A 120,784-nucleotide genomic window follows, 5' to 3' on the forward strand; every position below is an offset into this window, starting at 1 on the left:
CTCGATTGGATAGCGACTCTTTAACATTCTCGGCGTGGTCCGAGTTCGAGTCTCGGTTGGGGCTTTTTCTCATTGTCACAAATTTCCTCATCTTTATCGTTTCAAATATATATACTGTATATATAATATATTCCATGCTCCAACGGGCGTATCGCCAGACAATCAATATCGGTCCAGTAGGACAATACAACGTCCTCACTTGACCTACTATGGCAAACACTAAAACCCAGCCAAACAATAGCGATCTCATATAAGTAGGCGTACTCACCATAAAGTTATTGTGGGACTCTTGTGATGGTTAATGTTCATGACAGTGTACTACAACAGAATTCAGTTACCTGTCTAAATCCTTACCAGCCATCAGACAATTGGATCACTCACTTTGACAACACGTTATAGTTACCTGTCTAAATCCTTACCAGCCATCAGACAATTGGATCACTCACTTGTGACGACACAAAGTTAATACTGCCCAACCAAGTTCATACTATCTTGTATTGATGCCAACAATATAGGCCTACAAGAGGGAAAAATTCTTCAAGTCACAGTAAGTAAAAAATAGGAACAAACTTATTTATTATCTATCAGTAATATGATTAATTTTTTAAACAAAGAGAGCACACGGATGTAAGTTACAGTCGTGTGTCCTGGAGCATGTCAGGGAGCTGCGTATGTATTAGAATTCCACCACCGTGCAATAAAATGTTTACAAGTTTATATATTACAAATAATAACAAGAAACAAAATCTCTCGCATGCATCAGAGTGTTGCTAATGTTGTTGCTAAAATCAATATGTAAAGGCAGAAATACACTCACACAGCAGGAGAGCCTCTACCATAGACAGGAACAAATTACCTAAAACAAAATAAGATAATAATAAATGGTTCCATAGGCAACAATTTGTTCGATATTTTCATATATTAATTTAGATATTTTTATTTATGAAAAAATGTGCCTAGATAAAAGTTTATTGAGAAAAGGTCTTCAAGTAGATAACGAATGTTTAGATCTATTGAACCGTTGTTATTCCAATATCCTCTGTAATATTTTTAAATAGTTCAATTTTAATTTCATCAAATAGGCCTACTTGGGTCTAATCGCAATCTAATACATCCGATTCTCCAAGTTTGCCTTACACAATTTACATGAGTCAGAACATTTATCATAATTCATGGTTTAGCCTAAAGTATACTTTAAAAGGAGTTGCTTAATATACCCATTTAAATCTTTATTTGATTTTAGTATCTACTTTTAAAATTATTGTTTTGTCAATTGTATACCAACCTAGATCTCTATAATTGCTTTTTAGCCGTATAGGTGCTTTAAAAGCAAGTCACTATAAAATAAACTCTTTTTTCCAACACTGGTCCCCTAGGCTACACAACAAAATCATCTAGTGGCTGGAAAGGAGACCAATCGGCGCCATAACGCATCATAGCAACTGAAGAAGTCAAGCTGACAGCTAGACGAAACTGTCTTGCCAACGTAAGTTTTATTGGTTTACTATCAAAGAACTACTTATATTATTAAAATAAACTCTGTTATTCAAATTGAGTTTATATTATGCTATATTATCCTATATTGCCGTTTTAATTTCCATTTTCTATTATACAGTATTTTACCATGATTTTACATCACGTTGTTGTCGTGTAAGAACATTCGATTTATTGTAATTAAAATCCAATTTCCATTTATATACATGAAATCTCACTTGCTGCTATAAGTAGGAGGTTTTTATCTTCACCGATCAGCCTAAAACAACATAAAATATATTAACTCCAGTTTTTCTGTCTATTTTTGCTTTGCTTTTGATACAATTGAATATGCGAGGGTGTTTAAAAACTATAAAGAAAACAATAGGCCAACAAGTTATATTCATAAATATACCATTAGACTAGAACAATCCGACTCTCATACTAAAGGATGTGGTAAAACATGGAAGTTAGCTAACAAACAAAATAATCCGCCACGCCTTCGCGGTGTGAAAAACAAAACAAAGCTGTGATAGCATAGAAAGTGATAATAATTACCCTTCTTATTCTTAACTACCTGTGATTTCCTATGAATTGGTAAGGAGCTAAAGCTGACTTCTCGTGGTCTAGTGCAAATTTGATTTGAAAGTCTTAAGAATTATGCAAAGCCAGAATATCGCGCTTGCTGATCAAATAATTTATATTACAGTTCCAATTACTGTATGCCTATTATTTGTTTAAAAAAATCGACCATGAAATGGCACCGAAAACGAGCGATGTTCAAACTCAATATGGAGTGATCAGGGGAGTCCCTTATATTTAACAACAACAAAAAGAAAAGGAATTCTTAAAAAATGAGTAAGAAACAGTCACAGACTTCTGTATAATTATATATCATATTATATTACGCAATGAATTATTATATTAACTTAAAAATCTGTGCGTGCAGACTAACCAGGATCTGGGCGCACCACCCAGCCCCTGCATGCAATGTTATAACTTTGCCGCCGCCCCCAAATTTTCCTGTTTTTTTTTTTTTTAAATAATAAATAAATCAATACCTATTAATATTGATATTATATTAATTTCCTCAACAAATTGATGTAAATACATATATTGAGCTTTAATAATAAGCTTTTTTCGGGGCTTCCCCTAGACGTACGTTCGCATTGAACTACTTCAACGCAACGCAACAAAACAAAATACTGAGTGAATGAAATCGGCAACAAAATGTTGTTTAATTTAATTCGTTAATTAGTTAGGTGTGTTTATGATCGTTTTCCTCATTTGTAGCATGCTACATGATTTCCGGCCACTGGGGCGTCATTTAACTATAAAGTTCGCTTCGCCACAGGTCCCGTCGATGGCCCTGGACAAGCACTTTTTTTCAGCCGTGCAAACGCTGACTTGCCCTGTTGTGACGTTTTTACTAAAAATAGGCCTATGGGGGGGAAATGCCACCTTTTAATAGGCATATTTAAAGTATCAGTTTTTAATACATTTATAATAACATGAGAGTGCCATTTCCGACTATATCTATAGAGGTGTTATATTTTCAAAATTGCCTCGACTCAGCACCAACCATGGTAGGGCTGAGTTGGTGTCGACTCTCTACAGTTGCGCATCCACCTACTCCCCTTTCACAAAATCCTGGCCCCTGGTGATGTACAAAAATTGGGCAATGTGTATAGACTCGACGCGCGAAATGCAAACTCGACATGTACGACATTTATGTCCGTCCTGGCGTGCCATAAACATGACTACCGTTGCGACGATCGAAACGGTTAGTTATAATTTCCGAAAGAAAAGGCAATCTACCAATAGAACGCTGTTCGGCCAGATCAATGAGTTTACATCTAGTTGCCTCACGCCCCTACTTGACTGATTTTCGATTGGCCAATTGGCTTCCTCTATTCTGTTTCTATTCTGGAAATATCTGTATACTATACTATCCATAGTGGCCATATAGCCTAATTCAAGGTAAGTAGGCCTACAGTATTCATGATTGATTGATTTTATTTGTCATCATAAAAACATACTGAACATATTTACAAGATCGAGACTGCGGTAAAATTGGGAAAGGATGACATTTTGATGACATGACATTTGAAAAGCCAATGTCAAAGAAGAAAAACGAAATATGTTTTAAAAATACTATGTTTCTACCTTTTCAGCAGTTAAAGTGTGTATAGTATTTCCCGGCTCAAATTTGGATTTCGGGAATTATAAAATATTGTCACGTCAAAGAAACAATAGCAGTCAATCAGTGTGATTGCAATAGCCGGAAGGAAACTGTCAAAGGAATACTATAATGTACATGTCAATGTTAATCGTTTGTTCACTTACCGTTCCTATTAAGATGGAATTCAGCCACCAAGTATATCTAGATCCCCTGGATAATGTTCAACTACTATGGAGCACAGACAACAGTATGATTAAATTTGAAGTTCGAGCATATACAACTGGCTACGTTGGAATTGGATTTTCAAGTAACGGTGGAATGAGAGGATCTGATGTGGTACTTGTATGGGTGAAGGACGGCGTACCTTACATCTCGGTAACGTTCAGTTTTATTTTACTTTCATATTCATAAATGTTACAGAACCTTTTACTTTTAACTGTCGTTACATCTCATGCCTATTTTACTGTATTACCTGAATTCAGTGTTGCAATTATAATGATTTGTAGTTGGCTTTTGCCATATCACTTTTGAAGTGTAGGCCTACCGTAGCAATTTAACATTGTAGTTTTGTAAGATATGATTAATTTATGATATGCCAAAATTAATATTGAAAATGTGATGATATCTTATTTTAAGGATCGTCACTGTATTGGTAACGAAGAACCCCGTGTTGATACACAAAATGATTATGAATTGCTGTATGGGAGTGAGGTAGATGGCTTAACAGTAGTTGGATATCAACGCAAAATGATCACATGTGACGTCAACGATTACGACATTACCGTAACTATTTTTCTTTATTGTATTATTAATCAATACTAATAATTAATTAATACATACGTTCATTTATAAAGGTTATAGCCGTTTAAATGTAAATGGTTCCTGTCGTATACATGTCTATTACTTGAATAGGAACGCTTTATTCAAAAGACAATGTGATTGGATTAGATTGAATTAAATTGATTAAAATGTATTGCGATCATGTAGTGTTTTACGCAACACGAAACGGAGATTCACATAACATATATATTTATTTACAGGCTGATACAGTGAGAGTAATCTGGTCATATCACTCGGAGGACCCATTTAATTACACGAAAGCAACATATCACGGTCCTCGACATCGAGGTGTACGATCAATTATATTTATGGATGTTATTCCTCCAAATGATACTTTGCCGGAAGACGCAAGCAGTTTTGACTTTCTGATAGATAACGTGAGTCTACTACACAAACATACCAATGTCAATTGTAGAATAAATACTAGGCTACAGCATAGGCCTATAACCATTTTAGATTATATATTTTTTAAATCATTTTATTTTCATAACTCTATTATGTAGTAGAGGCCTATCTAATTTACCTTTTTTAGATTCACCCACTTTTATTCACTTCTTTTTTGCATGTTATAATGTTACATAATGTAACATTTATTTTTGGAAACTAAAGTATTTGGAATAAACAATTTGTGTATACCATGTATTGTATAAACAATGTTTGTAATACATTTTCTTCATTTTAATAACATTTGATGATAGCTTAGATTGAGAGAAGTAGGCCTACCTAAATTACGTTACCTACCGGTATGCCAGTATTCGTTGCTTGTATTTCTGTATTTGATTGTAGTTAACGTTTATTGCCTTCCTATTATTGCTATTTTTCCTACTTCAACATAACTTATTTATTTCATTACAGCACTTTTTAATTGATGTACATTTGTTTGTATTAGACTAGTCCAGATAGTCATATTTCCACTCTAATAAGATGCTGTAGGCATTTCGTGTTAAAAGCAAATAAACATGTGTTTTAGGGTAATTTTGGGGTGCTGAATTCAAATCTGCCCAATTTTTAGATCTTCACCCTTAAAATGTGAAAAAAAAAACATGGCGGCTGAAATAGAGTATTTAAAACTCTAATAACAATATATTATTGTTATAGAAACCATTTTAAACCTGATATTCATTTAAGTCAAGTCACAAGACAAAATACATAGGTATAGACACCATTTTAAACCTGCTATGTTACATCATTTAAGTCAAGTCACAAGACAAAATACATAGGTATAGACACCATTTTAAACCTGCTATGTTACATCATTTAAGTCAAGTCACAAGACAAAATACATAGGTATAGACACCATTTTAAACCTGCTATGTTACATCATTTAAGTCAAGTCACAAGACAAAATACATAGGTATAGACACCATTTTAAACCTGCTATGTTACATCATTTAAGTCAAGTCACAAGACAAAATACATAGGTATAGACACCATTTTTAACTTGCTATGTTACATAAAAGTCGAGTTATAAGCCAAAATACGTTTAAAATGTGGCCATCTTGGATTTCAAATTTTAAGGGTAAAGATATGAAAATAAGGCCGGGTAAACAGCAGATTTAAATTCAGCACCCCGAAATTACCCTAAAACACATTTTTATTCGCTTTTACACGAAATGCCTACAGCATTTCATTTTTCTCAAATCTTGACTAGTCTATATTTTTATAGTCCTAAAACATTTCGTATATTTTCCAGATTATCGTACCAAATGATACTGATACAACTTACTGGTTTTACCACATGCAACTTCCAAGGCTTGCAAACGAAAATCATATTATTCGGGTACGAACACTATTTTATGAAATCTATAAAGTTAATGAAATTAATAATAAACGTGTCTTCAGTATAAATAAATAACAAAACATCATGTCATCGTTATTGAGGTTTATTAGTTGGAATTTCCTGATTATATATATTATTTCTTTTAAGATTGATCCCGTAATACAACCAGGAAATGAGGGAATTGTTCACCATTTAATTGTAAAGGAGTGTCATGGACTTGGAAGGATTAATGGCACTGGAAGTCTTAATATAAAAAGTAAAGATATGTATATGTTTAAATCCTGTTCCAAACAGATTTATGCATGGTCCGTTGGAGGAGGAGTAAGTCAAACAATAACTACATAAAATTGATTGTTTATACCATCTTTTTTACACACTTATTTCATTCATATAAATCATTAATGTGTATCCATTGTCCTATGTTAAAATAATGCCGCGCGGTCTACATAGGCTACATAGAGCAGTCAATATTTATGAATGAAACTATATTCAACGCATAAAAAACATTCATAATTTGTTTTATAATACACCTACTATGAATTATATCAACAAACTATGGGCCTAGTCACTCGGCCAGCACTCTAGACATCAACTCCTTCAATCATCCACCAATCCATCCACCAACTCATTTAATCGTTCACCGTAATCCATCCATCAACTCCTTCAATCGTTCACCGTAATCCATCCATCAACTTTTTCATTCGTCCATCCGTCCATTAACTTTGTCATTCGTCCAACAATCCATTCATTAACTTCGTCATTCGTTTACAAATCCTTTCATCAACTTCGTCATTCGTCCATCAATCCATCCATCCATCAACTTCGTCATTCGTCCACCAATCCAATCATTAACTTCGTCATTCGTCCACCAATCCATCCATCCATCAACTTCGTCATTCGTCCACCAATCAATCAATCCATCCATCAACTTCGTCATTCGTCCACGAATCCATCCATCCGTTCATCAACTTCGTCATTCGTCCACCAATCCATCCATCCATCAACTTCGTCATTCGTCCACAAATCCATCAAATTCGTCATTTGTCCACGAATCCATCCATCAACTTTGTCATTCGACCACCAATCCATCCATTAACTTCGTCATTCGTCCACCAACTCTGTCATTCGTCCGCCAATCCATCCATCAATTTCGTTATTTGTTCACCAATCCGTTTACCAACTTCGTCATTTGTCCACCAATCCATCCATCTACTTCGTCATTCGTATACCAATCCTTCCATCTACTTCGTCATTGGTCTACCAATTCATCCATCTACTTCGTCATTCGTCCATCAATCCCATCCATCAACTTCGTCATTCGTCCACCAATCCATCCACCAACTTCGTCATTCGTCCACTAATTCATCCATCTACTTCGTCATTCATTGTTCACCAATCAATCCATCAGTCATTCTTTCACTACTCCATCCATCAGCTCCGTCCTTTATTCACTACTCAACCCATCAGCTCTGTCCTTCGTTCACTAATCCATCCATCAGCTCCGTCGTCGTTCGTTCACTAAATCTATCTATCAGCTCCGTCCTTCATATACTCCATCCATAAGCTCCGTCCTTCGTTCACTAATCTTTCCATCAGCTCCGTCGTTTGTTCACTAAATCTATTCATCAACTCATTCATTCGTAAATAAGTGAATACATCCATTCGTTAATCTATTTATAGATTATGGTTAATTCTGACATAGGCGAGCACAATGCAAAAAAAACGTTGGTACAAATCTCCGACTTGGATACCTACCTTATCTATCTGAGATGTACCGCGAAACGTAGATTTGATAACGTTAGTTTTCACATCGACGCTATTGTTCCATATTTCTATCTTAGGAAGATATTATAAAGAGTTTTTTAACAAAATTTATGATTTCAACAGTAGATTTCAAACTCAATTTCAATTCTTCACGGGTCAAAGTAATTTCCGAGTTCACCTTGCAACAACCTGGTTTCAACTATTTTTCTCTCTTTTATACACAAAGGAGCAGTTAAAATAATAGATTTGACCCTAAAGGTGACTGGAAACAGGCACTTTCCATCAATCAATACAGTGTCCCTTTGGAAGAAGGAAGAAAAAACCGATAGTAGGACTGGAGCTTAGTTGCATAGCCATTTCAGTTTATTTGTTTATTTTAGGAACGGACCGCGCGTGTGTGAAGGTACAGTGGTTAAAAAATAAAAATTATACTGCAAATTAATAAAGATCAAATTAAATATAGGCCATAAAGAATCGGAATACATTGTGGGAAATAGTATTATAAAATTACATAGGGAGATTTGATGATAAGACATTTTGTTTAAAATCGAGTGAAATCCCGATAGTTGATTGAGTAAGCTGGAAGGAATAACTGTAGGCTATCTGTGTCCCGTTAGCGATTTTTTTTTTCGTACATAAGTTGGGGTCCCCCTCATGAAACGTCACAAAATAAACATGAATAATTCATCAGTTAAATATGTTGTTCCGTGTGCACCCAAGCGTATAGCAACAAGAAGCGATTACACAACTGCGATACGATACTTTCTACAGTAGGCCTAGGATTCTAAGTCAATTCACGCGATTGCCTTTCGCGCACTCTTCTTCACACAAAATGTGTCGAGTCGAGGCTAATCGACAGCTAGGCAAGACATTAAACCAGGGAAGAGTTAAATTACAGTTAAAATTTAACTCTTCCCTGATTAAACTAAGTAGTAATTCATTGTACATAGCCCAAAGAAAGCTTAGACCCACAAGAATAAAGAATGTGTATAATTTGTGTACTGTATTTTTTTTAATTCTGCTATTTTATTATCAAACAATATGCAATGTACTCAAAGGAACTTTAAAAATGCGCGTATATGAACACATGAGATGGGAAGATTAGACCCACGAGAATAAAAACTGTATTTTTGTGTAATGTTTATTGTTTAATTTTGCTGACTTATTACTCGGATTGTGTCATACCTATAACACACACACACACAGCTCTACTAGAATAGACATATGTTTAGAGACTAATAATTAGGCCTAGGCCTAATAGTATTAATAGAAACTATAATTTTAACACGTAATTCTTTAGTAATAAATTATATTAAAAACACTATTATAAACTAAAGGCTGATTATTTCGACAATCCACACAAAACGCCGCTATTCTTCTATGAAATCGCACGCCGCAACAACAGCGCGGAGATAGGCCTAGAATCGTACCGCACTTGTGTAATCACTTCTTGTTGCTATACGCTTGGGTGCACACGGAACAAGAACATTTAACTGATGAATTATTCATGTTTATTTTGTGACGTTTCATGAGGGGGTCCCCAACTTATGTACGAAAAAAAAAATCGCGTCCCGTTAGGACCGAGATGTCTGCCCATGTTGCAAGCCGTAATGTCTTCTTTCTTGGGCCCACTCTATAACGGCAGTTAGTTTCAAAAGATGTTTAAATTAAATAATGTATTAATAATTATTAGGATGGTATTTATTTGAATAAACGCCTCTCCAATAAAACATCACTTTGAATAATAATCATTATACTATTTGTAGTAGAATTCATCGCACTGTTATCTACAATTTACCAAGCATTTGTTATTCTTTTTTACCACTTTTCATATCTATTAGAGGATTTCATTTGATTATAAATGTTACCATAAAATTATTATTAAAACTAAAAAAATTAACATATATCCCTCGAATAACCACACCCTCAAATAAACTCCGCCTCTCCAAAGGGCCCTACCAAACAATAAACACTATACTTTAAAATGTTATTAATCATCTAAAACACTGTGAAACAGAGTAGTTTAGTTTTACGAATGTCAAGCATTTTCAATAATGGTAACCGACAGAAAACGTACAAGGAGAACATTTTTATCATTCCGAGAACCATCGTCTACACTTCCTAGAGGGGGAGCGAGCGAAGTTTAGTGCTAATTACAGTTAGTGCTCAGTCGATATCATCCATTGACTAGTTATATTTTAGCGTGGTTCTTACATATTACTATATTTATGCATTTATACATGGTGTCTGCCTTTCTGTTTAAAAGTCTAAAATACCAATCTTGTGTATAGGCATTGACGTTTCCAGAGCATGTGGGGTATCGGATAGGCGGTGAAAATGAGATAAAGTATTTGCAGTTAAACATACACTACGATAATCCTCAGTTTCTTACAGGTAAGTAGTAAATAAGGTACTTTAGCCCAAAGTTAACCTTGAGGTATTTCCTGATTACGTAATATCCGCCAGGTGTTTCTAATGAAGGTCGTTCATTTCCTGTTATTGTATTAGTTATGTAACTTCCGCCAGGTGTTTCTAAAGAAGGTCGTTTCCGCCAGGTGTTTCTAATGAAGGTCGTTCATTTCCTGTTATTGTATTAGTTATGTAACTTCCGCCAGGTGTTTCTAATGAAGGTCGTTCTTTTCCTGGTTTCGTACTAGTTATGTAATTTCCGCCAGGTGTTTCTTTGTCTCTTTTTTATTAATTTTTCGGCGTGAGGTTCTGGTACGTGGTGAGTGACGTCATTACTTTATTTACGATTTAAGACGGTAAAACAAAGTGAAGCGGTTATTGTTGTACTATTCTCCAGTTGTTTTGTCTATTTTTACGTAGAGTATCTCTTTACAGTATTTCATTATGTCTGGAAGTATATATTTTTCGCAAGGGAGTTGTGTAGATACTGTTATAATAATTAGCGATGATGAGGATACTGTTGTTGTTCCAGGCAGTGATATAGATGATTGTTACACGGCGGCCGAAGAGGTTATCCCCGTCGGTATAGAAGAAGGAGTCGAGAGGAGTAACAGGCCTACAAGTTGTATATTCACGTACGTGGACGAGGTGGAGAGAGAATTTTTGTTGAAAATGGAGCGTTTGGTTAAACAATTGTTTGCTGCTCAAGTGTTAGCCAAGTGTTGGGTTTTAAGTAAAGCGGCTTGTTATGGTTGTGAATTTGACAGGAGCAGTCAAAAAGATCATGATTTCTGTTGTATGAAGTCTCTAGAAGAACAGATTGACTATTTTTATCGGGAGGTTCTAGATAAGAAGTATGTTTCAGTCGATACCGTTTACAACGAACTAAATATGCAAGGAGAATATTCATTGCCTCGGTATAGACATTTCGTTTATTTTCTTGTCAATACCCTGATTAATTCAGAGGCTATTTTTAAGCTGTTGTGCGAGGATATTTAAATTGTGTTTCGCACGTGTCACGGAAACGATTGACCGGAAATAGCAATCATTATCTTTTTAATTACTGAACTGGGCTACTTTCCTACTAAGCTGCATATATATCCTGATTCAAGCGTAATCGTTCGTTTCACTCTCTGTAACTCTCTACAGTCTATAAACATGAGTTTCAACTGTTTACCTACTCCGAAATTAGCAATTGGTGAGAAAGCCCGTAGGACTATGAAAAGAGTTATGGGGAGTTCTAATGGTCAAGCTGACGAGTGTAGCAGTTTAAAATTACCAACGGTGGCTTCTACATCAGCGAATATAATGGATTCTATAAAATCTTTTAACGGTCAAACTGACGACTGTAAAGGTTTTAAAAAACCAATGATGCCGTCTACTCACCCAAAGATTACCGTAACATCAACGAATCGGATTTTCTTGTCTGAAAAACGTCATGTGGTGGCTCAGCGATGGGGTGAAGTTGTTTCTGTTTGCCTCAGAGAGTATTACCAGACGGAAGAAAATGGTGTCTACAAACCTGGTCCTCTAGGTATTAATTTACCCGTTCTGCTGTGGCAAAAACTTTTCAACAATATTGATTTAATTATTCAGGCACTGGAAGACTTACAAAGAGACATTAACATGGTGGAGGCAGTAAGAATCCCCATTTCGGACATAATTCATGTGGTAGTTAGTAACTGGAAAGAAGAACAATTTGTGTGTATTCGCCGCTATTACCAGTCTGAAGAAGGAGGCAAGTTTAAACCCGGTAAAAAAGGTGTAAACCTTCCAAAGAGTCAGTGGTTCAAGATAATTGAAAAACACGGTGAAATACAAAAGATGATTGAGGAGGTTGGTAATGATAATGCGGCTACTGTTGACAAAAGCGATAATGGAGGACGTTTATTCAATTCAGAACATCAATTGCTACCCCCTGATAAGTTATCGGTGCAAAAGATAATAGGGGAAAATTTAGACTGTGATTACCTTCAACTTCTTGATAAAGGAGCAGCCGATACATTGTTTAAAAAATGTGAGGAAGAGATTGACTATTTTACCGGAGATCTTGCAAAGGTTAAAGTGTACGGAAAGTGGTTTAATATTCCTAGAAAACAGGTTAGTTCCATTATGTTTTTATCCGTGGTTTTGTATTAATGACTTGTTAATTACTTGTATATCGTTTCCTTTGTTTTTTCCATAATTTACCGCTGTGTAGCTATAGGTGTTACTTACTCTTTTTCTGTAAATTATTTTATTTGGGCGTGTTCATTTACGTCTCGTCAAATAATAAATGACTTTCTTTGTATGGTTTCCCCCTCTGCAGGTTTCGTTCGGCGATTCGGGCTTAACTTACAAATATTCAGGCAATACAGTACCAGCTTTACCGTGGCCACCATTCCTGAAAGATCTCCGCGACCTTTTAAAATCGGTTACAGGACATTACTTCAATTTTGTTTTGGTCAACCGGTAAATATTCTTGTTTATTATTTTATTCATTTATTTTATTTATTGATTAAAAGGGTCCATAGTTTACCTCTAAAACGATTGAACACTATCAGTATGATTTCTGCAATTTGTTAGATAAGATTGTTTTAATGGATAATTGGGGTTTTTTTAGTCTCATCTTAAAATATTTTATTTTCTATTGTATTTTGTCGTTACTCTATAGATATGCTACTGGAAGTGATTACATTGGCGAACACAAAGATGATGAGAAAGACATGAATCACTTTAGTCCAATCGCCTCTGTATCATTGGGGCAGACACGTATGTTTAGATTTCGACATGGTGATGCGCGAGGTAAGAGTCCCAAAAGAATAATTGAGCCAGTAACTGTTGATCTTAAACACGGTACATTATTAATGATGAATTATCCCACTAATGAGTACTGGTACCATTCACTGCCTAAAAATCAATCCATCAAGCTACCAAGAATAAATCTCACGTTTAGAGATATTAAAAGATGAGAGAAATGTTACGCAAACACTACAGTCTTTAATAGTGATTGCAGATCTCAAGAATATCAACTGTTCATGATCTGTTCTCATTTAGTATAGTAGTACCAGTTGAATTATTTTTGTGATGATATTCCTAAAAATGGTTGTATTATTGTATTGATGTTAATTCACTTAGATCTAGGCCTAATTCCATTGATCGTTAATAATCATGTGATTGTTTGTCATTGCGTGGATAATGATTAACTTTACGAATAATTTCTTAAAAGTAACTTGTAATGTATTTCTAATTGTTAAATACAATTTTTTATGTTTTTAATAAGTGTGTAAGTTTTTCTTTAAAGCGTTTTAATCGTAATTTCAAGAGTAATAGGTACTTGTAACGTTTGAAACGGACTGGTAGATTAAACAGAACAAAAACAAAAAAAAAAACCCCGTTATAATAACACTAATAATAGCACATATTTTCGTACATGTATCAATGATTTATCTACATATGTGTGATTAATATTATTACAATAAAGACCATGTAGATCTACGATATTTTTACTGTAAGTGGTATTGTAAATAAAAATTATGAATTCAATCGTGAGAAATGACCGATATCTGTGTATTATTTTATATTACTTTTATCATAATTGCAACAACATAAAAAAACTCAGAAATCATAATTATCGAATACAGAAAGACGTTTTGGTTACCAATTGTATTTCTTGACACTTAACAGATTTTAACAGAAAACAAGACCTTCAACCGGAGCCAAAAATGGAAATTTGTTTACGTGCAGGTTATTGCCATTAGATATTCTTAGAACTACTTTGGTTTTTATAAATATTGTCACTTTTTTTCTACACGTTTATCTACCGAGATTTTGTTTTTCTTTTTATGAATCTTCCGTTGTTCATAAGCATTATTAATTTGTACAGGCCTTGTTCTTCGCTTTGCAGGCTAAATCTTATAACGGCATAGGCCTACATTTTAACGGTTCTTTGTAAATATCCTCTTATTGATTGTTACCTATAGTTCTCTGAATGTTTTAATTTACCGTAGATGATGAAAAAATCCCTTAATCTAGCACCATTTAAAAAAAAAAAAAAAAAAAAGGTTCCGCAGTAAATGGTTTATTTTTTATGGTATTGATGGAATCATCGAGGCACAATATTAGGCTGAAAAACATGACGTCACTATTTTAAACTGTTTATCATACAAGAACAATTAACCAATCACAAAACTGAGCTACTGATTTGCGTAGAAGTTTCTGGAAATGACAAATTAAGGAAACACGTACACATTAATAAATATATATTAATTTTTATATAAATAATAGACAAAACAAAAGGAAATACACCAAACAAATCATTTTCGTTATGAATTTATAATAACTTTAAATTTTGTCCATCACAGGAGACGCGTTTAGCGTTTTCCAATTGTAAAACAGTTTCGCATTGCGTCGCAACACATGCACATACTGCAAGTACTGTACCGTACTGTAACAAGTCTACTGATATGTATTTTGTTGGTCACTCATCATTTTAGCCAACACATTATTTAACTCATCAGGTGTAATATCTTTTCACAAAACCTTTATATCTTTACTTTTTCTTGACAACTCATAACAAACAAGAATAGTACTCTGAATGAGTGTGGGAGAGGTGTGTGGGAGTCCCATTCAACTAAACCTTGCCAATTTGTACTCGACCTACGATAAAACCATTTTTTAAAAGTCAACATAGCGACGCGAGAAAAAATTGATAATAGGGATAAAAAGTTTTTCATGCATTGTTATACAGTAATCTATGTTTTTCGGTGTTTACACCATCTCATTGTTTATAATTACGTTTGTTAATATCGATAGTGTTTCTCTAGCAGAGTTATATTACTTGTTTATACTCGTATAGTTTGAAGTCCTCCATGTTGTTCGTATATTTTGTAAAAAGTGTACTTATGATTACTTTTAAAAACCAACTCATTTTATTTGCATTTTATCTACACCTCATGGTTAAAATGTGTTGTTTTTCATAGAGTGTGATGATGCTTAAAACGTTATACTAGTATAACCACCAAAACGGTTTATTATCTGTAGGAAATCATCAATTGTAACATGCGGTAAACAATACAAATTAGTTTCACAAATTATTAAAAAATAGCACAATTGTTACAAATGCATTTAAGAAAATAAAGGTGTACAGATTTTATTTCGAAAAAGTGTAGGCCTAGACCTACAAAGATAATTTTACATAAAGTGTACAGAATAAATTAACAAAAAAAAAAAAGGTCACACATACATTAAACTAATTCTTATAAAAGTGTACAGTGTACTTTGGTTATCAGGTATATCAACTTTAATATTTTAAGTATAGGGCCTATTTGTGGCCAACACACGGTCCCTTTTAATTGGGGGTAGAGGTCTTTTGCCGTTCGTAATTCAAACTGTTCGTAAAATTGAAGTTAATATTCTGAGATTAGGCCTATAGCCTATGATTGCAGCTTATACTAGTCAACGGTCTAAAAGAGCTGTAGTGCAGGAGGCGAAACATAAAAGTTCATTAATAAACAGTATATTATATTATAACGATAAAGAAACGAATGTACGATACACCAATATAGCAATACAATAACTGATTAACTGAAAACTTGAAGTCTACTGTATTCCTACAATCATTCAAGTAGACATTGTTTGCTGAGTGTATGGTACTTTCTCCAAAGAGAATTCGAACGATGTGCTTTCGGACGTGTTTCTACGATTATCAGAACGGGTCGATAATGAAAAAAAAAAAAACCCAAAACAAACAAACTGTCTACTAACTCCCAAAAAAAAAAATCAATACCTATTAAATAAACTGAACCTACCCCACTAAATAATCTCTTCCATACATCAAAATCGACCGAAAATGATCTGGACATTGAAAAGTGGACACGGTCGTCTGTTCTTCTTTTCTGTTTCCACGGCTTGGGACGACATCCCTGTTAGTGATGTACGGTAGCCATGCGGTCTACACACTTATGATGACCACATCGCATAACATGTTCAGGGAACTTATTTTTCAACTCTCTGATACAATGTTTAAATACAAGTAGACTGGAAACCATTTAGGAACAGGGGGTTTCTAATAATAAAAGTTGTTTAAAACTTTAGTTATTGTCAAGGGGAATTGTTCAAGACTTGGAGTAAAAATGGTCAAGACCGGGGGAAAATGGTCAAGACAGGAAGAAAATTAAATTTCACCATTTTATAAGTTTATAGTCATTTATTGTGTTAAAATTCATTTATTATTAGACCTGTATACGTATTCAATAACAAAAAATAACCTTGTTACATTAATAACATATCTTTAGTGGTTAAGGTAATATATTATTTCTCTGTATACTGACGTCACAAATATAGATAAAGAGAGACTGTAACTAAATGTTTATTACTTATTAGGGTTACAGGGAGAGTTCCATGCAACATTAAAAGGTCAATTAATGAGCCACCCAACTTAATTAAGTACCGTTACTTAACAAATGTGCTCAAACTCAATAAGGGTTACAAATCTACAAGAGACTGTAACTAAATGTTTATTACTTATTAGGGTTACAGGGAGAGTTCCATGCAACATTAAAAGGTCAATTAATGAGCCACCCAACTTAATTAAGTACCGTTACTTAACAAATGTGCTCAAACTCAATAAGGGTTACAAATCTACAAAAGAGGACATTTTATTTTTATACCAGGGTTAAACATTAAAAGGTCAATTACTTGAACTCTGAACATGGAAAAAATACTTGCGTCAATTGACACTTGAACTTGACCTCTACACAAGGACGAATAGACTGTGTCAATTAACCATGACCTCTGGTCCCAAAAGCATGGGGGTTTCAGTTTTCGACTTCGTCGAAATTTGAGAGCCCCCCAATAAAACGGCTGACCAGAGGTCATGGTTAATTGACACAGTCTATTCGTCCTTGTGTAGAGGTCAAGTTCAAGTGTCAATTGACGCAAGTATTTTTTCCATGTTCAGAGTTCAAGTAATTGACCTTTTAATGTTTAACCCTGGTATAAAAATAAAATGTCCTCTTTTGTAGATTTGTAACCCTTATTGAGTTTGAGCACATTTGTTAAGTAACGGTACTTAATTAAGTTGGGTGGCTCATTAATTGACCTTTTAATGTTGCATGGAACTCTCCCTGTAACCCTAATAAGTAATAAACATTTAGTTACAGTCTCTTGTAGATTTGTAACCCTTATTGAGTTTGAGCACATTTGTTAAGTAACGGTACTTAATTAAGTTGGGTGGCTCATTAATTGACCTTTTAATGTTGCATGGAACTCTCCCTGTAACCCTAATAAGTAATAAACATTTAGTTACAGTCTCTCTTTATCTATATTTGTGACGTCAGTATACAGAGAAATAATATATTACCTTAACCACTAAAGATATGTTATTAATGTAACAAGGTTATTTTTTGTTATTGAATACGTATACAGGTCTAATAATAAATGAATTTTAACACAATAAATGACTATAAACTTATAAAATGGTGAAATTTAATTTTCTTCCTGTCTTGACCATTTTCCCCCGGTCTTGACCATTTTTACTCCAAGTCTTGAACAATTCCCCTTGACAATAACTAAAGTTTTAAACAACTTTTATTATTAGAAACCCCCTGTTCCTAAATGGTTTCCAGTCTACTTGTATTTAAACATTGTATCAGAGAGTTGAAAAATAAGTTCCCTGAACATGTTATGCGATGTGGTCATCATAAGTGTGTAGACCGCATGGCTACCGTACATCACTAACAGGGATGTCGTCCCAAGCCGTGGAAACAGAAAAGAAGAACAGACGACCGTGTCCACTTTTCAATGTCCAGATCATTTTCGGTCGATTTTGATGTATGGAAGAGATTATTTAGTGGGGTAGGTTCAGTTTATTTAATAGGTATTGATTTTTTTTTTTGGGAGTTAGTAGACAGTTTGTTTGTTTTGGGTTTTTTTTTTTTTCATTATCGACCCGTTCTGATAATCGTAGAAACACGTCCGAAAGCACATCGTTCGAATTCTCTTTGGAGAAAGTACCATACACTCAGCAAACAATGTCTACTTGAATGATTGTAGGAATACAGTAGACTTCAAGTTTTCAGTTAATCAGTTATTGTATTGCTATATTGGTGTATCGTACATTCGTTTCTTTATCGTTATAATATAATATACTGTTTATTAATGAACTTTTATGTTTCGCCTCCTGCACTACAGCTCTTTTAGACCGTTGACTAGTATAAGCTGCAATCATAGGCTATAGGCCTAATCTCAGAATATTAACTTCAATTTTACGAACAGTTTGAATTACGAACGGCAAAAGACCTCTACCCCCAATTAAAAGGGACCGTGTGTTGGCCACAAATAGGCCCTATACTTAAAATATTAAAGTTGATATACCTGATAACCAAAGTACACTGTACACTTTTATAAGAATTAGTTTAATGTATGTGTGACCTTTTTTTTTTTTGTTAATTTATTCTGTACACTTTATGTAAAATTATCTTTGTAGGTCTAGGCCTACACTTTTTCGAAATAAAATCTGTACACCTTTATTTTCTTAAATGCATTTGTAACAATTGTGCTATTTTTTAATAATTTGTGAAACTAATTTGTATTGTTTACCGCATGTTACAATTGATGATTTCCTACAGATAATAAACCGTTTTGGTGGTTATACTAGTATAACGTTTTAAGCATCATCACACTCTATGAAAAACAACACATTTTAACCATGAGGTGTAGATAAAATGCAAATAAAATGAGTTGGTTTTTAAAAGTAATCATAAGTACACTTTTTACAAAATATACGAACAACATGGAGGACTTCAAACTATACGAGTATAAACAAGTAATATAACTCTGCTAGAGAAACACTATCGATATTAACAAACGTAATTATAAACAATGAGATGGTGTAAACACCGAAAAACATAGATTACTGTATAACAATGCATGAAAAACTTTTTATCCCTATTATCAATTTTTTCTCGCGTCGCTATGTTGACTTTTAAAAAATGGTTTTATCGTAGGTCGAGTACAAATTGGCAAGGTTTAGTTGAATGGGACTCCCACACACCTCTCCCACACTCATTCAGAGTACTATTCTTGTTTGTTATGAGTTGTCAAGAAAAAGTAAAGATATAAAGGTTTTGTGAAAAGATATTACACCTGATGAGTTAAATAATGTGTTGGCTAAAATGATGAGTGACCAACAAAATACATATCAGTAGACTTGTTACAGTACGGTACAGTACTTGCAGTATGTGCATGTGTTGCGACGCAATGCGAAACTGTTTTACAATTGGAAAACGCTAAACGCGTCTCCTGTGATGGACAAAATTTAAAGTTATTATAAATTCATAACGAAAATGATTTGTTTGGTGTATTTCCTTTTGTTTTGTCTATTATTTATATAAAAATTAATATATATTTATTAATGTGTACGTGTTTCCTTAATTTGTCATTTCCAGAAACTTCTACGCAAATCAGTAGCTCAGTTTTGTGATTGGTTAATTGTTCTTGTATGATAAACAGTTTAAAATAGTGACGTCATGTTTTTCAGCCTAATATTGTGCCTCGATGATTCCATCAATACCATAAAAAATAAACCATTTACTGCGGAACCTTTTTTTTTTTTTTTTTTTTAAATGGTGCTAGATTAAGGGATTTTTTCATCATCTACGGTAAATTAAAACATTCAGAGAACTATAGGTAACAATCAATAAGAGGATATTTACAAAGAACCGTTAAAATGTAGGCCTATGCCGTTATAAGATTTAGCCTGCAAAGCGAAGAACAAGGCCTGTACAAATTAATAATGCTTATGAACAACGGAAGATTCATAAAAAGAAAAACAAAATCTCGGTAGATAAACGTGTAGAAAAAAAGTGACAATATTTATAAAAACCAAAGTAGTTCTAAGAATATCTAATGGCAATAACCTGCACGTAAACAAATTTCCATTTTTGGCTCCGGTTGAAGGTCTTGTTTTCTGTTAAAATCTGTTAAGTGTCAAGAAATACAATTGGTAACCAAAACGTCTTTCTGTATTCGATAATTATGATTTCTGAGTTTTTTTATGTTGTTGCAATTATGATAAAAGTAATATAAAATAATACACAGATATCGGTCATTTCTCACGATTGAATTCATAATTTTTATTTACAATACCACTTACAGTAAAAATATCGTAGATCTACATGGTCTTTATTGTAATAATATTAATCACACATATGTAGATAAATCATTGATACATGTACGAAAATATGTGCTATTATTAGTGTTATTATAACGGGGTTTTTTTTTTTGTTTTTGTTCTGTTTAATCTACCAGTCCGTTTCAAACGTTACAAGTACCTATTACTCTTGAAATTACGATTAAAACGCTTTAAAGAAAAACTTACACACTTATTAAAAACATAAAAAATTGTATTTAACAATTAGAAATACATTACAAGTTACTTTTAAGAAATTATTCGTAAAGTTAATCATTATCCACGCAATGACAAACAATCACATGATTATTAACGATCAATGGAATTAGGCCTAGATCTAAGTGAATTAACATCAATACAATAATACAACCATTTTTAGGAATATCATCACAAAAATAATTCAACTGGTACTACTATACTAAATGAGAACAGATCATGAACAGTTGATATTCTTGAGATCTGCAATCACTATTAAAGACTGTAGTGTTTGCGTAACATTTCTCTCATCTTTTAATATCTCTAAACGTGAGATTTATTCTTGGTAGCTTGATGGATTGATTTTTAGGCAGTGAATGGTACCAGTACTCATTAGTGGGATAATTCATCATTAATAATGTACCGTGTTTAAGATCAACAGTTACTGGCTCAATTATTCTTTTGGGACTCTTACCTCGCGCATCACCATGTCGAAATCTAAACATACGTGTCTGCCCCAATGATACAGAGGCGATTGGACTAAAGTGATTCATGTCTTTCTCATCATCTTTGTGTTCGCCAATGTAATCACTTCCAGTAGCATATCTATAGAGTAACGACAAAATACAATAGAAAATAAAATATTTTAAGATGAGACTAAAAAAACCCCAATTATCCATTAAAACAATCTTATCTAACAAATTGCAGAAATCATACTGATAGTGTTCAATCGTTTTAGAGGTAAACTATGGACCCTTTTAATCAATAAATAAAATAAATGAATAAAATAATAAACAAGAATATTTACCGGTTGACCAAAACAAAATTGAAGTAATGTCCTGTAACCGATTTTAAAAGGTCGCGGAGATCTTTCAGGAATGGTGGCCACGGTAAAGCTGGTACTGTATTGCCTGAATATTTGTAAGTTAAGCCCGAATCGCCGAACGAAACCTGCAGAGGGGGAAACCATACAAAGAAAGTCATTTATTATTTGACGAGACGTAAATGAACACGCCCAAATAAAATAATTTACAGAAAAAGAGTAAGTAACACCTATAGCTACACAGCGGTAAATTATGGAAAAAACAAAGGAAACGATATACAAGTAATTAACAAGTCATTAATACAAAACCACGGATAAAAACATAATGGAACTAACCTGTTTTCTAGGAATATTAAACCACTTTCCGTACACTTTAACCTTTGCAAGATCTCCGGTAAAATAGTCAATCTCTTCCTCACATTTTTTAAACAATGTATCGGCTGCTCCTTTATCAAGAAGTTGAAGGTAATCACAGTCTAAATTTTCCCCTATTATCTTTTGCACCGATAACTTATCAGGGGGTAGCAATTGATGTTCTGAATTGAATAAACGTCCTCCATTATCGCTTTTGTCAACAGTAGCCGCATTATCATTACCAACCTCCTCAATCATCTTTTGTATTTCACCGTGTTTTTCAATTATCTTGAACCACTGACTCTTTGGAAGGTTTACACCTTTTTTACCGGGTTTAAACTTGCCTCCTTCTTCAGACTGGTAATAGCGGCGAATACACACAAATTGTTCTTCTTTCCAGTTACTAACTACCACATGAATTATGTCCGAAATGGGGATTCTTACTGCCTCCACCATGTTAATGTCTCTTTGTAAGTCTTCCAGTGCCTGAATAATTAAATCAATATTGTTGAAAAGTTTTTGCCACAGCAGAACGGGTAAATTAATACCTAGAGGACCAGGTTTGTAGACACCATTTTCTTCCGTCTGGTAATACTCTCTGAGGCAAACAGAAACAACTTCACCCCATCGCTGAGCCACCACATGACGTTTTTCAGACAAGAAAATCCGATTCGTTGATGTTACGGTAATCTTTGGGTGAGTAGACGGCATCATTGGTTTTTTAAAACCTTTACAGTCGTCAGTTTGACCGTTAAAAGATTTTATAGAATCCATTATATTCGCTGATGTAGAAGCCACCGTTGGTAATTTTAAACTGCTACACTCGTCAGCTTGACCATTAGAACTCCCCATAACTCTTTTCATAGTCCTACGGGCTTTCTCACCAATTGCTAATTTCGGAGTAGGTAAACAGTTGAAACTCATGTTTATAGACTGTAGAGAGTTACAGAGAGTGAAACGAACGATTACGCTTGAATCAGGATATATATGCAGCTTAGTAGGAAAGTAGCCCAGTTCAGTAATTAAAAAGATAATGATTGCTATTTCCGGTCAATCGTTTCCGTGACACGTGCGAAACACAATTTAAATATCCTCGCACAATTAACAGCTTAAAAATAGCCTCTGAATTAATCAGGGTATTGACAAGAAAATAAACGAAATGTCTATACCGAGGCAATGAATATTCTCCTTGCATATTTAGTTCGTTGTAAACGGTATCGACTGAAACATACTTCTTATCTAGAACCTCCCGATAAAAATAGTCAATCTGTTCTTCTAGAGACTTCATACAACAGAAATCATGATCTTTTTGACTGCTCCTGTCAAATTCACAACCATAACAAGCCGCTTTACTTAAAACCCAACACTTGGCTAACACTTGAGCAGCAAACAATTGTTTAACCAAACGCTCCATTTTCAACAAAAATTCTCTCTCCACCTCGTCCACGTACGTGAATATACAACTTGTAGGCCTGTTACTCCTCTCGACTCCTTCTTCTATACCGACGGGGATAACCTCTTCGGCCGCCGTGTAACAATCATCTATATCACTGCCTGGAACAACAACAGTATCCTCATCATCGCTAATTATTATAACAGTATCTACACAACTCCCTTGCGAAAAATATATACTTCCAGACATAATGAAATACTGTAAAGAGATACTCTACGTAAAAATAGACAAAACAACTGGAGAATAGTACAACAATAACCGCTTCACTTTGTTTTACCGTCTTAAATCGTAAATAAAGTAATGACGTCACTCACCACGTACCAGAACCTCACGCCGAAAAATTAATAAAAAAGAGACAAAGAAACACCTGGCGGAAATTACATAACTAGTACGAAACCAGGAAAAGAACGACCTTCATTAGAAACACCTGGCGGAAGTTACATAACTAATACAATAACAGGAAATGAACGACCTTCATTAGAAACACCTGGCGGAAACGACCTTCTTTAGAAACACCTGGCGGAAGTTACATAACTAATACAATAACAGGAAATGAACGACCTTCATTAGAAACACCTGGCGGATATTACGTAATCAGGAAATACCTCAAGGTTAACTTTGGGCTAAAGTACCTTATTTACTACTCAGGTAGGCTAACTAAATGTTTCCTTAATCAAAAGTGTAGTTTATGAGTGGTATACAGCGAATAAGCTACCGAATATCACAAGCTGCAGTATATATATATCTATATTATAAGTGAGAGAGTTTGTACGTCTGTTTGTCTGTTTGTTTGTTTGTTCGTTATACAAATTTTTGTTACTGCATGTAACCTTACATATGGGGTACCAAAATGACCGTAATTGTACCGGGAAGGTTCTAAACTAGGGACCAAGTTGGTCCAAGTTAGGGACCAAATGTTTTGTTGTTGTTAACGTTTTCCGCCCGTTTTCCGTCTTCCGACATTACGCTTTCCACAATTTGTTTCCATTTTTTCTGTTTATGGCAGGATGGTTTGTTATTGTGTTAGTGTCTACTAGTCCTTGTAAGTCTTTCTTTATTTGATTCATCCAGTTATTTCTTGGTCTTCCTACGGGTCGTTTTACTTTCCATATAGTTTCCTTCATTGTTTGTTTGATTGGGGTATCATCCGGTAATCTAATTATGTGTCCATACTATTTTTAGTCTCCTTCGTTTAATTCTTTTACTCCATTCTTCTTGTTTTGTTATCTCGTATATTTTCGTGTTACACACTCTATCTGTTAATTTAATATCTATCATCTTTCGCAACATTTTAGTGAGTGAGTGAGTGGCCGAGCGGTTAAGACAGTGGAACCGTAATCATGTACTAGCCATAACATCGGCAGGGGTTCGAGGCTCACTCACTCCATGGTTCTGGTGGTAGAACGAGTCTTCTCGGATAAGGACTATAAACCGTAGGTCCAGTGTACACAACTTGCTCGTGTGCACTTTAAAGAACCTAGTACATCTTTCGAGACGAGTAGGGGGTTACCCCGGTGTATTAGTACATCACAGCCACTGATCACCAACTGGGCCCTCTGGGAGATCAGTCTTTGACTGAAGAGGTCACCCAGTATAAAGATAAAGATTTAAAAAAACAACATGACCAAAATGTGGTCAAAATGGCCCACTTTCGATGTTTGTTCGTTATACAAATTTCTGTTTCTGCACGTAACCATACATATAGGGTATCAAAATGATCGCAATTGTACCCGGAAGGTTCTAAACTACATTTCAAAAATTCTCCTGGAAAAATTCTTTTTGGTTTGTGATGTCATTTTTGCTTGGGCTCGGGGTTGTAGGCTATCGAAATGTAAAATTATACTACAAAAGTTTTACAGTATTTGAATTATCCTCAGGAAGGCCTTTGGGGAAATATAGATTTAGATATACATATTTTAACCATTAACCAATATGACACCTATTCATTTACACATTTAGCAAAGTACTTTACCCATATCCAGCTATGTACCGTTACTGTGTTCAACTACATCACCATGCCTCCAAGGAAAAACGCCCATTGTGGGAGAGGGGGGTTGGGAGATAGGTTTTGGTTGTTTGGGTTCAGGGGATTTTACTTAGGCTAGGAGTGGCTAACATAATTCGTACTTGAACCGTCTTAAAAACATCACCCAGTATCTGGGTATGTTGGGAGGAGAAGCGAAAATACTGGCGTAAGAAGAGAAAGAAGGCTGGGGGGCCGCAGTATAAAAATTATATATTTTAATTATCAGCCAATATGACACCTATTCATTTACACAGTTTAATTGAATCTGTCTTTCACTGGAAAGAGTGTGGGGTGTTATTAAGGGGTGCAGGTTGTAATATAATAGTTCTGTGATATTAAATTACAGGGGGGTTTTTAGGTAAATATTATATATTTTAATTGGATCTACCAATTAGGTCAGCTGCTGTTGATTCCTTGTTTTAATGTACGCAGCTCTCACAACATACAGAAATTAAAAGAGTAAAATTAATGTTTAAAGTACTTCCTTTAATATGCACCATCCACAATAATGTCAACATTTGCAAAGTAATTCCAAAACAAATAAAATCCCAGAGATATCCAATAGTAATAAAGTGTAAATAATAAACTGTAGAGCTAGAGCTGGTAAAAGAAAAATAATGGCTGCTGTGCACTTGCACAGACCTGTACCCTTGCACAGGCAAACAACAACTGAACAGAACAAAAGAAAATTAGGACAAAGGAAAACAAAGGAGAAACAGCACACTGTGCACACTTGGAAAATAATATGTAAATGAGAATGCAAATAAGAAAGTAACAGAATAAATGAATATTCATAGGGCAGAAACTTCTATAATAATAGGAAATAAAGTAATATAAAATAAATACATGCACTCTGCAGTAACATATATCTTTTACATTCAATTATTGATCAAAGTGGATTATTATGTATATCTTTAATTCTCATTACCTTATTTTGATTATTTGTAAACCCATTCTTTACCATTATTTACTTAAAATTAGACTGTATTTTAATTATGTTAGGTATTCGTGACAGCTCGGGAGTTCGTATTTATTATACACCAACCCTTCGTCAATATGATTCAAGTATGATGATGATTGGTTTCCCTGGATCATCTTTGTTTATAATTCCCCCTAGAGAAGAAGCCTTTCGGGTATATGGTTCCTGTAGTGCCACATGTACAAAGCAGGTATTATTTTCAGTTTTATTCTTTTAAGCCTCAAAACAAGAAAAAAAAAACAATTTTGACAAATGAATACAGTAATGAAAATGAAATACCAGAGAAAGTAGGCCTACCATTATTATGATATCCAGTTTTGTATCAATAACGATATAATTATTTGGCATCTTTTGTTGTTTTTGTTGTGGTTAAATATTGTCCCCTTGATAGACGTGTCCCCTGAGGGATTTGCTGTAGTATCAATATTTCCCCTCAGTGTCCCCTAAATCGGGGTTTCCCAAAAAGGGGTTCTACTGTACATATGTGGTGGTTTAACCGCAGGAATAAACTATATTCATCGGTTGTGCAATTTAATATTTAATGTTTTTACATCACAATTAGGTCCAACCCCACGGGCTTTCATATTATAGATTATATTATGTATATTTGTTTGTGCTAAAATTAGTTTGTTTTAAATGCTCCACCATTTTGTCACTATAACCCAGTAGGTTGGAGAGCTGGATTAGGCCCTAAGCAATTAAAACCAGGTTCAACACATAATAATGTAACAGTAAAGTATCAATTTATCTATTTATTTTATGATTTGAACATGATAATCCATCTCACAGATGTTGTCTGGGGAAGAAATGAAGATATTTGCCGTCAGTTTCCATGCACATTTAGCAGGTATGCTTAGAGAGAACGTTTGCTCATTAGTTATACAATGTTTGCTATTACACGCAGTTTCAAAATACAACACTATATAAATAAAAAATAATGAGATGAATCTAATAATGGACAACCGTAAGATATTAGTCAATACCTTCATTGGTAAAGGTTATTGGCGGCTCTATCGATTAACAATTTGATATTGTTATTAAACATGTTAATACATACGTTGTGCAAATACATTTAAATTGAAGACTGTCTTATTATTTCCTGTTATCTCTCACAATATAATATATAGTTTATGTAGATGTTATAAGTTTATCAGCAAATTTGAATTACACGTTGTGAAAAAATAGTCAACATTTTGGTAACTTATAGAGTGTAGGCCTAATATTTGTCTTTTTGATAGCCTGCTTTAAAATATTATTATATCATTTTTTGTAGTTTAAATAATATGAACTTATTGAGGGTTAGATCATAGTTGAGCCTAAAGAAACACAATGAAAATATATATATATTAGATTAGCGTTAATTGTTAGGTTATTATTGATAATCAGGTTAGTTAGATCACGTCATGGCTAAAATTAGATTCTCTATTTTTCTTAAACTACAATCTTATGAGAAATCAGATCTAAATTAACAACACTAAAATGATATTCACTTTTTACAGCAATTGCTATGCGCCTAACACACTATCGCAATGGAAAATATATCGGCGAAATTTCACGAGATAAAACATATGACTTTAATTTACAAGAATTTCGATACCTAAAAGACGAGTGGATTGTCAAACCGGTAAGAATCACTTTATTTTAAATTCACATTTCAAAAATAAAGTTTAGTATTTATAGATTTTTTTCCGATAACATATTTTAAAAGTTATACTGTTTTATATTCATTTGTTTCAAAACATATTATAGGGAGATGATCTACTAGTTGAATGTGTATACAAGACGATGGATAGAGAAAAGGTTACATTTGTAAGTAGGCCTACTTATTATTAACAATATTCCTAATGGTGTAAATTATTTGTGTATATTAAACTAAAACGTTACTACGGCAACGGTAATATTTTGTTCGGAATGGAGGCTAGCGATAGTTTCTCAGAGCGCCGGAACGAATCCGGTCACGATGTGAAAGTTTGAACTTTATACATGCTATTCAGACCATTAAACCAAAGCTGTATTTTAAAGTAAAATTCAACACAAACATTTAAGTAAATAAAGTATTAATTATTATTACGAAGTAACGAATACAAATTGAAAACCACATACTTAAATCTTGATTAAGCTTAGTATATGTCACTTTTTTCCCTTCACTACTAACTCCGTAGCAACTGTATTGCAGTTTTGAAAATGTATTGCTCTGTTCGATATTTTATTAAATTGTTTTTCAATATAATATTATTTTTCAAGGGAGGACTTTCGTCGAGAGATGAAATGTGCTCGGCGTTTATATTTTACTATCCTAAAGTAAACGCTGGCAATTGCTACAGCGTTCCGCAACAAAAGAACCTTCATCTGAACCTTGATAATTCAAAGTAAGTTACGGTAAATTATTGGTTTTGTTGAGGTCCGGTATTCAATGTGGGTGTCGTGTAACTCCATTCCATGACGCTCATTCTGCTGTACCACTGTGGGGTTATATCAATAAAGCATAGGAATTTAGGACCAGGAATTACAGTACCCTTTTCAACATTTTGTTTCGCTTTCCGTAATCATTTTATTGTTTATTATTTAATATTAATTCTATAATCATATAGAACTTCAACTCAGTTAAAACAACTTTTATGTATCTATCTTAAAATTGTACATTTATATTTTAATCACATTTAGTTCTAATGTCCCTAATTAAATATAGGCCCACTCTGAATCTCCTCTTAAATAGGAACTTATGCAGATTGAAAATGTCCTTGACAACACTGTCCCCAAATTATTGAATAGGTCGGAACCCTCTGGCAAATTATTGATAGATATTGAATCGCAAAAGAGTCAGAACAACTGTCCATTACATTCTCCTCCGTGATAAGTGGGCACAGTAGCCTAAGATGCACGTAGAAGCACAAACTTCAGATATAGGAACAAAGATAAATCTGATCTATAAAAATGTATAAATACATATAAGTATAGTGGTAATATAGCTTGGTTAATAGCTCAACAACATACAGCTTCTTACGTAAGGCGATGTTTGGAATTCGAAAAAGCTGATGCGGTCCTTACCTTCCACAATTGTATATGTAATCTACGGAACAATCTTGCCTATGGATGGCAATTTTTGTTTAAAATCTGGAATTTATAAAGGAACCGCACCTTCTTTCTTTGTCAACATATAGGCTACTCGTATGAATGGATGGAATATTTTATTTACAGTATAAAAATGTCATTGGCCAAATAAACTAAAACGTCAGGTAAACCACCACCACTAGTAAGTAAGTGTAGGCCTATTATAATAATTACTCACAGCAGAATATTATGTAATCTCTAATTTTTTTTACAATTATGTAGAGATGTACGTGAATCAATAGAAAGCATAGAATGGACAGATGAAAAAAGAAATGTTATCAGAAACTGGTGGTATGATACACCCAGAATGTCACGGTGTACAAGCAATTTCCTTGAGGTAAGATATTATGGTATTACGATAATAGTGAATTTAAATAGGCTAAGTCGAAGTGATATGTTTAGTGAAAATTAATTCTTAATAAATTGTGCTGTGTTCTTTTGAAAGGGGAAATATAAAAACAATGTAGGCCTATATTGAAAGTTTTTTCGCCACTCTTAATAAACCCTTTTCTTTTGATACATTGAGTTCCATTTTTATCTCCAACTTGTATCTTTAATGTCAGTTAGGCCTATTAGGCCTACAAAAAAGAAATATTGATTTAATAATGTATTTCTCTTTGATTTTAGGGATATAAAAATTATTATGAAGAAACAAGTTTGAAAGAGATCATTGCCTTACAAAATGGATCAGTTGAGGAGAGTAACAGTAATTGTTCAAGTTACGAAGACCGTTCAACAAGTCAGGGAAGAGTGAATCTCACTGTACCGAAATTAAATACAGTCAACTCTCCCAATACCGGACACCCTTGGGCGGGCATATATTTTCCGGTTTTTCGAAAGTCCGGTTTCCTGAAAACATTTTTAAAGTCATCACGTTGTCACTGAAAATGCTTTGAATCACCGGTCCGAATGCTGCCCGGTACGATCTCCTAGCGTAGGGAAGGCCTAGGCTATGATTGTATCAATCTAGTTTTAATTAAATAAATACTGATAGGCCTAGGCCTACTTTATTAATATTAAGCTAATTCAATTTACCTTTTTTAAAAGTTACATTATTTACTGTACCAATAAAACATGTTACAATAGTAAATTATTGTTTCTCAATGTGTTTTTAACGGCAAAAAGGCCTACGTACGTACGTACGTACGGTGAACATAATTTCGGTCTGTTTATTGTTTTTCGTGAGCTAGCTAGCAGCAGCAGCAGCATGGTGCAGTGTGGTGGGGGTGATAAGGGCTTTGATTGATGCGCATGTGCAGAGGTGTCATAACCAAATAAAAACGCCCACACCTAGACCACATGTTTTTTAAGCTCCTTTATTTTGACGTAATTTGATAGCAATAAACGAGCCAAGCAATAATGACACAATAATTAATTGGTAACATTTCAAAGTTTATTAACACTAGTTAAGTCAAGTTCATTCCGTTTACGTTTTGCCATAATGATTTCCAAATTTATAATGATGCACATTTTTAGTGAAACATTCCTTTTTAAAGTCCTATTGCAATTGTGAATTTAACAATAATTTAAACAAAACAAAGACACAAAGTGGAATGTAACTTGAACTTTATTAAAAAACAATTCATATGCTAAAAAACAGGGAGTTGTTAACAACTCCCTGCTAAAAACAATAGATAGCGCTTCGATGTGAAAAAGCCCACCGGAGTTCGATACGCAACAAAGCAATTGCCGCCTCGTGGGTTAACAATGAACTGACCTGTCAATCACAGTGTAGTGCTCCATGGCAACATTATTTGATCGTACCGCGAAACGTCGTGCACTTCATGCATGGTGAGGGTATGGTTAAAAGCTTTTGTACATTGTGAATGTATTGAATCCGAGTCAGCGACGACGATGTTGCGTTGTTTTCGTAAATATTTGGAGTTTTTTAACTGTCAGTCCGGTTTTCAGACGCTAATTTTCGTGTTTTGTACTTCATAATTTGTCCGGATTCCGGAATTGGGTATTCCGGTTTTCATAATAAATTACAGTACATTTAGAATAGGGACAAATTGGGCCCTCCAAAAATGTCCGGTTTTTCGTGAATTCCGGTTTTGGGAGAGTCCGGTATTGGGAGAGTTGACTGTATAATACTCTTTGCATTCCTTTTTCTTGTATTTTAAACATGTATTCCCTCCAATCAAAAGACTTTTTATGCTGTACCATGTTTATAATGTAAAGTGCCGCCGAAATGAGCGCTATAAGTGTTAATGTATGTTATGTTTTGCGGAAAATGAATCAAACTGGGCTTGATTTGATATTCTTGTTGTGTATAAAGGATATATACATTCTATACTGGAACATGATGTTGCTGTGTGGAACCCGTCATCTTGAAACCTTCAGGGATAGTTTTTTATACAAAGGATCGTCTTTGCTCAATGCATTACCTTTCGAAATCCAAAACTCAACATCATTTAATATTTTTAAAGTTACAACAAAAAAATATCTCACCCCTATTCCTTTTGAGGGGGGGGGGGGGGTGTTCTATTTTTCGTTTTTGTATCGTTCCCGTTTTTTCATGCATGTCAGCCTCGGCTGTTTTGATTCACCTTTATTAAACTAAGATTAATAAAAAAAATTAAAAACCTTTTACCGGTCTTAGACCAATGTCTGTTATCCCTTACTAAGGTTGTGTTTATGAACATGGATATGCCAGAGGTCTCTCCTGACAAGGCTAAATCAAAATTCTCCCTACCGTTTACAGACATCTAGTTTTCCGGCTACTCATGGCCTTATTTTCAGCCTGATTTGCATGATTATCTCATAAAATACATTGTATTAGTATAGTATAGACTAGAAGTCTGTAAACGGTAGGGAGAATTTTGATTTAGCCTTGTCAGGAGAGACCTCTGGCATATCCAGATACTTTAAATGTTCATAAACACTGGGCCAATACCTATCCCAACCTCAGAAAACCATATAATTTTACAAAGGAATGCTACCGCGGTCTCATTCGTTTCCTTTGTTTGCTAAAGTTGAATGTTCGCAATATTTTTGATATTAATATTTTACAACAATACATTTTATACTTGTGTAAGCATCTGTGTAATCTGTTTATTTATAAATTTGCTCGTCATGCATATTCCACAAGAAACCGATTTGATATTTATATTCCCACTCATTGCACTAATCATTAATTACAATATAACATCAGATTTTCTGGTTATTATTTATGGAATAATTTATCACCTCCTATCGTCAATCTTCAAGAGAACATTTTCTTTTAAACTTAAAAAAAAGTATTTACCTTTATAATGTATTATCTTATTTAATTTTATGGATGTGAATTTCCAATTCAAAAGATGAATTGATTGATAAGATTGACAATTTATTATCTTTAATTGTGGCATGGGATCGAAGCTCTTATTTTATTAATTGGCTAGAGCATTCTGAAATCTTTCGTGATTTCCTCCCCTTGTCTAACATTCATAAATTCGATGTCCCTCTTTGTAACAAAAAAAGATACAGTCGCTCTGTCGTCCCTTTAATTACAAATGAAATTAAATTGTTCTCGAATGAGGTCTTTTTTTCTGCAATCAATTAATTAGGTGATCATTTAGAATAAAATAATCACCTATTGTTTATTGTTTTCTTAAATTTTCTATTTATTAGCATATTTTTTATTATATTTTACGTCCTTAGGCACATGTAACCAAAGATTACCAATAGTTAATTAATCACTGTCCTATCAGATAGGTGGTAATCCCCATATATTAATCACTGTCCTATCAGATAGGTGCTAATCCCCATATATATAGTTGTAATGATATTGTCTGATTTGTCTATTATTATAACCAATGAAATTAATTATTTGTAATAATGCTTGATCCAAACATCATTTTAAAAATCGAGGGTATTTTCTTATTGTATAGTTATTTATAGTAGACAGTCTATGTATCGGTACCAACTCCCAACGGGTAGCACTATAAACAAACGTTAACGTCGTTTAATTGTTTAACTATTTAAACTTCATATTTGTAAAAATTCAGACACATGGAACCTTTGAAGTAGGCATACCAAAATAAATTAAGTAGCAATACAAACAATTCAACGTATGGTGTATGGCCTAGAATTCAACGTATGGTGTATGGCCTAAAATTTGAACGGCTTTGTATGAATTCGTCGAAACCTAACCACAGATCAAAGTCTGTTACGATAGCCTATGTGTTTCGAAGTCGACCTCAGCGTCCTGTTGCTGCCTTGCCTGTGACGTGTTATAGTATTTACTTGTAATAAATTACCATTCCTTAACCTATACACAGTAGCAAGCATATATAGGAACATTCTAGAATATAAGGGCATGTTAAAAATTAAGAAACAATGTACAGTCAACTCTCCCAATACCGGACACCCTTGGGCGGGCATATATTTTCCGGTTTTTCGAAAGTCCGGTTTCCTGAAAACATTTTTAAAGTCATCACGTTGTCACTGAAAATGCTTTGAATCACCGGTCCGAATGCTGCCCGGTACGATCTCCTAGCGTAGGGAAGGCCTAGGCTATGATTGTATCAATCTAGTTTTAATTAAATAAATACTGATAGGCCTAGGCCTACTTTATTAATATTAAGCTAATTCAATTTACCTTTTTTAAAAGTTACATTATTTACTGTACCAATAAAACATGTTACAATAGTAAATTATTGTTTCTCAATGTGTTTTTAACGGCAAAAAGGCCTACGTACGTACGTACGTACGGTGAACATAATTTCGGTCTGTTTATTGTTTTTCGTGAGCTAGCTAGCAGCAGCAGCAGCATGGTGCAGTGTGGTGGGGGTGATAAGGGCTTTGATTGATGCGCATGTGCAGAGGTGTCATAACCAAATAAAAACGCCCACACCTAGACCACATGTTTTTTAAGCTCCTTTATTTTGACGTAATTTGATAGCAATAAACGAGCCAAGCAATAATGACACAATAATTAATTGGTAACATTTCAAAGTTTATTAACACTAGTTAAGTCAAGTTCATTCCGTTTACGTTTTGCCATAATGATTTCCAAATTTATAATGATGCACATTTTTAGTGAAACATTCCTTTTTAAAGTCCTATTGCAATTGTGAATTTAACAATAATTTAAACAAAACAAAGACACAAAGTGGAATGTAACTTGAACTTTATTAAAAAACAATTCATATGCTAAAAAACAGGGAGTTGTTAACAACTCCCTGCTAAAAACAATAGATAGCGCTTCGATGTGAAAAAGCCCACCGGAGTTCGATACGCAACAAAGCAATTGCCGCCTCGTGGGTTAACAATGAACTGACCTGTCAATCACAGTGTAGTGCTCCATGGCAACATTATTTGATCGTACCGCGAAACGTCGTGCACTTCATGCATGGTGAGGGTATGGTTAAAAGCTTTTGTACATTGTGAATGTATTGAATCCGAGTCAGCGACGACGATGTTGCGTTGTTTTCGTAAATATTTGGAGTTTTTTAACTGTCAGTCCGGTTTTCAGACGCTAATTTTCGTGTTTTGTACTTCATAATTTGTCCGGATTCCGGAATTGGGTATTCCGGTTTTCATAATAAATTACAGTACATTTAGAATAGGGACAAATTGGGCCCTCCAAAAATGTCCGGTTTTTCGTGAATTCCGGTTTTGGGAGAGTCCGGTATTGGGAGAGTTGACTGTATAATAATATAAGAACAATTAGGAACATTCCAGAAGTATACTATTAATAGAATCTGTAAACTAAATAGAATAAGAAGTATAAGGAATGATCTAGAAGGTTATGATCATATTGTATAAGGGGAAGTAGGACAATTGTAAGAAGGAAGAAGGATTTTTGATTGAAGAATATATTTTGAAGAAGGTTGTTGGATTTTGAATTATTGTGAAGCTGTTGTTTAAAGTGTATACTGGATTGTTGAAGTTTACAACTTTGTGGATTTTGTGTGTATACTTTTATGTCACTTTTATGTTCGGCTCATGAGCGATTTCTCGATTTATATGTAATTCTTGTGTTTTTTGTAATTTGCTATAGTTTTAACAATTAAAAAAATAAAACAAATTGGTGATACAAGTCCTGTCTCTACTGTCCATGATAATAACTAGTAAATAAATAATACAATAAGTATAATAATAATTAAGACCTAAAAAGAGCCGGAATATTTGCAAAATCTTTTTTTTTTAAATGCGAACTCTGCAAAATCCAACTCTTGAACAGTAGAAATATGAAAATACTTTTCAATGCAAATATTATACTATTGGGTTTTCCACAAGATTTCTTTATTTTGAGAGAGGAAAATACTGCATATAATAAATGGAGAAATATACCAATTAAACTAAAACACTTAGTCGAAATAAAATATCTCTAAAATGGAATGGCACTTTTTACACACACAAAAATGATGAAATGAAAAAATTAAATATCGCACAGGATGGGTAGTTTTCTTTTTATATTATAAATAATATTGTTATGTTAGTTTATTGTTTTCATTAAATTTGTTAAAAAGAGATAGTGAAAAGTATTGCTACTGTAATATTAATATTGGATGGGCGTTAAATCTTTAAGTATAGTCTTTCCCTCCCCTGATGGAGTATTGTTGTTTACAATTGTGATTAACAATTTCACCGACGGGTGGTCCTTGAGACATTCACCGACGGGTGGTCCTTGAGACATACACCGACGGGTGGTCGATCCTTGAGACTTATTTTGTTTCATATTTCGAAGTATAATAAGTCAATTTTCTGTGGATCTACTGTAACATCTCTATTTTTCAAAATGTTTTTTAGATCAGCCCCAATCGGGCTGGTTCTTGAGACTATAGCGTTTCATATTTTGAAGTAAATGTCCAATTTCTGGAGACCCAAAAATGTTCTTAGCTCCATCCTAAACGTGGTAGGGCTAGTTTATTTCATATTTCGAAGTGTATAGTAAGATAAGTCAAATTTCCGGGGACCTCAGCTCTATTTTTCAAAGTTTCATCAACCATAGTGCCGCCATAGTGGTCCTGTAGAGTCCTGTAGACTTAGTGTTTCATATTTCAATGTATGATGTGCCACTTCTGTGGACCATATTCAGCTCTATTTTTCCAAGCAGAGTGGGGCTGAGCATGGAGGAAAAATTCATGGGCTGAGATACTGGAGACTAGACTCTGTTTAATTTTTAAAATCAAGTGCCATTTCGGGAATCTAGAGCAGCCTATTTTTTCAAAATTATCTTAGCTCAGGCAACCATGGCCGGGCTGGTCCACGGAGACTATTATAATTTTGTTTCATATTTCGTGTAATAAGTTTTATATTTCAAATTAAGTGCCATATCCGAGGACCTAGCAGCTCTATTTTCTGAATTTTTTTAGGTAAAACCAGCCAACGCTCCGAGATTCTAAAGTTAAAATTATACAATCATTCTTTGATCGTTAATCCACTTTCATTTAATATTATCTTGGACCTTATTGATGACCTTTAGGACTATATATATTTGTATTATATATTTTCCATCTCTTTTTTGTTTAAATCTTCAACATTCTGATGGGATGGCCATAAGTACAATACTAGAGGAAAATGTAAACTTCGACCTCCTCTTCGAAGACTAGTTTCTACAAGTCATAGTATCGCTGTTTCAGGTACTCGTGTCTGAAACAATAAAGATATAAAAAAATGCAATTTCAATTAATGTATTTTTATAAGTTTAATCTATTTAAAGTATTTCTGTCGATGCTATTGTAACTTTTCATTATTTCACTATTATTATGTGTATTATTTTACTGTTTTATGGCTGATTAGTAAGTTTTTAGGTCATCAACCACATACAAGCTTTTGTTAGCCTTTTCATCTTTTATTGCATTTTACTCTATATTTTTAATACTATTTTTTATTTTCTCTTTGGATAAATTGAAATGAAATGTACAAATTTATGACTTTGAAACGTTTCTTCTGACGTCATTCAAATGTAATGCTGCTGCTATAGAGGGCGTCATTCCAACAATGGGGAAGAAGAAAGAAGTTAGTTTGCCAACCAACCAACAGTTACAGTGCTCAGCAACATTGACGAATTTCTAATTTTTTGATACAGTATTTGGGTCAACTATATTGGTGTTATTGTTATACTCTAACCTGTTTATAGGCCCAGGTAGTTTACGATGTTCGGCTCAGGCTCACTTTTCAGAGATTTTGATGAGGATCCATTTTTCAGGTATTGAAATCTAGGAGGCCTAGCTAGCCTAGCTATAGCTAGGCTAGACTTATGCTAGGCTTAGCCTACCTGCCTAGTCTCTAGAGGGAGCCAGGGGATAGGCTTGGCTAGGCCTGGCCCTAGTAGACTGCCAATACACAAATATTTGTTTAGGCTAGGCTATAAGCATCTAGGTAGGTGGTCTACTAGAGGGCGTTACTGCAGTTTCGCACCACACCGTTATATCTTCGATTTCTCACCTAAAAACTTTCCTTTTTTACACTCGCAACATAATATTATGTAACATGTTTATACGATGATTGAAAATTTTCATCTGGTTTGTAGGTATAAGTATATTGGAAATATTCTTTTTTTCAAACCAATAATTAGTAAACTAACCTTGACAGTTTCGCTAGTTAGAGGTCAGTCTGTTTGATGATAGATCGTCATTATTTCTGAAGAAGCTGTCCGATCAGGACAGCGAAACTGTCAAGGTTAGTTTACTAATTATTGGTTTGAAAAAAAGAATATTTCCAATATGTTTATACGATTCGACCACTTAGGAAGTAATTTTTTTTAAATAACAGTAATTTTCAAAACATTTTAAACAATACTGAACTCGCTGTCAACACACTGCGAAATGTTCGCCATCTTATATTTATCACTTACATAATTGCCAGAATGTAGGCCTATGCTTCATTTTCCCCAAAAAATGTAGAAACTATAGAGGGCAGTGTTATAAAATCCGATTACACATAGGCCTATTTAGTTTTGAAAGGCAACCAAGAAATGTTTTCAGCTGGCGAAATAGAGGTTACATTAATATTTCATTATTATTAGTATTATTATTCATATTAATAGGTCCTATCAAAGTAAATTATCTCGGGTCACTAATCAATACATTCACTAAAACAAAAACAAATCATTTTCTATTTTTTAATACAGTGAGATAGCAATATTTGCTATGATCATGGGTTAATCCATGCTGTGTTTTACATATTGAAATTAAAATTGAAATATGGTTTATGATTTTTAAAACTGTGAATTGTTTAAAAAAAAATAAAATGTTTCATGTACGGACTCATATCGTCGCCGTTTTGATATGTACAGCTGGTTCTTTATAAAAACCACTCTGCAGTTTAAAAATAAAAACAGAAAATAAAACATACATTGATTTCTGGCAATTTTCTAATTCTAAAATGGCCACAGTTCGATCGAGTATTCGAGGAAAAGGAGCTGTTTTGAAAGGCATTTTTTATTGTGATAAAGGTAATATAACGGTGGCTAAATCATAGGAACAACATGTTACATAATGGCCCAAAATTGTATGATGTGGGTGTGAGAAAAAAAAATTAGGTGAGAAATCGAAGATATAACAGTGTGGTGCGAAACTGCAGTAGCGCCGTCTACTAGACCACCTACCTAAAAGATAGATCATATAGATGCTCTCTCTAAAACTTAAAGCCTAGAGGGGTAGGCGTAGGGCCTGTATAGGATGCATTGAATGGATGGATGAGGGTTTACATAATATAATAATAATACTTTAATAGTACCATGGATGGAGGTAAATTGTTGGCGTCAGATGAAATCGGTCGCGATAAAATCAACATCCGGTATTTTGTATGGAGTGCTCTACATACCCTTTTTATCATATTATATTAGTTACGTTCGATATCGGTTGCGTTTTATTTTTTATACAGGTTTCAATGAATTGTAATGTGTTCTTTTAGAAAAATGTTTTTTGTTTTATTGTGCAAGTTTTTAAAAGATTGGCATACGCACCTATTGCATATTTTTTAATCACAGTTAATTACGAAACTCGTTCTATGCAATAAAGATGATGCATGATGATTTTTGCATTCCGCCACTCTGACGTGAGTATGGTTTTAGGATAATAATAAAATATATAGATAAATATGCCGTTATAAATCAATCTACCGAGCCTACAGTAGGCCTATGATGTACAATGATAGATGTGAGAATAATAATGGATGGATAATAAAGGTGACGGGACACGATTCTCAAAGAGGTATTAAATCTGCAATATTTAAACAAATAGATTTACGGCGTAGGCCTATGTATGTGAGAAAGACACTGAGTTGTACTTGCTTAATTATTTACATTAAATGATTATTATAAATGAAGAAATAAAAGATTTTCAAATTAAAAACTGTGGTATCGCCGATTGTTATATACATTGTTTCACAAAACACGTGCAGGAGGCCTATAGACGTTCCAGAATGTATGGTTATTAGTAATAAGAAGACATCATCTTTACCTGGCCATGGACAATGATCGTACATGTTTTGTCCATGATTTGACACACTAACAAGTACATGTTTGTTAAAAAGGGGTAACCCCATCAGAAAAATAACGTACTGTTAGAGGAAACAGCTGCACGGTCATAGAAGGCGCAGCTCTGATATGGTTTATTCGGGGGTTTATTTCAGTAACTTGCCTTTTAACCATCCACATGATCAATTTACTAAAAACTATTTTAAACATTAGAAATAAAAATATACACATGATTTGCCAAAAAAATAATTATTATACACTTAATAATATCCTACATAACGGACATAAATAAAACAGAAATAAAAATAATTGAATAATATGCTGTTTAACGACATGGATATGATATATCTGCCACAGTAGTGTATGCATATCCATTTTTATACTTATGCAATGCATAAGTATAAAAATGGATATGCTGGCTTTATAGGCTATACATTGTAAAAATTGTTTTTTATAAATTGTTCTCTTTTACGTAATTGTGTGCATAATAAAAGACACCGACGTATATTCTCTATATATAATATATTATTAATTACAGTACATATAAATAGAGTTAACATATTATATGCTATTATTGTTATAATATTTAAACGTGTTTAGAAATGGCCATTTTGAAAGACACAGATCCTTCTCCGAGACCTGTAAAATAAAAAAAACCAAATTAATTATTGATAATAAATATTTATTAACCAAATAAAAAATATCCACATAAATAATTAATTAAATCTATATAAACGAAGACAATGTATATTCCGCTCGCATGCATCCCGCTCCATACAAAATAGCGTGACCGTTTTCAAACGTGACTGATTTCATCAAAAGTATTATAGCTCTAGTGGCGCGCTATACAAAATATGGGAAGTTGATTTCAAACGCGACCGATTTCATCATAAACCATATCTCCATGATATGCCTAGTACATGCAAGGTTAAAAATAAGACTCCTTTCTTTTAAATAATGGTTTTTTTTTTCTTAAAGAAGTAAAATAATAATTGGAAGATCATAAATTTTGTGTTAAACAATTTCCCTGCAATTTGTTATGTTTTGTAAAAATAATGCATACCCTAGGCCTATTTATCACCAGATCATTCCTTGTGTTGTGGTTGCATCACAGAATCACTCTTCCACGCCCATTCAGGTAAATGCTAATCTTTGCCTGGTAGTAGGGCCCGGTATTGCCCAGTAGGGTTTTATGAGATGAAATGTTATCAAAAGTACACGCTAACATAATATTTAATTTTGTTACAATATTTAATTAATGTAATTGTACATTTTTTAATATAAAGAATTTTCTTTTTATGAACTGAAGACCAGCCTCTGTGATAAATGGTGTTTTGGTGTTGACATGTTACGAATTTAACAATATTTTAACTGATTTTAAGTAAAATTTACGACTATATAAGAATCTTAATAACATGTACTTGACATTATTTTATATAATAAAACGCTACCTTGCGATACCGGTATTTATATTTAAACTATTACAATCAACATTTTTTTTACATTTTTAACCATTTAAAAGACAAACAAAATTATCACAATAGGTCCATTTATAGTATTTATTTTTACATAAAATGTAGTTTATGACCTTTAAAAAAAAGGGAAAGCATGGAGGTATAATACTCCATGGGTAAAGTGTCTTTAGGGCTATTCCACGTTAACTTGTGTTACATTTTATGGGTAGGAATTAGTGTTTGTGTTGTTATTTTCATATACAATAACCTTGAGGGTACTATAAATGTTTACTGTAAGTGTAAGGGTAGTTTAAAAGTGTATGAACTATACTAGACAAGAAAAAACCCAAAATAATCATTTGTTAACTCTTGTTACAAAAAAAGGAACATGACCAAAAAAAGGGAACACGTTCATTGAAATTCTTATACTAGTAGTAAGCTATGGTTAAAAAGTTATTGCAACAAAATAGCACCAATATGTACTGTCAAGAATACTTTATACTTACGTTGTCCTTAGCCGTTTGGGGGCTGTTAAGCACACTGTAGATGATGTAGCAACTCTCCTCCATGTGGCCCTGTCCTCTGCCATCCTCAGTGTCTTATTGTGAATCAGTTTGGTCCATTCTTTGATGTTGTCATTCCAGTGTGTCTTGGGTCTTCTCTTTTCCTCCCACCTTGCACAGCAGTGCCTTGCATGATTGTTTTGTAGTGTGGCCGTACCATATCATCTTTCTGATTTTGACAATGAGGTAGAGATCATCATGTGTTCGGATGGCTTCTCATAGTCTTACTCTGTTTCAGATTCCTTCATTTGTTTTTCAGTCTTTGTTTGTGACACCCAGGATCTTCCTGTAAACATCTCATCTCAAATGCTTGTATTTTTCTCTAGTTTGGCTGTAAGGGTCCATATTCATAAATGTCCATCATTAAATTTTAAATGGTATATACTGTATGTTGGTAACTCGCGTTATATTATGCCCAGGATATAATAAAGTCTAATTGTACTGTAGAAACAATTTGTTCACAAGATTAATTAAACTTTCTTAAACGTCAACTAAAAATGCAGTACTGTACTTTAGAAAACTATAAGTCTTTTCATTTCAACCAAAAAAATTAATTCATAGAGAAAAACTTTATGCTTTTGTAACTTGTGTTTACATACGTAATTCATATTTTCAGAAATATTAAAGATGTATTGTCCCTTTGACTAATTCCAAAAAAATAAAAAATAAAAGATTTTGAAAAAGGTGGGTCATTTTGAAGTATCCTAATAGTTATTAACTATCACCAAAAATTTTGTGAAAAAAAAAAAATTTAACTGAAATACAGACGTTGTTTTGTTTTGTTTTTGACTTCCAGTCAAAGTTTTCAATCAAAACATATCCCATAATGAAACGCGCTTGTTTGGCTACTCTGTATGCATAATCATAAAACTTCCTCATGATCTGTGTGAACATACATACACGTACATACAATAATGCGTACTCATGGTTTGAAATCTTTGTTTACTTTCGCTCGTGACGATTTTCCAGACGAATTGAAATGTAATCAAACTAATTTACCTGTTAATTACGTAAACTTGTTGTTTTTGGCTCAAATTTTCAACTTAAAGTGAATAACTTTAATATTACTTTGATATGGCCACTTTAAATTTAGAATATTTTGACCTTCATTTTTTTGTGTTTCAAGGGACAATACATCTTTAAAGAAAATACGATAATTTTTTTTTCTCATAGAAGTATAACTTATGTGTAATGCAGGAAAGGTATAGCATTTATGATATTTTGAGAATGACATTTTTAGGTCATGTACATTTCTTTAGTCAAATAATACTCAAATTATAATCAGAAATAACTTTTAGAATCTTATGCCTAGCAAATGTACACCATGTATGATTACTTTATTTTTATGAATAAATTTCCAATACTTTATACTGTGAAACACATACAATTTCTTTTCTAACATCAACCTTTAACTTTCTAACACACAGTGATTTCCATCGTCGGCATAGGCAGAATATGTCAAGTATGCTGGGTGACTTCGGAATGGGATTTGGTCCTCATGACCCATTCTTGGCCATAACAAATGGTCATCATTCTAATAGGGCATTCAATCACCAGTCAAGATCAACTAGGCATCCACAACAACAGGTATTACATGTTCTCATACTTTATTCTTGCGAGGGAGGCTTAGTGAATGCAATGCAACGTGCAATACTTCCAATTTTTTAAAAATAATTATGAAAAATAGAATAAAAAAACATTAATTTTCTAATTATAGCTTCAAATGGCACCATTTGGTATGTTTGATATGTTCTCCAATATGAACCGCATGATGGCTGATATGCATCGCAATTTTGTAAGTTTTTTTAGCTTATATAATGATTTATTAATGCTTTACATTCAATATAAATAATTTTTAATTATTAAAAATTAACTTTTTTAAAATAAGCCTTTTTGTAGTAAAATATTGGGGCAATTCCACGGTGACGGAATTACACATTTTCCATAATTTTACATTTTAATTCCTTGTATCTTTTTAGTTTAAGGCAGATTTCAAAACAAGTTTAATAGTTTAATAGCTAGTGATTCTACTAATTATTTCCACAAAAAAAAATAATTAAAAAACCAACCATATTTTTTTATAATATCATAAAACATATACCGTGACGGAATTTCGCCGAAAAACCACCTCATTTTTACCCCTAAACATTTCATTAAAACTCTGTGAATTGTACTGGAAATTAAAAAAATTTATACATTAAATTTAGCCATTATTTAATGTAGTATTGAACATAAGTTTTTATTTTTTTTAAATAGTTTCAGTTTTTGATATATAGTAATAATTTGACACATGGTCCGGTGACGGAATTACAGTGACGGAATTACCTCTGAAATTGAAATCTGCAGACCATCTTTAAATTTATTTAATAAGGGTTTCTGAATAATTTTAAAGGCAAAATACAATATATTAAGAAAAAACAGTCTTACAAAATTGTTGCAATGTTAAAAAAAAACCATTATTTCATTTGATCTAATGGTTCTAAAAACAGATATTAATATCACAAAAATATGAACTTATTTTGTTTTAATATATGGATTATATAGAGTATTTTGAATTAGAAATATTACTAAATATAATAATGAACACATACCAATATCTGATAAGAATAAAATTACATTTTCTATTATTGTATTGTGATATTTAGGTGAAATATGAATATGATTACGGAATTATACAGTTGAATTAATGTTATTTACATGTTTAAGTTAACAGTGACTATTGACCGTATTCCAAAAAAACATTTTATCCCATAGCTCTGTGGAAGTGGTTCTTTAAAGTGATACCTTTCTTTAGAGTCCATCAATGGTGCTGGGAGTACAGATACAATTTGATCTCTATTAATTATCCCATAAGTCCCAACCAAGTCTTTAACAACAAAAATCTTCCCTTATCAAACTTATATAAATGAATAATGTTAAGTTCTGGTTTGTCTTTAGGAATGTCATCAACTATTGCAACATAGTTAAACATTTTCTTGCTTCTTTCTATGGTATATTTGATAAGAACAAAATCTCCTTTCTGTGCGTTTATAGGTTCATTTGTTTCATTTAAAAAGAATTGTTTATTCCGTACTATATGGGAGTTGTTCTTTCTGTACAATGGGAATTATTCTGAGAGTGCAAGTGAGTCACATGAATAAGTTTTAGTTATGAGAAAAGTCTGGAAGTTATGTAATAACTTGTTCTGTACATTGGACATTGTTCGCATTTCGCATTTAACTTAGAAATATTTGTCATGTTCATTTTATGCATCCTTCTCATCCACTTTTTATTTCAACCCAAACATTAAATATTTTTGACCTTTATACGAAACACACTGCTATATTTATGTATCAATATAAACATAATCTATTACCTGAATCATTTAATAACTTATTTAGTACATCTGCCTCATTCCATAATTACTCAACTAGAAACAGGTCAAACTACTGTCCACAACTAAAACGCACCAAAGTCGGACAGCAATGTATTTCCTACCAAGGAACACATATTTGGAACAATTTAACAAACTATATAAAACAATCCCCCACTTTAAGTTTGTTTAAACAGAGATTAAAGCAATATTATAACAATAGAAATATTTAAGTTAAGTAAATCACATTATGTTATTTTGGTTTGTTCTTTTTGTTTGTACTAATTGTTTGATCTTTTTGTTAGGGTTACATGCTTAAAGCACTTGTGCTTATTTTGTATCCCATTCCATTATCTTATTATTTGTATTGTATTTGTATATGTTTTTATTTTGATTATGGAATAAAAATGTCGATGAATTGAATTAATGGCAGGTGTGATAAATAACAAAATAAATTATTAGAGTTCCTAGGCCTGAGAAAAAAATCGAACAAAAGAAGCCATAGATCCATAATAATAAACAACCACATAAACTTTGTACACATTTTGCTGGTAGCTGTGTTCATGCTAAGAAAAAGTTGCTTAAAAAATGGTTTTGCATCAATACTATGTTAAATAATAGTGTTGTGGAATTACGTAATTCCGCAACCAATGATTTGTGACGGAATTTCAGTTTTAAAACTTCAATAACTTAAGAAATAATAAAAATTAAAAACAATAATTATCATAATATAATGTCTATACTCTTGCTTGATTTGCATTAGTCTTGATTTTTTACAGAAGTTATTATTTTATAAGAAATCCTAAAAAAAAAACCACTTTTTTGTGTCGGAATTACAAAATATGATACATTATTATTATTGGGCCAAAATTAATTAATGTAAAATCAGAAATAATTTTTTTTTTGTCTTGTGTCTAAAATGTTATGTACTAAACTGAAATAACATGGATTTTAACTTTTTACACCACTCTGATTATTTATTACTGAAGCTGAAAAAGGTCATACATTTCTCATTTTCATTACATTTTTAGGTATCAATTTTTGAATCAAATTTTCCATATCATATCAAGGCGCTAATTTTTTTTTTTTCATATAACCTAATTCTCTGTAAAATAATCTTTAATTTGATACCAAATATAGTTTGATTGGTTTAATTTGAAAAAATGGAAAAAAAATCCTCTTCACTATGGAATTGCCCATTGGTTTAATTATAGTCATACATGGCTTAAATTATTTTCTCCCATCAACTTTTGTAAACACCAGTAGGTGTGTTATAAATAAAACAAAAATGTAAATTTTGATTAAGGGATAATATTTCATTTGTTGAAGTCTGACTGTTCTATCATCAATGGGCTTTGCCTCATTGATATCATCAATGGGCTTTGCCCATTGATATCATCAATGGGCTTTGCCTCATTGATATCATCAATGGTCTTTGCCTCATTGATATCATCAATGGGCTTTGCCTCATTGATATCATCAATGGTCTTTGCCTCATTGATATCATCAATGGGCTTTGCCTCATTGATATCATCAATGGGCTTTGCCTCATTGATATCATCAATGGGCTTTGCCTCATTGAATGATAGAATAAATATATGTTCTCACCATTCTACTCTACTATAATCATTCATTATTGATATTTGTATTCAGTTTATGATTATTTTATTAGTGTTATTATTTCTTACTAAAGAATCTGATATCCTGCAAAGCATTGATTTACCTCCCTTATGTCTTCCACATAGTTGAATTATTTATACAGGTACTGTACTATGCAGTTAATAAAAAGGGTGTTTATTATTATCTTTGCCATTAAAATTTGTTACAGAATTGAAACTATATTTTGATTATAAAAGCAGCAAACAAGTTTTAGGAAATATCCGTTTTAAAAATCACTAATATAACAATTTTCATGATTACAATTTACATTGGAAAACTAATGAATCAAATTGTTTTAACAACAGGATGGTGTTGCTAATACTCCGAGTCCTAATGGCCACGCGTTCAGTCATTCGTCATTTACTAGTTACTCAAATACCGGTGATGGAGCACCAAAAGTTTACCAAGCCACATCAAGTACAAGGCAAGCACCTGGAGGTGTAAGTAACCCTTACTATATACCATTTAACAAATTTTAGGTTAATGTTCAATCAGTATTGAAAAATACATAAAAGGTAAACTACTGTAGTGAGAAGAACTAGCCACTGTTAGGATTTTTAAAATAATAATTCCATCAAGAATAGGATGCAGCGTGTTATTATCAACGGGAAATTATCAGATTGATCTAGTGTCCCTCAGGGTAATGTCCTAGGTCCAATTCTTTTTTTGATAACTCTTTACCTAAAATTTGAGAATCCTAAATTAAAATAAATAGATAAAATTGTTTTAGGTGTTCCTACTCTATACAGAAGGTTAAGGGCTGATATGATTCAGGTTTATAAAGTAATACATGGTATTGACAATTTAGATATTGATACTTTTTTCCCGTTTAAAGACTTTCTAAAATAAGAAATAATTTTCAGCAATGTTTAGGCCCGTCAGAATTTTATAGTTTTTGTTGTACTAGTACAGTCTCTTAAAAACACAAATTTATTATTATTAATTTGTAAAATGCATTAATTGAGCCGAATCGATCATCCCTAAGGCTGAATTGTTCAGCTACCGCTCTCCACATTCATAGAAGTACTGAGGAAGAAAATCAAGTTCAGACTGTACAATGGAGTCGACCAGAGAACATACGGTTGAATACTTTAGAGATATATATCAGTACATAAAGTTATTTTTTATTTTATACTCTATTTAGATTAAAGAAATTAGAAAGACTGTTCGTGATTCGGCGGCTGGCATTGAGAAAATGGCAGTTGGCCATCATATTAGTAAGTAAAAGATAACATAATTTATTGCTTTTAAAAATAATTTGTTTGTTTGTAACGACTGCCACACTTGTTCCTCCATATTGGCCATTAAAATTGTTTCCACTTTGTCAATTCAGCCAGACAATGTGCTAGTAAAATATCACATGGTGTATTAGACACAATTTGGGAGCAGCAGTCTATGAAAAGTGCTTCCCTTTCTTTCTGTGCAATTCGGGCAAATGTTACATTGAGTGTATCAAACCATGAATACAGGACTTACAGTACCTTATATCACTCATACCTCAATTCTATATCTTTTTTTAGACGATCGCTCCCACACTATAAAAAAGTCTCGCAACACAAGGTCCAAGGATATGGAAGAAGAACAAGAGTTTATTAATCTTGATGAATGTAAGTTTTACTAATTTAGTTTCAGGTTTCATTGAATTAAGAAATCTACTAATCTACTATGTTAAGTTACATTTTTATAGAAAAACAGACCATTTATTTACACAAATTATTATTAGTATTTATACAATGTATATATATCAATACTATAGATGGTTGATGCCATCTCCTTTTTCATAAAATTACAAAACAATTTGTCATAGACAGTTTTTTTTTTTTTAAAAAAAAGGTAAACTGATTTCATGGACATTGGTGAAATCAAATCTAACATCTAATTGTTATTTTTCAAATTGTTTAAATCAGCTGATGCAAAAGCATTTGACGATGAATGGCAGACAAAGACCAGACATCATAGGCCAGCAGCTGTACAAGATCGCTCTCATAAGTCAAGACCTAGATACTCTCCAGCTATTACAGACGGAAGAATGTAGGTTTTCACTCTTTTTGGGATATAACCATTTAATCATAAAATAACAGCTGGAATTGCAAGTACCTTCACAGCCATGGTTTGGTTGCCATGCATTCTACCTGTGAACATCATTTAGGTAGAAGGAAGGCTCTCAGAAGGTGTGGGCCCTGAAAGTTTGTATTCTGTTGTGGCGACTATAAAAAGAGTAGGGCAAAAAGATGGTCATTGGGTGTCAAACTTGGCTCGCACCTCCATATTAACAATTAAAATTTGATTGGCCAGTTACGCATCACCAGTTACGAATGTCATTTGGAGTTAGCCCTATCTAACAAAAAAGTGCTTTCAGCTTTCTGTAAACATTCTTTCTCTAAACGACTGATCGTGTTGGGAAATCTTCTCAGCGCATCTAATGTTTGAGCATTTCCTAATGGCCTAGTTTTCCAGCCTAACATTGGTCAATAATTTCTGATGGATGACTTGAATAAAAGTCTCACTGTTTTGTATTCGTTGAATAGAGAGAATATTTTATTCAATGAAAAATTGATGCAGCTTCGCCCTGTTAAAAATAGAGCAGTCACTTTTTCAACTCATGAAATATTTTCACCATCCAACTCATAAACATTCATTTTTGTAGACTGTATATTTTTTTATTTTTTATGTCTTGTATTTTCATTTCAATCAATTTCCTTGCTGCAAAAGAACTCAATTTTAATTGGGTTCTTTTAAAATAGCAAGCTCTTGTATATGCCTCCATGCAGCTACATTAAACAAAACATATGTCATACGTATTGTAATCATGGTTCATTTCACTTTAATTATTTTCTAGTGATACACAACAACCTGGTGAACAAAGGAGAAAGAGAACGCACAGAGAGTCAGAAAATGATCGTACCAGAGTTGGATTCAACTCACAGCCGAAATACTAAGGAGTGTGCAACAGTGCAAAATAATTCTATTAAGTTTATTATCTGCTTGTGTTACTAATATTTATTCATAGCGAAGTTTACATCATGGTTTTCAAATATTATTACTGTGTATATGAAAATAAAGTATATGATTATGATGTGGACTATTTGATGTATTGAAAGTGATGAGTATTGTATGTATTAGGGGTATTGTAGCCAGAAAGAGAACAAAGTAATTTCATATAGATACAAATGAATGTTTTAGTCTAGAAACTAAACCCATTGTTCAGAAAAGAAATCCATTGTCATTTACAAATATTACATTGTGAAAATAATTTTATTTTACAATAACATAAATTGACATTTTTCAGTTTCAACCAATTTTGGGGAAAAATACAGTATCTTTAATTGAATTGAATTGAAATTGAATTTTGAATTGAAATTTATATTTATATTTATACTGGGTAACCTCTTCAGTCAAAGACTGGTCTCCCAGAGGGCCCAGTTGGTGATCAGTGGCTGTGATGTACTAATACACCGGGGTAACCCCCTACATTTAATTAATGTTTCTGTTGTGATGTTGCTAAATGCATTGCGTTAACAGGCTTAGGGTAGATCAGATGCTTTGATTATATTTTGCAGGACTTTCTCTACATCTTTTGAATACTAATTTTTTAGGTATTTTCAGGACTGGCTTGAAAAAAAATAATGCTAAAAACATCTGTAGGTAATGTATATAATTAACTGAATGAAATGTTGTAGTTTTGGTTTCAACAGACGCTATGTGCATCAGTACATTTGAGCACATCAATTTGTCGCAGGCACCCACAAAATCTAGCTTACAGGTATATACTGTTGAATTTGCAATGTAGTCTATTTATGGTAATGAAGTGTACTGTAGCCCCAACTGCAAGTTTCTGATATTCATTCCGTACATTTGATGTAAATGTCGAATCAGATAACTACATTACTGACAACAATATAAAAGTAAATTACAATGCTTTGATTACATTTTCATGTGCTACCTGCATGAGTATTAATACACTTTCCAATATATTAATGTTATCTTTATTTAAGATTAATGATTTATTTATATCTTTCTGCTGTCAATAGCATTAACCATTTTAAAGTGATTAGTACTTAAATCTGTTACTAAAAAAATGCAGATGTTTTGTTTATTTAGAGTAAATTGTACATCAATAAAAGTGTTCCTTTCAATTTTCTGTGGTTTTTTTTAAACAATTTGTGCATTCAAAGGGTGCAGGTCAAGTCGGCCCCAAACCGTCTCGGTCAAGTCGGCCCCACGTCAAGTCGGCCCCAAGTCAACTCGGCCTCAAGTCAACTCGGCCTCAAGTCAACTCGGCCTCACGTCAACTCGGCCAAAAACTAATCGGTCAACTCGGCCACAATAAAGTATGGAACGCAAAAAGTGCTTAATATTACGATTCTTACTATCCACGTTTTAAAAAAAATGAAGAAATAAAAAATATAATATATAAAAAAATGAACTAATTGCCGATATGAATAGAAGTACCCGCGTGTTACAAAAAAACACGTGCAGGTACCGTATTTTAGGAAATCGAAGACGGAGGCCTACGTTCCACCATTTGGCCATAGAAAAAATGATCGTACATCGTTTTTGTGCATGATTTGCGTTTTTAAAAAAGGGGAATCCCCCGGTCAGCGAAAACACGTCGCAGTTGTAGATATCGAAAAAGCTGGCAAACGCGCAGGGAGGCTCAGCTACGAAATTTTATTAAACGTAAATAATTAAAGGAAAGTTGGTGAAATCATTCCTATTTTTTTTGCTAAATATATTATTGTCTAAATAATATTATTCATTAAAAGTCAGAATTATTCATAGTTAAAAAAGAAGAAATATTATTTTATCAATCCCCTTCATTTACACTTTTTGCGTTCCATACTTTAACGGGGCCGAGTTGACCGATTATTTTTTGGCCGAGTTGACTTGGGGCCGACTTGACTTGGGCCGACTTGACTTGGGGCCGACTTGACTTTGGCCGAGACGGTTTAGGGCCGACTTGGATCGAAACCCATTCAAATTATCATATTACCTAGCCAATTTTAAGATATTAATAGCAAAAAGCGGAAAAAACGAAAACTTTGAATATATGAGACAATTCAGGAGGAAGGGAAAATGTAGGATGCTGTTGTGAATGGTACTGGATTGTTCATTTCCAAATTTTCATAGACTGTGATAAAATAACTTTGTGCAATGTTTCATTCTTTAGATTGAACAAAAAAAAAATATTTCAAACCAACAGTGAAAAAATATTCAATCATAAATCATAGAGATATTATAGTGAACTCTCTCTGGTTAAATTGGGAAAGGTTAAACGACAGGAACTTTACAACAAAGAAATTTCAACATGAAGTTTAACAGGGATTTTTACACGGAGAGTGCTATAACATATAATATTAACAGTCTGTCAAAAGTAGATCTCAGTAGTTTTTTAGGTGGATGGATTTTTTCCTGTTTACAGCAAAGATTACAGAGACAATAAAAGTAGTAAACAAGATTAAAATAACACAATTAGACATAATTATTTCTTCTTTATTATGCTGAATATTATTTAATTCAATTGAAACACTGTACTGTATCATTGGAAGACTAAAAGTACGCAAAGCAGCAAACCACCCTTTGTCTTTGGCCATTAGAGCATTGCAACTTATGAAAAATATTCTATCCATTACACAACATTCATTATTAGTACTTAATCATCAATCAATATACAATATAGACGTATTAGTATTACTTTTTTTAGAAATGGCATATTTAAACATACAGTACTGTAGGTTTGATTTAATTACTCAACAATAGCATATACTATGTCTCCAACTTTGATGTTTCCAACTTCAACAATGTTGAAATTGACACCAAACACAGGTGCCACACCTAATGCTTTTGCATCTGGATGAGAACTATCAACCATTCTAAACCTAAACAAAACAACAAAAAAGAAAGATCTATAGTGTACAGTTAAGAAATGCATCATAAGTATACTATTATAGCTCACAGAACTTTTCACACCAAGAAAATGGTCCTATACCCTGTGCCATCTAGAAATATTCTAATTCGCTATCAATATTCACGACCACGTTTCTCAAGGTAGTGTGATATAAAGATATACTTTTATATTTAAGAAATTGACCTTTGTATCGGAATTCAAATAGGTTCACAAACTTGACCCAGAAAGTCCAAAGGAGAGTTTGTCCAGATGTTTTAATGACCATTTAGTTTATAATAGAGTCCCTAAAGAAAACACTTAGCTTAATTTTGTGACTTTCCCATCGAGTGATCGACACTATTTAAGTACAGATTTGACAGTGTCATCCATCACAGAAATACCTTATTATACCGTTAATCACTCCCACTTAAACACCCCTGGATCAACTTAGGACCAATCGTTACCCTCACAGATGATGTAATGACATTATGCAAATGAACTGAGCCAATATACTCCCAAGTTTCAGAAGGGCCCAGACACACCTTACAACCACTTCTCCAGAAGCAGACCTACACACACCACACCTCACCGACAGCATCATTGATCCTCCGCGTTCCTTATCTATACTTATAGTTGTATATTGTACTGAAGTATTATACTGAATAAATAATATATGTGTTACGACAGTCAAGCGAGTTAGAGTCTTTCATTAGTACCTCAACAACCCAACATTATATTACATGGTGGAAGACCCAAATTTCATAAGGAACGGAGTGAGAAAACAAGAAATAAACACTTAACAAGACACGAAGACACGAAGACGAAGACAAAAATAACCATATTTGTTTGAAAGGAGAAAACCATAAATTTACTTTGACTCAAAAGACAAGCTGAAATTATATTTGAATGAGATCGAGACAAGCAGAAATTTGATCAAATTATTACCATTGGATGAAGACAAAAAAGATAATCGAGGAAGACACAAAAGACAAGCTGAAATTATATTTGAATGAAATCGAGACAAGCAGAAATTTTATGAAATTATAACCATTGGATAAAGACAAAGAAAATAATCGAGGAAGACCCAAGAAGAATCAAAACAGAAGCAAGCGGACAAGAACTGTTTCGTTTAGAGACTTTCAACTTCACGCCGTTTTTTTTTCGATCGTTTTTTTAACATTTACCCTTTTTTGAACATTGATGAACACCTATCGCATTTTTTTAATTCGTTGTTTGAAAATTTGAACATTGATGAGCACCTTTAACATTTCTTTAATTCGTTGTTTGAACATTTAGACATTTTTGAACACTTTTTGCATTCCTTTAATTCATTTTTAATTGGATCCGAAGCATTTGGGGTAAGTCAAAACCATTTTGATTTTTGATTTGTAACCTAGTTTGATTGAAAAGTGAGAGTTTACATATACACTAAATTGTTTTTGATATTTGATTAATAATTAATATTATAAAGTATGGTCGACATTGTTGATAACGAAGTAATTTTAAATGAGCCCGTCAATCCTCACCCCGTGCCCCACCTAAGACAAACCGATTTCCTTCCCAAAAGATATGACGGTTCCATAACCGATCACGACCAATGTAGTGCACATTACTTATCGTTTACCGACTACCTTGAGGCCCACACGTTAGAAAACCCTGTAAACAATGCCCAATTAATTAATGTAATAAGTATTTTTAAACGTAGCCTTCAGGGCCAAGCTAGACTCTGGATTGAGGGAAAGCAGTTCGATTCACTAGAATCCTTAAAAACCCAATTCATCAACAGGTTTAGTAAAAACAAATCAATCTATGCGCACATAAGAGAATACGATTCAATTACATACACCACTGGCGACAACGCCGAAAAGCACTTAACCAAAATCAAACAAGCCGCAGACAGAATTGGATACGCTGACCAGCAGATAAAGAATAAATTTATTTCGACCCTTCCACCAAAATGTAGAGCAGCTGTAGCCATGTCCACCCCAATCGATGCCACTATTGAAAATATTGTAAATAGCACACAAAATTACCTTGACCTTTCCGTAGATGATGCCACACGGGAAGTTTCATTCAATATCAATAAGGAAACAGATAGGCCTAATAGTCTCGAATCGCTCCAACATGAGATAAATTCTCTCAAGTTAGACATGGCCACAACAAAACGATCCCTTAATGATGATACTCGACGCTCACGTTCCCCCACCCGAAATTATATCCCAAGACGAAACCGAAGCCCAAGCCCATACAAACCCCGATTCCAGACCCCACCGACCCCAAGATATAGACAACCTCCCCCAACCTGTTATTACTGCGGGAAACCAGGCCACATAGCAAGGCACTGCCGACAACAAAACCGCTCTTACGGAAACTATCCCCCGCCATACCCATACCAACAGTCAAACAATTACTACCCTAGCCACCAGCAGGATTTTTAAAAAGGGGACTAGATGCCGCCTATAATCTGGCCCCCCATACTAAATACGACAATTTTAAGGCAAAATACTTAGGAAATTCAGATAATATTGATTTGTTACTTAACGACAGAAATTACGTTAAAGGAAATTTACCAGATGGTAGAAATGTTTTAACTTTATTTGACAGTGGTTCAACTAGAACTATAATCTCACAATCGTACGTTAATTCCTCACTTTATTTATCGCGTTTAAAGCCAGTTAAAGTGAACACAACCAAATTTCGATTAGGTAACGGTGACTTCTTATATGCCAACCACTTAGTGCAATTCGAATTAATTATCCAAGGACACAAATTTAAAATTTCAGCATTAATCGTTAAAAATTTGACAGGTATTGACCTGATACTTGGAACCGAAACATTGTCTGAACTCGACGGTACTTTAAATTTTAAGGAAAACACATTTCGCATTAGACCAAAGATTTTTAGCTTTCGTCCAGTACACAAGATTTTTCTTAAACCCGGTGATACTAAAACAGTTAAATTAAAAGGAAGGGTTCCCGCCTTCGTACGCAATTCTGATGTTGTTCTACATGCAACCACCCATATTTCAAAACTTTGTCCATCAGATATGTTAGTAAAATTACATAGAGGAGAAACCAACATTGATATCACTAACAACACAAACAGAAACGTATCTCTAAATACACATCAACCTATCGCGAGCCTTCACTTAACCAACCTTGTAACAGTTACTAACGACCTACCAATTGATAGAATAAAGTTGACCAATGACAACGCAAACAAGTACCCACATTTAGAACGTACAGACCCATTGCTAACTTTAACCGAGGAAGAAATAATTAGAAAACAAGTTGATTTAACAGACAGCGTTTTAACACATAGAGAAAAAGAAGATTTGTATAAAACCTTACAACAAAACAGAAACGCATTTTCACTATACGGTGAACTATCTAGCTGCCCAAACTTCAAAGCTGACATACACCTCTCTAACGATGAACCATTTTTTATTCGCCCATACTTTGCGACAGACAAAGACAAACATGTTATTGAGGCCGAATTGAACAAATTAGTCAAATTAGGAATCTTAGCAGTAGGACACCAATCGTATACTTCCCCTGTCCTTCTTGTTTCAAAGAAAAATTCAAAAGATAAAAGAGTTGTCACAGACTTTCGCTATCTAAATTCCAGGATAAAACGTATTAATCACCCATTCCCATTATTGGCCGAAACTTTGAAAACAATAGGTAACGCTAATGCACAGATTCTTAGCGTAATTGATTTGAAATCAGCGTTCCACTGTGTACCATTAGCCGAACATGCCCAACAATATACAGGTATAGCTTCATATCATGGTGGAAAACATTATTATTATAAGAGATTAGCACAAGGATTAAACGTTTCACCAGGTATATTTCAAGCAAAGATTGACGAAATTTTAAATGAAATCCCAAATTCTAGAGAATTCTGTATCGCCCATCATGATGATATTATTTTATTTAGCCAAGACAAATTTGCTCATAAGCAGCACCTTGTTTCCGTTTTACAAGCCCTACAATTAAATGGTTTTAGAATTTGCCCAAAGAAATGTAAGTTATTCAAGAATAAAGTGCAATATATGGGACACACCATCCTGATTAATTCTTCAGGACACGCATGTATCACACCATTAGGCGACAGGTGTGCAGCTATCCGAAATTTGCCAGTCCCACGAACCCATAAAGAAACTAAACGATTTATTGGTGCAGTAAATTATGTATCCCATTTTTTCCCTCAAATACAATCAATTTTACGTCCGTTACACACACTCGCAAGCAAACGCCGAAAATTTTGTTGGTCTACTGAACACCAGAAAGCATTTGACGAAATTAAACACTTAATGGTTAAACCACCAACTCTTCAAATGCCTAGAAAAGAAGGTAGATTTACGCTATATAGCGACACTTCAAGAACCGCAACAGGTTCATATTTAACACAAACAGTAAACGGTAAAGAACACATAATAGGTTATTATTCCAAAATCTTACCACAAGCCTGTCAACGATATAGCGTCACAGAACTAGAGTTATTTGGACTTTACATTAACGTTTCAGCATTTCGACACTTACTAAAGGGTTGCGAATTTGATGCATTCGTAGACCACTCAGCAATTGTACAAATTTGGAATTCAAAAGATCAGCCATGTACACCCCGTTTACAGAAACTAATATTACGATTGTCCGGATACATTTTCCAAATTGGTTATAAGAAAGGAACTGAATTAGTTTTAGCAGATTTCCTCTCCCGAGCCCCTCGTGATGACGATTCCGAAATTGATCAAGTTGTACCCATTGCATTTAATATTACAGAGACTGCATCTCTTAACCCGATTACAAACACATCTACTAGCAGACCAGTAACAAGGTCATACGCCAAGCAAATGGGAATAAATATACCTGACCTACATAAACCCAAACCCAAACAAACGCCTGTCATTAATCAAAACCCAGTGACAACAAACACGCGACCTACACCTCAACCTTCCACTACACCACAGATAATCACGAGACAACAAACAAACGCACATCGATCACCGCCTATCATAACGCCACCTATCGCAACACCACCCCCAATACGTAATGTAAACATTCGACAACCTCCAGAGGAACGACTAGTAGACAAAAATAAACAAAGCAAAGACACTACACATCGAAATGTACCAGTTGAATTGTATACATCGCCCAAACCACTAGTACCAAACATAACTGAATTTAAGTCAGCACACATCCCAAAACAACAAGACTTAGATAGATTAATGGATGTTATTCAAAGAAAGATAATTAGAGATTATAACCTCCCAGTAGATGTTAAACAATTACGCGTTGAACAAGAAACTTCACCATTTTTTAAGCCAGTTTACGATTATTTAGTTCATGATATCCTTCCAGCTGATAAGAAAGCAGCTCGTGCAGTTCAGAATAAGTCAGAGCAGTACATATTGTGCAACGGTTTACTATTCCGTTTATTTTTCCAAGATAAAGGTGGAGAATTTGTATTGCAATTAGCTGTTCCTGAAAACTTAGCAGAGACTGTTATTTCTCAGTATCACGACAATTTGTTAAGTAGCCACCAAGGTACGATGCGTACTTACCTTACCATTAGGAAATTATTTTACATGCCCCTTATGTTCGAGAAAGTCAACAATTATACCCAAGCGTGTCTTAGATGTCAACAATTTCGTCCCAAAACCGATAAATTACGTCCTTTACACGATCGAGTACCAGCAACTTACCGTCCCTTTCATACACTCAGTCTAGATTTTAAGAGTATGCCAACTTCACCTTCAGGTTTTAAACATATTATGGTAGTATGTGATGAGATAACTAGATTTTTGATTTGTGTACCTTTGAAATCCATTGATGCCGAAACAATTTGTGAAGCACTAATTCAAAAGGTCATCAGTATTTTTGGACCCCCATCTCGTCTTATTTCAGATGCAGCAACCTCCCTTACAGGAAAATTATTAACACTATTATGTAACACCCTTAATATTGATAGGAAAATCATCAGCGTCCACAATCACGGTAGTTTACAAGTTGAACGTCATATCCGCACCGTATCGGACCTGTTAAAGGTCAACCTTAACCAATTCGGAACAGATTGGGTTAGATTTGTATCAACAACATGTTATGCTTATAATTCGTTTTCATCCCCACATCTAGGAAACCACTCCCCTTACGAATTAGTTTTTGGCCGCCAACCTCCAAGTTTGACCTCATTAGCATTTAACCCTATTTCAGGATTGTCTCATTCCTATGAAGAATACTTTGAACATCTCAAGAAGAAATTTCAAAACATTTCACAGACAATGCTACAATTACAGCGAACACAACAAAACGTCCAAAACTCAAAGATTTCCCAACGCTTAGAAAAAAGTCCAATTTACTCAGTAGGACAACTCGTATATTTATACAAGCCAACATCATCATCACTAACGGCAAATTCAAAGAAAATCGCCGCAGAATGGGTCGGACCATTAGTAATTCATGAAGTACTAGACAGAACACACTACATCCTAGCGACGATTAAAGGAGAAATACTTCGCGACGTATTCAATTATAACAGACTGAAACCTTGTTTTATGAGAACACCCAAAGAACGCAAAAATTTTACACATCTACAAAAACTTAAACAATTGTTGAATGAACCCATCGATGATAATAACGAGAAAATCCAAAACACCATTAATGTAGTAAATGACGAAAGCAATGTTGAATTTGTAGACGAACATGATAGGACACCCGCCCAATTGCAATCAGATACCCTTACACATCCAACTAAGATAGAACCCCTTAACTTGCAACCTTACATTGACTGTGTAGAGAATAACATGGGATTAGCAGCCCCATTCCAAATGAAAGAAGAACAAATTAAGGAACAAACTAATTTAATTATGACAGCACCTAATGATTCCAACATGACATTAAACCGAGGTAGATTTAAAGCAGGACATTTCCAAGTTTTAGTTTCATATTCTAAACCGACTTCAGCCAAACGCAACACCGATAAAACAAAACACGAATCTAATGATCGCAAATTTTGGTGGAATATTGACAGATATAACGATACAGATAAATTGATTAAAGAGATCATTAAAGATAAACAGATACCGATAAGTGGATCGCCAAAACGATTCATAAAACGTTTGTATAATGCAACAAGTTACTGATTTAATTTTTTTTGCAAGATTATTTTTAAATTACGACATTTGCTAAATTAATGATAGCATAGTCTACGTATTTGATGAGATTTGTTAAATAATAATGTGATTTCAGTTAAAAGAGAATTGAATTTATGTGTAAGTATTGATTTTGTAACGAGTTTGATAATGATTAATTTTGAATTTTGATGATCGATATATTGAGATATTGAAAAAGAACGACAATCATTTTGTAACAAATATTTTGTTGAACCTTTGAGTCGTTAATCTCAAGCATTAATTAATTGATATACAATAACAGGAGATTTTCTTAGTACTTTTAATCGTAATTTTGTTGACATTGAGTACAAAAGTCGAATTTGTCGACCGATTGAAATCGTAATTACCTGTGAATATAAATGCTTAAATCGATAAAGTTGTGACGATAACGATATATTGTGGATAAGTTTGTGTCAACGGGACACACACATTTGTTTCTTTTAAAGTTTTAAGTGATTAAGTTTGATATTTGATTTTAGGCTAATCAGCCACAGTTTCTTGAGTTTTATGTTTTGATTTGATGATTTATGTTTGAAGGCCATTAGAATGCGATGAGTTGTCGCACGATTTGATGTATGTTCAATGTAACATACTATTTTTAAGTTTTGTATTTTTATTTTAACTGATTTATGTTTGATTTACGCGAATTTTTATACCAAATTCATTTTTAATTTTAATTTTTTTTAAGAGAGAGAAGAGAGAGAGTGAAAGTGATAAGGTTACACTTCAGAGTCAATGGTTTTGGCTAACTCAATTTTTGCATATATGTATAATAATGTTTTTTTCTTTTATATAACTTTAATTTTGCATGCCACTATTATAACCATTTTTATATGTTAAATAGATTAGAAAAAAAAAAAAGGGAAACAGAGGGATGTGATATAAAGATATACTTTTATATTTAAGAAATTGACCTTTGTATCGGAATTCAAATAGGTTCACAAACTTGACCCAGAAAGTCCAAAGGAGAGTTTGTCCAGATGTTTTAATGACCATTTAGTTTATAATAGAGTCCCTAAAGAAAACACTTAGCTTAATTTTGTGACTTTCCCATCGAGTGATCGACACTATTTAAGTACAGATTTGACAGTGTCATCCATCACAGAAATACCTTATTATACCGTTAATCACTCCCACTTAAACACCCCTGGATCAACTTAGGACCAATCGTTACCCTCACAGATGATGTAATGACATTATGCAAATGAACTGAGCCAATATACTCCCAAGTTTCAGAAGGGCCCAGACACACCTTACAACCACTTCTCCAGAAGCAGACCTACACACACCACACCTCACCGACAGCATCATTGATCCTCCGCGTTCCTTATCTATACTTATAGTTGTATATTGTACTGAAGTATTATACTGAATAAATAATATATGTGTTACGACAGTCAAGCGAGTTAGAGTCTTTCATTAGTACCTCAACAACCCAACATTATATTACAGTAGCTTACTGTAGGTATCACACTAACTGTAAATAAGTCACTGATTCCCACTCTCCAAATTCTCTCCTTTATAACATTGTCTTTATAGACATAACCACCACAATTCTGTACTTTTGTACAGTACCTTTCAACTTGGATGAACATATGGAAAAAATGCACAACATAATCATTTAAGCTTACACAAATTGTAAAAATATTTGTTTTCAACATTTAAACGTTTCCATTATTCAATTGTTCAATTGCTCCCATGTCAGAAACCTCACTAAAATTACCCACTTATCACACTATCACAACATAAACCGTTTACAACAAGTCAAATTGAGCTTTCTGTTAGACTTAGGAAAAGAAAAAGATTTGTTGAGCCCCTATGTAAAACAAATCGATACTATAATAGCCCTATGCTTTATCTTACACGCCTCCTTAATGAGATAGACTTTAACTCAGTAAAACTAAAGAAATTTTGTGAAGATGTATAAATAATAATAATATAATAAATCACTTAATAACTCCACATTTTATAATTATATCAAATTCTATAATATTACCAATTTTCTTATTTTCCTTACTTATTTAATTGAATTTTTAAATTTGTAGATAAATTTTAGCTAAATTTGTATTTTTATGTATTTTTCTTGTGCAATATGTTTGATTCCACTTTTATTTGTTCTTTGATTTGTACGTGCAATTTATATTCTGTTTTATGCCTGTTTTAAATGTTTTTATATTTGTAAGTATCATGTAATTCAGCCATTGGCTGCGATTTTGATATACAATAAAATTAAATGAAATGTGACAATCGTACATAATTAAATCATGGTGTACCATCACAACCACTGGATACACCAACCTAAATAACAGTTCATGTGAAGTACGGTTCAACTATCACATCCCATCAGTATCAAAATAGTAATACAGTTAATTGATACATACTGTAAGTAGCAACAGTGATAGATTGATGTACTATTATTACCAATTACCATTATGACATTATAATATTTTCACTGTATAGGGTTTGAACTTTTTGAATACACCTGATGATAAGACCAGGTCAAAGGTCAAACTACCAGAAACTATAGTAGCGGCCAATTTTGGACAAAATTTTCTGTTAGAGCAAATAGGAATGTATATACTGTGAACTATTTGACACCGAAACCATTACTCTATGACAAGCGGTTACAAAGTTATAGACTAATTAAAATGGCAGCCATTTTGGACGCCATCTTGGATTTCTCGGAGAGCACAAGGAGGATTTTTCAGGACTTTTAGTATGATGTTCCAATCATAGTTCTGGACCTTTCCTGAAAAAATTAGCTTGTTACCAAAAATGTCCGGGTCTGCCTATACTTATGAACTAATGCTCTTGGACTATAGAGGATTCTCAACATTTTCTCTCTCACTTCCTACCATTAAATCCTGCACTGCACACAGGTATAACATAACAACTGTCAGTGTACTTACTTTCGTAGTGTTTTAAGAGGCTCATTTTGGGCCATTACGCCAGTTTCTGGGTCAACCAATGTCATACGACATCTACCAATGATAAAATATTTGAAAAAATTACTGAAGAAAATATGCAAATAATGAATGTGGGGAATATTTCATGAGTCAGCCATCAGTAGGGTTGGTAAGGTTTCAACTTGATCAATTTTTCAGTGAAATCTTTGACAACCATGTGGCTTTTTTTCCCCCACTGCACCACATTATTTTTTGTGGCTACGCAAATATAAATATAACAGTCAGGCTTTTAGTAAATTCAAAATGTTTGTCTGGTCAGTCAACAGCCATTATTTTACAAGTATATTGAAAATTATCTCATTTTGTTCCATTTTTTTGGTAACATTTTTTTTTTTTTTTTTAAATAAAAAACATTCATTTTTGTCAAACCTACCATAAGTCATCTTATTAAGACAAACTAGATATAATTTTCACTATGACGAATTATACTTATAGGTTATATGCACTGATTTAAATACAGATAATTGATTTTTTTTAAGATATATTGATTGATTGATATCAAAGCTTCTTTTAATTCAATTTTTAGGGTAGGAGTGTATTTGCAGAAGTTGAGAATTGTGAAACAAATTTTGAAAAGATTTTTGATATGAGTATAATCAGTATTTTACATATACAACCTCTAATTGTAACGTAAATTAAAAATGTCTTAGGGCAGGACATATAGTTAGGGTAGTTTTTAAAAGTTGTTTGAAAAAAATTCAAGCATATGTTACAAAAAAATTGTTATTACCAAATTTTACCCCAAAAATGGTAAAAATTTGTATATTTTCCATATATTTCGTAAAATAATGACTCTGGTTTTCAGAGTGTCTCACACAAAAATCTTATTAAGACCAATAGTAAAAAAAAAAATCGACTCATCTCTCAGACTAATTCCTTTATTCATGTTTAAACTTTCATGCTCAACTGTTTTAGGATAGGTAAAGATAACATTTGTCATTTTCAATACATACCTTCCACACAAATGAGTTTGGTAAAGATGAGCACTACCAATTTTGATCTCTGACCAAGTATCCTGTAAAATGCAATGCAAGTGTGAGATTAATATACAAATAAAGTATTAAATGTATGTAAGTTAATGAATTGAATGAGGAGAATTGTTTAAAAACTATATTTCGATTTATTAATTTTTAAATAATCAACAATTTGGTGAAGCTCAGATTTTGGATGCATATATTTTATGGACTATAAGTTTATTTTGTTGCCACATTAGTACTGTCACTCACATCAAGCTGACATTATTCCGATAGAATAGTAGCACAATTATGCACTTGTGGAAGAAAGCATGAGCATGAACATTTCCAGTGGTCCTAATTAACACTAACAAAATAAGACCACCAATATCTTGTTTTATCAATATTTTTTATTTATGTGTTACGGATATTGGCTGAAATTGTAGCTTATATTTTGGCAGCCATTTATAATTTCAATGGGAGGTCTATTTTTTTTATCCTTTGGTATTATAGAGCAGCTGTGTACAGTTTCATGCCATTCTTTTCTAAAATCTTACTCTTTTTATATACATTTTTCAAGAAACAAACACATTTCCATCTTTTACCTAGCTTATGCTAACTGATCTAATGGAGACAACTAAGACAAGTATCAGCCATCCTTTAACTATTATTTAACTTCTCACAAAATGTTTAATAACTCTAATGAAATATAAAAGTCGATCCAATTCTGCTCTTACCTCAGCAAATGCACTACATCTATTAACAACAATGTTTGGTCTAAAGCGAGCCATAGTTACAGACTTGTCTAATCTGGTATTAAGGTCATCAAGTGATGCTTCACTTATTAGCAAGTACTGTGCCAGATCAGTAAACAAAGCCTAAAATGTAAATAAATGCACAGCAATGTATACTTGTTTCAAAATGTCAAAAAAACAAGCAGAAACGTTGATGGAAAACTCTGAAAAGTGATTTAAACAAGAAATACAGTATCACAAATTTGGAACTAAATGGCATGCATTTGGTTTGTTGCAGTTGTTTATTATCATTTGGAGATTATAAATCATCAACAAACATTGCACATCTTCAATTGGGAGGGATCATTTCTGGTATCATGCTGTAAATAGAAGTGGCCGAATAGTCCAGTCCCTAAGGGGAGAAAAGGGGGTGGGATGTTACCAGACTGGATACAAATTTTTCAGTATAGCAGTTTGGTAGAGTATAGTGTGGAGGTGCCAAAACAAAGTTACTGGAAATCTGATTTGACCTCTGTGACCTCTGACCTCAATTTTTATATTTTTCTATTATATAACTAAAAATCGCCATATCTTGACAACGCATGGACATTTTACATTTATTTTTTTTTCAAAATGCTTGGAAGATATATATTTATATTCGCTATAATGAAAAAAATTGTACAAAAATGGCCGCAAAGGCTTTATTTTTTAGTTTGACCTTTGACCTTGATTGCCTAATATCTCAATAACACGCAATCTCAGAGATTTGAGAATGGGCTCAAAATGTTAAGAAAATAAATCTAATATTTAGTCTAATAGAAACTTTTTTAAAAAAACTACCATAAATTAAGCTTTTTTGACCCTTGACCTCTAATGTTTGAATATGTCAATATCTCGGTAACTATTTGTCCTAAAACGTTCAGTTTGGTGTCAAATTGTTTAGAATATACACATTTATATTTGCTCTAACAAAATATTTTGTCAGAATTCAATTGGAAATGTCATTTTGAGCTATGACCCATCGTTTTGCATATATTTAGCAATTAATAATCTATAAAAAGAGATCGAGAGAGGGGAGGGGGTTGGGGTGGATGGAGAGACACATATTTTTGTTACATGTTACACAAATGTTAAACTCTGTCTACACTATAACATTTTTATTCGACAAAAAAATGTGATGTGCCCATATATATGGACACGATGAATGACATATCACTACCATATTTGGGCACACCACACCTTTTTTGTTAAACTAAGTTATAGTGTAGACAAACGTGTAAAAAATATGTGTCTCTCTATCACCCCAACCACCTCCCCCTCTCTCGCTTTTCCAATGCTACTGCATGCATCTATACACATCAAAATGGCCGGAATTGTACTGGAAAGTTTTTAGCTACATTTGAAAATAAGTTCCAGAGGATGGGTGTATTGTAATGTTATCAGAATTATGGCAATTGTTTGTAATGGGAAAGTTTTAAAACTACATTTGAAATATTTGCTAATAATATCACATGCTATTAAAGATATACTTATTTTCCCCCTGACAAAAGTAATTTTGAAAACTATTTTTGTTGAATATGCAATTTTAATGTCACACATAATAGTTTCACCAAAAATTGGATTGAAAAAAAAATGATATAGTGCATACCCAAAAAAAACTGTAATTCAAAGCAAAAAATAGGCTGGAAGTCAATGTGATTTTGGTTAAATTAACTGTTTATTTTGTCTTTAAAGTGATATTTACTCTATTTTTTAGATTAGCTCTTTGATTAAACACCTCTTCCAATGCAGTGAAGATCTTAAGTGTTGCCTTGTCTTACCAGGGAGTTGCTGGTCTTACTAATCTTTCTTAACTTCTCTTTGAACGATTGTAATCAATATTTGTTGAGGTATAATATTTCCCTCTAATATGGTAATGCCTGTTTTATTGAGCCAAATGCTTTCTGATAATCTCTAAATCAAAGATTTGGTGATATTCATTTCCTTTTTATTTTAGTTGATTGACAAACTGTATAAGATGGTCCTACTGTATAAAGCCTTATTGGTTTATTTACTTCTAGTCGGTCTCTGATTTTGTTTTTTGATTACTTTTGTAAATTATTTGTGTACATGTGATAATGTTCGTTTGGTCGGTAATGGTTGATGTCAGTTTTGTCATGTTTTTGTGGATTAAAGTATAATTATCATTGCTTCTCTTAATTTCTTCTGGTTTCAAAGATTTTGTTGTATAGTGTTATGAGCTGGATGTGTTATTGCCTCATCAAGCCAAGATGGTAATTTTGACTGCTCACTGGTTTGTTTTCCTTTTATATTCCACTACAGTATGTTCTTGAAAAGAAATCAGCTTTGTAATTAATTTGTCTTTGATCCTTTTCAGATTTCTAATATTTTAAAATATGTTTTTCTTTTCTTCGCTTTTTCCTCACTGTTTCAAACATTTTATTTTTTCAGCATACTTCAAGCAATTAATTGATAATTAGGTCATATGTTTTATGAGTATCAAATCGCATTGGTTAATTCTTCTTTTCTTTCTTTAAGATCCTGATTTTCTTTCTTTTTTTAAATGTTATTTAACTTTTAAGTTTATCTAATTTTTTGTTGATATTAAGTGTTGCTCTTACGGTGTAGGCCTACCATGCGATGGAATTATATATTGAAATTAAATTAAACATTAAGTTTTAAGAAAATTGTAAAAGGCTAAATAGGATATTGAATGTAGTTCTGGTCCATAAATCTATATTTTAGGTATATTATTATAAGTATGACACACGCACGCTTAACTGTATATCCTGGTCATACCTCAAACTGGCATTTTCAGTAAAAATATGATAACATCTTCTATTAGAGCTAATATAAATGTTTACATTTTGAACATTTTGACACCAAGTTGAACTTTTTATGACATTTGGTTACAGAGATACAGACATATTTAAACATTAAAGGTCAAAGGTCAGTAAATGACATTTCCTGTGGATTTGGAAGAACATGTTTAATTAGAGTATATATAAATATGTATGCTCTTAACAATTTGAAACAAATTTCAAGAAATTTTGATCAGTAGTTATTGAGATATAGTAAGTCGAGGTCAAAGGTCAAAACATTGAGAAATTACATTTCCGGTCGTTTTTTTTGGAAAAAGTTCTATTAGAGCGAATATAAATATGTACCCTCTGATCTATTTGACACCAATATCATTTCAATTGTCAAACCCGTTGCGGAGATATGGCTGTTTAAGATAGAAATATAAAAATTGAGGTCAGAGGTCACAGAGGTCAAATCAGATTTCCAGTAACTTTGTTTTGGTATCTCCATATCATGTTCTATCAACATGCCAAAGGGCACACTTGTATCCACTATGGTAACATCATTTCCCCTTAGGGACTGGACTAGAAGGATTGAACCTTGTGTGGCACACCAATGCTAAAAGAATCAGTATTACAACATTGAACTTGGAAAACAGCAAAACAAAAAGATCTTTTCTCTGTTGCACAAGAGGACACGCCATTGGACCCATAGCAATATGTCAAGGTCCCTTTAAATCTATTATTTGCGATTTCTCATTTTTAACAGCCTAGTTTATCTCTGTTTAGTACAGTCTTTGTGTTGATGTAAGGCATGTTGAAAAGTATATAGCACACACAGTCTATGTCTATTGCACTACAGTATAACATATTTTCTAGACGGCCTTTGTTCAACTTTCAAACCGATATTAATGTTCATTTGTTCTCATGAAGTTAACTAATCATACTGACTTCATCTTTATACAATGACTTGGACTTCCATTTTGGATCATCAGCTAGTTTACGTCCATTCAGATCATCATCATGAGCCAACAATTTGTAGCCTTGATATTTGAAGATTTTTGAAAGCCAAGCTTCTGCTGCCTTACCACACTCATAACCACAAATGTCGAGGCCAAATATACTAGAAAAAGTAAATTAACATGAAATCAAGATAAAAATGTTTGCAACATACTAGAAACCAATACATACTTTGTAACATTTTTATTTGTAGCCTTTTTCTATATTTTGCTAGGATGAAGGAAGCATTTTTCAAACAATGATATTTGTGAATAATGAGGATACAATTTCTCTACTCAAGATCATTAGTATCGTAATTCAGCACCCCTGAAAAATAAATGCTGGTTTACCTCCACCAAGGAGGTATGTACTCAAAAAGTAATTACAAGATCTTTCTCAAAATAAAAATACAGATAGATAATATGTGGTCAAGGACCACTCCATTCAATTTTGGAGGCCATCCGGACCACGGTCCCAATTCTGCACCACTTTTTAGGACTATTTTCAGATCTGCTATAACTTATAAGTGTTAAAAAAAGATGAAAGAATTTTCAAACGCCGGCGAGCAATCTCAAAGTAACATGTCAACTGAAATTGCATTTTCTCGAGAACTACTTCATTTTTGTACAAGAGGCAAGAGTTATAATTTGTGATTTGTAATTTTAAAACATAATTAGATTTAATGTACAGGTATTTTGATTTCTTTTCAAATTCTTTTCAATTTTCAAAATTTGCTGTTCTATTAATGTTATTGTTAGTCAACTGAAACTATTGTTAGTTTTATTTATTTATGTAATTTTTCTTTTGACTGGATTGCATTTTCAGTTAGCATTACTGCTTTCCAAAATGGTCCAGTTATAAGTTTAAAAGTAAATAAAACTTATAAAATAGGTTTCGATCCAAGTCGGCCCTAAACCGTCTCGGCCAAAGTCAAGTCGGCCCCAAGTCAAGTCGGCCCCAAGTCAACTCGGCCTCAAGTCAACTCGGCCTCACGTCAACTCGGCCAAAAAATAATCGGTCAACTCGGCCCCGTTAAAGTATGGAACGCAAAAAGTGCAAATGAAGGGGATTGATAAAATAATATTTCTTCTTTTTTAACTATGAATAATTCTAACTTTTAATGAATATTATTATGTAGACAATAATATATTTAGCAAAAAAGAATAGGAATGATTTCACCAACTTTCCTTTAATTATTTACGTTTAATAAAATGGCGTTTGCCAGCTTTTTCGATATCTACAACTGCTACGTCTTTTCGCTGACCGGGGGATTCCCCCTTTTTTTAAAACGCAAATCATGCACAAAAACGATGTACGATCATTTTTTCTATGGCCAAATGGTGGAACGTAGGCCTCCGTCTTCGATTTCCTAAAATACGGTACCTGCACGTGTTTTTTGGTAACACGCGGGTACTTCTATTCATATCGGCAATGAGTTCATTTTTTTATATGATATTATATTTTTTATTTCTTCATTTTTTTTAAAACGTGGATAGTAAGAATCGTAATAATATTAAGCACTTTTTGCGTTCCATACTTTATTGTGGCCGAGTTGACCGATTAGTTTTTGGCCGAGTTGACGTGAGGCCGAGTTGACTTGAGGCCGAGTTGACTTGAGGCCGAGTTGACTTAGGGCCGACTTGACGTGGGGCCGACTTGACTTTGGCCGAGACGGTTTGGGGCCGACTTGACCTGCACCCATAAAATATATAAGTACATAGTAGGCCTAATTTAAAAGATATGTACAGAACTGTTAAAAACAAATAAAAAATAAAAAATGTAGAGTTGCTATATTTTTGAGTTTATAAATATTTTTCCCAGTTACTTTTGTTCTAGTTTCAGTTGGTAAAAGATTCCATTCTTTTGTTGCTCTGTATTTGAAGGTTCTTTTACCTTGAGCATTTTTCCAATTTGGTGTTATTAATGTTTTACTACTTTGGCTACCGGTGCATTTTGGGTGGAGGGAGTCATTAAACTTAAACATTGAGGATAAATATGTTGGTGAATGGCCATTAATGCATTTGAAAGTTGTAAATAGTAGATGTTCCCTCCATCTTTCATTTAGTGTACCCCAATTAAGTGTTTTAAAAATATCATTTATTGGTGTATATCTGCGGATAACAGAACTCTACCTAATCTATTTAATAATATTTGAAGTGTATTTAAAGTTGAAAAACTGGTTACATAACCATTATACTAAATTCGTAGTGAAATTAGCCTAATCACACACAGCATTAAGACACAAAAATAATAAAAATATATTTTTTTATCTCATGAAATCTTATGTAGGATAATTTTACAGTGGGCGGAGGTATGTACTTAACTTTCGGAGTGTCATTCTAGTTGTCTAAACAGTGTGAACTTCCAATTATCACTTTTATATCCAGACTGTATTTTTAATACAGGGCATTATGCCTACCTTGTGTGGACTAGTGGTTGAGCAACATCAGCATTTACTGGTAATCTCAGCGGTTCTTGATTTTTGGCACTTAAGATGAGATTTTGTCCGTCATCTGATAGGCTTGGTTCAATCAGTTGCATAGTTGGTTCCTGTCTTGCTGTTGCAAATCTATTATTCTCATTTACAACCATAAACTTTCTAATTTTAAATGACAAAGTTTTAATAAAACAATCCACAAAGCAATTAAAAAAACCAAATACACCGATATCATCAATGTGATGTCATTGTATAAAATAATTAATGTGTATGGGTTGGATGGTGAGAATATTTCATGAGTTCAAAATTGACTGCTATATTTTTATTGAGGTGCAATAACACACCTACTTTTATTCAATTTATCCATCGTAAATAATTGTCGGGTCGGAAATCTAGGAAACTTTAGATGTGGAGTAGAACAGTTATATACACAAGTTGATTTCCGAATGTCAACAACGTCACATGGCAAACATTCTCCAACTGTTTACAGAAAGTTGAACATGCATTAGAGCGTGTTAATTACCACCATTAGATATCATAATTAACCCATCAAATTGCAAGAATACAATGGGTGTGTTATAATACATACTCTCTGTGGTTCCTTGCTGAACATTTGCATGTCAAGTTTGAGGTTTCTCAATTATCACCCAATCCTAAATAGGACGCAATGTCCTGGCGTATATTAATAGTAACCATGACAACACCAGAATTTTGGTGAAAAAGATTTTAGGTACCGTGAATAAAATCCAGTGTCAACACTCGCATTTGGCGATAATAACTGAAAGTAACCTACTGGGAATCAAACTCAAGTAGATTAGTTCACATCTTCACGCTGCGCCACGTAACTTTCTTGAAGAAATAATTCAACTAAAGTTGACTTAAAGGCGGAGTTGACGTGGGGCTGACTTAACGTGGGATGGGACCAACTTGACTTGGGGGCGACTTGTTGACTAGGTGCCGACTTGACTTTGGCCGGGCCGAGTTGGTTCGAAAACCTCCATGTTTTAACTGTCACACCAAAATCAGTCCGGGCCAAAATCGGTCCGGCGGACCAGTTTTGGCTGCCAAAATCAGTCCGGGGGACCATTTATGGCTGCCAAAACTGGTCCGCCGGACCAATTTCGGCCGCCAAAACTGGTCCGGCCTGGATAAAATTGGTCCGGGCAGTAGGACTGTTTTTGGCCGCCAAATATGGTCCGATCTTACAAATATATGGTGCGCAAAATGAGTCATAATGTATATATCATTAAAAAAGGCCATGATTAGTCTACGGGGTTTTATTTGTTATTTTAATATTATAAATTAAGCCTGTTTTTTTATCATCATTATTATTACTATTAGTAACTCATAAATAATTAATACTAATTGTTAGTTAGGCTTTTTGTGTATAATTCTCTGCCTGTTTTTAATCCATTTTGAAATTTTGTTTTTTTTTACATCTTCGTTTCCCCATGATGTTAAAAAACAATTTTATTTATTACTTATTTATGGTTAATCAATTAATCCAATATTGATTAGGCTGAGGAAGGAAAAAGGCCTCAATCATAAAATAAAATCTAGCTGGCAATATCACTATCAGCGTCTCATAAATCATAGTACCCGTTCATGATGTGAGTGTGTGGCAGGCTGAAATATGAGTGAACACCTAGGCTATATAAGTCATGTTTTTAGATAAAATACATTTATTTATAGTATTTATCCGACAAGATAACTTACTTATATATATCATTGGATATTTTTCTAGCCATAAACAACTTAAAACAGCATCATAGGCCTAGTAATTCAATTAAAATCGACAGAAGAAAAACTCGGACCGATTTTGGCAGTGACGGACTGCTTTTCGCCACAACTTTAGAGCCAAAACTGGTCCGACCGGACCGATTTTGGCCCCGGATCATATTTGTCGTGACAGCCCCTACAAGAAAATCCTATGTACTGTATGCCGTCTAGGCCTAGGCCTAAACAAGAACCAACTTACCGATCTCGCAAAGATCCATATTTCAGGCCACGCATGGAACATTCAACCTCATCATCATGAAAAGATATTCCCTTGAAGGATTTCACAGGATATATAATTATATCACTGACTCTACCTACTTCGATGAATCTTTTTGATGATTTACGTTTTCGGGTTAAATAATAGATAGCATAAGTCGTTATAAAAGTTGATGAAATGGCTAATATTAGCCCAAAAGTTTGGTTATACAGCATTTCAAATAAAAAACGGGCTGTAAATCTGTGTGGAAACCTGCTGCCTGAACGCGAGTATTGATGATACTGACCTGGATGCTGCTGGTATTACCAGTTTTTATCTGTCTGGCTGTCTAGGCTATGGGGCATGGCCTTCTATCGTTTCATTTCGTGATCCCCTATCGGGGGGGAGAATAAAATTGCTATGACAATTATAACAAAAATATAGATAACCTTAAACTGGCCGGTCCCGCTTGTAAATGTTACGCCTCAACGAAATATGTTTGTTTTTATATGTATTTTATTGCGATATAGAACATTTTTGTAGGTCAGTACAGGTCGCACAATTGACCAATCAAAAAATTTGTCTTTTAACTCATGGAGCTGTGCAACAGTAACTGTCCAATCAGATTCCCTTACACAGCGGGATACGGCTACTAGACGATCGTAAACAAACATGTGTTGTTCTTCTGGAGCGCGGAGCAGGAAGATGTCATCTTCTGATGATCAAAAACGTTGTTATTGACACAATACATCTAATTCTGGGACAATATTAACATTCACAGAAACCAAATGGAAAACTTTTTTAATGTGTACAAAAAGTTGGTGCAATCTAAGCGGCAATCAAAAGGAGTTTTGTAGCCGCAAATCCTTTTGAAAATATTGAGAGGAGCTTACCAATAATACTTGTTACCAATTCCTGGCGACGCTGGATGTCATAAAAAGATGCTATCAATATTTCACTGATTGTAGCAAACAAAGGCGAGCAGTAAAATATGAAATAGAGGATGTTAATTCATCCAACAATGAAGAAGGTAAATTCTATTTGTTTTAATGATAGGTCTAGCCTAGGCTAGCTAGGCCCAGTAATTAGTTCATATCATACTGCCTTGCTAAAAAAAGCCTAGCTAGGTAGGTTGGCGGTGGGTAGTCTACAAAGTTTATTTTTTTAATATGTATTAAGCCTACGTAGAGTAGGCTAGGCCTAGTATATAATTTTTTTTAAATATCTGGGCAAAAAAAAAATGAACCCATAATTACAATATGAATTAGGCCTAGCTAGGGTGGCCCCAGTATTATTGTGTAGTGGACCTAGTTTGATGGTACCTCCATCTTGGGAAAAAACATTTGCATTTTATTATTCAATGTGGTAATGCATGCAAACCTTGGCAAGTAGCCTCAGGCAAGGACAGAATGGACCAACCTGATGCTTTATGTTGTTATTTGAGACATATTATTTGAATTCTTGTACTGCAATATTAAATAGTGTATAGATGATACTGAACTGATTATATTATTATATTTATTACACAAACATTTAGAATCATAAATATTAATTAGTATTCTTTTTTTTTACAGAAGAATTTCAAGGATTAGAGTCAACAGAAGAGTTACTAAACGAAGGAGAGTTCTGCGATCACATGTAGCAATTACACAAACTGCATAAAAAATGCTGAACGAAGTCGAAGAGTAGCCATCGGCTCACAAACAATTAAAATACCAAAAGCCGAACAGCAAATTCCAGAACAGTTGAAAACATTTTTATCTGCTAATCAAGTTCTTCTTTCAAATATGAAGCATGTGTGAAGCAGATCACCTCAAGGGAATAAATGTATTCATAACATCATCATTATTATGCAATTCTATTTCAGAATCAAATGGAAAAGTTTTAATCAAGAAGAGGCAGACACCAGAATGTTTCTGTATGCGAAGTATGCTGCACACCATGGTGGTAAAGATATTGTTACAATCAGCCCTGACACTGATGATGTTTTTATTATTGGATTGGCATTTTGCAAAAGTCTGCATGGCTGTCACCTATATTTCAATACTGGAAAAGATGCTAATCTCCGAACAATTCATCTGCAGGCTATTCAGGAACATATTGGAAATGATGTTTCAAATGCATTAATTAGACTACATTGCTTCACAGGATGCGATTCAGTCAGCGCTTTTTTAGGAACGGTAAAGTGAAGGCAATGAAACTCGTAATGGAAAACTCTAATTTATGCATTCTTTTCATTGGGCAATTCTACCAGCAAACTTTCAGATAAATTACTTTGTGATCTAGAAACATTTGTATGTAGGCTGTACAGTATTGTCACAAGAACCAATCTGTCAATGAAGTAAGGTATGCAATGTTCTCAATGAATGTAAGAGCTGAAAATATGATGCCACACAATAAAGATACTGTATATAAACATATTCAGCATGCCAATTCTCAAGCTTCAATTCACAAAGCTAGTTTTATTCAACAACAAAATGCTCCATCTCCTGTTGGAAATGGGTGGAAGATGGCCGATAATAAACTCGTAATTGACTGGATGGAGAAGCAACCTGCTCTACACAGCATTCTCGAATTGTCATCCTGGTCATGTAAAAAGTCAAAATGCAATGAAGGGGTTGCAAATGAAAAATGCTGTGTATCCTTAGGATTCTCTTGTACAGAATTATGCTCGTGCAAAAACTGTAACAATCTTCTTCATACATCAGATGTTTGAAATTGATGGAGATGATAGCGATGATGAGGAAGAGTTTGAGCAGGAAGAACTTTTTAGTGTATTTTAAGTGTAATTTATGGTTTACAAATGTTCATTTTACTTGGTCTACATGATTTTAATGTAATAGGCCTATAATATGTAAATTTATATTAAACTATTTTGTAACTTAACTATTTTGTAACGTAAAGGATGAACCACGAGAAAGTATAAATAAAGAACCCATGAGGTGATAAGCAATATTAAGACACAGGAGTATTATAAGAAAATTTCTACTTTGATGCTTACAATACATTAATATGCCTATAAAATGTAAATTTATATTAAACTATTTTGTAACTTAACTATTTTGTAACGTAACGGATGAACCATGAGATGATAAGCGATATTAAGACACAGGAGTATTATAAGAAACTTTCTACTTTGATGCTTACAATACATTAATATGCCTATAAAATGTAAATTTATATTAAACTATTTTGTAACTTAACCATTTTGTAACGTAACGGATGAACCATGAGAAAGTATAAAATAAAGAACCCATGAGATGATAAGCAATATTAAGAAACAGGAGTATTATAAGAAACTTTGCTGTAATAATTTCATTTATTTGTTACTAATTGATTATAATTCTATGTTATACATCTACAATGAAAACAATAATGCAACATTTGATTTATTACTAATTGATTATAATTCTATGTTATGCATCCAATGAAAACAAAAAGTTGCAATTATATAGGAGAGATAATATTAATAAATATTTTGTGACAGCATAGTCATGAATTATAAGATTGAAAATGCATCTTCTTTTCAGTGTGCTTAAATAAATATTAATTAAGGTTTACTAACAGATACATTTCTTACAAGGACTACAATATTAATCTCAAAATTATGATAAAAATATTGCATGTTAAATGTGAAAGAAAGATACAGTATAAGTTATTCCAATGGAACGATTGTATTTTATCCAGTACTAACACTAACAGAAAATATACAAAATAGAGGGCGCTATTTCTATGTATTTCTTTATGTTGAGAAATTCGATTTTTTTACACCTAAAATTACACTTATTGCGTAACTTTTGAAAGCGGGACCGGCTGAATTTGTGTTAATCTAATTATTAACTATAAACTGTGTGAATATCTTCCTCCCCCCCGTTAGGAGATCACGAAATTCGTTTTCTAGGCCTCTTTTTGGCTCATGCCCCATAGCCTAGTCTGGAAAAAAAATGGTTTCGATCCAAGTCGGCCCTAAACCGTCTCGGCCAAAGTCAAGTCGGCCCCAAGTCAAGTCGGCCTCAAGTCAACTCGGCCTCAAGTCAACTCGGCCTCAAGTCAACTCGGCCTCACGTCAACTCGGCCAAAAAATAATCGGTCAACTCGGCCCCGTTAAAGTATGAAACGCAAAAAGTGCAAATGAAGGGGATTGATAAAATAATATTTCTTCTTTTTTAACTATGAATAATTCTGACTTTTAATGAATATTATTATTTAGACAATAATATATTTAGCAAAAAAAATAGGAATGATTTTTTTTTTTTACAACTGCTACGTGTTTTCGCTGACCGGGGGATTCCCCTTTTTAAAAAACGCAAATCATGCACAAAAACGATGTACGATCATTTTTTCTATGGTCAAATGGTGGAACGTAGGCCTCCGTCTTCGATTTCCTAAAATACGGTACCTGCACGTGTTTTTTTGTAACACGCGGGTACTTCTATTCATATCGGCAATGAGTTCATTTTTTTATATGATATTAAATTTTTTATTTCTTCATTTTTTTTAAAACGTGGATAGTAAGAATCGTAATAATATTAAGCACTTTTTGCGTTCCATACTTTATTGTGGCCGAGTTGACCGATTAGTTTTTGGCCGAGTTGACGTGAGGCCGAGTTGACTTGAGGCCGAGTTGACTTGAGGCCGAGTTGACTTGGGGCCGACTTGACGTGGGGCCGACTTGACTTTGGCCGAGACGGTTTGGGGCCGACTTGACCTGCACCCAAAAAAATAGTGACCTGTATCACTATCGTTTCACTTCGTTTATCAAATCAATAAAATATTTAAAAAACAAAACAAAATCCCCCTTTTTACCAGCGAACCCAAACAAAGACCCCACTTCCAAAATCGTGCAAAATTATTATCAATTTTTATAGCAGATTTTTTGGTCATTTAACTTTGTTGCTTGACAAGTTGTCTGACGTCATCATATGGGCACTCGAATGGATTTCCGTTATCATGGAACTATCTTATATTATAGTTCCATGCATTTATATGGACAGTTGAATAAAAAAGTCGGATTTTCATCTTTTGTGTCATAGTTCATCACATTTAAAAGAGCGCGCATCTCGATCCAATGTATCAGAATTTCTTCAACATTTTAATATATGCTGTTAATTTGCTAAAACGATTATATTTCGAAACTGTTATCTTCATGTTTAATTTTGATGACGTTAAAAATGTGAATAAAAGGTGGTCCCAGTAATATCAACTTTGCTACACTGTATGTAGATACTGTACTATCTATAATATTATCAGGTCTTAAGTTCTGTAATCTTTTTCTATTCGCATTTTCTTTGCCAACAATATTTCCCATAGAGGAAGGATTGTTTTGACAACGAACGACAAACGAAAACATTTTTTTATTGAACAGGTCTTACACATACTACTGTCTGCTGCTGCATACAAATACATCTCATAGACTCTCTTTTCCCAGATTTGCTTTGGGGTTTGAGCATGCCCAGTCCGAGTTTCCAATACCCATTTTCCAGCCATATTAAACATTAGCCTCCGCGTGATACAGTTTTCCTAATGCTTCTGTCCTCTTCAATATAACGGTCGTTAAAAGGCGTGGCGCGAAAACAAAGAATTCATCTGACAGATATATTCATACTAAATATTTATTTTGAATCTGTTGATCCAGTGAGTATTGTACAATATACCATGTCTAGCTAGTATACAGCAATAAACAATTCATAAAGATTTTTAATAATTTCACAAATACATTTAATTTTAGTATCAAATATTTAGACATTTTATAAAAAAAATTTTAATTAAACTCCAATTAAAGTATATAAGATCATACAATTTCAATAAGGTGATGTGTATAAATATATAAAGTATACTTGATTAAATAGATTGTTATTTGAATAACACAGATCCTGATTAATACTTTTAGCATAAAATATTTAGAAAAATCTAAACCCAATTATTGAATTATAAAATATAATACAATTTTAACAAGATCAGACAATCAAGGTCTATATTACTTGAATGACAGCAATTAAAGCCAGACCTGCTATTGATCACATTTTGTGATAAAATGATGACCCATGCATTGTTATGCTAGACATCATGATCCAGGCATACTTTTATCTGCTTGATATCGATAGAAATGCTACCAATCTTATCTCAAGTACTTTACCTGGCTATGTATTGACTAATGTTACTAGTTTAGAAAGAGAAACTTGCTTGATTGGATTTGGTGTATTGTTTTAAATTCTCATGATTTAAAATAAGGATCAGGATTGATAGTTATCATCCTTGGAAACAAATATTAATAATTATTTTATACCAGCATGGTCAAAAGATGAGTGACTTGAATTACTGCAATACAGCATACACAGTGTCCCCAACCTCAATGTTACCTTTTGTCAACAGATTGAAATTTACACCAAAAACAGGTGATTTTTGAAACTTACTGTCTGGGTGAGATTTATCCAACATTCTAAATCTACAAATGAAAACATAGGAAAAATCATTTCTAAATATAATTATAAGAACTGATAGCATTTTATGTCTACATCTAGCAAAAGGACATGATAAATGTTCGTCCTTGTTCTTCAACCCAACAACATTTGAGGCTGTCTGTAATTTTCACTTTAACTCTTTTAAAAGTTTCTTTCCAGTCATAATGGTCATGTACCCTGGCTATCAATTAAAAAGTGTTGTGGAATTGTCACAGTACTGGAAACAGGTCCTACATCGAAAATTACCTTTTTTGCATAGACACGACCGTGTCCGACAAATTATGACAATTGTTTAAAACATGTTATTTTAAGAGAAAACACAAAGTTAAATTAGATAGGCCTACAATACAAACAACAACCACATAGCAAATCTTAAAATATATTTAACTAAGATTATTTCAAAATTATTATTAAATACATTGACAGAGGTTGAACTGTAGTTCCATGAGGTTAAAATGTCAGTGCATTTTCATAAAAATGGGGTATAAATTCAATTCAATTCAACTTTATTTCAGACAAACTGTCCATATATTATTGATTACTATAGTTTACAAAAACAACACATTATTATGGCTATAGTGATACTAGTTAACACACGTAAAAGTATACATGAGATTATATATACAAAAGTTCTGTCCATTTTCTATAATTTACTTTAATTAAAAGTGCTTACTTTCTAAGTGTCCTTAATGGCTCAGCTTGACCAAGTTTCCCATTCTCTCTATCAATCATTGTTATTGGACATCTGTAAAAATATTTGTATTCACATTGAAAATGTATGCAATACATACAGTATAATAATTTTTAGTCATACTAAGTGCCAATATTATTACTTTTTTTAATCATTGGGTCTGAATATTCTTGGAAAATGTATATACACTTGAAGTAATTCAAATAGTACTATTACTATTACTATTACGACTCGCTCCTAGTTCTGGTGGTGGAACAAGTCTTCTCGGATAAGGACTATAAACCGTAGGTCCAGTGTACACAGTTATAACCTGTGTGTACTTTAAAGAAACCCAGTTCATTATTCGAAAAAGAGTAGGGGGTTACCCCGGTGAACAGGTTCACACAATAGCCCCTGTATCAGGGGGATTACCACCTATCTGATAGGACAGTGATTAATTCACTATTGGTAATCCTTGGCCACATTGCCTAAAGACATAAAATAAAAAAAATAAATAAAATAAATTAAATACATACATTTTCAAAATCCTTTCCATTGTATATTTCAACAATATTATACACATAATGACACAGACATTTTCTGCTTTTATTTAATATATACCCGAGTTTAGGAATTTTTTAAGAAAATATATTCATACAAATCTCAATGCATCTGCTGACATGAGGCTCACGCTTTTTGAGCCAACATCAATCTCTCAAACCACACATTTAAAATACAGGTATCACACTCGACTTGGCCTAGAAATCACTGATGTTAGACATTCAGTGAGTTGGACACTGGTCACTGTTATCACAAGTTATAAATTGTTGCTCCTTGTAGCGGAAGATAGAAGTCAGTCAACAAATCTACCTATGCTATGTAGTAAATATGAATGCAAGAAACTTACCTTCCACAGTCATGTGTTCTATAAAAGCTAGCACTTCCAATTTTTAGCATAGTCCAATGGTCCTATAGTTGCATTGAAACAAAAATGGTATACCATAAAATGTTTCTCTTAAAGCAATGAACTTTAATTGAGATGAGGTGGTCTATCTCTATTAATGAAAACAAATAAAAATGTTTTCTACTTTAAAAAGAACAGAAGGGTTGCAAGGATAAATAGAACCAAGATGATTGCAATTTTGTGAATTCATTATGTAGTAAATTTTCACATGATACATTATCTCATGCTGATTTTACTTGGGAATTGCACCAAAAAAGTTCTAATTTAAATTATCAAAACGTGCAAATTTAGTTCAATATCCTTTTTTATCTCCACATCATGTGTGTTTAATTTTAAAAACAAAAGTGCTGTGCAATTTGTTTGACTTAAATTCTAGATTGCCTAGACTATACCGGATATATAGAAAAATACTGTATATAGCGGCCATTTTGGGTTTATGGACATTAACCTAATTTCTTCAACTACATTTTTTCTCTATTTTTAATATGTTGTTCTGATAGGTCTTTGGAGATATTTACCACAACAATAAATTCTGTTCTAATTTTGTCTAGGTACAGTATACCCATTATTTTGCTACATTGACTAGACTAATATAATGATGTTGAAGATTACATTAATAGAAAATGGAATACAAATTAATGTTTCTTACTTCAGCAAAAGCATTGCTCCCTGTAACAGTAATGTTACCACGAAACTGCTGTAGGCCTAGAGGCTCTTCCATTCTGTGATTGAGTTCATCAAGAGATGCAATGCTATTGACATGAAATTGGGTCATGTACTGATACAATGCCTAGAAAAAATAATATCAGCCCTTAGTGTTGTGCTGTAGGAAGGTACCAATAATATAATGCTATACTCCAGGATATAAACCATCACTGTTCGGAAGGTCATTGTTTGTCGTTTTAGACTTTCAGGCTTTTGGACGAGTGTCTTTTATAGAAGGTGCCTCTATTATGAGAGTTATTCGAAAAAGTAATGTTAATAATTTTACTAGAGAAGGCACACCAACCAATGAACTTTAGATTTAAAGAACATGAGAAGCCAATAGCAGTCAGTGGGGAGAGTTAAGCTAGGTACTTGTTTGCATTAGAAGCAGATAAAACAAAATGTATTTTTAACTTAAAGCTCAGGTACAGGCATGAATTTTAAATATAATATTTGGTTAATTGCACATAAATCAAATATTTGTAATAGAAATCAAGACGAAAAAACATGAATTTCCCTTAATATGTTCAAATACAAAATTTGGCAAAATTCTTCCATAAAAACCAGGAAGACTTTTTTTCAGTAGTTAGGTAGTTAACCTAATGTAATAACATGTCTGGTGACTCCCTAGAAGGTGAAAAAAGATGGTGGAGGATATACGGTGGATAATTTTTGCTATAGCATGAAAATAAAAATCTGAAGTTGAATAAAAATACCAGAAATGTAATATTCAAGTTATATTACATATACTTAGTCATCTGATAACATTTTTTACCCCACCGTTTATTTTTCATAGCTTTTTAAAATGCCTCTCTATTTACAAAATGTGTGTACAAAAGAATAGAGATTTTACTGTGTAATTTGAACTACTGTATCCCCCCACTGATAAGAAAGTGCTTATTTTCAACAAGCTTGTGTAACACAAATAAAATCCCAAAAACTAATGAAACATAAGGGAAACTATAGATCGATAATTATTGGAATGTATGATCAATAGAAATTTTTTGCCCACACCTGTCCTTTAAGAATAAACAAAATACCTGTAGTGAAATATAAAATTTATTTTGAGTAATTAACAACAGCCTAATTTTAGTGATGCAAGCTTAGAAAATAAAAGACAGTGAATGGTGAAAATTTGATTGTGAAAAAAAACATAAAATTGTCATGTATGAATAAATTATATCACATTTCACTAACCTTCTCTTTGCCAGTAAACCTTTCCTTCCACACTGGATGATCTTTAAATTTACGTCCTTGTACACAGCCATCATGTACAATCATTCTGTAGGTTTTGTTACTTTTAATAACATTTGAGATCCACATACAAGCTTCTTCTCCACAGTCATAACCATAAACTATACTTTCATGTAACCTTAAAATAGCAAGAAGCAAAACCTATACATGTTTCAGTTTTTTAAAGGTTGATATACAGTATTATCTACAACTGTTGATAGGATCTAGAGATTTTGCTACAAGAATGAATTATAGAAAGGGTAAACAATTTAGAGATCATCAAAAGATTTTGTAGGACTAGATAACTGGTAATGAATTTGCCCCATTAGTAATTTTGGTTGTATGTTTTATTCAAGTCAAATTTCAGCAAACTATACAATGGTGTATACATCTGCTAGCCAGGCCCTTACACATTATGGTGGAATTGAGAAATATGAAATTAATGAAGTTTGGAGCAGCTGGTATATCAGTATAGTTTCAAGCACCACTCATTCAATCAGGAGAACATTCTCAGAGAAAATTTATTTTTACATTTTTATAGTGGGTGAATTTTAAAATGTCAATCTATTTTTATTTTGGCAGTAACTAAAAAAACTCACTTAGCTTTTACCAATTCTGCATTCCTATTAGGCGACAGTGGTACCTGTATTGATGGATGGCCCTTTGCACTCAATACCAGATGATGTGCATCATCTGACAAAGATGTTTTTATCAATGCTACTGAAGGCTCATTCTTAGCAACAAGGTATTTATTATCTTTGTCCACTAACATCCACTTCCTAAACATTAAATGATAAAATATGTAAAAAAGAATGTACGGTATATTATTAATGAATACAGCAATTATCTTGCATAATACCAACCCAATATAAAAATTAGAAAAATCAACTTTCTACCCGTTTCATGTAATTTTAAACAAATTTTACGCACCTGGTGCGCACGTTGCGTAAAAACATTTTTTTTTCGTGTGAATTATGTTTTTCCAGCCTTTTCTAGTAATTTTCCCAACTTTTAAACAATTTCTATGGAAGGCAATCGCCACTAAAAATACGAAAGTAAAACAAACAACATACTTTCACAAAAAAACAATATACTTTCATACTATACATTGCGTTTGTCGTGCAGATAACTAACTCGTCAAAGTGTCATTTTTTGTGACTTGCATATCTCAAAACTTTCAAACAGAACATTTCGTTAATTTTTTAACATATAGACATTTACCGCAAAACCTTGAAAAGAAGCCCATGGGCTTCTTCTTTTTTTAGTGCTCTTGGGTGGGCTTCTTTTCGAGATGGGCTTCTTTTCGAGAGTACTTTTGCAACCTGTAGAGGGAGGCTTCTTTTCGAAATGAATGCTGTAAATTTTGTGAATTTCTACTACAATAATATGACTTTTCATCTAGATTTAAAGGACACCATATTTTTCAGTACAATTACGAAATAAACGAAGAAATTATATGTAAACTGGAACCTGAAAACAAGAAAAGTCTAGCCAGAAATGCAATCAAGGTATGTAATGTTCGTTGAATGATGTTGGACATGTTCCTGAATGTTTGGTTCAGAAAATAGCTCCGTTGATGAAAGATAGGACAGTAGTGCAGCTTAAAGCCAAGATAACTGGAATGGAACAAACGGCGCCAGAAGGAAAATGGGTACTTGGTGGAGATGTAGAAATTCCCTGCCGATTTTACATATTTGCCAACGAAGCAGACAAGAAAAAGATACAAGATGCGATCAAATCAAAGCACCATTTGGACGACAATAAACTGTAAAATAAATGTGTGATAAAAACGATCATACATATTAATTATTATCATCAGTCTGCATCACAAGTACGTGTTTGTATTGTTTATTTCTGTTCCTTTGACGTTCAGTTAATAAACCTACATTCTTAGTCTATCTTGAAAAGAAGCCCAGGGGGCTTCATTTCGAGATGGGCTTCTTTTCGAGAGTACTTTTACAAAAATCTGTAGAGGGGGACTTCTTTTCGAGATGGGCTTCTTTTCAAGATTTAAGCCCATGGGCTTCTTTTCGAGGTTTTACGGTATGTGAAGTTGTGCACCTCCTATTGTTGAACGACTTCAGAGTTGCGCAACACGACTTACGCACAAGTTTATGAATTACAATGATTGATCATAGGATAAAAACAAAAGTGATTTTTTATTGACACTTGGTGATCTAATATTATATAATACATTAAGACCACATAAACACATATTCTTATTAAAGCACAGGCGCGCATATAGTAGTGTGTGCTGCATAGGGCATATCTGATTGGTTGATTGCATTTCAGCTCAGCAGCTGCCATCTTGTTGGTTCCCTCTCCATGAAGAATCACTTTTTCAACTGCGATAACATTTTGGAGTTTGCGATCTAGCCTTCTTTGGGTCGGTAGCAGCCATATTGAAGAGAAGCTCTTACGACGATTCAGCCCAAAAGTGGGCCGAAACATCCCACTTCGAGGGCCAAACCGCCTCACTTTAGACCAAATTCATATTTATTTTCTATTATATTTATCAAGTTTTTAAAGATGTTTAACAATCCGTATTTTATTGATACAGCAGTATTGACAATGTTGATATAATCTCTAAATTATACTTTATAAAATAGGCTATGAAATGAATTACTAAAAAAACCTATTCATATTACATTCGCCAATCGGCCAACAGAGGGCGTAACTTGTTTACATCGTAAAAAATGATCATTTTCGACATGACAATGTTTTCAAATTAAATAGTTTGCTTTTAAATATTGCATCTTTATTATCAACCACCTCGACTTATACATTTAAGTGTGCCGAATCGTCTCATGGCCGAATCGTCCCGGGCCGAATCGACTCAGGGCCGAATCGTCCCGCTACCCGTATGATGACCACACTCACCGGTCTCGGAGTTCTCCGGCTTTGATACCCCGATCAGTACATTCAGCCTTCTGGACATACACACCGCCACATGATTTTATTGGGTGTATACATATTTTGCACACTTTTCCTACTTCAATATACTCAAGAGGTTTATTTCTACGACGTATATACCAAATTAAACTTGCTGTAGTTAGGAAAGTTGACAATAATACAATCAAAATCAAACCCTGTCCTTGTTGGTTCGTCATTGTGATGGTGGAGGATAGTATGGAAGGCCACTTACGTCAAATAAAATTAGTCTCGTATAGGCACAATCAGTTATAAATAGTAGGGTTGATCACAGGGCAGCAATTTTTCTTTCCATGATTCAACCATTAAACTATATTCTTTTGTACTTTGTAGTTGGGGTTTAGTTAGTAAATGTATAGTTTTGAAATAGAGGGAGAATTCATAATTGTCTCTTGTATTTTGCTGTCCAATTTTATAACTCTTTATTTACGACATTGCATTACCATTTTGCCATACCAACATATAATATGCCATGAATATTTTTAAAATGTGATTTTCCCCCCCCCCCCCATTCTTTTTCATCTAAATGAATGTTACCTTTCTGAAAGGTTTCAGCATTCTCCCCTTGTCAAAACATTCTGCAGATAGTATTACATCCAGCAGACAACGCATTATTATAATTGTCAGACAAGTTATTTTTTGTACTGATGAAAACAAGAAATCTGTTATTAAACTGACTAGAACAAAGGAAATCTAACAAAAGGACAACAAGCTCTACTAAATCAAAAGGTTGAATGAGCAGTTCTCGGACTTGACTGTCTTTCTCGAATGTCATTAACACACACACACCAATCTGCCGTCAATACATTCCAAACACTTCCAACTATTGTTTTGGAAGTTAACAATCTTGTACTTGAGCATGCAGTAAATGGACATCTATGATTGGCGAAGTATTGGATTAGTAAGGCCTTTGATACTGTCCCACATCAAAGACTACGGAATGTATGGTATCGATGGAATCTTTTGAAATGGACTTTTTCTTACTTAGCTGTGTTTCAATCAAGACAGAGAAATATCCCAAACATGTCCTTGGTCCTTCTTTATATCATCTACAATACGATGTGTTTGTCGACTACAGCACAGTAATGGTTTAATTTCATAAAACGTACATGTATGCCAAATCTGATGATTTTTTCATAAAATGATTATGAATCCAAACTGTATACAACAGCCAAAGTTTAAAACGTGTGACAAGAAGTTAGTAAACTATATGGGTGGCATCATGGACAAATGTAACATTTTGTAGTACTGATACAGCATTTAATTTTTACAATTCATGATTGTGATACTGAGAAGTTTTGTGAAGTTGAAAAAGCTTCAAAACTAATTATTTGATTTGAATGAGGTCAAAAGCTCAAAGTTTAGCCCCACCACTAAACAGCCTGGGCTCAAGTTGATATTACTACTACTTTACTGCACCACCACTAAACAGCCTGGGCTCAAGTTGATATTACTACTACTTTACTGCACCACCACTAAACAGCCTGGGCTCAAGTTGATATTACCACTACTTTACTGCACCACCAAACAGCTTGGGCTCAAGTTGATATTACCACTACTTTACTGCACCACCAAACAGCCTGGGCTCAAGTTGATATTACTACTACTTTACTGCACCACCACCAAACAGCCTGGGCTCAAGTTGATATTACTACTACTTTACTGCACCACCAAACAGCCTGGGCTCAAGTTGATATTACTACTACTTTACTGCACCACCACTAAACAGCCTGGGCTCAAGTTGATATTACCACTACTTTACTGCACCACCACTAAACAGCCTGGGCTCAAGTTGATATTACCACTACTTTACTGCACCACCAAACAGCCTGGGCTCAAGTTGATATTACTACTACTTTACTGCACCACCACTAAACAGCCTGGGCTCAAGTTGATATTACTACTACTTTACTGCACCACCACCAAACAGCCTGGGCTCAAGTTGATATTACCACTACTTTACTGCACCACCACCAAACAGCCTGGGCTCAAGTTGATATTACTACTACTTTACTGCACCACCACTAAACAGCCTGGGCTCAAGTTGATATTACCACTACTTTACTGCACCACCAAACAGCTTGGGCTCAAGTTGATATTACTACTACTTTACTGCACCACCAAACAGCCTGGGCTCAAGTTGATATTACCACTACTTTACTGCACCACCAAACAGCCTGGGCTCAAGTTGATATTACTACTACTTTACTGCACCACCACCAAACAGCCTGGGCTCAAGTTGATATTACCACTACTTTACTGCACCACCACCAAACAGCCTGGGCTCAAGTTGATATTACTACTACTTTACTGCACCACCACTAAACAGCCTGGGCTCAAGTTGATATTACCACTACTTTACTGCACCACCAAACAGCTTGGGCTCAAGTTGATATTACTACTACTTTACTGCACCACCAAACAGCCTGGGCTCAAGTTGATATTACCACTACTTTACTGCACCACCAAACAGCCTGGGCTCAAGTTGATATTACTACTACTTTACTGCACCACCACCAAACAGCCTGGGCTCAAGTTGATATTACCACTACTTTACTGCACCACCACCAAACAGCCTGGGCTCAAGTTGATATTACCACTACTTTACTGCACCACCAAACAGCCTGGGCTCAAGTTGATATTACCACTACTTTACTGCACCACCAAACAGCCTGGGCTCAAGTTGATATTACTACTACTTTACTGCACCACCACTAAACAGCCTGGGCTCAAGTTGATATTACCACTACTTTACTGCACCACCACCAAACAGCCTGGGCTCAAGTTGATATTACCACTACTTTACTGCACCACCACCAAACAGCCTGGGCTCAAGTTGATATTACCACTACTTTACTGCACCACCAAACAGCCTGGGCTCAAGTTGATATTACCACTACTTTACTGCACCACCACCAAACAGCCTGGGCTCAAGTTGATATTACCACTACTTTACTTTTAATATTACAGTAATACAAATAAAGTACATTTGACAAACCTTAAATAATTTTTTTTTTATTTTTTTTTCTTTGTTTTTCTTAAATATAGTACAGCAGCCATGAATCATCATTCTGTATTAATACATAGTTGCATTCAGATTGTAAGCTCAGTTAATTCCAATTAATTGTTATAAATTTTTAATTGGAAGCTATAAAGATTCCTTAAATGCATGTTGCATTGGAAACATAACTGGCTCAAATTAATTGCTTCACATTATCCTTATTTGTCATAAAAATTTACTTAATATAAAAATTAAATATTCTTTATTACTGATTACAAACAAAACAAATATTTTCCATTTGGAAATAATAGGTAGTAAACAAAAAACAATAGGTCAAAGCAATTAGTAATGCTTTATTATTAATTCTATATAACATTTCCAAGGCCTTATTCAATAACAATTATTCCACCACCAAAGGTAGTTATAATAATGCATTTTTCAAAATATCACCCAACCCTTTTCAGCTTTAGCATTTCATGTCTCATTTACTAAACAAAAATGTTGTTTCCATTATTTTCAGATTTTTTTTTTTATTTTTTTATTTTTTGTCAAATGGAAGCATTTCAATTTCACTTAAAGCATTTCTTATGAAATGCTATGAAATGATATGTATATATATGTATATATATATTCATTCATTGACCAATAGTTAGATAACTGGAAGAATTCTACTGGTCTGCACTTTTGATATGTATGCACACCGACAAAATAAAATAGACTATATGAGAACACCTGTGTGAAGAGATCCTGGATTGGTGAACAACCTACTCGCTCACAAGTTCAAAGGTCATAACTAGTGAGTTAATGATCAAGTAACTGTTTGTTCAGAAGTTCATTATTGACGTCCCGCATTTGTTTAGTTATCAGGTCCATCATCTGGTTCTGCTTCGCCTAACCATGTGAAGAACGAAGTGACAGACTTTAGCGCTACACCTTTACCTTCGGATTCACGTGGGTCACTACAGTCTTGCCAGCTGTAAAAAGTATCTTCACAGATTACATCTTCATCATACAGAACATCAAACAAAAGTCGTAAAAGACCTGAAAATAAAGAATTTGAATTTAATTTAAATTTAATAATACAGTATTAAAAGCGCAAGATCAATCATTTGTGTGTACATTCGAGCAAAAATGATGTGAAAAGATGATGTCCTAAAGGCAAGTAAGGACTACATAATTAGTAAGACTTTACTCTACAAGTCTAGATTCTTACCAGTTTAATTAGGTAAAACAATGCAATTCAAACCCATTTGTGAAAACATTTTCAATTTAGTAATTATTATTATTATTATTTACATTTATTTACCCAGGGTAGCCCAAACAGTTAAGAACTGGTTTCCATTGGGGCCCTGCATTTTACGTACAAAAGCAATAGCACACAGTTAATAATGCTTGTATTACAATCAAAATATGGAAAAAAAAAAAAAATTATTTAAAAAAATCAATAAATATACAACAAGTAATAATATAGTTCATGAATTATAAACCAGTAAAATAACATTAAGTGTCAAAACAGCAATCCAGCTAGCAAGCTAGAGTTTCTGCCATGCCACACAGTACAATAATTGGTCAATGTTTGTATATTGTACCTGGTGGATTCGCTAAACTATTGTTAAGCGACTGCACAGCAAACAGGGCTTGCAGCTCCCTTTTTTCTTTACTGTCAATATATTTCTGTAATAAAGGTGCTCTTCGTTTTAGCATATCACTGTCTCCTCGACTTGCTGGTCCTTCACCTAAAGAAAACAATTTATCAATAATATATTTAATCTGTTGCAAGTTAATTGATATGAATCTTTTACAATTTTATCTACACTTTATTAGTACACAATATTTTCATGAGTTGAATAGATCACGATTTCAACAAATGAAAATCAAAAGAAAAATAACGCTAAAAAAGTATTTCAAATTTGTTTTTAAATTTCCAGAGTACACTAAAACAAGAATCATAATGATCTTTTAAATGTTGCTCTAACAAACTTCTTTTACGTTCAACAATGCTTTGGTAGGTTTCGGCATGTGTATCAAATAACTTGCATTGCGCAAGTCACATTTAAATTTACATACAAATCATTGTTGTTGTTAATGATTGTTGGCTTTCTTTAGCCTACTTTCTTAATAAATTCCCTACTACTGTAGTAAACAGGGACAATGTTTGTCAATCTTGCAAATTAGTCAATGAAAAATATTCTTCCCATTTAATTATTTGTTAACACAAGGACGACAACAATTTCCAGTACAAAATGTCTGGCATTCGACAATTGTCAATCTTATGAAAGACGCTAAATTTTTATCTTCTTTAGCTAGGCTTAATAACTCCAGAAAATGAGGGATGTCATGATTGAAAGCTTTGATCTTTATTTGGATTCAATTTTAAACTATGTAATCTTACCCGTAATTGCACTTTCACATACAACTGTTGTTAGTGCACGAATAAAGTCATTTTCTTTAGTTCTTATATTGGTAAAATGCCTCTGCAAAAAAATAAGTACAATTTTGTGTCAATTATATCACTCGCTGTTAAAAGAAAATCTTTAAATGACCAGCTGGCTACTCTACATTTAGAATTCTAAATAACATTAAAAAACATTCCAAACATCAGAAAAAGATTTAAACAATGGCAATTTTATAAAAGTGCATATTCTAAGGTATAAATGTGCTGAAAACCCCCTCCCCCACCGACACACTTCTCCCTATACCACCTCAGACAACGACACAGATGATCTATGGCGAGTGTGAGAGAGATCAGCTTTTCTGCCGACCACCACTCATGACATGCTGGTGAGAACAACCCTGATATACAATACACAAAACTCTCGGCCGGCGAGCAAAATTATGTAGGCCTCGCTAAAAAATCTTTGATAAATCAAGCCCTGATCCCACAAGGCAGATCGACCATGCTCAACCGTGAGCGTTTACCATTTTTTGTCGGTGTAATTAGTGATACGTGTAATTAGTGGTCCATGTAATTAGTGGGCCGTGTAATTAGTGGTCTGTGTAAACATGTTTAGCTATACCATTTTACGGAACAGTTTTTTGTTATTTCACAATCACACTTGCAGTGGTAAATTCTATGCAGTGGTGGTACACACAAGGGTTGCCATAGAGGCGAAGGAGGAGAACTTTACTCCAAGCCAACTTATGTAATTTTATCTGCTTTAAACGTCTGTTTAAAAACTGATACTAAGGAACAAAGGATTTACACAAAAGAAAAATGCTATCTTGATATGAACAGACCTTGGCTAAACTGAAATTCCAGGGCTGTCTATCCTTATATGGGTTGAATAATAAAAACAATAACAATAAATAACATAAACAGTATATAACTTACATCAATCCATTGAAAGACTACCTCATTTTCAGAATTCTGTTCTTTTAGAATATACTTTAGTTCTGCTTGCATTTTATCTAGGTTCATACTGGTAGATGAGGTAGACAATGCACTTTGAAGAAAACCCAACTCCTTAAACCAAACAAACAATTATATTGGTATTTCAAGTAAAATAAAAGCCAATAAATAATCAATAAAGAATTACCCATAATAAACAATGTTCTTTTTAAAAACTGATTTTATTTTCTTTAATGTTTTTTTTAATCACTTTTTTCTTTTGCGTTGTTGCATGTTTACCTACGAGAGGTGGTTGATTATGAGAAGTGATCCTTGTGAGAGGACGTGGCCATTTAAAAGGTGGTCACTTAAAAGAGGTAGTGATCATCGGGAGAGGTGGTTGATTATGAGAGTTGGTAGATTATGAGAAGCGACCCACTTCTGGTTTATTGGCTTTTTCAATTTTGGTGCAAAATAATGCATTATTAAAATTGTGTGTTCAGTGTAGGTGGACCTATTATTTAAAACTACTTTATTAATAAAGTAATGTTAAGCTTCATACATTTTTTACAGTATTTACTGTATGTAATAGCTATTTCCAGTAGTTGCAAACACATTTGTAGTAGATATTTGTTCTAACAATAATACAGGGCTAAGTTATACTTATACTTAGGGTTGACCTAAACTCCAAGTAATAGGGATATTCGATAATTTATTATTTAAATGGCCTTGCTTCCCCTCAAACTGGTCCAAAATCCACAAATCTGAGGTCTGTATTCATGACAGAATATTCGGTAACAGTTTTTTGGTTGGTGACTTACCCGACGCTCAATGAATTCTTTTAGATCTTCGTTAGAGTTTAAAAACTGTTTTAGTTCAAGACCAGATGCAGCCCATTGTTCAGCAATTACTGTAGCACCCTGTAAGAATACACCAATCGGATATTGTTTACCAAGACTAACTAATTGTATCAATGAAATTCACAGTTCAAATTTAAATACATATACAGTACAGAAAACATGTACCATACCCTCGCAGTTTTTCCGCAGACAAAATTCAGACAAAACGCAGTTAATAAGGTAACGATAGGACAGCCTACATTCATTCAACCGTTACAGCATTGAGTAATTTTTCCGGTGAACTGTCTATGGGCTTTTATTTTAACCTCTGAAAGGACATTTTATCAACAAGACAAAAGGGTCAAGGCCTGTCAATACAAAATAATGTGTTTTTTTTATTTAAAAAAAAATCTGTGATCTCGTGCTTTAATCGGGAAAAATAACTAATTGAAATATTACTATTAATTAGAATGTCCTTTTTGCTACACGAAGACAGTATGTGTGCAAGGGTAGATGTAGTGTTGGAGAAATATTGGTAGTTGATATATTATAGGTATTTATTCATAAAAAAACACATAAATGGTACAAAAAGAAGGCAGCCCAACGGCTGAAAAATTCTGCAAACAACGTAAAAATTAAAAAGACTCACAACAATATACTGTAATATATACAAGTACACAGTAAATCAGATCATTAAAAAGCCGTTAAAATTCTTTAAAATGCCAAAAGACCCAGATAAACCAAAGCATGCAGTAATTACTAATTCGTTAATTATTATTAATGTAATAAACCTACAAGGTTTTAGTTTTAGAAGCTTCATTCATTCTATCAATAATGTTAGGGATGGTAGAGCGTTTCCAACGATTAGTTTTATCAAATAAACTTACAATTTCTTTAGCTTGAGTTTTAAGTACTTCAGCTAGAAGCTGTCCAGATTTTCCTATAGCCTTCACAGGTTGTAACAAAGATAACAGGTTTTTCATTTCCATTGAACCACCTGAAATGGCTGGAGATATAATCTGTGCTAGGTATTTCCAAATTAATGGAATATCAATAGCCATGTCTTCAGCAAATTCTAGTATAACTTGAAATCTACAAGAAACAAATGAATTTAAAATTTGAATGTGATTATCTACTGGATCTTTGGACACAGCTATTATTTTTCCACATGTTTGCATGGCTCAATTTAGTACTAGCCTGGTGTATAATGGTAGACACGGTTTCATTATAATACAATCTATTGGTCAGTCACACCTCACAGAAAGGAGTAAAATAAACATACCCTTTATTATAATCCATAACCTTTAACAACTTGCATGTAATTAATTCATTTAACAACTCCCCAACAACTTTCCTTGCTTGTTCCGTTTTCTCTAGAGTTTCTTCGATGGCTACTCTGACAAACAGGTGCATTTGATTTGGATTCTCAAGTTCTGTCACGCATTCTATGGCTTCCTAAAAGTATAAGAACGGTTCAGAATAACAAGCGAGTCATTATTTGAAATTATCAATATAATGTAAAAAAAATACATTAGTGTTTCCTATAGACCAAGCAATGTATATTTCTTTTTAAAACATTTATAAAGGTTTGTTGTGTTTGCCAGCTCGATTAGTGTGCCAAACAGATTTTGTTACTCTTTGAGTTGCTGAATAAAATAAGGGCCATTTCATATTTAGCTTTTGCAATTTCATAATTACAAAAAAAGTGGCACTTATCTTATTTTAATTCAGCAAATCAAGAATTTAAAAAAAAAGCTGGAACTGATTATGTGACTAATAATAAATAAACTGAAATACGATAAAGATATAAATAAAATGAATTATTATATAAATTATTTTACCTTTTTATCTTTAAGATGCATAAATTCATTAATAATTGCTTTCGATTTCTTAAGCATTTCTGGTTCTGTTAGCTCCTCACTTTTTGGTTGTACTGGAGGTGATGGTTCAACAACTTTAGCTGGACCTAATCAAGTAAATAATCAGTTTATGTTTAATATTAGTACTACTGTCTTGCATACAAGGATATGTTGAGTTGGAGAGATGATATTGTACATGTAATTTTAAACTATTATACGATTATGATTAAAATAATTTGCGTTCACTCAGTTTATGTTGACAAGAGTACTAATAATACGCGTGGGAATCGAGTAGGCTAAAAGAACAAAATGCGACATGCAACAGCAGTGCAGGCTATTGTGTACTCGCCAATCACCGACTTCCTGTCTAGAGTAGTCATAGAACATGCCTTCGCTGGCGGTACTGCAAAGGGTGCTGTTTGTCACCGCGCTGGTGATACCATGGTCATTTGATATTATAGGATCGGGTATAATTAAGATTCCGAATTGCAGTTCCACGTTCAAATACCCTTTTTGTATACCGTAGGATTATTTTTAGAAGGCATAAATACAAAAAAAATCAAACCGCTCACTATTTCATTAAGGAAATCATGAACACACATTTGGTTTTTAATTGTTTTTTATTTTTTAGCAATAATACATTCTTTCCAGCGTATTGTTTGCTTTGCTCAATTTGTTTTGATGAGATATTTATAAATAAGGGAGACCATCCCATGTTGGAGATGTTTTTCTCCATACTTTACACTTGCCTCCGTTTTTGATCGATGACTCATGGCCAATGCACAAGGGAAAAATAATATTAATATTTGTTGTAATTGATTATAATTATTACCGTACCGGAAGTAACTTCATCGTTTTGCTGTTTTCTAGTGCGCTATGCAGTATCCTTTTCGGCGAATTTTACATGCACGAGTACCATTTCTGGCCATCTAGGGGTGTCATTTAATTATTTATATTACATAGCCTATGTAAATACGCTAACGTGATTGGTTGAAACTGCATCACATGACTACCGCTGCGAGGATCGTAAATCGTATATATCCTCGAGAACGATGATATTGACTGTGTAATTTTCGCGTAATTATCGTGTCCCCTGTCATTAAACATATAGATTCTCGAGTACGATGATATTGACTGTGTAATTTTCATGTGCCAACACTCGCGTTGCCGATAAATAAACAAAAGTCATCTAATCGATCTTGAACTCGGGTGGAATTGTCACTCCATCGCAGGACAACGCTTCAACCGCTGCGCCACAAAAGTTGCTTGAAGAAATTAATCATCTAAACTATTTAAACTATGCATACATAGCGCCCTCATTTGTTATAAGTCCACCCTAAATGTGATGAAACACCGTTTGTGATTGGTCAATACTCACGGTAGTAACCTAGTAACTAGTACGCGCTGAACATCCGGTGATTCGGCTCCTCGAAGATCGAGAAGAAGACAAATTGTTTATTCGGCCTACCTGATTATAATATTATTATTTTTAATAGGCTTATTGATGGAAATTCTTCTGTTAATTTAAACGACCTAGGCCTAAGTGAATATTTTATTGCCAAGGAATCATTAATTAGTAATTATCTGTATATTATTCTTCGCAAGGTAAGGTGTCTAGGCAGGCTTGTTTAAATACAATACAAATACTATAGGAGGCTTAGCCTAGCTTCACCCAACCCAGCAGACTTGTTCTTGGCTATATAATATAACAGATATTGCCTTTTATATCGGTTAAATATAATATTTGACATCCCCTCGGGAATGATATTAAGTTCTCGGGGAATATATATTTCCTCGAACTTAATATCATTCCCTCGGGGATGTCAAATCTTATATTTAACCTCTAAGCAGTCAATATCTGTATAATAATATTGTTCAGTGTTTTTAAAATATTATTACAAAGAATTCATATTATATTTCTGTATTATTACAATTTTCAGGACATTCAAAGACAAATTTCAATTTCTAGTTCTTGAAAAAAGTAATTAATTTTCCATAACTTTCAAGGAATTTAAGGATGCTGAACCCTGAATAATCAATACAAAATTCTTCATTTCATATGCTTACCTCTATTGCGCTCTTGAGATGCAGACATTCTTTTAACAGTGTCAATAGCTGCTTGCCTATCTTTATCACGACTTGGTCGGTCATCCCTTTCTCTTGATCCTCGTTTAGTTTGTGAACTCCGACCCCCTCGAAAATCTCTTTCTCTACTATTTGTACCTAAACTCCTTTAACAAGAAAAATTCAAGATTTGGTCAATTAGAAATTTACAGTAATGCATATATTAAGTTACTTAAATAAGAAAATCAAAATATTTTATATTAAAAAAAATCACTACTAGTCAGATATTGGAAATTTTTCTGGTTGAATACTTGTTATACTACAATTATTCTGAATGAATTAGGGTATTTATTAGGTTTCAGAAACATGCTGACGCGTGTTTGCCATTGTTTTCAGAATAAAACATTAATCAGCTATACAAACTAAATTTTTAGTGAATTAGATTGTGTGTAGATGGATTTTGCCTAAAAAAAATATTCGCATCTTTTGAGTTAAATTGCTTTTGTTACGGTATTTGAAAATAGCGTAAGAAATAATTTGTAGATCATGCCATAGAAATATGATTAAGCCTAGGTATAAACAAATATTGAGCCTTTACACTCATTGGTCGTCATCAAAGTTTGCAAAGTGTTACCTTCCAATGGGAGCAAATCGTCGTTCATCAGATAATGCAGAGAAGCGATTTGCAGCTGGACTTGAAGGCCTTTCTTGTGAACTGCTTGATGGCTTAGTTCCACCACCACTAGCTCCCCTTCCCCAACCACCAAATGAACCTGGTCTACCACCTGGCCCCAATTGCACATTATCGTCAACGGCTTGCTAAAATAAAACAGAATGACTTAATTATTCCAAAAATTATCTTGCAATTGCCAATTTGTGTGTTAACCCTGTGTATGCAAGTGTGTGTGTGTAGAAGTAAAAAAACAAACATGTTTTACCTTGGTAACTTTGAATTTGTTTGGATCAACCTGTTGAGGACGTCCACTTCCTTTAGCAACTACATTCCATTCACCATCGTCCATTTGAAGGCTACCTCGATCATTGCGAACTACTGCACATTTGATAATCAATTATTTATATTAACATTAAAAACAATTTTTTTCAATTTCAAAAAATATCATAGCAAAAGTTTTTTTATCTATTTTGAAACATGCTTTCACATAAATATCATCAGCGGCACCACGTAGACACACTAACCGCGTAGTCATTTGTCATTACCATGCGTTTCGTGAAAAACATGGTTTAGTAGAGAGCTTCACAAAACACAATTTTAGCTTAAAGACATTTTCATTTCTATATTTTATTTACACGCCTGTAATGCTAGACAATTCAGCTATTAAAAGGTGTAAACTTGTTAATTAATGAACTAGCAAGTTAAGGCTGAGCATTGGTGTCACTTTGTAAAAACACAAAATCCATTTCACACGAGTAGTGTCTGCAGCCACATTGGTGTCACTTTGTGGAATTACTGACGATATAATACATGATTATATGTGGAAACAAAATTCAAGGGGAAAATTTGTACATTTTAAATTTGTATGGTGTAGATGGTATGGTTACAGTTAGGAATACAGTACATTTGCATACCTCTGTTAGCTTTTCTGTTAGCTTGGGCTTGTACTGCCTCCACCTTTTTCATCACCGCTTCTTCGCGAGCTTCTTGATGAATCTGATCTATTGTTTTTGGCTTACTATCTTCTCGTCTTGGTATCCAATTGTTCTAATAAATAAAGGAAGGGAGATATTTACTTCTATGGGCAAATTATGTAGACTAATATTTGGATTTTGTGCACAAACAAATGTAGACCTACTTACCTCTCTAAGTTCAATTACATCTTGCAGCATAAATCGTATACGATTGCTATTTTTTTTACTTCTGATAATTCTATCCATCTGATTGAAGTACTGATCCATACGAAACTGTACAAAAGAAAATACATATATTATATCAAATAAGTTCAGATAAATTCCATTATAAATTAGTTCTCCTTGTCCATTCCTATCAAAGTTAGACAACTGAAAAGGTACAATTCTATGACCTTTAAAAAAGTTAATCAGAGGTTGACAGCAAAGACTAAATATAGGCGTGCATACCTTGGCTTTTTCATGATCTAGCTCCTTTCCAATAGTGCTTAGAAGCTTGGTCATACACTCCAATGATTCATCATCAGCTGCTTTAAGCAGTTGTACCAAACAGTTGTGCATAATGTGTTCAGTTAACATTTTAATTTTAAATAATTCACCAATGAACTTAATATTTCCAAGTGACCGTCGCTTTGCCGCAATCACTTCTAATTCAAACGCATCTTTCTTCGAGTCTCGTTCATTTTCCTGCATGATAAAAAAAAAAATGTTTATATATATAAAACCATTGCTGTACCATCAGGAGTTGCAGGAAATTAATTTCTTATACCATGGCTGCAAATTAAGGGGTTATTTTTGGGAATAACTGTCATGTTTCAGCTCATGCAGGAGGAGAATATTAAAATTTACTCTTTTTTTTTTACTATGTTCTGAATAAATGTCTGATTAATATATACATCACAAACTAAGAACCGATTTTACAGATACCAACTTTCAGTCAAAGCGATAGTAATGATATCCTGCATCATTTTCACAAACAAATCAGTGCTTGCAAAATAGTCTGCCCAGGGCAATTGAAAAATCATGTCAGGCATTCTCTACGAAAATAAATTAATAGCAGGGAAGACTATCAAGATGACGACGGTGGGTGGCGCTGCAAGGTTGGTAGCCAACCAAAAAATGCCATCAACCTGCCTGAGTGACTCCTAGTTCACAAATGGTTTGGAATAGGCTTATTGAAGTAGTCATTTTAAAACTTAATAATTTTCAATAGAAACAAACTAAAATTTCAAAAGATCACTACATATTTGTTTTTAATAATCTATTTATTTTTCAACTACAGTTGAAGTTAAAAAAAATCAATCTAAGATACATAATTTGATAGAAACACAAATCTATAGTGTTTATCAACATATAGCGTTGAACGCATTTTTGGTTGCGCCAGCTACCATTGTGACGTCAGCACCGCAGAACTCTACATAGTTTTATAAACTGTGTGAAAGGCAAGACACCCCAGATTAGGTACATGAATGCATGTCAAACCAACAAACAAACTTTCCCACAAAGAAGAGGCTTGGTTTGTAAACATTCGCCAACACAATTTTGTCAAGACTTTGGAAGCTCATAACTCAGGATTGGTATTAGCTGTCGAGTTTCGAGGTCACCCTGTGTTCAGACAAAGTAGAATATACATTTCATATTTTGGGTACTTTATCTCACGAAATAAGTCTTACGTGATCTCTATACTATGGCCTGGAATAAGTTAGAATTCCCAATTTGAGTTATAAACTTTTAAAGTCTAAGGAAATTACGTTTGCACATTTTTAAGAATGTCTCAGAAAGTACATAAATTGTACAAGGCAAATTTTTTTTTCACATAGTGGATCAAACTTGTGCATTGTTTTATCAAGAGTATAATGCTTTAAAATTTACTGCTTTTAACAATATACAACACGCTAGAAATAAAGAATTCCTAATTTTAAAATATTAATGTTTTTAGTTATATGAAAAATCATGAATTATAGATTAATGTTACAGTAATATTACTGTTGAATAAAACTAGATACATACTGGAAGAAGTTCTATTTCTTTTCTTTTCTCTTTTAATAGATTTTCATCTTTTGATTCACTTTCAAATTCCCGTTGACATCGATTTAGTAACAACTTCCGAAATTGTACTATTTGACCTTCTTTTCCTGCAATGGGCACTTCAATCTATAATATAAATTTAAAAATATATATTTATATTAAATTTTCCACCAGGCTATTACAGAATATTGACGAACATTTAAGGTAAAATAAATCTGAATTCTGCATTCAGTTGAGTAGTTCAGTATACATAGATTTTGTGGGCTGTGTAACACTGCTATAGATTTTGTGGGCTGTGTAACACTGCTATAGATTGTGGGCTGTGTAACACTGCTATAGATTGTGGGCTGTGTAACACTGCTATAGATTGTGGGCTGTGTAACACTGCTATAGATTGTGGGCTGTGTAACACTGCTATAGATTGTGGGCTGTGTAACACTGCTATAGATTGTGGGCTGTGTAACACTGCTATAGATTGTGGGCTGTGTAACACTGCTATAGATTGTGGGCTGTGTAACACTGCTATAGATTGTGGGCTGTGTAACACTGCTATAGATTGTGGGCTGTGTAACACTGCTATAGATTGTGGGCTGTGTAACACTGCTATAGATTGTGGGCTGTGTAACACTGCTATAGATTGTGGGCTGTGTAACACTGCTACAGATTGTGGGCTGTGTAACACTGCTATAGATTTTGTGGGCTGTGTAACACTGCTATAGATTTCTGCCTTGACATATGTTAATGCTAACCCTCAATGGAATTATCTTTCAACATACTTACCTGTGATAACATCCGACACATGTGTGCATAAGCAACACTGAAGTTAGGTTCACTCAAAGCCTGGAATTAAACAATAGTTGATACATGTAAGTAGGCCTAGTAGCCGAATAAATAATTAAACAATTTCAACTGTTAACTGACATAATATTTATTCTGCAGTATTATTAGAGAAACTATTGCCATTCTTATCTTTTTTTTCTGATGCCAAAAAATTATATTAATTAAGGAAACAAACATTAGGATTAATGCATATAAAATCTTGTCTGTTTTTAAAAGTGTGAACACAAAATACCTTCTCAAATATGAGGTCAATGACACCAATAAGTCGTTCCTCTGTGTTAATTTGCAGCTCTAGTGCCTGGTTGGTTAATTTTTGAAACTTCTGGGGTGCTAACTTGTTTAAAATTCCCTTAAATTTCCTGTAAACTTCCTACAAGACAACAAAGACAAATGAAGACAAAATGTTTTAGTTTAAATAGGACAAGTATATATTGGGGATTATTAATGTGTTAATAAAAAAGATATTTATTAAAAAGTTATAGTAATTGTAGTTCAACACCCTGCAATTATCCACCCACTTACAGGAGGTTGCCACTTGTGCCTTGTTTCATAAGGAACTTTTTTAATGAATTTAGTCACGTAACCTAACCTAACTTTCATTTTTACCTTTTTATTTTATCAATTCATTTATGTTTGTAATGACATTATACCTGTGTTTGCAATTCATTATCAGAGACACCAGTTGTGCTACCTGGTTTCCAAGCATTTTCAGATTTCTTCAGTTCTACTTCCGAGGACTTTGAATTAATAACTTTCCTTCCAGCAATGACACGTCCTACTTTGCTGGAGTTTCTTGAATTAAAATTTGGTTGTTGCCCCTGTTATTGAAACAATATATAGATTAGGATCATTTAAATATTAAATTGTCAATGGTGAAGTTTAGAAAAAATATATTCAAAAACTAATTTTTTACTTAAAAAATCAATTTCCTTATAAATTAAGCGTATTTGATTACTAATTTGTCATTTAAAAATTGGCTTTCAAAATTATGTTATATTATATATATATATATATATTATATTACTATGAATAATAGAACTGCTTAATAGGTGATAAAATATATCTACAGGACTGTGCTAGAATTGAATATGTATAATATATAGCTTTAAACAGGCTCAGTGTTTATAATGAATTTTTATTTGGAATATGCTCATTCAAGGGTTACTTTACAATCTGACAAAAACAATTGATCTTTAGCAAAAAAAGAAACTCACTCGTATGATTGGAGACTTGAGATACATAGGCATGAAATCATTTTGCTTGTTACTCTTGATATCTAAACGAATCAGTGAACCTATATTTGCCTAAGAAAATAAAGAACAAGTAAAATAACGCATTGTATTTGAAAATAAAATGCTATGGTAAATCTCCTACAAATTTTGCCTATATTTATATATCCTTTTTCAAGTTTGTTTGTTGTACATATTTTTGCTATTCCACGCAAAAAATAATAAGCTCTTACAGTATCTAGTACTACTTCTGGAATCTTTGGAAGCCCATCAGGTTTTTCAATGCAGTTATCTTTAAACTGCATCAGAAATTCACGGTCATATTGCCTCTTGCCCTCCAAGTTTATAGGGCTCCATTGATCTGCAAGAAACCATTAAGTAAATGTAAAATCTAAATTGTTTTTATTACAATAGGGAAATGAATATGTTTTAAATCTCTTGTCATTTTAACACCTGTATAATTTCTTTCTTTAAACTATGGACATACACAATACTAATTTAACAATTCTTGCCTAACAGCCCTTATCAACTTCATTTTTGCTCACTGGTATGAACAACACGTTTAAGCCATTGTTAATTTTTTATTTTAAAATGATATTAATGAAAAGGATGTTATTCTATAATTCATTATATCTATATATATATTGAGCTTTGATTAGAAATAAAATGTAAAATAAAAATGCACAATCTATCTGTAATTTATCTCCTTTATCTATTTCCGAATAACTGCTAGGCTACCTAGACTGGGTTTCTGCAAGTCCCAGACCAAGACAGTTCAGATGAACTGGGCTGAAAATGTTTTTAAAATTACTATTAGTGTTGATGATACCCAAGGAGCAAAGTTTCACCTTACCTTCCCTATACTTGTATTTCAGTTCTATCTTATTATCTTTAACATTAGGTTTTGTATCCTCTTCATTAACTTTTGAGTTTTCTGTAACATCATTTGTGTTGGGAGCCGTATTTTCTTTTTCCTCTTCTTCAAGTACTTTTGCAGTTTTTATTTCTATTTCAGTTGATGAAACATCTGTTTCTGCTTCTAATTCCTTTTTGTCAGTATTTAATACTTCTTTTTCAGTTTGATCTGTTACATTTGTATTTGCAATTTCATCTGTTTTCAATTGGTTTTGAGTAGATACATTTTTATCGGCTATACTATCATTTGCTATACTTGTATCTACATTAGTTCTATCTTGAGTTGTGTTTACAATTTGATCAGGACTAGATTTCTCATTAATTTCTGTGTTCTTGTTTTCAATGACAGATGGGTCTTTAACTTCCATTTCTTTAGTTGTATCTGTTGGTTTTACTTGTTCTTTTGTTTCAGGTAACAATTCAGTTTCTTGTATTACATTGGTACTTTCCTATGGAGAAAAATATAGTATTAATTATCTAGAAATATTTTTAGACCACACATTATCACAATAATTACATATTGTGTAATCTTCCAGTTGCAATGCTTCTTGTGTGTGTTTCTTTACAATGAATTTAACTTTACCTCTATGTGTTCTTCAGTTCGATAAGCTGAAAACATGTCATCATCTTTTGCTAGTTTCTTATCAAGCTCTTGCATACGCTTTTTCGATTTCTTTTTACTTTCTTTCACTGGATTAAAGAATGTTTACTACATGGTTAAGATTTTAAGAACAAAGTACAAGTATTATGTTTTTATAACTTGTTATTCTCGCAAGTGTTTGTGAAAATAGTGTTGCTATTAAAAACCACTAAATAAGATATAATATAATATATAATATAATAAAAAAAACCATATAACTTTTTTAACAATTTAAATGATGGACTCTGAAAGTAGAACCAAAACTTAGCTAGTAGAGCAATTTTTCAGCCTCATTCCAACATGCATTGCTCACGGATTGATATTATCATATTGTGATGTGATGTACTTAAATCGATCACGTGAAAGGTAAACAAATAAAAGAACCGTAACTCTTCAGTGAAAATACCAGGTCGCTGATTTTGCCAAGACAATTTAGAAATGAGACGTCAGGCTACAGTACAGAAAGAAATTACTGCTTTGTATCTATGCGTAACCTTTCGTAGCCTACGCACAAGTCTACGCTCACGCTAAGGTCAAATTTTCTTTCGCAAAATTTGCAAAAGGTCGCAAATTTTAAAAACCATGAAAAGGGCTAAATTTTTTGGTAGATATATTAAATAAATATATAGATTGTTGTCTTGTATTGTTTTTACTTTATTCATTCAAAATTTGTGATTAAAATTAAAATAAAACATGACCACATTAAAATATGTTAGGCCTATCTACTGCAGCCTCACCGGTCTGACGCGATACCAGTCGCCACGGCCATAGCCTAGGCTCGCACTGGCCGATCGCCAAGTCGCCATGGGCGAAAACGTTTCTAGATTGGCGAAAAATAAAACGGCTACTTTAGCCATTTTGGCGATGACATATGATAAAATAGATAATTAAATAATCATTTTGGCGAAAGCATAAAGTCCAACTAAAAGGTCCATTTGTCGATCTCCAAGCATTTATTTTGTTCGTTATCACGTTGTTTACTTTAAGTTTAAGCTCCATTTTTCGTAAACTTGTTTCGTTGTACCAGGCGTCTCTTTGTTATTTCAAAAAGATGGATAGCAGAGGTAGACTGCACAGAGAGAAAAACGTTACACGACACATGGATGATGAAGTCTACCCAAACTATCACGTGTTGTGCGCTGCACAAACGATCGACTACGTAGCCGACGGTCGGCTAATTACCGGGATTGTCTATTTTTTCGATAGGGGTGTACTTTTCAGATTAAAAAGAAACATTATAGTATCTTCGATGAATGACGTCTTAATCTTATCGAAATCAAAAATGTATGCGTTATGCATTTTAGAGTCTTCCAATTTAATGTAGTTTCATATTTTAGCCTTAATAAACTTCCCTCGTGCGTCAGTAGTGTAAACAAAACAACATGCGGGAAATGGTAGAGTCTAACGGGGATTTAGCTAAACACACACGTACGTGCATCTGAGCGGGGCCGGTCGGCCGGCTTCTGTGTTGTTTTGTGTAAATAAATAATAATCGGATAAATTTCTCGCCCTGACAGAAACGCTTCGGCGCAGCCTTGAGGGATGGAAAGACGTGTACTATGTGCTTTGGCCTATATTATCTTACTTTTAACAACGATACGAGTGTTCGTTTGCTAGGAATTTTCCTCAATATTTTTAGCATACGATATACAGTTGCGTTGTTGTACATAATTTTGTAGGCCTAGGCCGGCGGTTCTGCACTTTCGCACCTCTTGAGCATACCCAATTTAAAAACATTAACCCGCTGCGCGGCGGTGATTCTAGGACACGATTTTCGCCTGGTACGCCATGGAAGCCGTCACACGCAAACATGACCAGCCAAGCGTAAAAAACAAAAGTAACATAGCGTTCAGGGGATTTCAGAAAACTGTTAAATGTTTCTTATTACAGTAAATTGATAACTGTATAAATGCTGTATGATTAAAAACAATTTGAAGAATTGTTTTGATCATGTAAAAAAAATACTAAAAAAAATATTTTTTTTAATCATACAGTGATTTAGGCATGGTTCTTTATCTCAATGCCTTACAAAAATGTTCAGGGAACAGTGTATAGACCTGTTGACATAGATAAATTGACTAAAATATTTTTACCACTATATTTCCAAAATTTTAAATTTTGTCTATAAACCGATTCATTTGGCTAAATAAAAAAATTTGACTTTAGCCATTTTGGCTATAGATAAACTGATTTGACTAAAAAAAATATTTTGACTTTCGCCAAATGGCTAAACAAAATGAAATGTTAGTGCTACCCCAGATAGCCTATAGCAGGCCTATTCAACGGTTGACTATGCCACAGCCGAGTCATGTATGATCGGCTTCAGGCCTGTATCAATTATCGGCAATGCAGCCTGCCTGGATAAAGTTTTTCATCACAAACAATATAAAATAATAAATAGTTTTTGTTTGTGTTTTATATGCTTCTTATTCACTCGCCAAAACATCGTAACACACCACAAACGAACTACGACGTCGGCAGAATGTCCATGCAGCATGTTTGTTATTTCGCGATATTTTCATCTATACACATGCGCAGTTTGTTTGTAATTACAATTACTGCGCATGTTTATTCATAAAATAAATTCTCCTTAGTCGGCCGCGTGTACATTTACAGATAACGTGATTTACAACTACTCGCCTGTACAATTTAATAAGCCTTCTAACGGAAAACTCGTTTTAATTTGTTCGAATGACGCAAAAAAAACGTCATTGATAGCAAGTAACGCTACATCGCTGTCACGTATTATAGGCTGGCGACGGCGGCGGCAAAGTTGTGGTTTACATAAAACTTTAACATTTGAAGCCTAACTAAGAGGACAAAGTTTGAGTTTCTAAGGAAAAATTATTTTTGCAAGTTTTGCGAATGATATAATTTTGTTTTCGCAAATTGACTACTCCAATCGCAATTTGCGAAAACACGAATGGGTAGCGTGAGCATAGCAAGTAGATCGTAGGTCATTATTCTCTGAATGTAGCCTACGAAGTATTGTTCATAGCCTACGATGTATTGTTATGTTAATCGTAGGGTGGTATACGAAGTATTGTTCGTAGCCTACAATGTATTGAATTACGATAATCGTAGGGTGGTTCGTAGGGTTAGTAAACACCATTTTCATCACCTTTAGAAGCATGGACAATGTAAACAAACAATTTAATGTTTGCTAATTAAAATCCTATCTAAAGCTAGAAGACGTCAATTTTTGTAGCCGCCCTACACACAGGCTATCATAATTTGGCCGGACATCCGCCGGCGAGACGACATCGGGCCCCGTAAACCTCAGCTCTCGCAGACAGAATTTCGGCGGCCTACACTATAAATTATTTAATCCTACCTTGGGTAAAAAAAATTATTATTATGACATGTGTAAAGGAAGGGGAGGGGAAAAAAATGTGAGTCATATGACAAAAAATCCAGGTACACAATCTTAATGTCTGATTTATTTTCATTAGACGGCAGGCAGCCACCCCCTCGTACTTAGTTAAAAAAAAAACATGCGAGAGATTGTACGAAAAGTTGCAGTAATTTCATTCTGTACTGAAGGCTACAGCTAGCGTACATGTTCATTAGTTACCTCTATTTACCAGCTAGGCATACAAAACCCAAGTCTAGCTAAACTAGGCCCAAGACAATCCAGGAAAGGACATTCGACGCAAACCACTTAGATTGTGCATGGTTTCTCTCTTTTTATCATAATTTACCATAAAACGTACATTTAAGACAAGGAATGACCTGGTTTAATGTTTTTAAAGTAGTACATATGCATTATTTTTACGGAACGTCAAAAATTGTAGGTCTAGTGTCTTTAAATGAGCATTTCGGAACAGCAATAGATAGACGTGGTACATTTTTCAAAAGCAAAGCAAAAAACATTTCAACAAATTTGCGTTAAATCCATCAAGCTACAAATTTTATTGGCAAATCCTTTTTGCTATATTGGTTTTGAAATAAAAAAGACTCCAGAGATGACTGACCCTGGCAATTTCTGTTGAATTGGTATGGTATGACACAAGAGCAAGCGAGTATACATGTGCTATGGTGACAAACATGTCAGGCCTATTAATAAAGGCACACAACATACATCAGCGTATACATGTGCTATGGTGACAAACATGTCAGGCCTATTAATAAAGGCACACAACATACATCAGCGTATACATGTGCTATGGTGACAAACATGTCAGGCCTATTAATAAAGGCACACAACATACATCAGCGTATACATGTGCTATGGTGACAAACATGTCAGGCCTATTAATAAAGGCACACAACATACATCAGCGAATACCAGGGCCTTCAGATAGAATTTTGATGTGATTTATAACAGAAATACAAGTTCGTCTTATTTGTATGTATGTAGCAAGTATATTTTGTAACAACCATACCTTGAGAAGCATCTGTAGCATCAGTATCGGGGTTACTCTGTGACTGAATTGCAACTGGTTGGCTATTTGTCAATTGAGCAGGAATTGCATCTGGACTGGATATATTTTCAGGTACATTTTCTATAGAATTTTCTTTCGAAGAAACAACTTCTTCTGATGTTTCTTTCTCCTTTTTTAAATCCTCTTCAACTTGTATTGGTTTTGAGATGACTTGAGTTTCATCAACCGGTATCAATTGGATTTCTTCTACATTAATTGTCTCTTTCTCTAGACTAGGCTGTACTGGGGTTGCTGACTGTGCATCCACAGATACTGCTACAGGATGTACCACTGCAGGTTTATTGACCTTAGGATCTTGCCTTGGTAGAATACTTTTAGGAATGACAACTTTTTGTTGAATCTCTTCCCTTCTGCTTTCCTCCTCAGGGGCCATGGCTCTACGCGCTACCTCTTTTGCAAATTGAGCTTGAATAGCTTGGTTCGAGTCAACCTGACCAGATTGCGAGGGTGGTGTTGCTGTATTCTGCAAGATAAAAATAGAAAAAAAAGTCTAATGAACATGATATAAATAAGCTTTTAGTATAAGTAAGTTTTGCTACAAAAATAAACGATGATCTAATCTTACATTTTAATGTAAATTAAAATAACTTATGTTAACAAATTGAGGAACATGCATACCATTGGTGGTGTTGAAGAGGTTGTAGAAAGATTTGGTTGTGGTGGAATAGTTGATTGAGAGCTTTCTCCAATGATTGATTCAGTAATATCTTTATTTGTTGTAGGATCCACTATTTTGATGATACTTCTATTTCTGGTAGGCTTTGAATAGGTTTGTTGTTGCTGAGACCTAGGTTGGGGTTGCGGTTGGTACATTGTCGGAACTGGTGCTTGTTGCATCGGTTGGTTTGGCATGTATGAAGCTATCAAAACAAAAGAAATAACATTTATTTAAGTGAAACAATCTTCAGTAGCAAAAAAGTGACCCAAGATGATTAAGACAATCTTTAACAAAATTGACGCTGACACAGCAGCCAGTGCAAACAGTCCAATAACCATTTCATTTAACAACATAAAGTTGGTAATAAGTTATATTGATTCTTAAAATGTGTTACTTACTTTGCTGAATATTTTGACTTGTTGGATAAAACGATTGCGCTTGTTGTTGCTGGTAGGCAGTCATTGTTTGTTGAAATTGAGGTGTATATGGTCGTTGGTACTGCAAAAAATATTCTCAATAAGAAATGCAAGTTTTTTCTAAAGTATATTGTACAGTAGAACCTCCATTTTACGTACGGTACGGGACCGAAAGGCGTACGTAAAACAAAGGATTCGTAAAATCAAGGTTGACCTTAAATTGACCCCAAATACGTAGAGATCGTAGCTATAAAGGCTACCCTGTTTGTCTACTTTATTGAACAGCATGCAGGTTGTCACTAGCTAGGCCTTGCCTAGACTATTCTATTCTATTCATAACTATGTTATCTACATTGCTACATTAAAGATGTATTGTCCCCCAAAAAATGAAAAATAAAGATGAAAAAAATCAAATTTTGAATAGACCGTTTTGTAGTTAACATAAAGTTATTCACTTCCACCGAAAAAAAATCCGAAAAAAATATTGATTTCGCTTATAAAAAAATCAAAATAAGTTTACCATTTTTTCGAACTCATCGGCTCAGAAATTAGGCCGGTAGAGCTAACTCATACATATGCATGATATGTTAATGAGCATCCACACAGCAGAGATCTGATCTAACAATGGACGATGCACGTTGTATGTACAACACCACCACCAGAGATCGACGCGACTCGACTGTGGGTTTCCCTGGCCTGATCGTATAAATATGTAAAGCTGAGCTGTTAATTTGTCGGTAAGTAGGCCTAGACGGTTATTTTAAATATAATAATATATATAACGCAATAATAACAGGAAGGTAAATTAATTAACTTAGCCTGGGATTTTTTCAGTTCAGGGCTAGGCCTAGAATAATTAATACATGCTGCTGCATATTACTAGGCTAGCCTAGTAGCAAGCAGACTGTGACAATCGGGTCCCTGCAGAAGATGCCCAGCTAGGCCCTATACATTGTACTCTTCATAGACTGGCCTAGGCTATATGCCATCAATCTTAGCTACATTCCGAAAATACAGCCAGCTTGCTGTACCATATATATATTTACAGTTGAAGCTTGTTTAACTAATTTTTATGATAAAAATAAAACAAACATTTTTCAGGGAAAATGGTTGCAATACAAGCCTGAAATTGAGAACCTTCCAGCAGCACTGTACAAGTAGACAGAGGGGAAAAGCCAGCTTAGCCATTTTACAACACAAACAAATGTTCTCTGTACTGTAGTAAGTCAAATATTTATTTTCTCTTTTTATAAGTTATAACATTATAAGTAATGTGTTTTAATTACCATAGAAAGGTAGTATACTTATTTGACTATGTCAAAGTAAGCAATTTCACTAGCCCAATTTTGCACTAAATATGCATGATCTATTTTTTACAGATTTTCATACTTTGCTTTTACTTTTTTTAAAGACGTTGAGCTGATGAAGACTGGAACAGAGGTCACCCAAAGACAACAATGATAGACTTGGTATTGGAATATGATTGGATATTGCAGGAAAAATATTTCTGACTCTCCTGCTGCATTCGGCCAATATGTTCTTGTCCAGCTTGTAAAATATTGTATAATTTTTTTTGTAAACATAACATTCAATAAATAAAAAAAAAAACTACTACAACAGTACACAGGATAAATTCTTCAAATTTACTTACACTTCATAATTTTACTGTAAATATTACAGTGCAAAAGGAGTTAATAAAATATATATATACAGTATATCTTATTGAATTCCTGTATTGTTTTTTGTGTCAATTTGTTTACTAATTATCAATGTGTTGATTGTGGCAGTAATTACGACAGCTAGTATACTATAGTCTTCTAAGATCGCTCACATCCATTACAAAGTGTCATTTTAATACAGTAGTTAGTAAGAAACGTTTCAATAAATTGTGAATGTTGCCACTGTACGATACATTTTATGTTTCTCACTACTTGCTCTTACTGTTCAATCAATCAACCTAAAAAAAAAGAAATTTGTGTCAAAATATCTGCATAAAATGTTTATTTGCGGAATGTTAATTTGAACCTATTGCATTTGATACAGAAAATATTTTTAAAATATTGCATCAGTAAAACATCCAAAACAATATTTAGATTTTCTTTTTTTTTTTTATTTTCACTGCCGAATAGATAGTTGAAATCTTTAAAAATTAAACCGATTCATCATGATTAAAACAAAAATACATCCCTTCTGGTGGTGGTCTACTCATGGAGGTATTTTCATACCTCCATGGTCTACTGTAGCCCTAGCTAGCAGTGTACTGCCTAGGCCTACTAGTACTACACTCTACTTCTTTCTAGGCAGCAGTTAGGCTACTCGAGACTGTCAGTGCTACTAGGCCCTAGTAGTAGTAGTAGTACAGTAGCAGCAAATTCGGGCCTAGCTAGGCCTCTCCTGTTAGCGAAAAAAAACTCACCTAAATGAATAAGATTCAACATCAAAGTTACCAACTGTAATTCTAACTTAGCATTCTGCTAGCTATAGTTTTCGTGTTTTCATCAAGATTCGTCTCGCATCACTACTCGACTCTCTCGCACGCATGCATTGCTATCGTTGTTGGCTGTTGATTTGGAAAGCATCATCATCCACACGATGTATCCATACAATATGAATATTTATGAGCTAACTCAGGTCAAGAGTTAAATTAAACCGGAACACATTTGTCTTCCAGACAAATAGCTTCCGGTTGGTAAATTTTTGCATTAAATTGCGATTTTCCCGTGTAAAAAATTATTTTTTTCAATCCAAATTGAGGTCAAAGTGAATAACTTTTATGTGCAATTAAAATGGCCTATTCAACAAAAATATTGAAAAAAAAATTTTTTTCAGGGGGACAATACATCTTTAAGTAAATTGAAAAAAAGTGGGGGGGGGGGGAGGAGTTGGGGGTTTTTCGTAATAAGCTGTGTTTATCAGTTGATTTTATGTTATTTTATACACTTTTACTATATCTTGTTTTGTATTCATTGTGTAAAATAATGATCTACTGTATGTATCGATGTAAATTGTGGGGGGGGGGGGGGCGGATAGGGGATGATAGTTGCTTTTGCCTTTTTTTACTTTTCTGTTAATTGTTATATTTTATATTGTGAAGGATGCACCTTTGTGCTAAGTGTGCCACCGATCTAAAGGTGTAATTCCAAATAAATAAATAAATAAATATTCAGGCCAGGCTAGCAGGCCTAGCAAGATGTGAGGCCTAACTAGAAAAGTACAGTACTGTACAGTATATACAGGCTGTGAGATGTTTAAATAAAGTGTAAAATATCAATGTTCTTGTATTTTCTATCAATAAAAACAGTCGCTGCTTAAATGCACGTGCGTAGCTTGACTCAAACACACAGCAGAATTCCACACACAGCCATGATTGTGGCTTTGTGTGCTTTGTTGTTGTTAAATTGCGCCCTCAATGTAAGAAAATGATGACGTCATCGGTTATTTTAAGCGTACGTAAAATCAGGGGAACGTAAAATCAGGGTACGTAAAACACAGGTTCTACTGTAATTAAATTGCGACAACAAATGGCATTGATTAACAATAGAAATGATGAGTAAACACCTACTTGTAGGTTGATGTTATGTTGTGGCATAACAGGTTGTATAAAAGGTGGCTGTTGCGTTGACATTATCTGACCTGCATTATAATTGACAGGTTGTGCACCTGGTCTGTGTTGCATCCTCATTGGCGTAGTTGAACGCTGGATATACATCTGTGCAAATATAAACATTTACAATAACTTAGTTTAATAGTAATCAATGGCAAATTTAGCCAGGGGAACAAACCCCCACCCCACTCCAATTATAGTTCCTTTTTTTAACAATTCAAAAAATTATGCATCCATACTGGTACAATTAACATTGGTTAATTTGTTACTGTATTTTTGTAAACATAAATGATATGGTTAATGATAACAGAACTATCATTGCAGCCACACATTAACAAAACCTTCATTTAAAAGGAGCGCGATTAGGATAGCGCTGGTTTTTTTTTTAATGATAAAAAAACACCAGACACAAACTACATGAATGAAAAACAATGAATACAAACATAATTAATTTTCAAAGATAAAAAAAAGACACTTCAAATTATAGCAACGACGTTCAGTTGATCGGACTACTAAGGATGCCGACAGAAAATGTTATAGTATTCAGTATTGCATTTTAATTGACTATTTGTTGGGACACAGGCCAAGAATTTGCTGCTTTTTCTTCTGCATGAGAATAGTCGGTGTTGTATGGGGTGGTTTCAGTAACCTTTTATATTCATTCAATTAATAACATCTGACCAATAGGTGCTGCTGCTGCTGCTTCCTCTTCCTATGTTATTTTTCTATTAAAAGAATATCGATGGTACTGTTTGGGGTCCGTTTACTGTAGGATCATTTTTATATTCTTATATTACCAGGCTGTGTTGCCAGCAAAAAAAGAGATTATTGGGTGCAGGTGAACCTGATATAAATAGCAGGGCCCCATAACTGGTCAGCCCTATACATACAGGCCTATTTTTTATAATCGATGTCTATATATCAGCATGTCAAGTAAACAATGAGTTATTTCAGCACTACCTGCTGCTGTACAGACATGAGGCCGCCACCCCGGATTCCTCAAGAAAAACACCCCATGTGTTATGACTTATACAACGATCGTTAGTGATGAAGTAATTCATTTTTTTTTATGCCTACATTTGTTAGCGGTTTGAGATTCAGGAGGATTCAAGAGATAAAGTAAAATAATGTTTCTCTATTTTGGTTTTTAATTTTTTACATTGTTTTTTGTAATGTAATTTGAAAGAACTAAAAAATTTGATGTGTCCATCTTTTTTTTGCGTTTTGAATACGTTAAAAATAGAGTCTTCATTGAAGACGTTTTTTAATTATATAGCGTTGAAAACGTTGCATGTTTTGATAAGCGCTCCACTCTATCCAGTACCACAAGTGTTTGAAATGTTGGCTGTTCTCTCGCATATTCTCGCAACTCCCATCTAATTCATTCAGTTGCAGGCCAATGTAATTATTAATAACAATAGGATGTTAAAAAGAAAACGCCTAACCTTGCATATAATATATTATCTTGCATCAGAATAAAGTCGTTCTTTATTAGGTGATCATTTAGAATAAAATGATCACCTATTGTTATTGTATGAAATCTTAATTATTATTATTTTTTTTCTTTTTATTGTTTCTGTACACTATTTTGTGTAACAATTATCTCAAAAAGTTTAATGTCAATGATTACCAAAATTTCAGAATATCTTTCAAATAATAATAACTTAATCCTAATTAGCTTTCCAGCGTGATCACTCATCCGTGACGTCATTTATACGCCATTTTGTGAAATCACATTATTAATCATATCTCCATAATTCATTATGACATATTAATGAAATTCGCTACAGGTAAACTTCAGGTCAAGGGTAAAAATATTAGCAAATAAAAAGTTGCGCGTTTCAAGGCCATGCACGTGAAATCGCGCGTTAAAAATTTAAAACGCGCAAAATTAGGTTTTGATCAATTTTAGAGCATGAATTAGGCCATTTGCGCGTTTCAAAAAATTACTGCGCAAAAATGCGTTTTTGTACGCACGATTCTTAAAATGCGTAAAAAATTAAATTTGATGTATAAATCACATTCTAATCACAATCCTTAGTACATTCAGCAATTTTGAGTCCATTCCGACTTAAAATAACGGTATACGAGCACGTTAAAAATGACAAAATGCGCACATTAATTGTACAAAAGTGCTAAAAATGGAAAAAAATAAAGATTTTTAAAATGAATATAACTCTTCAGAATGGCAGATGACCCCCAATTTTTTTAACTTATTATGGAAGCCAATCAGTTGTAGATACAAATGTATATACACATTAGACGTACAAAATGGTATGACATCATCAAATGGCCACTTGAATTTAAAAATTAGGAATTTTTATCTTTTTGTGTGGGTTATCACATTCAACAGAGCCCATCTCTGTTATTGAGCCCGATTTTCGCACAACTTTTAGTATGTGCTTGCTCAATTAATTATTCTTCTAATGAGTTGTCAACATTTTTATTTTGATGACGTCATCACGCGTAAAAACTTGAATAACCTACTGTAGGTCGTGTAATTTCAGCTACACCATACATTTGAATATCTTATAGCTCTTCAGAATTAAAGGTGACCTTGAAGATTATAACTTATTATGAAAGCTGATGAAATGTAGATATGAATTCATATTAAAATTAAGCCTATCGGATGTTGTGATGTTATCATATGGCCAGTTGAAGTTAAAAAGTAGTTTTTAAATTTCTTTAGTCAAAGTTATACAAATTTCAAAGACCGCGCATTGCGCTTCTACGTGTCAAATTTTCTTCCAATCCTTATATTTATTTGCTCAATTCATTATCTTTCTAAATTGTCATCTTCGAGTTTATTTTGAAAATTCCATCATACCAAAAAATTAGAACACGATATGAGTCCCGTAATTTCACCTATGCTACACTGTATATAGATATACAGTATATACTGTACATATTGTATGACACATAATAGGTAGAACTCGGCACTATAAGTGTATATGCATCATGTCATAGGATGGCGTACATCAACTTTTAACGATCGTATGTTAACGTACATGCATGTTTAAAAAATGTTAATTTTATTAAAATGATAAAAATGATCACCTATAATTCGTCAAAGTGACGAATTAAATTCTAGTTCTATATTGTTTTATTATTCTAATTATTTGTGGGTTACAACTAGGCGTGAATAATATGCTACAGCACCGTAGTCCTACCGCAACATGCTAGTTGTATTGTATATTACAGATAGGCCTATAAACATATTAATATAACAGTGTGTTGTTATTCTAATTATCACCCTTTGTGGGTTAGGCGTGAAAATGTATTAATATGGTACGGTTATTTAGGGATAATACTGAACAGTGTTTTTTTTCTTTATAATTTTTTTTCCCGACAAGTTTTTGGTGAAAGTTAATAACTATTATGATACTTCAAAATGACCCACTTTTGTTTAAAATCTGTTTTTTTAAATCTTTTCGGAATTAGTCAAAGGGACAATACATCTTTAACATTTGATTGCCATTTCAATGCAAACTCAAAGCAAAACATTGTGTGTTTGAATAAACAGTTCAACGAACTCAACAGTTTCAACGCCAACGGACAACGCATATTTCAAAATCTGCAATCATTTTGTCCGGTATGGTACAGTATAATGTAAGTATTGTAAAGATCCATTCATTGTGCGATTGCAAAGAAAACAAGTTTTACTGTTATTTTTAATGTCATAACATGACTCTGCCTACGGTATATTGCGTTTCGAGTATTATGCATATGGAAAAAATAAAAAATATTTAAATTATTTATTATTATTATGTCGATATACAGTCTAACACCTAGACTACCTACATTCTATCTTCAAACAAGTAGGTAGGACAAGTTGCAGTATTCTTCTTTTTTCTACTGTAGATTGTAAGCGCGTCCAAATTTAGAGAAAATTACATTTGTGCATTTTAAAATGCCAGGCCTGTATTTTGGAAACTACATCATGTCATATATCTGAAACGGCTGTGCAAGGAGATCTGATTGTTTTAACACGGAATGACCCACTTACCGGTCTTTGATGATGATAGACTATTGGTATCTGAGGTTGGCCAACAACTTGTCCAGCATTTGGTTGTATAGGATTACTCATTGAACCGGACTGGGATGGTGGTGGGGTTACTGTAGGCCTACCAGCCATACTAGCTTTATTAAGATCATGGGGGTGAGTGGGTGGAGGAGCACCTGGGGATGGAGATTGACCTGGACGTGCTTGTCTTCCCTGCAAGAGATAAAATATTTTAAATGAGCATAAGGAGCAAGTGGAGTATCATTTGTTATGAAACTCCTTTGCACACAATACAATAAATGTTATTAGGCAAACAGATATTCTGCTTCATGGTCATACCTACCCTATGCAAACAAATACAGAATACTACTTAATCTGCAAAAGTTCTACTGTACTCTTGTGTTCTAATTTTGCGCTGGCTTGTATTGTCATGTATTACATTGTAAATGTCATGGCCAATTGAGAAGCAACGACATTGAACCCTAACACAAAGCCTTTAATAAGCCATGGAAAATTCAAAATCCGCAATTTTAAAAAAAATGAAAAAATAAAAAGGCATGGCAAATGGAGGAGCTAGGCTCGCACTAGATTGTGGAATAAAATTGGTAGAAAAAAATGTTTGGCCTCTTTGCCAAATAAATCGCATGATTACAGATATATGTAATTGTCAATGCAGTGGCAGAAGCATGCGTTAAATAGGTAGTGAACACCCATATAAGTAATGGATAAAAAAAAACTTTTAAATTTTGTCATAACACAAGTTTAGAGGTTAGCTCATCGAAGAGAGATGACATGGTGATCTTCAGACCATGACATTTTAAAGTTTTTCTGTGCCATTTTTAAAGTTACTTTTAATGTTGATAACTGCAGTTATCAATTGACTTACTTGATAAGCTTGTCGACGTTGGTAGTCTTCACGTGGGTAATGGCCACTAGAATAATTATTAAGAAAAGCAGTAATAATTTGTTTTTAACTGTGTGTCCTCACCTAAATTCAGCTAACTGAAATTGTAAAATGTGGTATATGTTACAAAATGATAATTACTGCAATTATCATTAAAACCATAAAATATGTATTTGTGTAGTGGTTGAATTTGTAAACTATAATAGGAGGCATCAGCAAAAGTAAGTGCCAAAAAAAATATTATTATAAAAACGACACCTAGTCTAGGTCACCAACAAAATATATGCAAAATAAATATATTCTAATCCTTTTAAATTATTATTACGAAAAATGTCCGACTAGAATTTGGAGGGGAAAAAACCTGCAAGCCTTAGGAACAGTTTAATAGATGAGTATTACGTTTTATGTCATCTGACACAAAATCCAGTTAATGAAGTGTTTTATCGTCGCCAGACGGCAGCTACCCTCCAATACAGAGTTTTTGAAAAAAAAACATGCGAGAGGTTGCGGTAAAATAGAGTATCCATGTTTCATGCAATGTGACCAAAAAAAACTAGGTCTGTATTAATTACGGTCTTCTGTCAGTATTCTTTTTGAGCGGTCGACTGAACGTTCTGATACTATATTTAGAATGAATTTGTTACGATTTTATTTGTTAGCAACGTTTCTGGCTCGACTAGAAGTTCGCTATATTATTTTCATTAGATAGCCTAGTTTATTCAGGTTCACCTGTGTTGGAACGTGTCTATACGTTTACATTGTGGGAAATTTATATTTGCAGTTGAGTAGGTAAACATGAACGAAAAAAACGATTAAAAAATATATATTTTTTGGTAAAAACTTTGGCACATTAATTTTCACACCTTGTTACTTCACAAAGAACATCGTAGGGTTGTTTATTAAGGTTATGAGCTCTCTATGAAGTTGAACATAGCTCATTGAAAGTTGTTTATTGAGGTTACGAAGACAAACAATGTAACCACAACGTAGCCTATGTTCTATCTACGAAGTTACTTTCGTAGGAAAAGTATTTTCTTTCTGTACTCTGGTCTGGCTACAGATTATACACAAGATCAAGAAAGGATCAAATACATGTTACTACTTAACTTACTAGGTCCACAAAGAATAATTAATAGGCCTAGGGCCATTTTTAATAATGTAATAGGCCTAGACATATTTTACACTGAATACATTAAAAATAAAAACTAACACAAATAGAACGTATGTTATAATATGAATTTAATTCTGCCATGCGCAGAAGCCACACTACACCGCCCTTGTGTAACACGTTTCGCCGGCTCTCCGAGATGGATGGTAGTCTCAGCAGGAAGACGATTCATGTTTATTAGTATTTACTACCAGTTATTTGAAGATTGAAAATGGCTTATTTGTGTTTTAAAATATGTATATTGTATAATAAGTAAAGGATACGAAGATTGCTGTTGTCCCCGAGAATGTGCCGGATGCTGGCTTTGTGGTTGGGGTGGCTTTCCTTGATGAGAAATGTTATAGCTCATTGCAACGTGAAAAACAACGGTAGCCTAGTCCCTTTGTAGGACTAGCCGTTTGGATGGCTACTTGTTTAAGTTTTTCTCCTATAAATAAAAAAATAAACATATGTACTCAATGAACATACTGTACTTAACTTATATTATTCCTTTTAGTGTGATAAATGTCAACTATAAGACAATGATTACAATAGATTTTACACGTATATTTCGTAGTATTTCCCACATTACCTTTATGCGATGGCCGCTAGAGGAGATAGCCAGGAATCAATCGAGCGGAAATTGACGAAGGTCTCCGAAAACGTTTCCGATAATTGCTAGAGTTTATCCAGCCGTTATAGAATCAATTACGCCATATGGCATACGCAATGTCTTTTATTTGTTGGTAAAATATTATTATTGCCAATGCTTGACGACGGGAGTAGGGAGTAAAATAAAACATTGTACTTTCTTTTATTATTCAGTTACTAAAATTCAAAACAAAATACTAATTTATTAAGTGACGGGGTATTGTACAGCAACTTCAATTTTATTTTTAGCTGGATCATACAGTCTAATATAACAAATTCCCCGAAGAGGGAAACAAATATAAAATGACATTAATCATAATATCACTATGTTCATACCATCAGAACAGAATGGTACTAATGGAACACATTATATATAAATAGAATATAAACATACAAAAATACCATCAAAGGAAGAAAAAAATAAAAGAGAAAATAAATTACCTATAATATTATTGTTAGCGCCAATATTATTATATAATAATATGTTTCGATACGTTTTTTCCCACCAAGAAAAAAACATAGGCATATGACAGTGGTGTATGAATTTGACCAGGGAGATCTGAATCTCCCTGATTCAACAGACCCCCGAGCAGACCCTGTCTAAAATAGGCCTACAGGTAAAAACAAAAAGGTAAGCACAATAATTATCACAATAATTAATAATTATGATAGAAACA

At 33.5% G+C, this 120,784-nt stretch overlaps 7 protein-coding genes and 1 long non-coding RNA gene across 9 annotated transcripts; 4 read left to right on the plus strand and 4 right to left on the minus strand.

The window, feature by feature from the left end:
- The first annotated feature begins 3,437 nt into the window (after positions 1–3,437).
- LOC140044074 (DBH-like monooxygenase protein 1) lies at positions 3,438–32,272 on the plus strand. Its single transcript, XM_072088554.1, has 15 exons — positions 3,438–3,453; positions 3,833–4,030; positions 4,292–4,438; positions 4,696–4,872; positions 6,189–6,275; positions 6,423–6,596; positions 10,331–10,433; positions 26,473–26,639; positions 27,239–27,296; positions 27,949–28,073; positions 28,199–28,258; positions 28,694–28,818; positions 29,783–29,897; positions 30,188–30,340; positions 32,189–32,272. Exons 2-15 carry the CDS (start codon positions 3,833–3,835, stop codon positions 32,270–32,272), a joined length of 1,773 nt encoding a protein of 590 aa, XP_071944655.1. The 5' UTR covers positions 3,438–3,453.
- LOC140043272 (uncharacterized) lies at positions 11,607–16,172 on the plus strand. Its single transcript, XM_072087773.1, has 3 exons — positions 11,607–12,548; positions 12,757–12,899; positions 13,102–16,172. Exons 1-3 carry the CDS (start codon positions 11,607–11,609, stop codon positions 13,397–13,399), a joined length of 1,383 nt encoding a protein of 460 aa, XP_071943874.1. The 3' UTR covers positions 13,400–16,172.
- On the minus strand, positions 18,350–22,545 carry LOC140043641 (DNA oxidative demethylase ALKBH2-like). The gene is made up of 3 exons (XM_072088157.1): positions 21,974–22,545; positions 21,623–21,765; positions 18,350–21,420 (listed from the first exon to the last, which is right to left on the minus strand). The coding sequence occupies exons 1-3, from the start codon at positions 22,445–22,447 to the stop codon at positions 21,123–21,125; spliced, it is 915 nt and encodes a 304-aa protein (XP_071944258.1). The 5' UTR covers positions 22,448–22,545; the 3' UTR covers positions 18,350–21,122.
- A 5,226-nt stretch (positions 32,273–37,498) lies between the features above and the next one.
- Positions 37,499–51,138, plus strand: LOC140044938 (myeloid leukemia factor 2-like). The gene is made up of 8 exons (XM_072089650.1): positions 37,499–37,700; positions 43,419–43,578; positions 43,709–43,786; positions 47,308–47,442; positions 48,147–48,219; positions 48,523–48,609; positions 48,910–49,033; positions 49,842–51,138. Exons 1-8 carry the CDS (start codon positions 37,648–37,650, stop codon positions 49,939–49,941), a joined length of 810 nt encoding a protein of 269 aa, XP_071945751.1. The 5' UTR covers positions 37,499–37,647; the 3' UTR covers positions 49,942–51,138.
- Positions 51,139–52,482: 1,344 nt separating this feature from the next.
- Positions 52,483–73,259, minus strand: LOC140044945 (mitochondrial amidoxime-reducing component 1-like). The gene is made up of 7 exons (XM_072089657.1): positions 72,932–73,259; positions 70,936–71,115; positions 68,469–68,640; positions 64,720–64,860; positions 63,983–64,044; positions 62,973–63,044; positions 52,483–52,881 (listed from the first exon to the last, which is right to left on the minus strand). The coding sequence occupies exons 1-7, from the start codon at positions 73,162–73,164 to the stop codon at positions 52,749–52,751; spliced, it is 993 nt and encodes a 330-aa protein (XP_071945758.1). The 5' UTR covers positions 73,165–73,259; the 3' UTR covers positions 52,483–52,748.
- A 5,444-nt stretch (positions 73,260–78,703) lies between these two features.
- On the minus strand, positions 78,704–86,194 carry LOC140044946 (mitochondrial amidoxime reducing component 2-like). Its single transcript, XM_072089658.1, has 7 exons — positions 85,842–86,194; positions 83,561–83,740; positions 82,926–83,100; positions 81,673–81,813; positions 80,967–81,028; positions 80,063–80,134; positions 78,704–79,373 (listed from the first exon to the last, which is right to left on the minus strand). The coding sequence occupies exons 1-7, from the start codon at positions 86,069–86,071 to the stop codon at positions 79,244–79,246; spliced, it is 990 nt and encodes a 329-aa protein (XP_071945759.1). The 5' UTR covers positions 86,072–86,194; the 3' UTR covers positions 78,704–79,243.
- A 2,630-nt stretch (positions 86,195–88,824) lies between these two features.
- Positions 88,825–120,068, minus strand: LOC140044939 (eukaryotic translation initiation factor 4 gamma 3-like). Its single transcript, XM_072089651.1, has 30 exons — positions 120,049–120,068; positions 119,741–119,904; positions 118,292–118,337; positions 117,409–117,618; positions 113,361–113,507; positions 109,781–109,880; positions 109,343–109,584; positions 108,665–109,187; positions 104,223–104,329; positions 103,578–104,088; positions 102,958–103,085; positions 102,710–102,799; positions 102,146–102,313; positions 101,728–101,865; positions 101,436–101,495; positions 100,638–100,781; positions 99,078–99,314; positions 98,799–98,903; positions 98,571–98,703; positions 97,922–98,034; positions 97,618–97,802; positions 96,987–97,150; positions 94,902–95,026; positions 94,343–94,515; positions 93,948–94,152; positions 93,043–93,141; positions 92,225–92,356; positions 91,286–91,367; positions 90,483–90,629; positions 88,825–89,934 (listed from the first exon to the last, which is right to left on the minus strand). The coding sequence occupies exons 2-30, from the start codon at positions 119,824–119,826 to the stop codon at positions 89,750–89,752; spliced, it is 4,785 nt and encodes a 1,594-aa protein (XP_071945752.1). The 5' UTR covers positions 119,827–119,904; positions 120,049–120,068; the 3' UTR covers positions 88,825–89,749.
- On the plus strand, positions 110,167–111,436 carry LOC140044940 (uncharacterized). Of its 2 annotated transcripts, none has more exons than XR_011844505.1 (3): positions 110,167–110,535; positions 110,900–111,019; positions 111,178–111,436. It is a non-coding gene; the product is annotated as an uncharacterized lncRNA (long non-coding RNA). The 2 variants fall into 2 exon arrangements; XR_011844504.1 differs by having other exon boundaries at positions 110,168–110,535; positions 111,210–111,426.
- Positions 120,069–120,784: the final 716 nt, after the last annotated feature.

The sequence above is a fragment of the Antedon mediterranea genome, chromosome 3 (assembly GCF_964355755.1).
Source record: "Antedon mediterranea chromosome 3, ecAntMedi1.1, whole genome shotgun sequence".
Lineage (NCBI taxonomy): Eukaryota > Metazoa > Echinodermata > Crinoidea > Comatulida > Antedonidae > Antedon > Antedon mediterranea.

Coding starts and splice junctions, on each gene's coding strand:
- LOC140044945 (XM_072089657.1), bottom strand. CDS start 73,164: ATGCTGTATAACCAAACTTTTGGGCTAATATTAGCCATTTCATCAACT. Junction 68,641..70,935: donor CAACCACTAGTCCACACAAG/GTAGGCATAATG, acceptor TACTTTTTCTAG/TATATTTGGCCTCGACATTT. Junction 63,045..63,982: donor CAAACTCATTTGTGTGGAAG/GTATGTATTGAA, acceptor TATCATTGGTAG/ATGTCGTATGACATTGGTTG.
- LOC140044938 (XM_072089650.1), top strand. CDS start 37,648: ATGTTCGGCTCAGGCTCACTTTTCAGAGATTTTGATGAGGATCCATTT. Junction 48,220..48,522: donor GGCAGTTGGCCATCATATTA/GTAAGTAAAAGA, acceptor ATCTTTTTTTAG/ACGATCGCTCCCACACTATA. Junction 48,610..48,909: donor GTTTATTAATCTTGATGAAT/GTAAGTTTTACT, acceptor TGTTTAAATCAG/CTGATGCAAAAGCATTTGAC.
- LOC140044939 (XM_072089651.1), bottom strand. CDS start 119,826: ATGAGCTATAACATTTCTCATCAAGGAAAGCCACCCCAACCACAAAGC. Junction 103,086..103,577: donor GAAATACAAGTATAGGGAAG/GTAAGGTGAAAC, acceptor GGTTTCTTGCAG/ATCAATGGAGCCCTATAAAC. Junction 101,496..101,727: donor TTGACCTCATATTTGAGAAG/GTATTTTGTGTT, acceptor GTTTAATTCCAG/GCTTTGAGTGAACCTAACTT.
- LOC140043272 (XM_072087773.1), top strand. CDS start 11,607: ATGAGTTTCAACTGTTTACCTACTCCGAAATTAGCAATTGGTGAGAAA. Junction 12,549..12,756: donor TTAATATTCCTAGAAAACAG/GTTAGTTCCATT, acceptor CCCCCTCTGCAG/GTTTCGTTCGGCGATTCGGG. Junction 12,900..13,101: donor AATTTTGTTTTGGTCAACCG/GTAAATATTCTT, acceptor GTTACTCTATAG/ATATGCTACTGGAAGTGATT.
- LOC140044946 (XM_072089658.1), bottom strand. CDS start 86,071: ATGACGAACCAACAAGGACAGGGTTTGATTTTGATTGTATTATTGTCA. Junction 83,741..85,841: donor GCCGGAGAACTCCGAGACCG/GTGAGTGTGGTC, acceptor TTTAATGTTTAG/GAAGTGGATGTTAGTGGACA. Junction 79,374..80,062: donor CCATTAAGGACACTTAGAAA/GTAAGCACTTTT, acceptor TTTCATTTGTAG/ATTTAGAATGTTGGATAAAT.
- LOC140043641 (XM_072088157.1), bottom strand. CDS start 22,447: ATGGTGGAGGCAGTAAGAATCCCCATTTCGGACATAATTCATGTGGTA. Junction 21,766..21,973: donor TTAATATTCCTAGAAAACAG/GTTAGTTCCATT, acceptor CCCCCTCTGCAG/GTTTCGTTCGGCGATTCGGG. Junction 21,421..21,622: donor AATTTTGTTTTGGTCAACCG/GTAAATATTCTT, acceptor GTTACTCTATAG/ATATGCTACTGGAAGTGATT.
- LOC140044074 (XM_072088554.1), top strand. CDS start 3,833: ATGGAATTCAGCCACCAAGTATATCTAGATCCCCTGGATAATGTTCAA. Junction 6,597..10,330: donor CATGGTCCGTTGGAGGAGGA/GTAAGTCAAACA, acceptor TCTTGTGTATAG/GCATTGACGTTTCCAGAGCA. Junction 28,259..28,693: donor ATAGAGAAAAGGTTACATTT/GTAAGTAGGCCT, acceptor TTATTTTTCAAG/GGAGGACTTTCGTCGAGAGA.